Source organism: Salvelinus alpinus, chromosome 35, assembly GCF_045679555.1.
Source record: "Salvelinus alpinus chromosome 35, SLU_Salpinus.1, whole genome shotgun sequence".
NCBI classification, from domain to species: Eukaryota; Metazoa; Chordata; class Actinopteri; order Salmoniformes; family Salmonidae; genus Salvelinus; species Salvelinus alpinus.
In genome coordinates this window covers 22,087,641-22,224,780 of record NC_092120.1, presented here as the reverse complement: position 1 = coordinate 22,224,780, position 137,140 = coordinate 22,087,641, and the positions used below count along the sequence as shown (strand labels likewise).

The window sequence follows — 137,140 nt, the reverse complement described above, 5'->3', positions numbered from 1 at the left end:
GGGATTGTAACGGCTGTCGCTCTCCTCATCCTCGGATGAGGTGAGGAGAGAAGGATCCTCAGACCAAAACGCAGGCTCAGGGAAATAAGCCATCTTTATTATAAATTACGATGGCACACGAAACGAAACAAAACATACGCTACAGTCCCATGTGGTACGAACAGACATACGGACACAGGAGACAATCACCCACAACGAACACTGTGACAACGCCTACCTAAATATGACTCTTAATTAGAGGAACGCCAAACACCTGCCTCTAATTAAGAGCCATACCAGGTAACCCAAAACCAACACAGAAACAGAAAACATAGAATGCCCACCCAACCTCACGTCCTGACCAACTAACACACAAAAACTAACAGAAATAGGTCAGGAACGTGACAGTACCCCCCCCACAAGGTGCGAACTCCGGACGCACCAGCACAAAGTCTAGGGGAGGGTCTGGGTGGGCATCTAACCACGGTGGTGGCTCAGGCTCCGGGCGCGGTTCCCACCCCACCATAATCCATCCTAGCCCCCTCCCTTCAAGAATGTCCACCCTCTTACTTCCCCCACAAAATCCTCCTAATAACAAATCTAATAATGACAATACCGGGACAGAGAGATAAACCAAGACAGAGGGATAGATAAGACTATAGAGGTAGATAAAGATAGAGAGGGAGATCAGGATAGAGGGGCAACTCCGGACTGAAAGGCAGCTCCGGACAGAGAGACAGCTCCGGACTGATGGGCAGTTCTGGGTATCTAGCCTTTTCAGGCTGAAGGGCAGCTCATGGCTGACTGACGACTCTCGATGCTCATGGCTGGCTGACGGCTCTCGACGCTCATGGCAGGCTGACGGCTCTCGACGCTCATGGCAGGCTGACGGCTCTCGACGCTCATGGCAGGCTGACGGCTCTCGACGCTCATGGCAGGCTGACGGCTCTCGACGCTCATGGCAGGCTGACGGCTCTCGACGCTCATGGCAGACTGACGGCTCTCGACGCTCATGGCAGGCTGACGGCTCTCGACGCTCATGGCAGGCTGACGGCTCTCGACGCTCATGGCTCTCTGACGGCTCTGGCTGCTCATGGCTCTCTAACGGCTCTAGCTGCTCATGGCTCTCTGACGGCTCTGGCTGCTCATGGCTCTCTGACGGCTCTGGCTGCTCATGGCTTTCTGACGGCTCTGGCTGCTCATGGCTCTCTGACGGCTCTGGCAGATCCTGTCTGATTGGCGGCTCTGGCAGATCCTGTCTGGTTGGCGGCTCTGGCAGATCCTGTCTGGTTGGCGGCTCTGGCAGATCCTGTCTGGTTGGCGGCTCTGGCAGATCCTGTCTGGTTGGCGGCTCTGGCAGATCCTGTCTGGTTGGCGGCTCTGGCAGATCCTGTCTGGTTGGCGGCTCTGGCAGATCCTGTCTAGTTGGCGGCTCTGGCAGATCCTGTCTGGCGGGCGGCTCTAGCGGCTCCTGTCTGGCTGACGGCTCTAGCGGCTCCTGTCTGGCGGATGGCTCTGTAGGCTCATGGCAGACGGGCGGCTTTGCAGGCTCATGGCAGACGGGCGGCTTTGCAGGCTCCTGGCAGACGGATGGCTCAGATGGCGCTGGGGAGACGGATGGCTCAGATGGCGCTGGGGAGACGGATGGCTCAGATGGCGCTGGGGAGACGGATGGCTCAGATGGCGCTGGGGAGACGGATGGCTCAGATGGCGCTGGGGAGACGGATGGCTCAGATGGCGCTGGTGAGACGGATGGCTCTGGCCGGATACGGCGCACTGTAGACCTGGTGCGTGGTGCCGGAACTGGAGGCACCGTGCTAATGATAAGCACCTTCCTACTAGTGCGGGGAGCAGGGACAGGGCACACTGGACTCTCAAAGCCCACTCTATACCTGGTGCGAGGTACCGGCACTGGTGACACCGGGCTGAGGGCAAGCACATCAGGATTAGTAGGGGGAGAAGAAACAGTGTGTACAGGGCTCTGGAGACGCACTGGTAGCTTAGTGCGTGGGGCCGGAACTGGAGGCACCGGGCTAGATACACGCACTACAGGGAGAGTGCGTGGAGGAGGAACAGGGCTCAGGATACGCACTGGTAGCCTAGTGCGTAGTGTAGACACTGTAGGTACTAGGCTGGGGCGGGGAGGTGGTGCCGGAAATACCGGACCGTGGAGGCGTACTGGCACTCTTGAGCATTGAGCTTGCCCAACCTTACCTGGTTGAATACTCCCGGTTGCCCGACCAGTGCGGGGAGGTGGAATAACCCGCACCGGGCTATGTAGGCGAACCGGGGAAACCATGCGTAAGGCAGGTGCCATGTATGCCGGCCCGAGGAGACGCACTGGAGACCAGACGCGTTGAGCCGGCCTCATGACACCTGGCTCAATACTCAATCTAGCCCTACCAGTGCGGGGAGGTGGAATAACCCGCACTGGGCTATGCACTCGTACAGGAGACACCGTGCGCTCTACTGCGTAACACGGCGCCTGCCCGTACTCCCGCTCTCCACGGTAAGCCTGGGAAGTGGGCGCAGGTCTCCTACCTGCCCTTGGCCCACTATCTCCTAGCCCCCCCCCAAGAAATTTTTGGGAATTACTCACGGGCTTTTTTGGCTTCCGTGCCAGACGCGTTCCCTCATAGCTCCGGTTCCTCTCCCAGGTAGCCTCTGCTCTCCTCAATGCCTCCACCTGTTCCCATGGGAGGCGATCCCTCCCAGCCAGGATCTCCTCCCAAGTGTAGCAACCCTTTCCATCCAAAACATCGTCCCATGTCCATTGCTCCTTTCTCTCCTGTCCCTTACTCCGTTTCGTTTTCCCTTGCCGCTTGGTCTTAGCGTGTTGGTGGGTGATTCTGTAACGGCTGTCGCTCTCCTCATCCTCGGATGAGGTGAGGAGAGAAGGATCCTCAGACCAAAACGCAGGCTCAGGGAAATAAGCCATCTTTATTATAAATTACGATGGCACACGAAACGAAACAAAACATACGCTACAGTCCCATGTGGTACGAACAGACATACGGACACAGGAGACAATCACCCACAACGAACACTGTGACAACGCCTACCTAAATATGACTCTTAATTAGAGGAACGCCAAACACCTGCCTCTAATTAAGAGCCATACCAGGTAACCCAAAACCAACACAGAAACAGAAAACATAGAATGCCCACCCAACCTCACGTCCTGACCAACTAACACACAAAAACTAACAGAAATAGGTCAGGAACGTGACAGGGATTGGAAATGCAGACAATTACATTGATGGATGCCACAATCCATCAGCTATATTAAAGCTGATCTACACTATATAAAAATACATATATGCAAAGGAGATGTCGCTCTGCATCAGGCAAATGGTGGTCCAACCAGATTCTGACTGGTTTTCTGATCCACTTTTATTTTTTTTAAGGAAAAAGTGCCCTACAGATGCATATCTGTATTCCCTCATGTGAAATCCATAGAATAGGGGTTAATGAACTGTAACTTAGTAAAATCATTGACACTATTGAATGTTTTATATTTTTAGTTTTTACAGGTGTGTTAGCTTTAGGGCTGGGGGGAAAGTTTGACACCAATCAGGCCATCGAGGACTGGAGTTGCCCATCCCTGAGCTATAGGGTGGTCGGCCACAGCGGTTGAGAAAATATGCCTTCACATAATCCGCACAGTTAAGCCATTTATTTAATCTACACACACATTAGATTGACTGACTGAAACCCCCTCTCCACCCAACACCCCCCCCCCCCCCCCCCCCATTCTTCCTCACTTTTTCTCCTCTCAATCTTTTGCTCTCACCCCCTCTCGATCAGTGAGTTTCACATTGATCAGATTCTCAAAAGGAAAGGCCACATTCCCAGTTAATTGATCGTCTTCAAAAAAAACTACAAGTATTTAATGAATTTGCCCACAATGATAGCAATGGATTACGAGTAACAAATTGTTAAAATCAGCCAACTGAAGGAAAATGGCTTTCCACAGTCCAGGGTGCTTAACGTGGATTTACAAAGAGCATACTTTCAGTAAAAACGAAATGTCACATTAAACTGCATCTCATACAACAGTTATGTTAACTCCCTCATGTTAAACAGAGCATAGGCCTATTTTGTATAATGAGTGATGAGTAATGAGTGATTATGAGTGTGTACAATGCACAATAACAGATCAGTGAGTGCATTGACTTAAATAATGAAAAGGCAACTGGTACATTGGTAATGAAAAGTGTTTTGGCATCCAAATCAAACTATTCTTTTTTTATTTAACTAGGCAAGTCTGTTAAGAACAAATTCTTATTTACAATGACGGCCTAGGATCAGTGGGTTAACTGCCTTGTGCAGGGCCAGAACGACAGATTTTTACCTCGTCAGGTGGGGATTCGATTTAACAACCTTTTGGTTACTGGCCCAACACTCCAACCACTAGGCTACCTGCCGCCCCTCATCTAGCATGAGGTAATTTTAACAATGGGACATGTTTATTGAATTAAATATTTACTTTCGAACAGACACTACACATTTTAATGTTTCTAGAAAGGAAATTCATTAGTCATCTAAACCATTTATAACATTTAGTAAATCCATCTGCTTAACTTTTGCAGAAAAAATGTTAGCTTTGTTGTGATATCAATGTAGACGGCGTTGTCTGAACATATCTCACTGGTTGAAATTAATGTAATTTGTTAACGTATTTTGACGTGGAATCAACGAGGAAAATACGTTGCAGTTGAAAAACGTCATCAACCAGTACTGGTCCTCTCATTTCAACCAGTGTTGTAAACATTGAAATTAGAGTAAAGCTTCAATTTAAATACATTGATGTAACAACCTGTTCCGGTTAAGTCAAGCTAATTGCAACAATCTTCAGAACTATTTCATTTAGTTTAACGTTTTCATGTAGAATCGTAAATAATATTTTGTTTGCTATATATATTTATTTTATATTTGACTAGACATTTTATTTGACCATGGTTAAATGTTGATAGTAAAATGGTACGTTTGAATCAACGTCATTGTTTCAACGTCATGCTATCAATCTAAATGAGGTAAATTGAAACAAAATGTCAAGTCACAATCCCAACGATTCCTGCCTGAACAGTGACTCCTACTGTTATGAGGGGTAATGCAGTTCAGTGAGAACGAGTCTGTCATCCAGATGCTTACCTCTATGTCCCGTGCTTAGCTGTGTTCGTTTCAGCTGAGCGATCATGTCAAAACATTTTAGATATTGATGAGCTTCCATACTCATTTGCGTAGACCAGGGTTCCCCAAACTCAGTCCTGACAAATTCATTATATGAATAATACACTTTTACTTTTGGATATTGTATTTTTATATAAAGGATGGTTGGTTGATACAAAACAAAAAATGTAGTCTACAAAATTTTTAATATGGTGGATTCACGTCATCAAGCAAAGTTGAAGAATAGGGCTAAATCAAACTATTTTAGGTGCATTTCAAGTTTGATTTGTTTTCGTGTGTTTCTTTGACTTTGCTTTATGGTTTAGATGGAGATGTGAATCCATCATATCAATGATTCATTTGTAGACCCATTGAACTGTGAACGCAACCAATTAACATTTAAGGGAGATGTTCTCACTGAAGTTTATTACCCCTCATAACAGGAGCCACTGTTCAGGCGGGAATCGTTGGACTATGGCTTCACATTATATTTCAATAGGCCTCTTTATTCTAGGTTGATGGTATGTTAAAACAATTACATTGATTTAAACATACCATTTTACTATCAACATTCAAACAAGGTCGCATAACATGTGTAATCAAGTATAACATTTTACATAATTTTCAACCATTCAATATAAGATGAAACCTATGTTTCTATGGAATTTTCGATGCAATTTCAACATATACATAGTTCTGACGATCATCTTGAAATTAGATTGATGTATGAACCCGTTAGTCAGGTTGTCAATTTAAGTTATAATTTTAACTTAATTGCTATGTTTACGTTAGTTGAAATTTAGATGGTTAACTTTTTTTTAAATCCACTAATTCCGCGTCACAATATTTTGACAAATTATGTTGAAACAACTTTGATTCAACTGTGTGCCCTGTGGAATGCGGTGATACATACCTTAGGATAGTCACCAATACCAGAATGTTTCCTACTAGCCCCGTTGAACAGAGGATTCCAATGAGAGAAGGCAAAATAGTCGTCTCTGTTAGATGGACAAAGTTATAATAAATCAGATCATGGTCATTGCACTCATTGTCACAAGATTCATTGAGAAGAATTTGAGAGGTCCGATTCCAGAATACACGTCCGTCCATGGTGGAAAAGCAAAAACGGGTCCAAGAGCTGGTGATGATTTACTGAAACTGAACTAAATATGCTGTTCCATAGTCAGGTGGTGGTGAAGAATTTCCAATCATCACTGCTCAACGGTGGGAACTAACGTTCTCCTGAAGACTTGCAATGAAACTCCAAGAGCTCATTACGCACGCAGTTTGAACAGACGCGGTATACATGCTCATTTGCGTTGGTCATGCTCGGGATGCTGTTTATCAAACGGAACACATTAACCCGATTTTATACGTTCCCAGAGCAGAACAGGATGTTTTCTCTTGAGATAAGATTGCGATTATTTGTCCAAACATACTATTAAAACGTTATTATTAGACATTTCTTGTTTTCTGTCAGGTTTTCAAAACATAATACTGACTGTTCCTTGTATTTTTATTCACAGGGGACTGTGGATAACAATTCTTTCCAAATGTAATGTTAAACGTTTAAGTGTTAATAAAATGTATCTGGTGAAATGACTGTTTTCCTCTTTACACATTGTGCAAATGCACAACAACCTTCTGACAGTCTAAAACGCTACCAAAGGTCAATACATTGTGTGGGCCTATGTCTGATTTACTGTAGTGGATATCTCCTTGAGTTCCCTAGTCAAACATAGGCATGGAGTTGTACGGTGCCTTGAAGTATTCACTCCTAGACTTTTTCCACATGTTACAGGCTGAATTTGAAATGTATTACATTTAGATTTTTTTTTTGTCACTGGCCTACACACAATACCCCATTATTTTTAAAGTGACTTGTTTTTAGACATTTTTACAAATTAATGAAAAGCTGAAATGTCATGAGACAAACATTCAAACCCTTTTGTTATAGCAAGTCTAACTAGATTCTGGAGTTAACATTTGCTTAAGTCCCATCATAAGTTCACGTGCAATAAGTGTTTAACATTTTAAAAAAATAACTACCTCATCTCTGTACCCCACATACAGATAATTGTAAGGTCGAGCAGTGAATTTCAAACACAAAGACCAGGCAGGTTTTCCAATGCCTCGCAAAGAAGGGCACCTATTGGTAGATTTTTTAAAAAGCAGACACTAAATATCCCTTAGACTCTAAGGCTTAGAGCATGGTGTAGTTATTAATTACACGTTGGATCGTGTGAATTCTTATGTAAATGAATGTTTGTTTCATTTTCAATACACGTAACAACAAAACGTGGAATACGTCAAGGGGTATGAATACTTTCTGAAGGCACTGCATACCATAAATGTATTCACAAATGGACTAAAAGCTATGTCTGTGTACTGTCCTCTGGAAGATAATGTTCGGAAGACTGTTCATGTAAAACACGTACTGTACACCAGCAACCCTTAGAAAACCACAGTGGTCATCTTTAATGTTAATGACAATATCTGTAGTTCAGTGCCTGTACACGACGGAGCCATGTCATGTGGTGAAAATAAAACCCATGGTATATGCTTACACAATAGCACACAATAGTGTCATGTCCAATGTGTAACACCCACTATCAAGGGAGGAGGACGTTGCATGCAATTTTCTTGTTGATATCTATAGCACACACACATGTTAACTCAAAGTCAACACGCACAGTTTTTGTGCCAAAACATCGTAGTGCAATTTAATTAGAAAAGCAATGGTTGAATCAATCAACATTGTTTCCACACCATGGAGACAGCCAAGGAACCATTTTCTCTAAGCGAGTAGAACACAAGGGATTTACATAAACCTGTATGTTTAATTTGTCCCCTATGACTGAACTAAGTTGAGCCTATTTCCCGAGTGGCGCACCGGTATAAGGCATTGCACCTCAGTGCAAGAGGTGTCACTACAGTCCCTGGTTCAAATCCAGGCTGTATCACATCCGGCCGTGATTGGAGGTCCCATAGGGCAGCCCAGCATCGTCCAGGTTTGGCCAGGGTAGGCTGTCATTGTAAATAAGAATTTGTTCTTAACTGACTTGCCTAGTTAAATAAAGGTTCAATAAAAAATAAAAAAATACATACAACTGAAGATGCAACATAAGAGTAGAATCACAATGTCCGGGTGTTCTCATTTCTTTTAAATACCTGTTACTCCCTAATAACACTGCCTTGCGCAGTCACCTGTTCGAATTGCCAGCAATCTGTATTACAAGGACCACTTCTCAGTGTTACCAGATGTTCTGGCAAAGAATCCTCATTACGCATCTAAAAGACCTGGTGAGAAAACCCCTACCAGGTAGGTAGACACAGACAGATCCAAATATGACCTAGGAATGGGAAAATTTGTGCTTGTACATTAAGCACAACTTGGGTCCATTCCTGATTTCAGCAAAGTCGAGAAAAGAAGTGGGGAAGCGATTAGACATCGGCGGAGATCTAACATGAAGAGAGCACATATTGCCACTCCTCTTATCACCCCACTGAGCCCATATGTGTTTGGGGGAATCAGAGTCCAGACAGGCAGGGATTCCTATCTTCACTCGAGGCAGCGGGCTGACTGCTGGAGCACTTTGCATAAAGATAAGGGGATGAAGAAGATAAATAATTGCTTTATCGTCTGAAGGGTTGGAAAGAGAGCATCACTTATAACTGAGTGGTTAAAAGACGAAAAACAAAACAACGGTGGTATCATAAATGAACCAGACATGTCAAAAGTCCCCCACGTAGCAACATTGCATCGTCGTGATAGCTACAGTATGGTCGGAGGAGCCACATTAAGCTCTCACGTCACATATTACAAGACGTGATAGAGCTATGTAGCTATGGTCGGGCATTCTAAGGTCTGTTGCAGCCTATAAAACATGGCCCTGCCCAGTCACCTGTTTGAGCAAGTGATCTGTATTACGAGGTTGACCACTTCTCATACCCAGACAAAAGCTAAAGGTCACTGCTTAGCAGCGTCAGTCCATGGGTAGCTCTCACTGTGCTGAAGTCAGTGTCAGTATTTTTATTTCCTTTTTATTGGTTACTCTGTCTTCAAAAGAGAACATTACAATCAATATTTTTTACTTTACTTCCTGAACTTCTCAAGTAAATAACCAGACGGACAAATAATGTCTCGGTCAATTCTCTCAAGGTGTTTGTGAGTCATTAGGTGGAATACGATCAGTCTTACCAGGGGCTGAAAGACCTACTGTAGACTCAAAACAAACACAGTTCTTCTCAAGAGAGTGTATAGACTAAGGATTTTAAGAATCTATCAAACAATATGATGACAGACACCAGAGTATGCGAGTGGAGTGGAGCGAGGAGCGGAGCCTGCCCAATTTGACTGGAGAGTGGAGAGAGATTCCCAAAGGCTGGAGTGTCCAATTTCGCGCCAATAGCTTCTCCAGTAGCACTCACTTCACAAACTCAGGGCATACCCGACCCAGCATGCATTTGGAGTCTACTTGTGGGCTGCTTTAGGCCCTTGCTTTAGCTACTGTCATGGAGTTCGCTAAATATTTTCAGAAAGAAACTGAAAAAACAAGGTGACTTACAAAGATGAGGACCAAGAGCAAGAGAGGGAGTGCGGTGATGTAATGTCCACAAATAAAGAATCATTGTGGAATCTGAAAAGACACAAATCCTGAAAGCATGATGGTGTACTTACTACGTGCACATGCTAAAAGAAAGGAATGAGGTGGTTAGCTAATTAAGTCATTGCAGCAAAGTATTTATAAACAAAAAATCTGATCTCTTAAAAGTTTCCTTCATTTTTGTTCTATTATCTATACATAATTGATTTTGGCCCAATAGGCCTGACATATTTAATCTTTCAAGCAGCTTACCGTTTGGTTGAGTTATTTATTTATTTTATTATAAATTACCCCTTTTTGTGGTATCCAATTGGTAGTTACAGTCTTGTCCCATCTCTGCAACTCCCGTACGAACTCGGGAGAGGCGAAGGTCAAGAGCCGTGCGTCTTCCAGAAACACGACCCCGCCTAGCCGCACTGCTTCTTTGACACAATGCTCACTTAACCCGGAAGCCAGCCAAATCAATGTGTCGGAGGAAACACCGTACACACTGGCAACCGAGTCAGCGCGCATGCGCCCGGCCCGCCACAGGAGTTGCTAGAGCGCGATGGGACATTGACATCCCGCCCGGCCAAACCCTCTCCTAAACTGGACGACGCTGGGCCAAATGTGCGCCGTCTCACGGGTCTCCTGGTCGCGGCGGCTACAACACAGCCTGGGACCGAACCAGGATCTGTAATGACACAGCTAGCACTGCGATGCAGTGCCTTAGACCGCTGCGCCACTCGGGAGGCCTGGTTGGGTTATTTTGCCTAAAAACCTTTAGGCCTACCTAAAATTTAAAAAACTCTGCATCCCTGCCCAGCCTGGCAAGAGCGGCCAAAAGGGTTTTCAACAACCCCAGTGGCTCTGCAAGCACAGAGAGGATATTCTCCACTGCTGGCCTGCTCTCCAGGCAACATGACATGAGCCTGAAGCAACAGACTCTGGCAAAACGGGTGCTTCTAAAAATGAATTCAAAGGCAATGAGGCATTGTTCATTTAATTTGTATTTAATTCTAAGTAAGTCACAGCTAATATGCACAATTATACACTATGATGATTTAATACAACAAAATGTTGTGCAAATGCTGAGCGCTTAATATCCCTGACTCCCTGCAAGCCTAGCGTGTCGCATTCACTAATGCTTCACAATATATTTCTTTATAGGCTCTAGCCTTGAAGTAATTGAAATAATATAGCCTAAATAATTCATTTCCATTCCTTTTTAGGCTCCCTTTCTGTCTCCTGACCTATTTAGAGTGCTAATATGCAGTTTAATTTGAAATGATCTGAGCGCTTCTTACATTCACCTTTTCATGTTTATTATAATACTTTTCATTCAAAGCATATGGTTTGGTTTCAATACTTCAAAACCAAATAGTAGATCCAGGTAGTCACACAAATTGACGGGTGTTGGTTAAATTGTGATTTTAATGAATGGAGTGAATTTGGAGAGACAGTTTTTTTCCGTGAGCAAGGAGCGGATTTTAGCGGAGTGGTTGGAAAGGATATGGCGCACTGGAGCTTGAGCACCACTCCATGAGCAAGGAGCGGGATTTCTGACCCCTCAACTCCACTCCCATACTCTGACAGACACTAATACAGTGAGTATGGTCGTGGCTCATACCTTGTGGTTTGCACACCTTATATAGAATACCTAATGGTAAACTGCTGAGCCTTTTATATACCAAGAGAGTTCCCGACCATAATTATCATGCCTGTCTACACTGCTCAAAAAAATAAAGGGAACACTTAAACAACACAATGTAACTCCAAGTCAATCACACTTCTATGAAATCAAACTGTCCACTTAGGAAGCAACACTGATTGACAATAAATTTCACATGCTGTTGTGCAAATGGAATAGACAAAAGGTGGAAATTATAGGCAATTAGCAAGACATCCCCAAAAAAGGAGTGATTCTGCAGGTGGTGACCACAGACCACTTCTCAGTTCCTATGCTTCCTGGCTGATGTTTTGGTCACTTTTGAATGCTGGCGGTGCTCTCACTCCAGTGGTAGCATGAGACGGAGTCTACAACCCACACAAGTGGCTCAGGTAGTGCAGTTCATCCAGGATGGCACATCAATGCGAGCTGTGGCAAAAAGGTTTGCTGTGTCTGTCAGCGTAGTGTCCAGAGCATGGAGGCGCTACCAGGAGACAGGCCAGTACATCAGGAGACGTGGAGGAGGCCGTAGGAGGGCAACAACCCAGCAGCAGGACCGCTACCTCCGCCTTTGTGCAAGGAGGTGCACTGCCAGAGCCCTGCAAAATGACCTCCAGCAGGCCACAAATGTGCATGTGTCAGCATATGGTCTCACAAGGGGTCTGAGGATCTCATCTCGGTACCTAATGGCAGTCAGGCTACCTCTGGCGAGCACATGGAGGGCTGTGCGGCCCCACAAAGAAATGCCACCCCACACCATGACTGACCCACCACCAAACCGGTCATGCTGGAGGATGTTGCAGGCAGCAGAACGTTCTCCACGGCGTCTCCAGACTCTGTCACATGTGCTCATGTGCTCAGTGTGAACCTGCTTTCATCTGTGAAGAGCACAGGGCGCCAGTGGCGAATTTGCCAATCTTGGTGTTCTCTGGCAAATGCCAAACGTCCTGCACGGTGCTGGGCTGTAAGCACAACCCCCACCTGTGGACGTCAGGCCCTCATACCACCCTCATGGAGTCTGTTTCTGACCGTTTGAGCAGACACATGCACATTTGTGGCCTGCTGGAGGTCATTTTTCAGGGCTCTGGCAGTGCACCTCCTGGCACAAAGGCGGAGGTAGCGGTCCTGCTGCTGGGTTGTTGCCTCCTCCACGTCTCCTGATGTACTGGCCTGTCTCCTGGTAGCGCCTCCATGCTCTGGACACTACGCTGACAGACACAGCAAACCTTTTTGCCACAGCTCGCATTGATGTGCCATCCTGGATGAACTGCACTACCTGAGCCACTTGTGTGGTTTGTAGACTCCGTCTCATGCTACCACTAGAGTGAGAGCACCGCCAGCATTCAAAAGTGACCAAAACATCAGCCAGGAAGCATAGGAACTGAGAAGTTGTCTGTGGTCACCACCTGCAGAATCACTCCTTTTTTGGGGGTGTCTTGCTAATTGCCTATAATTTCCACCTTTTGTCTATTCCATTTGCACAACAGCATGTGAAATTTATTGTCAATCAGTGTTGCTTCCTAAGTGGACAGTTTGATTTCACAGAAGTGTGATTGACTTGGAGTTACATTGTGTTGTTTAAGTGTTCCCTTTATTTTTTTGAGCAGTGTACATCCATTCTGACATTCAACGAACTGTATGGGGACATAAACAAACGAGAAGCCGCTCCCCCAGAGGCAGTGGTTCTGGTGGGTGGAGACTAATGCGGAGAGGCATAAAACTAGGGGCGTTAACTGACTTGCCTAGTTGAATAAATACAAAACATTTTAGTCTATGTACATGAAGGCAGGGTAAAGTGACTAGGCATCATAATATATAATAAGAAGAATAAAATAAATACGTTTCAGCAGAAAATGATGTGTAAAAGTGTGTTAGTTGTGTCTGTGTGTAGTGTATGTGTGGGGGTGTCAATGGAGTGTGTGTACTGTATTTATAGTCTAGTGAGTGTGCACAGGGTCAGTGCAGATAGTTCAAGTAACCATTCATTGATTATTTAGCAGTGTTATGGCTATTTAGCAGTCTTATGGCTTGGGGGTAGAAGCTGTCTCGGAGCCTGTTGATACGGGAGCTGATGTAAAACGGTGTGAACAATACATTTTTCTGGCCTTCTCTGACACCGCCTGATATAGAGGGGATGCAGTCAGTCAAGATGCTTTCAATGGTGCAGCTATGCAACATTTTGAGGATCCGAGGGCCGATGCCAAATATTTTCTGCCTCTTCACGACAGTGCAGGTGTGTGTGGACCATGTTAAGTCCTTAGTGATGTAGACGCCAAGTCTCTCCCCTCTTTCTGCTATAGGCCATGATCAGGTCCTTAGTTTGACTGACGTTGAGGGAGAGTATTGTTGTCCTGACACCACACTGCTAAGATTCTGACCTCCTCCCTGTTGGCTGTCTCATTGCCGTCGGTGATCAGGCCTACCACTGTTGTGTCGTAAGGCAGTCGTGCGTTGCCAGGCAGTCGTGGGTGAACAGCGAGTATAGGAGGGGACTAAGCGCAAACCCCTGACGGACCCCCGTGTTAAGGGTCAGCGTGGCGGAGGTGTTGTTGCCTACCCTCACCACCTGGGGCCGGCCCATCAGGAAGTCCAGGATCCAGTTGCAGAGGGAGGTGTTCAATCTCAATCTCAGGCTCTCTATCTTGGTGATGAGCTTGGAGGGGACTATGGTGTTGAACGCTGAGCTGTAGTCTACGAACAGTATTTTTAGAAAGAGATTTCCCCTGTTGTACAGGTGGGAGCGGGCAGTGTGAAGAGCAATTGAGATTGCGTCCTCTGTGGATCTGTTGGAGTGGGTCTGGGATGATGGTGATAATGTGTGTCATGGCCAGCCTCTCAAAGCACTTCATAATTACAGATGTGAGTGCTACAGGGCGATAGTCATTTAGGCAGGTTACCTTGGAGCTCTGAGGAACAGGGACAATGGTGGTCAACTTGAAACATGTTGGGATTACAAACTGGGACAAGGAGAGATAGAAAATGTCAATTAAGTCACTTGCCAGCTGGTCTGCGCATGCTTTGAGAACATGCCTTGGTATTCCGTCTGTGATTGTTAACCTGTTTTCAACATTTTGCTCACATCGGCCATGGAGAGTGAAATCACACAGTCATCTGGAAAAACAAGGGCTTTCACATAAGAGTTCTGCATTAATTGGTCATCTCACGGCTGGCTTTCCCTTTTGTAATCTTTTATCGTCTGCATGCCCTGCCGCATACGACGAGCATCAAGCATCCTTTTTGGTTCTGGGTAGAACCCTTTGCAGAGGGTTCTTCAAAGAACCCCCTGTAAATGGTTCTACCTAGGACCCTCTATGAAGGGTTCTTCCAAGAACCCGCTATGAACAGTTCCACCAGCCTTATTAGCCTTTATCTTTGTGTCTCATAAAATGTATCAACCAATCAATGCAAAAACAACTGATATAACAGTAAAACAAACAATTCTGAAAATATCCCTGCAGTTTCCATGCTGGAAAATATTATATATGAATCTTTGTAGAAGCCTTTTTGCCCTCCAAAGAATCCTTCTTGCCTTCCAAAGAATTATCAAAGAACCCTTTCTTCCAAAAACGGTTCTAAGGATGTTATATAACCCTTTGCCTTACAAAGAACCCTTGTCTTCCAAAAGGGTTCTTCTGATCAAAACAGTTCTTGGTAGAAGCTTATCCCTCCGCAAAGAACCCCTTTGGAACCCTTTTTTTCTGAGTGTATTGTCCTTTTGCGTGTTTGATGTCTCAATGGTGGTCGAAGCAGGCTTTCTTGTATGCATCCATGTCCGTGTCCTGTTCCTTGTAAGTGGTATCTATAGCCTTTAGTCTAGGTGGGATATTGCCTGTTATCTATGGTTTTTGGTTTGGATATGTTCGTATAGCCACTGTGGGGACGAAACCATCTATGCACTTATTGATGAAGCCCGTGACTGTTGTGGTAAACTCCCCAATGGTATCGGATGTATCTTGGAACATAGCAAAACAGTCTTGTAGCCTCACATCTGCTTCATCCGACCACTTCCGTATTGAGCGCATCACTGGTACTTCCTGTTTGAGCCTTTGTTTGTCAACAGAAAGCACGAGAATGGAGTCATGGTCAGATTTGCCAAAGGGAGGGCCTTGTATGTGTTTCTGTTGGTAGAATAAAAGTGGTCTAGAGTTTTAAGAACAAATTCTTATTTACAATGATGGCCTACCGGGGAACAGTGGGTTAACTGCTGTTTACCTTGTCAGCTCAGGGTAACCTTTCGGTTACTGGCGCAACGATAACCACTAGGCTATCTGCCGCCCCTACATGACCAAAGGTATTTGGACACCTGCTCTTCGAACATCTCATTCCAAAATGATGGGCATCAATATAGAGTTGGTCTCCTCTTTGCTGCTATAATAGCTTCCACTCTTCTGGGAAGGCTTTCCACTAGGACTTTGGGCGATTAGGCCTGGTTACGCAGTCAGTGTTCCAATTCATCCCAAAGGTGTTCGATGGGGTTGAGGTCAAGGCCATGTGCAGACCAGTCAAGTTCTTCCACACAGATCTCGACAAACTATTTCTGTATGGAACTCGCTTTGTGCACAGGGGCATTGTCATGTGAACAGGAAAGGGCCTTCCCAAACTGTTGCCACAAAGTTGGAAGCACAAACATATCATCTAGAATGTAATTGTATGCTGTAGAGTTAAGATTTCCCTTCACTGGAACTAAGGGGCCCGAACCATGGAAAACAGCCCCAGACCATTATTACTCTTCCACCAAACTTTACAGTTTGCCCTATACATTGGGGCAGGTAGCGTCCTCCGGGCATATGCCAAACCCAGATTCGTCCATCAGACTTCCAGATGGTGAAGTGATTCATCACTCCAGAGAACGTGTTTTCACTGCTTCAGAGTCCAATGGCGGTGAGCTTTACGCCACTCCAGCCGACATTTGGCATCTTGGAAACCCATTTCATGAAGCTCCCGACGAACAGTTCTTGTGCTGACATTGCTTCCAGAGGCAATTTGGAACTAGGTAGTGAGTGTTGCAACCAACGATTTTTATGCACTGAGCTTGTGTGGCCTACCACTTCGTGGCTGAGTCGTTGTTGCTCCTAGACATTACCATTTCACAATAACAGCACTTACAGTTGACAAGGGCAGCTCTAGCAGGACAGAAATTTGACGAACTGACTTGTTGGAAATGTGGCATCCTATGATAGTCCGATGTTGAAAGTCACTGAGCTCTTCAGTAAGGCCATTCTACTGCCAATGTTTGTCTATGGAGATTGCATGGCTGTGTGCTCAATTTTGAAGGGGTGTTTACGTACACTACATATACAAAAGTATCTCCCTCAAATACCTCGTACCTCTGATCTGGTACTGCTACTCCCTGTACATAGCACCATTCTTGTGTATTTTATTTTATTCGTCGTGTTACTATTTTATTTGTATTATTTTTAAACTCCGTATCATTGGGAAGGACTCGTAAGTACGCATTTCACGGTTTTACTCGAATTTACTCGAGCCAACATCTGCAGAGTTTACAGTGAATGTGGTGCCCACGAACATTGTGAATATTGCCTTTTAATAGGCACATTGTTGACAGGGCAACACGCTTCTCTATAACCCCGGCCTTTGTGTATGGATGACCGACTCTTACCAGTATATCCATGGGAAAAGAGTTAGTCATGCTACTTTGGGACGGCTGAGTGGAGACATCTAACATGTGACATCAAAAACCCACTCTCCTCTCACCCTGTGCCTCACCGCCAACAGTCTTTCTCCTAGTTATACGTTTTATACACACATTATCTGTTAGCTTTGAATATTGTATTTTCCCTCTTAGTATGTCAGAGTCATGGGAGTAAACGATGGCGATGCCCAAACCCTCCCCGAGAAACCTCTCAAAGTACTGCACACACACACAAACACAATGACGGCAAATATGAAGTAAACAATCATTTAAACCATTTTATTTGATCATCGTGTCTATTTTGGTTCGTAGCCATCGCATTCATAAAGATCTTTTTCTCTTTTACATCAAAACCACAATCGCCATTGTCTTGATGTTATTGCACTTCTGTCGTCTCCTTCACTCCCTTCCTGGACCCTGGTCTCCTGTCACTTCTCCTTCGTGTCCCTCGCCCTCAGTCCCTCCCCCACGTCACAGTTTGCATGACTGGATGGTCATGGCGTCCTTGGGCCAGTGGTAAGAGTCAACAGCAAACTCGTCATAGTCGGTGCTGTAGATGAGAGAGCGCACAAAAGCCTCCTTATCCTCAGGCTCCGGGTACAGCGTCGCCATCTTGTGCTCATAGGCAAACTCCACGATCTGTAAGACACACAAACGCGATAGTTCATAGGTGGACACTGTATAGACTGAGTAGTACACAAAACATTAAGAAAACCTGCTCTTTCCATGACATAGACTGACCAGGTGAATCCAGGTGAAAGCTATGATCCCTTGTTAAATCCACTTCAATCAAATCAGTGTATTTTTAAATGTTTTATTTCACCTTTTATTTAACTATGTAGGCTAGTTGAGAACAAGTTCTCATTTGCAACTGCGACCTGGCCAAGATAAAGCAAAGCAGTTTGACACATACAACAACACAGAGTTACACATGGAATAAACAAACATACAATCAATAATACAGTAGAAAACCCTATATACAGCATGTGCAAATGAGGTAGAATAAGAAAGGTAAGGCAATACATAGGCCATGGTGGAAAAGTAATTACAATATTGCAATTAAACACTGGAATGGCAGGATGTGCAGAAGATGAATGTGCAAGTTGAGATACTGGGGTGCAAAGGAGCAAGATAAATAAATAAATACAATATGGGGATGAGGTAGATTGGATGGGCTATTTACAGATGAGCTATGTACAGGTGCAGTGATCTGTGAGCTGCTCTGACAGCTGGTGCTTAAAGCTAGTGAGGGAGGTAAGAGTCTCCAGCTTCAGAGATTGTTGCAGTTCGTTCCAGTCATTTGCAGTGTAACCAGTCACTGGAATGAGAGGCGGCCAAAGGAAGAATTGGCTTTGGGGGTGACCAGTGAGATATACCTGGTGGAGCGCATGCTACGGGTGGGTGCTGCTATGGTGACCAGTGAGCTGAGATAAGGCGGGGCTTTACCTAGCAGAGACTTGTAGATGACCTGGAGCCAGTGGGTTTGGCGATGAATATGAAGCGAGGGCCAGCCAACGAGATCATACAGGTCGCAGTGGTGGGTAGTATATGGGGCTTTGGTGACAAAACGGATGGGACTGTGATAGATTGCATCCAATTTGTTGAGTAGAGTGTTGGAGGCTATTTTGTAAATGTCATCGCCGAAGTCGAGGATCGGTAGGATGGTCAGTTTTATGAGGGTATGTTTGGCAGCATGAGTAAAGAATGCTTTGTTGCGAAATAGGAAGCCGATTGTAGATTTAATTTTGGATTGGAGATATTTAATGTGAGTCTGGAAGGAGAGTTTACAGTCTAACCTAGGTATTTGTAGTTGTCCACATATTCTAAGTCAGAACCATCCAGAGTGGTGATGCTGGACGGGCGGGCAGGTGGGGGCAGCGATCGGTTGAGGAGCATGCATTTAGTTTTACTTGCGTTTAAGAGCAGTTGGAGGCCACGGAAGGAGAGTTGTATGGCATTGAAGCTCACTGTTAGCACAGTGTCCAAAGAAGGGCCAGATGTATACAGAATGGTGTCGTCTGCATAGAGGTGGATCTAAGAATCACCAGCAGCGAGAGCGACATCATTGATGTATACAGAGAAAAGAGTCGGCCCGAGAATTGAACTCTGTGGCACCCCCATAGGAGACCACTAGAGGTCCGGACAACAGGCCCTCCAATTTGACATACTGTACTCTATCGGAGAAGTAGTTGGTGAACCAAGCGAGGCAATCATTTGAGAAACCAAGACTGTTGAGTCTGCCAATAACAATTTTGTGATTGACAGAGTCGAAAGCCTTAGCCAGGTCGATGAATGCGGCTGCACAATAATGTCTCTTATCGATGGCGGTTATGCTATCGTTTAGGACCTTGAGCGTGGCTGAGGTGCACCCATGATCAGCTCTGAAACCAGATTGCATAGCGGAGAAGGTACGGTGAGATTCGAAATGGTCGGTAATCTGTTTGTTAACTTGGCTTTGAAAGACCTTAGAAAGGCAGGGTAAAATAGATATAGGTCTGTAGCAGTTTGGGTCTAGAGTGTAGATGAAGGGGATGAGACAGGTTAAAGAAGGATTTTTAAGACAACTGAGACATGGATTGTGTATGTGTGCCATTCAGAGGGTGAATGGGCAAGACAACTCAACATGTTTAGTATACTCAGTGCAAGTGTGAAGACCTATTGAGGGTATGGAAGCATGAAGAACTAAGGACATGTGTGTGTGTGTGTGCGTGCAGATGTGTGTGTCTGTGTGTGCTCTCACTTTTACGGCCAGCTTGAGAGAGACATCTCTGATTGTGTTTAGGGGAGGGTACAGTCTTCCCTCCGACAGATCCTTCTCTGTCACCAGGTCAGCAATGGTCTGTCAGAGAGCAACCAAATGGATGAGTTAAACACACACACAGTCAAACAGATATTCGGCATACCTTAACACATACACACATTTTACTGTAAAGAGTACTGAGACATTGGAATGCATTTGAAATAAAGTTACATTTGATTAGATGTTCTAGATGATATACTGGCTAGGTGGGCATGAGGGTATAATGGGTGGCAATCAGTGTAGATAATGTGGCTAAGACTTGATATTCAGCCCACCCTCTCCCTCCTGCTGTTGCGCAACCGTCCTCCATCCTCAGTCTACCTCATTGGCAGGCTAAGTGTGGCTCTCATATGCCTGAGGCCCATGATGACAGTATCAAATAACATATGAAATTGTCATTCAGCACGGCACCCCCACTTATGCATCACTGTGAAGTTTTAATCGTCTCCCATGTCTGCAGAGCCAGGCAGCAGAGAGCAAAGCGAGCTGATTGGCATTCGCACGAGAAACAGCCTATGAGAGGTTATCAGTTTGGCCATTTTTTCTGACGGTTTATTAACTGGGCTCACGGGGATATTATTATATTTGCCATGCCACTGAGCTGGGGACAGACATGAGGACATGTTTAAGGGATTTCCTTCATGATCTGTAACCACAGACTGGGTTTCACTGTAGGGTTTTTGCAGACTTTAGTGTAGTATTTTTGCAGACTAAAGTCTGCAAAAACACTACAGTGAATACTGTAATATTTACAGTAGTATACTGTAGTATTTACAGTTAACTTTAGTATAAATACTGTCGTAAAGTAACTAGTAACTATATACTATAGTAATTCATGTAGTGTTTTTGTGGACATTCCTGTAGTATTTACTATAGTGTTCTAATTGTATTTTCCTTGACATCAAAGTGGAGTCTTTCTCCTTCAGGTACATAACCTGTAAGGAGGTAGGTCTGGGGTCTGAACGGATACTCCTGAGATTCTGCTCTTTTCTATATAACTGAGGTGTACCTGTACCTGGCATGTAGGTTTCTCACTCCTGGGTGGCACAAATTGCGATATGGGGGAGGGGAAGGGGCAAGGTATATGCACATTCGATACTGTAAAATGTACTATAGTTAACAAGTGTAGTGTTTTTGCGGGCTGTGTTTTTGCAGACATTTCTGTAGCATTTACGACAGTGTTTTTTGCGGATAATACTGTAGTGTTCACTATAGGATTCTACAGTTTACTATAGAATTCTATAGTGAGTACTGTAGTATTCTATAGTAAACTGTAGTAGTTTTCATGTAGGGTCTCCAGAAAGGAGTGAAGATGAAGAGGGAAGAAGAAAGAGGGTAGAGATATGGGGTAAGAATTATAGCGAGATTGAGTGAAAAAAAAAATGAGAAAGAGATACGGAGGCAGAAAGAGAGAGATATTGAATTGGAGAAAAGACACGAAGAGAGAAGGAGAAGAAGAGATATACAAAAGGTGAGAGATAGAGAGGGAGTTGAATAGGAAGTGATAGAGAGAGAAGAGAGAGTGTTGAAAAAGAGACAGAAGGCCAAATATAGGGAGGAAGATGCAGAGAGTCAGTTGAAGAAGAGCGAAGAAGAGAGAGTTGGAGGGTGTGTGTTAAGAGGATATTTTAATGAATGTCTGTCACCAAGCTATTTGAAAGTAAATTAACTGATAATTGGATGGATGCATTTGTGTGTGTGTGTGTGTGTGTGTGTGTGTGTGTGTGTGTGTGTGTGTGTGTGTGTGTGTGTGTGTGTGTGTGTGTGTGTGTGTGTGTGTGTTACCTCTGCGGTGGTGAGAAAGATCTCATCGGTGACGTGTCGGATTGCACAAGCGGTGACGCCCAGGCCGACTCCAGGGAACACGTATGCATTGTTGCCCTGGCCAGGGAAGAACGTCCGCCCATCAGGGAGGGTCACGGGGTCAAATGGACTGCCACTGGCAAAGATGCCCCGCCCCTGGACCAAACACAAGTGTCAACACGGGAAAATATATTACACTGTGCATATACTTTACCCCTCACCTCTCTAAATTAACTTTCCCCCAGGGTCATTGTAGTAAGTACAATATGTGCTCTTAATCAATTTATGGAGTGGCTGCATGGCTGAATTTTCTGGACGCCTCTTCCCGATCTCTAAGCAACTGAACCTTCTGTACCATGTGTGGGATTACAGGCTGCTCGGGCGAAAACACAGGACATCCGGCTGCCCAGCGGTTGAATACTGGCAAATTTCAATCACGCTGTCAATCAAATTGTGTGGTGTTGATCAATGAAAAGCGAAATGACCGTTTTGGGGTTAAAATGCAGACTGTTTAGACTGTGTCCTGCTTATGTTTATGCTACTGAAAAACCTTAAGTTACAACAGACAGAGGGTTGGTAACCTACATCCTAAATGAACCTATACAATATCGATCTTTTTTTAACGTTAGTTTAAATCGCCGCTGGGTTTTTATTTTAGCTGTTCAGAAATATGAGGCAGACGTAACCCAAGTAACACTTGAGCAGAATGCGATTCCTTTGTTTAGCTCTGGGGAGGTGGCGCCCAGGTGGGCGGGTCAGGGGGCGGAACTCAGTGGTTTGATTCGGTCACGCAGTCTCAGCCATCAATTTAACTAGTAAACACAACACATTCACTTATATCAACTTCTGTACACATACTGTTCAAGCACAGTGCTGCTTGAGTGTTGAAGTACACAGACATTTCAAGACATTTGCAGCCACACACTTCCAGACCCACTCCGGTACCTCTGTGATGGCGTAGCACTGCTCGGCAGTGCACTCTGCCTTGCTGGTGGGGTTGCTAAGGGCGAAGATGATCGGCCTCTCGTTAAACGAGGCCATGTCCCTGATGATTTCCTCCGTGAAAGCTCCAGAGATGGCTGCCACACCTAGAAGAGCAGGATCGTATTCATTAGGCACCAAAACGGAAGAAAACGGACTGAAACAGGGAGGGACTACCTGAACTTAAACCCAATACGAATTGCTCACTTTCATTTTCTGTTGCAAAAAAATTTCGCTACGGTGTATCCTAACGAATAAGACCCACGAGAAAACACATTAACCCTTCAGACTACAAACTCTAACCCAGGGGTTGTAAACCATCTCTATCCACCTGGAGAGATATTGGGTAGATATAATTTCAATTTAAATCTCAGTGTTTTACTGGATTGTATTGAATTATAATCTGTATAAATAAAGGTTAAATGAAAATCCAATTGACCCCCCCCCCCCCCCCCCCCCAGTGAGCTGATTGGTGTATTACCTATGATGGCTGTGGGTTTGAGTTCATGCACCACATCTACCAGATTCCTCATCCGCTCGTGCTCGTGGGCAAACCTCTCCTTCTCATGGGTCAGGTGGTCTCTGCCCTGAGAGAGTGGAAGAGAGAGAGTTGGAAGACAGATCATGATGAAGCTCGTTTCTACACATGCCAACTGGCAGCTGCCAACAACTTATGCTCTCGTTGATGATCTCTGAAATAAATACACAGAGGGATTCAAACACAGACACGAAAACACAAAGACTATCTGCAAGAGCCAAAGATTCTGAACTTCTCCACCCTAACCCACTTAAGGGAAATACGCTTGATGGGGTTTCAGTGGAGTCAAGTGCTATGTGTTTTGGTCACTAGAGGGCAGTGTTGACTCAATGCTGGTCTACAGAGTTGGTGACAAATGTACATCCAGCTTGCCAAAGGCTCCATGCAGTTATATTCCTATAAAGTGAATATCAACAGGCACCACCCCTCTGTCTGCATGTCTGTCTTTCTGCCTGCCTGAAAGCCTCATCATTGAGTTGATCAAATAAGGATTACTTCTATAAACAATTCCCTCTTCATCTTTTATTGCGTCAACCCTGTGGTCAGAATGACCTTTTCAAGACACTGTCCTGGAAAAGGTCCTACGGTGACAGAAGCGTGGACACAATACCAGCTTCTGGTGTAATTGAGTGTGCGCTGTGCAGAGTTATTCTTATCATTGATCTGACAAACATGCCTCAGGTGGCAATCTCCGGGTAGTTCTTCAGTCCCCAACCGCATATGGATCATGCCAGGTCTAAGACCGTGGCAGTTCTCGGTTGTAAGAAATGCAATGCCGTTGCCTGTGTCAATACAACAACGGACTCAAAGGACTGGCAGACAACCAGGCTCAAACTCACCCACACCTGGCAGCATCTGGTGAAACCCTAAATGAAATGCATAACACATCTACACCCCATGATAGACTCTGCCTGTCTTGTTGAACTATGAGAGCAACTACTCTCATTCAGACTCATGTCCGTCCGTCCGTCAGTCCATGACAAATGATGTATGATAAACAAGGCTTGGGATCAATTCCATTTAAATCCAGTCAATTTACGAAGTAAACTGAGATTCTATCCGTCACGTCATACATCATGAATATATGCATGTCTATAGGTCCGGACAGTGGGGACTCCAGACAGAGCTGTGTCTACTCTACAGGGGCTGAGTGACCCTGGCCGAGTGGCAGAGCGGAGGTACTTGTATCACCTTGACGATGAGGCCCTTGGAGTCAACCATCCAGATCTTGCGCAGAGCCTCGTCTTTTGGGAGTCCCTCCTTCTCCATCGCCATCGTGATGAGGTCAGCGATCCCCATCGCGGCCTGGGGACAAGAGGGAGAGAGAAGGCCGATGTGATCGGAATGACTCTGTGCCCCACAATTCACTTCCCTGATCAAACAAGGAATAAGTCCCTAGCTTTCACCCCTAAACCTGCAGACAATTTACCCAGTTATTTATTATTCAGACTTAATATAATCTTGACTCTAGTTATATTAATGCACACCTTTTATTTTGGGATTTAATCCAATGTAGGTCAGTGAAAGGCTCAACAAGTCCTGTTCTTCTGTTCTCAGCACAATAACCCTTTACTGTAAATGCCCTCAAAATTCTACACATTACCATTTACTTCCCTTTCAATACAAAGTGGTCATGCATCAACATGGAAAACACATGAAACAAGGCATTTGAAAGGGGGTCCTATAGTTCACAGTCAGGCCAAGAGCCCCAGAGACTAAAAGACATTCTAAATGTCTCCCCATTACAAATGATGTTGTGCTAATCACAGTTTTATGGCCATGTTCTCCTGTTTATTAGAGACAGAGTCTGTTGAGCCACAGCCTAGAGGTCTACTAGACCTCAATAAAAAGCTCAGTGATTGGGAATTTGGAGCATTGGTTTGCGCTTATTTCTGATTCTGTCATTAGGGGCAATCAGTCTGCCGTGTTTCTGAGCAGAAGAAAAACAGGAGTGAATTTGCACATTGGCAAGAGCTCTGCACCCACCTCCCCTGCACCCTGGAATACAATGGTGTGGTCTGACATCTTGCTCTTGGTGACACGAAGGGCAGCGAGTAGGCCGGCCACCGCCACTGCAGCGGTACCTGGGGGGGGTTTGGGGGGGGGAGTGACATATATGATTTAGACCTGCAAGTGTGAGCTTTCCTCCAGTGAGTTACTACTGCAGTGAGAGAGAGAGAGAGAGTATAAAAGACGGAAAACAGCCAAAATAAAAGATGAGACGTATTACAGAGCCACACCGAAACACAATCTCCTCAGTACATCATAGAGCTTGTACAGCAAAAGTCAATTTGCTCTTTATGTTGTCTGCAGTAATAGCAAGCAGATTTACCGAGACAGAGAATTAGAGAGAAAATATGTTTTAGATTAGCCTGCAGGTATCACAACGCTACCAGGGCTCATTTCTGGGGAATGTAGTTTTATTTGACAGACAAACTAATGGCTCCTCAGACATGGTGTGACTGAATCTGTGGTCTCATTAACCAGAGCGGATACAAAAAAAGTTGGCCCGTGTCCCAAATGGCACCCTATTCCTTGTATAGTGCGCACAGGGCCCATGGCCCTCTGGTCAAAAGCAGTCCACTACAGAGGGAATAGCGGTGCCGTTTGCGACACAGCCCGAGTCTGGAGTCTCTGGACTTACTGTTACATTACTGTTGTTTTCCACAAGACTCTATCAAACCCAACACACTGGAGAGAGAGCCATCAGAGAGATGGATCAGAGAGATGGATCAGAGAGATGGATCAGAGAGAGGGATCAGAGAGAGCCATCAGAGAGAGGGATCAGAGAGAGGGATCAGAGAGAGGGATCAGAGAGAGCCATCAGAGAGAGGGATCAGAGAGAGCCATGAGAGAGAGAGATCAGAGAGAGGGATCAGAGAGAGAGATCAGAGAGAGAGATCAGAGAGAGCCATCAGAGAGAGGGATCAGAGAGAGCCATCAGAGAGAGGGATCAGAGAGAGCCATCAGAGAGAGGGATCAGAGAGAGCCATCAGAGAGAGGGATCAGAGAGAGCCAGAGAGAGGGATCAGAGAGAGGGATCAGAGAGAGCCATCAGAGAGAGGGATCAGAGAGAGCCATCAGAGAGAGGGATCAGAGAGAGGGATCAGAGAGAGGGATCAGAGAGAGCCATCAGAGAGAGGGATCAGAGAGAGCCATCAGAGAGAGGGATCAGAGAGAGCCATCAGAGAGAGGGATCAGAGAGAGCCATCAGAGAGAGGGATCAGAGAGAGGGATCAGAGAGAGCCATCAGAGAGAGCCATCAGAGAGAGCCATCAGAGAGAGGGATCAGAGAGAGGGATCAGAGAGAGGGATCAGAGAGACAGATCAGAGAGAGGGATCAGAGAGAGGGATCAGAGAGAGGGATCAGAGAGAGGGATCAGAGAGAGCCTCAGAGAGAGCCATCAGAGAGAGCCATCAGAGAGAGGGATCAGAGAGAGGGATCAGAGAGAACCATCAGAGAGAGGGATCAGAGAGAAGGATCAGAGAGAAGGATCAGAGAGAAGGATCAGAGAGAGGGATCAGGGGCTCGGTGTGTTTGTTTGAGATTTGAATTAGTGCTCCATGAACAAGCTATCTGATTTAAACTGATTGATTGGATGAATGGGTGGATGGATGTGTGTGTGTGTGCGTGCCCACTTGCATTGGAGAAAAAAGAAAAAGGGATATAGGGAGGGAGGAAGAGAAAGTGTAAATAGAAAAAAAGAGAGAAAGGAGGATGATTGATCGAGAGGGAGTTTGAGTGCGTGTGTGTGTGTGTGTGTGTGTGTGTGTGTGTGTGTGTGTGTGTGTGTGTGTGTGTGTGTGTGTGTGTGTGTGTGTGTGTGTGTGTGTGTGTGTGTGTGTGTGTGTGTGTGTGTGTGTGTGTGTGTGTGTGTGTGTGTGTGTGTGTGTGTGTGTGTGTCGTGCGTGGGGTTCTTGTGAGCACGTTATCGAGTCTCTGTGCAATTGACATCGGCATTTTGCAATTGAAGTACACGTGTACCTTGGATGTCATCGTTGAACGTGCAGTACTGGTCGCGGTACTTGCTCAGCAGACGGAAGGCATTGGTATTGGCAAAGTCCTCAAACTGGATAAGACAATCCATTCCATACCTGTGGATAAGACAGCCAAGTCAGATAAGACCACATTCACATCCCTACCCCTTTTCCTAGTCATTCGCCACAGGGCCAAGAGAGTTCAAACAAAGGAGAGAGCTGAAAATCAGAGTAATCACTTCCAGGACTGTGATAATGCTGTGCGTCTACAGTACAGAGGAATGTTGCCCACACACACACACACACCTCTGTGTAGCATGCTCTATATAGTGCATTGCCTATGCTTGTACCAAGTCCCTCTTCTACACCATAAGAATAAGGACCTTCACAGTTCTGGCCTGGAGAGGGCACTCCTTCACTGTTGAGGAGTTACATTTGAAACATGTGGAGTGGGTTGCTGTATGAGCTCGGTGTGTTTACGCATCCGACTAATTATGCATGCAAATAAGCATGTTTCAATGTGTAGGCTATGCCATCCAGCGATCCACTTTGTCAATGAAGCCACGAAAATACAGTAAGAAACTTGGTGTTCAGGACTGATTCCACGACAGGCTATTTGCCTCTGCTTTAGTGACCAATCCTCAAACAGCTGTCCTTCAGGTTACTAGACAGGTGAAATGTCGGTCGAGAAGGGAGATCTACTAGCGACCACAAAGGAACGGAAACACTATAAAACCCTGAGTAATGGCAAGAGTAGCAGGACCACCTAGTAAATCATCCCCAGTCCACTTTCTACAAGCTAATCCACAGTCCACCTGACAACCCCGTTCACCGACATATAGGCCTCGTCATCCACTGACACAAAACCCGACAAAAACACGACACACAGAAAATAAGAAGTGCGTTTACGAGTTGCTAAAATAGCCTGAGCAGAAAGTGACTCCTGGTTCCCATGCTCTCTTCCGCAGTGCTGTAAATCTGTGAAAACAGAGTAAAATAAGCTATTGTATCAGTGTCACACAGATACAATAGGGGTAGAGGGAGGGACATGCATTTCTAATAAACTCCAGGGCTCGCATTTCGGCTGGTTGGCGCGGGAGGAAATTGGGGATAGGTCGAGCAAACAGAGAGCGACGCCAGCCAGGTATGGACCCGTCAACCAAGGAGAGGGAGAGGTGATGTGAGTTTCATCCCATTGTTCTTTATGGATCTTTCTAGCTCCAATATAACTCGGTTGTCTCTCCCCTCTCTGTCTTTCTGTCCCTCTCCATTATTTCTCTCTCTACCTCTCCCGTTCGCTCCTTCTCTCCATCTTTCTGGTAAGGCCCACCTCGTCATACCCGGCATATGGAAAATATTCACCCCGGCAGTTCTGCAGCTTATTGTACAAATCACTAAAGCTGTTTCCCAGTTGGCCTTCTGCTGCTAAAAAGCTTAAGCATTCAGGGCAGGAGGAGGAGGAAGCATTGAGAGGGGGATGAGAATTGGAGAGGAAGGATGAGAGGATGAGAGTTGGGCTTCAGTGATAATAAAACTTTAGCTCCAGATCAGAGAGGTGGGTTCCATCACTTTGTCTGTCTGTCTGACCCTATATTCATCAGACTCAGCCGTCTGTGATGCAGCACATTCTGTAAGTGGCGATTGACGCAGGGAAGGACTTAACGAGCGCTCAAAACGAGCACAGCAGGACCGTGGAGAGAAAATGTGTTTTCTATCAGGCAGAGGGGGAAAGCAAAGTACTAAAGCAGGGCAGCTATGGCTAGGGGGGGGACTCGAGAAGCAGCCAAAAAGACACCGTAAACTTTTCATTGTCTCAGGGCTCAGAGAGGCGCACAGCGAGAGAGGCGTGGATGCTGTCGCCACTGCAGCGCCACTACCGCCCCCTACCGTGCTTTAGTGTATCGCTACGAGGTCACCTCAGTTCATCCAGGAAAACAGGCGCCCTCGCATTTCTTCAAAGGGGTGGTTTTGGAGGCAGAGGGTTGTGGCTCTTGTAGCGCTGAGACAGACGACAGTCATGCAGCATGTGACAAAATCATGTAGTAAGGAGCGGATAGCTTCGAGTTGAAGCACAGACTGATTTATCCTGCTGATAGCTAGTACATGGTCAACACAGCTCTGTATATGAGTTCTAATGAGGACTGAATGGCCACAATCAATCAATCAAAACCAAAATGAGAATGTTTGTGATGGAGGGAGAGACTGAAAACAGTGACTGTGTTGGATCAGTCTTGGCTAGGGTCAAGCCCCTGGTCCTCAGGCCATACCAATAGAGAGAGGGGGAGAGGGGGAGAAAAGGGAGAGGGAGTAAGGGCTAGAGGGGAGTTAGGCGTGAGGGCTAGAGGGGGTTACCTCCGACCAGAACAACACCCCCTGGTATGTATTAACGATTTCCATTCTCCCCAAAAGCCTGTTGTCTTTCTCTGACGAAAGAGAGAGAGAGCGAAACAGAGAGAGATGAGAAGACCTAAAGTGCTAAAATCAGCCCATAACTCAATGATAGCCATTAGATATTGGGGAAGATGGCTGTTATGGAAAAAAGGAACAATCCAAATCAAATCAAATTGTATTGGTCACATACACATGGTTAGCAGATGTTATTGTGAATGTAGCGAATTGCTTGGGCTTCTAGTTCCGACAGTGCAGCAAAAGCTAACATGTAATCTAACAATTCCACAGCAACTGCCTAATACACACAAATCTAAGTAAAGGAATGGACTAAGAACAAAAACATATAAATACATGGATGAGCAATGACAGAGCTGCGAAGGCAAGATGCAGTAGATGGTACAAAATACAGTATCCATATCCATGTACTCGGACTGTGACTTGGCAGGGGGAATACGTTCTCTCTACCGGTCCCTCCAGCTCCACTCCTCAGCTCCTCTGTCAACTAGACTGTCCACCCAGACTCCTAGGAGACAGAGTGGCTGCAGAGACAACTGGCAAACACTCCATCCGTCACTGTAGATTAGAGGGACAATGTGGGGGAAATTCTTCCTCCTTGCACCTGCTTATGGGAGTGTTCACAAGACAGTTAACCTAGCCTGGTCCCAAATCTGTATGTGATGAATAGCCAACTCATTTGGTCGTACAACAACCATAAGAGTTGGCTTCAAAGCACAAACGGATCTTGGACCAGGCTAACCACATCTCCCTGGCACAACACACACCTGTGAGCTAAGGCTGTGTGTGTGTGTGTGTGTGTGTGTGTGTGTGTGTGTGTGTGTGTGTGTGTGTGTGTGTGTGTGTGTGTGTGTGTGTGTGTGTGTGTGTGTGTGTGTGTGTGTGTGTGTGGCCCTGCTGAAGGGGCTCAGAATAGGTCTGGGTTGCTTACGCATTGGTTACGCTGTACCACATCAGGCCAAAAAACGCAGTGTTCCGAGGAAAAGTTGAAGAAACACACCCAGTAACGTAATGCAGGTAAACAAATACACTCACACACGCCAAAAAAACATTGCTGGTTATGTGCTACTGTACAAGGGAGAGGACACCATAGATCTCAACTCAACTAGGTTGGTCTAAGTCTAAAGGTAGGCCTAAACTTTACTACAAACTGCCAGTCTCTTGTACACTGCACACTACACTATGGGGATATGTTCCAAGAGGTAGCCTAGTTGGACAAAGAACGTGCATTGGTAAGCAGCTTAGATAAGTAGGCAACTCTTTCTCAAATTGCCCACAAACGCCAGAGAATACTAACATCTTTTTGGCCAAATATTATATAAAATGTAGGATTTACTTGCCTATTTAAGTTTTTATATACCTTTTTTTTTTTGATGCAAAAATCTTCTAATATAATTGAGTTAATGCTTACGTTGTGTAAATAACTCCAACACATCGAGTGAACTGTCAAGCATGATCAACCTTAGAGGACATATGTAAGATCAAGAGAACATTTGTTAAATGGATGATCACGGATTGTTTAAATCGGATTTGCGTCTGTAGCCTATCGCTAGAGCTGTCTTAAAGAATGCGAGGCACAAAAAATGTAAGGGTTGAATTTAAATATTGATTAAAGGGTACAGTGGTATTTCTGTAGATCGGCTATAATCAACTCAAGTGTACTATTGTGTATAACTTCCTTGACTTGGTGACATCATCAAGGGGTTGGCATGGTTATTATTGCTAAGCGATGTGAGGTTAAGTAAAACAGTGTGGCGTTACCAGCATAATACTGTGATGTCACAACAGTGTTGACATGGAAGGTTGACGTAACTGAATCATATGAGATTACATTGGTTGCATTGAGGTCCTTATTAGAAGAGATCATGACAAGAATGTACCTAACCGCTAACCAAAGTACATATTTGCTGAACAGTGGGAGCGGCTCAGGTAAATTTGAATTTGGGATTAAGATACAGTACTTGCATAAAGTTACATGTGGAGAATGAAGGACAGACGTGCTGTTGCCACCTTATCTGTGCTTGAAACTGTATATCTGACATTGTTTATCTCAATGGTGACATGTGATAGTGACTAATGGATCTTTAGAGTCACAAAGCCTGATGTCATGAGACGTGATCGCATGCAGTTGTTTTAAATTTTTATTGCTTGTGGTAAAATTTCACAACTCTCAGTGCAAAACTCAAAAAGATCATCAAAAACGTTCATCCCATTTTCGATTGACTAATAAGTACGACAACACAAAATCACACAGTAACTTTTTCACCAAACCTAAATCAGTGTTTCATCTAGAAAGACCTTTCATGTAAAGTTTCACAATGCAATCTCAAAATACTTTTCATGTGATCTTCTCATTTGTTTAACATCTAACATCTAAAATATGTTCTGATTTGTTTAACACTTTTCTGGTTACTACATGATTCCATATGTGTTAGTTCATAGTTTCGATGTCTTCACTATTATTCTACAATGTAGAAAATAGTACAAATAAAGACAAACCCTTGAATGAGTAGGTGTGTCCAAACTTTTGACTGGTACTGTATATATTGTATATACAGAGGCCAATGGTGACCAGTGGCCTCTACGATTATGTTCCTACATTTCTTTTGTTTACTCTTTTATACATTTATTTCTTCATTCCTCTTATAAATCAAAATGCATTTCTTGGAGTCAAAGGTTTGTGTGTGTGTGTTGTTTGTGGGTCAGACCATAACTAATGCGGTCTTGAGTCAAACATAGATAGGGGTATGTGTGCTACAGGCAACTCTGTTGAGTAATATCATTTTTTGTAGACAACAAGTGTTGCTTCATGAGGTTTATATGTGACACACACACACACACTTTTCACTGATATCGGCTACTCATTGGCGGATGGACTAGGGCTGGAGTGCACAGACGAGGCCTCCATCAATATGATACTTTCCTAGCACTGCTAAAGCCATCTGGGGGACGTCACCAGCACAATACAGACCTCTTTTGTTCTTGACACTTTCATTCTTCTGTGATTTACGGCTTGCGTGGATAATACACATTCGTACGGAAGGAAATAACTTGTCGGCACGGGAAAACACTTAAGACTATCACCTTTTGATGGGGCGCTGAGGTTTCTCACTAACTGACAAACTTCCCCTACAGTGAGTGTAAAGCCTTTTGACACACTAAAATGTTTGACATCCAAGATGGCTTTGAGAGATGACAGCAGATTTCCCATGTGGAGGATCGCTCAGACGCGGCGGTGTTACGTCTGGACCGGCGCGTGGGATAAAGAGGACAAATTAAAGACCCTGGCTCCTTGAGGCAACTTAATTCCAGGCCCGATGAAACCTAAACTTGTACCTGGGATCTTTCCGGAAGTGTCCTCTATTTCCAGGTTTGAGGGGGGCGACAGAAGGAGGCATGAAGTGGGTCTTGTTCCTCTGTGTGCATACCAAGGAGTCGCTGGCCTCCATAAAGAATGTCATGGACAAGGGCGCTCTGTCCAAACACAGCTGTCCAAGCAGGATAACTCACACACACACTGTCCTAAACTTTACATATACCTGTACAACACACACACACACACACACACACACCAGAGTTAGGCCCTGCTAGCTCAGTATTTGTTTCCATCTCCCTGTGTGTGCATCCACATTGGCTGCCTGTTCTTTAAGTGTCCCTGGGGGGGGGGGCTGAGGGGCCTTGGGGGCTGAGGGGCCAGAGAGGCTGAGAACTAAGCCTTCTTAATAAAGCCCCAGCATCTCGCCTCCCTCTTTCCTTCTCTCCCCCAGAGAGCAAACATCTCTCAGCACCACGCATTATTTCCCAAAATCCCCTCTCCATCATTAAAGACGGACACACAGTCTGCATTCCTTCTCCCCCTCCATCCCCATCTACCAAAGAGGTTTAACCCAAAGCTGGCCCCGTAACCATGGCGACGGACAAACAGGAAGACGGACGACAGAGTTGTTGGCTTCAAAAGAGGGAACCGTTGCTCATTAAATTATTTGACATGGGGACAAAAACGTGGGCGGGAAATGGTCGAGAGGCACAGAGAGGGGCAGAAGTAAAAAAAGATCCTCGACTTCTCAGGCATTGAAATACCTTGCGTGCTGCCCCGTACACCAACCCCAATTCATGCAAACCTGAGGATGCCAACTCTCATAGAACCAATTGGATTGCAAAGGAAACTTCTCCTGTTCAGCATTTGAAAACGTTCTTGCCAGTTAGAGAGGGCTCCTCACCCAAAAGATCAAAGACTTGAACAGTGTCTAGACTCTTGGTGGGCCTTGGTTCCTCTGGTTTCAAATATTGTGGGGGAGCCTGTTGACTGTTTTCTTTCTGTATTCTTTTCCAATAGTCTGGCCAGCGACTAAAGGAGAGGAGACACATGTAGACTGTTTTCACAGGAGCCATCTTGGACAAGACCGTGGCCTGAAATCAATTACAAATGCTTGCACGGCCTTTGATGAGCGAATATATAAAAATATATATGAGGCAGCGTGAGTATAAAAAGCAGCTTCAGAATATAAAGTGGCTCCAAATGAGTGCACGGCCCGCCTAAGAGCTCTCTCTGTTTCTCTCAAAATGAAACAAGAATATTATTAAAAACTCCCAGACTATAATCATTCATTCCTTCATTCATTCAATCTCCAAACCCATAATCATTTGTTTTCCGCCAATCCGGCTCTTTCGGGGAAAAGCTCTGCCGTTCCCCGGAGTTGTGAAGCCACCCGGTTATTAAGGAGTCATGGCTTTCCCCTGCCAGTTGGAGAGGCCCCAGACCCTGGTCTCTGCTCTGCTCTGGCCTCTGTGGAGCTGAGCTGGTCTGACATTAAGCAAGGTCACATGTGACCGGGGGTGGTCAGGGGCAGCTTTCTGTCACCGAAGACAAAACATCCGTCACTACAGTGACAGGGCTGGACACACTCCAAGCCCAGGGGGAAAGTATAGGCCTCTCCATATTCATCCCCTTATTTATACAGTCATCCATCCCCACAAAGTGACAAAATATCCAATATGAATGTACAGATCTAATGTCGATATGGAATATCAAACAGCACTTATATCTAGTTATGCATCTAAGCCCAGCGAGCCCATCTCTGACCAATCCTTATCCTGCCATGTCAAGCACAATACAGAACGTTTTGGAGACTGGGGTTTGAAAGGGCTAGATTGGTTACATCACTAGGCTGCAGGATATGATGGGTCTGTTGGTGTGTGTGTGTGTGTGTGTGTGTGTGTGAGAGAGAGTGTTTAGAAACTTGGTGAACGGGGAACTCATAGTGCGGTCGGGTATCTTTCTCAGTGTCTGACCACTTAAGTCAGCACTCAGAAACGGCCTCTACCCACAAACCAGAGGCACATCCACCCTCACATTCCAACCGTGTAAACGGGAGGCTCAGATATGATTTATAAGCTCAGCAGACCCACACCACCACGGCAACAGCATGAGGTCAGCTTGAGAACGAGCCTGTGCTCCTTCGTCTGATGTGTAATCGGACCTATAGTACGACAACATGTCGACACACAGGCTCGGGACGGTATGTCGACTAAAGCTGGGCGATACGGACAAACATCCATATCGCGATAAATTGCCTGAATTGATGCAATAACAATAGAAAAAGAAAGATATGCTTCTAACATTAATGTGCACCACCGTTTATTTATTATCCTTCTACTACTAGTTTGATGGTTGAAGCCATCAATTGTACCATTAACAATCACCCATATTAGCAAACTTGTTTCATTTCAAACTTGACATTTCTGTAGCATAAGCTACTTATCGTAAACAATATAGCAGCAAAGTGGCTGCAATAAGTGCCCAATAGACATGAATGGTAAATGATGCACTGTGTAGTTTTGGAATCACTTTTATTGTAAATAAGAATAGAATATGTTTCTAAACACTTCTACATTTAATGTGGACGCTACCATTATTATGGATAATCATAAAGATTTGTGAATAATGATGAGAGAGAAAGGTAGAGGCATAAATATCACCCCCCCCCAAAAAAAATGTTAACCTACACTGTTATTGGTAATGGTAAGAGGTTAACCCTTTCAGAGTCACTGTCCTGAACTTTAGATAAAACAGTGTAGAAGACGGAAATGTTGGTGTGATTCTTGGGCAGTAGTCATATACCTCATTTTCACTATGGTCAACCTTAACCATACTGTGCTGGCTCAGATACTTTTTGGGGCACGTGGTCCTTTCCAGCTTGGTTCCAGTAACTATGGTGGATGTGTGACCAGACTAACCCAGCTTGGCTCAGTAGTGTGAAAATAGCTCTACTGTACCTGTCCGACACTGCCTTCATAAACTCCTCCAGCAGGTCATCATAGGCCTGGCCTCGAATCCTCTTGTGTCTCAGCCCGATGTACAGAGGGTCCTTCAGCAGCTCCTAGAAAAATGGAGAGTGGGGGGGTTAGGGTCAGTTCATACAGCTTTTTCCATATGCAGCAGCTGGGTATGTCATACATACTCTAGGAGCAGACATCACACTGTGAGGCATGAGAAAGAGGAGTTTGGTCTGATAAGATTCCATTTGCTCCTGCATTTTAGACCACTACTTATCTAAAAAAGACTGGGTTAGAGTTCCCAAGGCCGCTATCCTTCAGACTCAGATACCACTGACCCTCACCAAATCAAAAGTGTTGGCCTTATCACCCTTGTTGGATTGAATTCCATTTCTGTTGTCACTTTTTACTCCTCGCAAGGGCTATGATGGGAGAAACAAAGTCAGACTCGCTGGTAACGCTTAGATCCCTAAATTACCTCGTTGCTGTAGGTAAAAGCTCAAATTAAGCTTCGGGACAAAAATATGTGGAAGTCATTTGCTGACAGTCATTGGAAGAAGTAATCCACTCTCCCAAAACTAGAAAGAAGAAGAAGAAAACTGTCCTCTGGTCAGAAAAGTGCATATTTTTTTGTGTGCAATTACAACAGGTTAAACCTTAATCGGCCTATCATTCCCCTTTACTAGGGATTTCAATGCCGCTGGTGCTGGCTGGATTTGTGTCAGGCCAAATTTTTGGGATAAAAAAACACCACATCCTTTCACCAAAGGATGGACCAATGGAGGAACCAATATGATGGGAAAGGTGAAATTAGGTTTGGTTACCATCACAAAGTCCAGTTCACATCCTGAGTAGTTAGTCCGTTTTATTGCGTTCCAAGCTGGCATGTTATGAATGTTGTTTCGGAGACGCCAGATTGAGACAGAGAGAAAGAGGGATTGACTAACTATGCTGGCACGTCAGCCCTTTGACTGAGGCCTGAGTCCAGGTCGAGTGCGCGCGCGTGTGTGTGTGGGGGAGAGGAGAGCAATGGCATCTGATATTATAGTGAATATTTAAAGGTTTAAAGGGCTTTGAGAGGACAAGAGGAGACATTCTCTTCAAACACAGACCAGGGTAGGATTCTGAGAAGTTTAATTTGTCAGCCTTAATATACGTCTCTGCTGTAGCCCCTCACATCTCTTCAGGGAGTGGAAGAGATGAGACTCTCCTCTATTCATAATGTTAAGTGCTCCCTTTACCCCAATGGATGGAGAGATGAAGGGATGAGAGGGAGGAAGGCGTGGAGTTGGGATAAGGATCAGGAGCAGAGGTCGCTGGGCATGTGTGTGTGACAGTATGTGGGTATGTGTGTGTGTGTGTTTTTGTGTGTGTAGCTTGTCTGCATGTCTGTGGTGATCCTGATGGAGTGCTTGGTGAAGAGGGGCCTGGGATTAGAGGGCCCCTGTATGTGATTTATCACACACACACACACACACGCACTTTGATGTGCACTTAACACACACACACACTACATCATGTCCACTCTGCAATGTGTCTCTTCTTTGATGTGGTCAGCTAGTGTGTTTTATTGTGTGTTTTTATACTGTACTTCTTCTATTTGTCTTATCTATCTCTGGCATGTCTGTAAAGAGAGCCACTTGGAGCCAGGTTCTAAATGGGGGATGTCCTCCCTAGGCTACTGCCAGTCTTCTACCCCCATCCCCAATCCTGGCCCCCCTGTCTGCCTCACTGTTTGCTTCAGTGGGGGCTCCTCAGAAGAGGAAGGGGAGGACCATCCTCCTCAGTGAATTTCATTTTTAGATAAAACCAAATAATTTATTAAAATACACTGTTTTGCAATGAAGGTCTACAGTAGTCTCAACAGCACTCTGTAGGGTAGCACTATGGTGTAGCTGGAGGACAGCTAGCTTCCGTCCTCCTCTGGTTACATTAACGAGGCTCATGGTTCTCACCCCCTTCCATAGACTTACACAGTAATTATGACATCTTCCGTAGGACGTCCTCCAACCTATTAGAGCTCTTGTAGCATGAACTGACATGTTGTCCACCCAATCAAACGATTAGAGAATGAATCTAGTACTGAAAGCATAAGCTACAGCTAGCTAGCACTGCAGTGCAAAACATGTTTTGAGTAGTTGACTCCGAGAGAGAAAGACAATAGTTAAACAGTTTTGAACAAATTCTGACAATGATCTAGGCTGTGTGTAGCGGTTATGATACGGTTTGGCTTGGATTTTTTTTTTCACCTGGTCACATACAGCTGATGTGTTGTGAATTGAAGTCCACAAGCAAAGGGAAAAGGTGAGAAGCAGGAGAGCGCATAGATGTGAAAAGGAATACAACGTGGCTGCTATGAAAGTGAACTCCGAAGGGACACCCCACTTTGGGTCCAACACATTGTGTGGGATGACATCACCGGGGTCTCATTTCAGTGTGTGTGTTATGATACAGAGGTTATACCAGGTAATATCAGTGAAAGAGAAAGGGAGAGAAAGAGAGAGTGAGTGGGAGAGCGAAAGAGCGAGATGAGAGAGGGCCAACTTTCCCATAACACTCACTGTTTAGTTTATTTCCCACAAGCCACATTTAGATTAACGGCCATTTAGAGAAAAACAAATGTATGTGTTGTATACTCACTCTACAGATCTGTTTACTGGGAGGGAAAACAACGTGCAGACACAGAGACATGTCTTACTGATGAGTGTGAGTGTATACAGTTGAAGTTGGAAGTTTACATACACTTAGGTTGGAGTCATGAAAACTTGTTTTTCAATCACTCCACAAATTTCTTGTTGACAAACTAGTTTTGCAAGTCGGTTAGAAAATCTACTTTGTGTATTACACAAGTAATTCCAACAATTGTATACTGACAGATTATTTCACTTATAATTCACAATTCCAGTGGGTCAGACGTTTACATACACAGAAGTTGACTGTACCTTTAAACAGCTTGGAAAATTCCAGAAAATGATGTCATGGCTTTAAAGCTTCTGATAGGCTAATTGACATCATTTGAGTCAATTGGAGGTGTACCCGTGGATGTATTTCAAGGCCTACCTTCAAACTCAGTGCCTCTTTGCTTGACATCATGGGAAAATCAAAAGAAATCAGCCAAGACCTCAGAAAAAAAATTGTAGACCTCCACAAGTCTGGTTCATCTTTGGGAGAAATTTCCAAATGCCTGAAGGTACCACGTTCATCTGTACAAACAAAAGTACGCAAGAATAAACACCATTAGATCACGCAGCCGTCATACCGCTCAGGAAGGAGACGCGTTCTGTTTCCTAGAGATGAACGTACTTTGGTGCGAAAAGTGCAAATCAATCCCAGAACAACAGCAAAGGACCTTGTGAAGATGCTGACAGAAACAGGTACAAAAGTATCTATATCCACAGTAAAACGAGTCCTATATCGACATAACATGAAAGGCCGCTCAGATAGGAAAAAGCCACTGCTCCAAAACCGCCATAAAAAAGCCAGACTACGGTTTGCAACTGCACATGGGGACAAAGATCGTACTTGTTGGAGAAATGTTCTCTGGTCTGATGAAACAAAAATAGAACTGTTTGGCCATAATGACCATCGTTATGTTTGGAGGAAAAAGGGGGAGGCTTGCAAGCCGAAGAACTCCATCCCAACCGTGAAGCACAGGGGTGGCAGCATCATGTTGTGGGGGTGCTTTGCTGCAGGAGGGACTGGTGCACTTCACAAAATAGATGGCATCATGAGGTGGAAAATGATGTGGATATATTGAAGCAAAATCTCAAGACATCAGTCAGGAAGTTAAAGCTTGGTCGCAAATGGGTCTTCCAAATGGACAATGACCCCATGCATACTTACAAAGTTGTGGCAAAATGGCTTAAAGACAACAAAGTCAAGGTATTGGAGTGGCCATCACAAAGCCCTGACCTCAATCCTATCGAAAATGTGTGGGCAGAACTGAAAAAGCATGTGCGAGCATGGAGGCCTACAAACCTGACTTAGTTACACCAGCTCTGTCAGGAGGAATGGGCCAAAATTCATCCAACTTATTGTGGGAAGCTTGTGGAAGGCTACCCGACACGTTTGACCCAAGTTAAACAATTTAAAGACAATGCTACCAAATACTAATTGAGTGTGTAAACTTCTGACCCACTGGGAATGTGATGAAAGAAATAAAAGCTGAAATAAATCATTCTCTCTACTATTATTCTGACATTTCACATTCTTAAAATAAAGTGGTGATCTAACTGACCTAAGACAGGGAATGTTTACTAGGATTAAATGTCAGGAAATGTGAAAAACGGAGTTTAAATGTATTTGGCTAAGGTGTATGTAAACTTCCGACTTCAGCTGTATGTCTGTGTGAAAAATAGACGAGAGAGAGAGAGAGATGTGCATCTGTGTATGTGATGAGATGCAAGAGAGCTGAATGATGCGTCTTTAACAGAAACAGTGTGTGTGTGTGTGCGTTTGTGTGTGCGTGAGAGGGAGAGAGGGAGATGTCCACAGGTAGCAGGAACCCCACAGAGCAGCACATCCCATAAATCACAAACATCCTATACAGGAGCTCTGCCATATCCCATCTGTTTACTGGATATGCTCCCAAAACATTACCCCTGGACATGCTCCCAGAACATTACCCCTGGACATGCTCCCAAAACATTACCCCTGGACATGCTCCCAAAACATTACCCCTGGACATGCTCCCAAAACATTACCCCTGGACATGCTCCCAAAACATTACCCCTGGACATGCTCCCAAAACATTACCCCTGGACATGCTCCCAAAACATTACCCCTGGACATGCTCCCAAAACATTACCCCTGGACATGCTCCCAAAACATTACCCGTTGCTTTATCATGTTCTGGAATTACACACTACCACAGGGAGAAGAAACTGACTGGGGGAGATCCAGGCCGAGTCTCACATAGCACCCTACAGTATTTCCTAATTCCTATATACTTTTGACCAGGTCCCATAGGGAATAGGGTGCCATTTTGGACACAACCCAGTCTTTCCAGTCAAGGTCCAGACGTCGCATGCCTGACCTCAGTCAAGGACTCCTCATACCTACCCAAGGTCAGAAATAAGCCGATAATAACAGTCATGTTTTCAATGATTTACTGCCTACCTCCCGCCACCTCCTACCGCTGTGTAACCCTCTGTCTGTAGGGGCTGGAGCATGGCATCAGGCATGAGACCAGTGTGTCTGAGATAATATATGATGAGTCATGCCAAAGGAACTCCATATGGCTTAAGACACACAGGCACTCCATTTATCCTATTACAACTCATTCATCTCTTTAGAACAATGGAAAACTAGAGACTAGAGTGCAAGGTCCTAGTTCTCGTGAGGTTGTGTATCACATGCGCACACACACATAAATCTGTGCGTGTGTCGAGGCATACATGGGTGCGCCCGTGCCTGAATGAGTGTTTGTGTGCCTGTAGTGATCCTGATGGAGTGCTTGCTGGCACATGCTGCTGCCAGGGTGGGTGAGTTGATTTTTAAGGTAAATGTGCTTGGCTTGTCATAAACTCTGTCAGATGCTGCTGTGTGAGATTATTTTGCAGTGCTACATCTGCAAACACTTTACACGTTTGGAAAACAAGAGGCAGAAACCTGTAAATCCTCGGAGTGTGAGGAAGAACACCTTTTCACACATGAAGGTTATGGCCCATTCTAGCACTGTGTGATTTGAAGAACTGCCCATTATTCTCAACAGTTGCAGTACCGCATGAAATATGAGCACACACCGCTAAATGCACACATATAATAAAAAGATTCCTTACCCATACATACATAAACTCAGCAAAAAAAGAAACGTCCCTTTTTCAGGACCCTGTCTTTCAAAGATATGGGCACAAACCCATCATCGCTGGAGCAGACAGGACTGGCAAAAAGTGCTCTTCACTGTCAAGCCGCGGTTTAGTCTCACCAGGGGGATGGTTGGATTCGCGTTTATCGTCGAAGGAATGAGCGTTACACCGAGGCCTGTACTCTGGAGCGGGATCGATTTGGAGGTGAAGGGTCCGTCATGGTCTGGGGCGGTGTGTCACAGCATCATCGGACTGAGCTTGTTGTCATTTCAGGCAATCTCAACGCTGTGTGTTACAGGGAAGACATCCTCCTCCCTCATGTGGTACCCTTCCTGCAGGCTCATCCTGACATGACCCTCCAGCATGACAAAGCCACCAGCCATACTGCTCGTTCTGTGCGTGATTTCCTGCAAGACAGGAATGTCAGTGTTCTGCCATGGCCAGCGAAGAGCCCGGATCTCAATCCCATTGACCACGTCTGGGACCTGTTGAATCGGCGGGTGAGGGCTAGGGCCATTCCCCCCAGAAATGTCTGGGAACTTGCAGGTGCCTTGGTAGAAGAGTGGGGTAACATCTCACAGCAAGAACTGGCAAATCTGGTGCAGTCCATGAGGAGGAGATGCACTGCAGTACTTAATGCAGCATGTGGCCACACCAGACAGTGACTGTTACTTTTGATTTTGACCCCCCCTTTGTTCAGGGACACATTATTCAATTTCTGTTAGTCACATGTCTGTGGAACGTGTTTAGTTTATGTCTCAGTTGTTGAATCTTGTTATGTTCATACAAATATTTACACATGTTAAGTTTGCTGAGAATAAACGCAGTTGACAGTGAGAGGACGTTATTTTTTGTTGCTGAGTTCACATACATGCATACATACATACAGTTGAAGTTCGAAGTTTACATACACTTAGGTTGGAGTCATTAAAACTCGTTGTTCAACCACTACACAACTTTCTTGTTAACAAACTATAGTTTTGGCAAGTCAATTAGGACATCTACTTTGTGTATGACAGTGTTTTCCAACAATTGTAAACAGACAGATTATTTCACTTATAATTCACTGTATCACAATTCCAGTGGGTCAGAAGTTGACATACACAGAAGTTGACTGTGGCCTTTAAACAGCTTGGAAAATTCCAGAAAATTATGTCATGGCTTTAGAAGCTTCTGATAGGCTAATTGACATACTTTGCATCAATTGGAGGTGTACCTGTGGATGTATTTCAAGGCCTACCTTCAAACTCAGTGCCTCTTTGCTTGACATCATGGGAAAATCAAAAGAAATAAGCCAAGACCTCCGAAAAGAAATTGTAGACCTCCACACGTCTGGTTCATCCTTGGGAGCAATTTCCAAACGCCTGAAGGTATCACATTCATCTGAACAAACAACAGTACGCAAGAATAAACACCATGGGACCACGCAGCCATCATACCGCTCAGGAAGGAGATGCGTTCTGTCTCCTAGAGACGAAAAAGTGCAAATCAATTCCAGAACAACAGCAAAGGACCTTGTGAAGATGCTGGAGGAAACAGGTACAAAAGTATCTATATCCAGAGTAAAACAAGTCCTATATCGACATAACCTGAAAGGCCGCTCAGCAAGGATTCACCCAACTTATTGTGGGAAGCTTGTGGAAGGCTATCCGAAATGTTTGACCCAAGTTAAACAATTTAAAGGCAGTGCTACCAAATACTAATTAAGTGTATGCAAACTTCTGACCCACTGGGAATGTGATGAAAGAAAGAAAATCTGAAATAAATCACTCTCTACTATTATTCTGACATTTCACATTCTTCAAATAAAGGGGTGATCCTAACTGACCTAAGACAGGGAATTTTTACTAGGATTAAATGTCAGGAATTGTGTACAACTGAGTGTAAATGTATTTGGCTAAGGTGTATGTTAACTTCCGACTTCAGCTGTACATACAGAAATGAATAGAGGAACATAGAAGGTAGACAGACCGAGACAAATCCAGACATAGCAGAGAAACACATCGCAAACATGCACGCACACAGACACTACAGACATATACTCTTCGAAAAAAGGAGAACCATTTTTGTTCTGTGAAAACCAAAAAGTACCTGGAACCAAAAAGGGTTCTTCAAAGAGTTTCCCTATGGGTACAGCCAAAGAACCCTTTTAGGTTCTAGATAGCTCTTTTTTTCAAAGAGAGCACACACACACACACATATATATATGGTAATAAACCCCCATTTGCTCTCATCCTCTGGGAGCAGCTACAGAGTGCATTGAGGACACAGACAAAGACTCTGAGGCAGCTAGTTAAAGTGGGTATTTTGATGCCTATAAAACGTACGGGAAGAGTTGAGAATCCCCCAAGCATCCCTAAACTGGATCTGTGCACCATAGATGGCTTCTGGATAGTCTATGGTCTTTCAAAATCTTAGAACAATAGAGTTCATGCATAGAAGTGTCTATGGAGATGCCACTAAAGAGATGGGGGCCAAAGGCCATGGTATTTACCTCTGCTATGAGGTAGAACAGAGTGGGAGAAACTGGCAGAGAGAGAGAAAACATAATCCTATTCACCAAGATCCAATGCCACCTACTGTATTCATGCTGTAGTGCAAGATCTTTTATAGGTTCTCTCACAGGCCTTTTATGTGTGTTTTATGAATAAGGGGGATTTCTGCTGGGTCTCAGTGTGGTTTGATGAAGTGTGAATTGGCCAGCCGACATAAGAGAACATGGAGAGAGTTTGTGGACACCATCCACACAGCGAATGCTACCGCTGACAAGGATAGGGCTAGTCCCTCTGTTCAACTCTGCTTCCGGTCTCCTTCCCTTTCCCTCCCCCTTCCTTTATTTATCCCTCTTTTATACTGGTGTCCTCGTTTTGATGCCCATGGAGTGTCTCTCATTATTTCTCTCCATCTCCATTGATTATTGCCAGTCGTTTACATATTTGACCGGTCCTATACCCAAGTAACCCCAACTCCATCTCCCTCTTCTTTCCTCCCACCCTTTATCCATCTATCCTTCTTTCACAGTGATGTCTTCTTTTATGTCTCATTCTCAGCATCTTGATAACTGTCTAGATCATGTCTATCCTTGACCAGACCGACCCAACTAACCCCAAATCACCATTTATCCTCTCCCCAACTCTTATACTGAAACACAAATCAGTGGCTAGGAGAGCAGGTCCAGGCCCAGGAAATCAGAGGATGGCTCAGAGTTGATTCAGCTGTGGCTTAAAAGCCAGGCAGCAGGCATGTGGTGGCAGTGCCACGCCCTTGGCCCAGCTCTGGATGACATGGAGAAAATACACAGAGTTTAAATATAGCCGTGTACACAACACAGACTATTCTTAGTTTGCTCCTGTTTAACAGTGTAGCCACAGCACACGTGCCGCCAGCCTAGAGTGAGGCTCCTCTTTTAGCTATAAAGAGAGGGCCAGGCCATACATAGGACCAATGGGACCAGCAGGAAAAACCAAACCAGAAGGCCTCTTTGAATACTGTTGACTGGCGGTGCTGGCGGAATGAATAGGTCCTTTTCTAGCTGGCATGGGTGAACGGTGCTGCTTTCCTCAGTTGCGTTTCCTGGTTGTAAAGTGTTAGAACTTCTCGTTTCTTGGCTGTTAGTTGTTTGGAAATTGGAGTTTGGAGACTGAGGGGCTTACCTGGTCTATAACGTATTGACTTGAGGGTATTTTCTTAGCTGACAAATTACGTCTAGCATATAATATGTTGCAAAGTTGACCGTTTTTTGTTGTGTAGTTGACAGGTGACAAGTGTAGGATAAAGTGACGTGTATCATCTTGTTTGTATGTACAGTGAGGGAAAAAAGTATTTGATCCCCTGCTGATTTTGTTCGTTTGCCCACTGACAATGAAATGATCAGTCTGTAATTTTAATGGTAGATTTATTTGAACAGTGAGAGACAGAATATCAACAAAAAAATCCAGAAAAACGCATGTCAAAAATGTTATAAATTGATTTGCATTTTAATGAGGGAAATAAGTATTTGACCCCTCTGCAAAACATGACTTAGTACTTGGTGGCAAAACCCTTGTTGGCAATCACAGAGGTCAGATGTTTCTTGTAGTTGGCCACCAGGTTTGCACACATCTCAGGAGGGATTTTGTCCCACTCCTCTTTGCAGATCTTCTTCAAGTCATTAAGGTTTCGAGGCTGACGTTTGGCAACTCGAACCTTCAGCTCCATCCACAGATTTTCTATGGGATTAAGGTCTGGAGACTGGCTAGGCCACTCCAGGACCTTAATGTGCTTTTTCTTGAGCCACTCCTTTGTTGCCTTGGCCGTGTGTTTTGGGTCATTGTCATGCTGGAATACCCATCCACGACCCATTTTCAATACCCTGGCTGAGGGAAGGAGGTTTTCACCCAAGATTTGACGGTACATGGCCCCGTCCATCATCCCTTTGATGCGGTGAAGTTGTCCTGTCCCCTTAGCAGAAAAACACCCCCAAAGCATAATGTTTCCACCTCCATGTTTGACGGTGGGGATGGTTTCTTGGGGTCATAGGCAGCATTCCTCCTCCTCCAAACACGGCAAGTTGAGTTGATGCCAAAGAACTCCATTTTGTTCTCATCTGACCACAACACGTTCACCCAGTTGTCCTCTGAATCATTCAGATGTTCATTGGCAAACTTCAGACGGGCATGTATATGTGCTTTCTTGAGCAGGGGGACCTTGCGGGCGCTGCAGGATTTCAGTCCTTCACGGCGTAGTGTGTTACCAATTGTTTTCTTGGTGACTATGGTCCCAGCTGCCTTGAGATCATTGACAAGATCCTCCTGTGTAGTTCTGGGCTGATTCCTCACCATTCTCATGATCATTGCAACTCCACGAGGTGAGATCTTGCATGGAGCCCCAGGCCAAGGGAGTTTGACAGTTCTTTTGTGTTTCTTCCATTTGCAAATAATCGCACCAACTGTTGTCACCTTCTCACCAAGCTGCTTGGCAATGGTCTTGTAGCCCATTCCAGCCTTGTGTAGATCTACAATCTTGTCCCTGACATCCTTGGAGAGCTCTTTGGTCTTGGCCATGGTGGAGAGTTTGGAATCTGATTGATTGATTGCTTCTGTGGACAGGTGTCTTTTATACAGGTAAGAAACTGAGATTAGGAGCACTCCCTTTAAGAGTGTGCTCCTAATCTCAGCTCGTTACCTGTATAAAAGACACCTGGGAGCCAGAAATCTTTCTGATTGAGAGGGGGTCAAATACTTATTTCCCTCATTAAAATGCAAATCAATTTATAACATTTTTGACATGCGTTTTTCTGGATATTTTTGTTGTTATTCTGTCTCTCACTGTTCAAATAAACCTACCATTAAAATTATAGACTGATCATTTCTTTGTCAGTGGGCAAACGTACAAAATCAGCAGGGGATCAAATACTTTTTTCCCTCACTGTAGCTATGTATTCATTTGGTTGTTAGGTGTGTCTCCTCTTACCTCATTGTCTGTGCCCACATCCAGCATGACTGGCAGACACTGCTGGGGTGGCATGCCTCCACAGGCCGTGTAGAGTGCCAGTTTGCCCACAGGGATGCCCATACCGTAGCAGCCCAGGTCCCCCAGGCCCAGGATCCTCTCTCCGTCCGTCACACACACCGCCTGTCAATCACATCACACCTGTCAATCATACCTGTGATTCTATGTCAACCAAATACATTATCAGTCAGAGCAGACTGTCTATGGCTCTTGATAAGTCATTTCTTTTCGGCTTCCTGTTTGAAATTAACCAAATAAGCTCTCAGAATAGCCAAAAATGTTATAATATCAGGCAGTGAAAATACAGTAACTAGCAAATAACGCCAGCATATTCATTAGCCAATCAGTTACAGTAAGTGCACATGATTAAACAGGAAATAGTCACACTACGTCAACAGTGAAGAGGTGACTCCGGGATGCTGGGTTCCTCTGTCCAGTGTCTGTTCTTTTGCCCATCTTAATCTTTCCTTCTAATTGGCCAGTCTGAGATATGGCTTTTTCTTTGCAACTCTGCCTAGAAGGCCAGCATCCCGGAGTCGCCTCTTCACTGTTGACGTTGAGGCTGGTGTTTTAATGAAGCAGCAACACATGACAACACAGCACGGTGGCAACACAACATGGTAGCAGCACAAAACATGGTACAAACATTATTGAGCACAGAAAACAACAGCACAAAGGGCAAGAAGGTAGAGACAACAATACATCACCCCATAGCAGCCACAAATGTCAATAACAGTGTCCATGATTGAGTCTTTGAATGAAGAGATTGAGATAAAACTGTCCAGTTTGAGTGTTTGTTGCAGTGACCCAGGTATGTGTGTGCTTTGGGGACCTTTAACAGAATGTGACTGGCAGAATGGGTGTTGTATGTGGAGGATGAGGGCTGCAGTAGGTATCTCAGATAGGGGGGAGTGAGGCCTAAGAGGGTTTAATAAATAAGCATCAACCAGTGGGTCACTGCACTGGAGATGGAGATACACTGGAGATACAGTTGAAGTCGGAGGTTTACATACACCTTAGCCAAATACATTTACACTCAGTTTTTCACAATTCCTGACATTTAATCCTAGTAAAAAATCCCTGTTTTAGGTCAGTTAGGATCACCATCTTATTTTAATTATGTGAAATGTCAGAATAATAGTAGAGAGAATGATTTATTTCAGCTTTTATTTCTTTCATCACATTCCCAGTGGGTCAGAAGTTTATATACACTCAATTAGTATTTGGTAGCATTGCCTTTAAATTGTTTAACTTGGGTCAAACGTTTTGGGTAGCCTTCCACAAGCTTCCCACAATAGTTGGATGAATTTTGGCCAATTCCTCCTGACAGAGCTGGTGTAACTGAGTCAGGTTTGTAGGCCTCCTTGCTCGCACGCGCTTTTTCAGTTCTGCCCACACATTTTCTATGGGATTGAGGTCAGGGCTTTGTGATGGCCATTCCAATACCTTGACTTTGTTGTCCTTAAGCCATTTTGCCACAACTTTGGAATTATGCTTGGGGTCATTGTCCATTTGGAAGACCCATTTGCGACCAAGCTTCAACTTCCTGACTGATGTCTTGAGATGTTGCTTCAATATACCCACATAATTTCCCTGCTCATGACTCCATCTACTTTGTGAAGTGCACTAGTCCGTCCTGCAGCAAAGCACCCCCACAACATGATGCTGCCACCCCCATGCTTCATGGTTGAGATGGTGTTCTTCGGCTTGCAGGCCTCCCCCTTTTTCCTCCAAACATAACAATGGTCATTATGGCCAAACAGTTCTAATTTTGTTTCATCAGACAAGAGGATATTTCTCCAAAAAGTATGATCTTTGTCCCCATGTGCAGTTGCAAAACATAGTCTGGCTTTTTTATGGCGGTTTTAGAGCAGTGACTTCTTCCTTGCTGAGCGGCCTTTCAGGTTATGTCGATATAGGACTCGTTTTACTGTGGATATAGATACTTTTGTACCTGTTTCCTCCAGCATCTTCACAAGGTCCTTTGCTGTTGTTCTGGGATTGATTTGCACTTTTCGCACCAAAGTACGTTCATCTCTAGGAGACAGAACGTGTCTCCTTCCTGAACAGTATGACGGCTGCGTGGTCCCATGGTGTTTATACTTGCGTACTAGTGTTTGTACAGATGAACGTGGTACCTTCAGGCGTTTGGAAATACATCCACAGGTACACCTCCAATTGACTCAAATTATGTCAATTAGCCTATCAGAAGCTTCTAAAGCCATGACATAATTGTCTGGAATTTTCCAAGCGGTTTAAAGGCACAGTCAACTTTGTGTATGTAAACTTCTGACCCATTGGAATTCTGATACAATGAATTATTAGAGAAATAATCTGTCTGTAAACAATTGTTGGACAAATTACTTGTGTCATGCACAAAGTAGATGTCCTAACCGACTTGCCAAAACTATAGTTAGTTAGCAATAAATTTGTGGAGTGGTTGAAAAACGAGTTTTAATGACTCCAACCTAAGTGTATGTAAACTTCCGACTTCAACTGTAAGTAGGGCATTGGATCGTGATAAATCGTTTTAAGAGGTCCTGTGAGCTCAGGCTGCAGAGGAAAATGCCATTGTGTTGACAGCTGTGAACAGGTGCAAGAACGGCTAGCGGCTGCAGCAGGTATATCTTTACATGCCAGGAATACCTAGAAGATTCTTCGTACTGACTCTATATGACAAGATCATGACTTGATATGGATGCCTGATGAAGACCTAAGGGTCGAAACGTTGTTGTAAATAAATGTGCTGCGTTTTCCTGTCTGTTTTCCATGAGTTTGCCTACAACTTTAGCACCTGTGGAAAGTACCTGATTGTGCGTATGTTCTTCAGCTTTGCACATAGCTGTCCTGGCATATTAGAGCTCAGTTGGTTGTAATGGCCTCAAACAGGCCAGATCCTAACTGAAGATATCTGTTGAACTTATTGACATCAATGCACGATTTATGAGAAAGTTGGAAAGTATTCAGACCCCTTGACTTTTTTCCACATTTTGTTGTTTCATTACAGCCTTATTCTTATTCTCTCAAACAGAGAATTAGTGAACATAAAAGTTAAATCAGGAGAAACGACAGGGATTATCCAGTCGCAGTACATTTTAATGACCTAAAGCATGACATTTCTACCTTTAGATTTTGTGGCATAGAGAAAGTTAAGATATCAGACAGGGGAGGTGATATTAATAATACTCTGAGTAAAATAGAATGTTTTGGGATTTTCACCCTCCAGACATTATTTCCCAAAGGACTTAATGATGAAATGCCTATGTATGTTATGTTGTGAATTTGAACATGAATTATGTGCCTATTTCAGATTACTCTGATGTTTTTCGAACGATGTACCCAATGATTAATGAAAACTTGCTATGTCCTCATTTTGGTTTTACAGACGTGTTTAATACGTCTTATTTATACACTTTTGTAATATTTATGAAATGCATATTGTTATATTTGGTAGCACTTATTTGTTTTTCCTTTGCCTCCAACCCCCTTCGATGTGTGGAACGGATGTGGGTGGGGCTAGGTCTACATAAGGGTGCAAATCTCTAAAAATTCACTAAAGCTCTGACGAAGGCCGAGAGGCCGATACGTAAGCTTATTAAATATCAGTGATACTATCAAGAGCAGTGTGCGGTTTCCTTTTTCCTTCATCTTGTTCAAATGTTACCATGCACCTGCAAAAGGATTGCTCAGATGTGCGAGTGCCTTTTGAATTCTGTGTTACAGCCTTATTCTAAAATTGATTAAATTGTTGTTTTTTTCCCATCAATCTACACACAATACCCAACTATGACAAAGCAAAAACAGGTTTACACAAATGTTTACTAATTTATTAAAAATAAAATATTTGAAATATCACATTTATATAAGTATTCAGACCCTTTACTTAGTACTTTGTTGAAGCACCTTTGGCAGCGATTACAGCCTCGAGTCTTCCTGGGTATGATGCTACAGGCTTGGCACACCTGTATTTGGGGAGTTTCTCCCATTCTTCTCTGCAGATCCTCTTGAGCTCTGTTGGATGGGGAGCGTTGCTGCACAGCTATTTTCAGGTCTCTCCAGAGATGTTCGATCTGGTTCAAGTCTGGGCTCTGGCTGAGCCACTAAAGGACATTCAGAGACTTGTCCCGAAGCCACTCCTGCGTTGTCTTGGATGTGAGTTTAGGGTCATTGTCCTGTTGGAAGGTGAACCTTCGCCCCAGTCTGAGGTCCTGAGCGCTCTGGAGCAGGTTTTCATCAAGGATCTCTCTGTACTTTGCTCCGTTCATCTATGCCTTCATCCTGACTAGTCTCCCAGTCCCTGCCGCTGAAAAACATCCCCACAGCGTGATGCTGCCACCACCATGCTTCACCGTAGGGATGGTGCCAGGTTTCCTCCAGACCTGATGCTTGGCATTCAGGCCAAAGAGTTCAATCTTAGTTTTATCAGACCAGAGAATCTTGTTTCTCATGGTCTGAGAGTCCTTTAGGTGCCTTTTGGAAAACTCCAAGAGGGTTGTCATGTGCCTTTTACTATGGCCACTACCATAAAGGCCTGTTTGGTGGAGTGCTGCAGAGATGCTTGTCATTCTGGAAGGTTCTCCCATCTCTACAGAGGAACTCTAGAGCTCTGTCAGAGTGATCATCAGTTTCTTGGTCACCTCCCTGACCAAGGCCCTTCTCCCCTGATTGCTCAGTTTGGCCAGGTGGCCAGCTCTAGGAAGAGTCTTGGTGGTTCCAAATATCTTCCATTTAAGAATGATGGAGGCCACTGTGTTCTTGGAGAAATTCAATGCTGTAGACATTGTTTGGTATCCTTCCCCAGATCTGTGCGTCGACACAATCCTGTCTCGTAGCTCTACGGAAATTTTCTTCAACCCCATGGCTTGGTTTTTGCTCTGAAATGCACTGTCAACTGTGGGACCTTATATAGACAGGTGTGTAACTTTCCAAATCATGACCAATCAATTAAATTTACCACAGGTGGACTCCGGTCAAGTTGTAGAAACATCTCAAGGATGATCAATAGAAACAGGATGCACCTGATCTCATTTTCGAGTCTCACAGCAAAGGGGCTGAATACTTATGTAAATAAGGTCTTAAAATTATATATTTTTTTAAATTAAAACTGTTTTCGCGTGGTCATTATGGGGTATTGTGTGTAGATTGCTGAGAATTTTTTATTTATTTAATCAATTTTAGAATAAGGCTGTAACGTAACAAAATGTGGAAAATGACATGGGGGCTGAATACTTTCCTTAGGCACTGTATATACAAAAGTATGTAGACACCCCTTCAAATTTTTTTAACCGGTGTGTAAAGTCGATCACACCGCCATGCAATCTCCACAGACAAACACTGGCAGTAGAATGTCTTTCCAACAAGTCAGTTCGTCAAATTTCTGCCCTGCTAGAGCTACCCCGGGCAAATGTAAGTGCTGTTATTGCGAAGTGGAAACGACTAGGAGCAACAACGGCTCAGCCAAGAAGTGGTAGTCCACATAAGCTCACAGAATGGAAGAGCGTAGCACTTCAGCAAAAAAAACAAACATCTGTCCTCGGTTGCAACACTCACAACAGAGTCCCAAACTGCCTCTGGAAGATAAGTCAGCACAAGAACTGCTTGTCGGAAGATTCACAAAATGGGTTTCCATGGCCAGGCAGCCGCACACAAGCCTAAGATCACCATGCGCAATGCCAAGCGTTGGCTGGAGTAGTGTAAAGCTCGCTGCCATTGGACTCTGGAGCAGTGGAAACGCGTTCTCTGGAGTGATGAATCACGTTTTATCATCTGGCAGTTCAACGGACGAATCTGGGTTTGGAGGATACCAGGAGAACGCTACCTGCCCAATGCATAGTGCCAACTGTAAAGTTAGGTGGAAGAGGAATACTGGTCTGGGGCTGTTTTTCATGGTTCGGACCAGGCCCCTTAGTCCCAGTGAAGAGAAATCTTAAAGCTACAGCAGACGATGACATTCTACGATTCTATGCTTCCAACTTTGTGTCAACAGTTTGGGGAAGGTCCTTTTCTGTTTCAGCATGACAATGCCCCCGTGCACAAAGCGAGGTCCATACAGAAATGGTTTGTCGAAATCGGTGTGGAATAACTTGACTGGCTTGCACACAGCCCTGAACTCAACCCCATTGAACACCTTTGGGATGAATTGAAAAGCCGACTGTGAGCCAGGCCTAATCGCCCCACATCAATGCCCGACCTCACTAATGCGCTTGTGGCTGAATGGAAGCAAGTCCCCGCAGCAATGTTCCAACATCTAGTGGAAAGCCTTCCCAGAAGAGCGAAGGCTGTTTTAGCAGCAAAGGGGGGACCAACTCCATATTAACATTTCAGGTTTGACTATAGACTTACACGTATGTCCTTCTCTGGCCAGCTCTGGAGCACGGTGGAGATGTGAGTGAGGTCATGGATGGTGATGAAAAGCCCCCTGGAACAGATCAGAGATCAGATGAGTTATAATGAGTGAGACTAGATAAACTGTTTACAGTACCTTTCACATTGTGCACCGACCAACATAAGGAAATACTATAATTTTGCTCAGTACGGAGAAAAAACATTGTCTTTGGATTCAGTTTCAAATGGTTCTTTGATACCTGAGTGGAAGCTTGGAATTAACTTTAAGCACCATTTCAGCAGCTTTTAAATCCAATTTTTCCCTCTACTTGTGCTGTAATGTCCCAGAGCAGATGTCACCTGGAAAATGGATCGCTGGGCCAGGGACCCCTCTAGTGCTACTTCTGCTCCAGGAAAAGCTAGATAGATACGCATAGTCTGTGTGCGTGTGTGTAGGCCCACAGGGTGGGAGGTCCAGCCCAGAAGGGTTTCAGATCGGTCCAACAAAGCCATCTGCCCATGATGTGGAGGCACCATCATCTCCATACGTGCCAGCAACAATAAAAAACATCTATATTGTAAAATCTGCTCATAAACTAAAAACACAGATCAAAGCTGGAAAGCGAGAAGGAAAATGTGAAGCACCAAACAGACCAAAACCCTGTTAAAAAAAGAACCAGAACACAAAAAGGTTTGGAAAGAAGAAGAGAGACATGAACGTGTCACATAAAAATGCCCTGATACCTGTAAAGTTTCAGCTGAGCTTGACCCCAATGTCATGGCTGGGTATTCACTTACCTGCCAGACTTAGGTAACTAGAGACAATAACAGTACATAGAGAGTACAACAAGTCTAATAGTAATGACAAGCCTGTTACACCCTGATCTGTTTCACCTGTCTTTGTGCTCGTCTCCAACCCCCTCCAAGTGTTGCCCATCTCCCCCTGTGTATTTATACCTGTGTTCTCTGTTTGTCTGTTGCCAGTTCGTTTTGTTTCGTGAAACCTACCAGCGTTTGTTCCCCTGCTCCTGTCTGTTCTTGCTCCTGTTTTCTCGTCCCTTCCTGGGTTTTGACCGTTCTGCCTGCCCTGACCCTGAGCCTGCCTGCCGTTCTGGACCTTTTGCACCCTCTCTGGATTATTGACCCCTGCCTGCCCTGACCCTGAGCCTGCCTGCCGTTCTGGACCTTTTGCACCCTCTCTGGATTACTGACATCTGCCTGCCTTTGACCTGTCGTTTGCCTGCCTCTGTACAAGAAATCAACTTTTGTTTCTTCGGCACTGTCTGCATCTGGGTCATACCTGAAACCTGATGACACAATCCTTGTATCAAGGCCCACTACATTAGAGCATTGGATTCTGTTGTGAGATTCAGTTTGCCATGAATAGTATGATAAAATGAGGGGTCACATTTCATCCCCCCGAGAAACTGGAAACCTGCCACCCTTTCTACTACATCATATCATTTAGAAATGGAAACCTCTGGAGTTGAAACTTGGGTTTTGGTTTAGTTTCCGTGGTGTGTGTGTGTGTACGTCTGTTTGCATGTGTGTGTCTGTGTGACTGTGCATGCATGTGCGCGCACGTATACATCTATATGCATGTGTGTATGTGTGTACGAGGCTGATAGAGGACCAGTCAGTATGGGGGCCACATTACTCGAGTTAAAAGGTAGAGAGAGAGCCTCACACACATGGTGACCCACGTCACTCACCCCGGGGCTCTACATATTTGGCCTCCATAGGTAAACACCGTGTCCTCCTGCCACGTTTCGGATGAATCTGAGTCAGACATTTCCAAAATAAGAACAGAGAGAAAGAAACAGACAACGAGGAAATGAAGAGCAGGTAAGAGGGATGGAAATGTGATTTTACAGCTAAATAAAAAGATTGAAAGGTTGAGAGACGGGAGACATAAAAACAGAAACATCCATGGTCAGTCACACTCTTTAAAATGTTTCAACTGGACCAGCAAAATGTCTGCCAGAGGTCACTCACGTAACGAGAAAGCTAACGATCAGCAACAACTCACAACTCATATGTGCTTGACCATCAGTGATCAAACGCATGCACACAAACAGACGCACGTCATTGTCACGGATCCCTCTGGAACGGTGTCATTACGCACACCTGGTCCCCATTTCCCTGATTGCAATTGTATAAATGTGCCCTTTGTTTTCCCATTGGGCGGTCGATTATTGTTCCCATGTCCATTGGTCGTGTGAGTACCTGTGTGTCGTCTCAGTCTGTGCTGCGTGTTATTGTTCCCATGTCCGTTGGTCGTGTGAGTACCTGTGTGTCGTCTCAGCCTGTGCTGCGTGTTATTGTTCCCATGTCCGTTGGTCGTGTGAGTACCTGTGTGTCGTCTCAGTCTGTGCTGCGTGTTATTGTTCCCATGGCCGTTGGTCGTGTGAGTACCTATGTGTCGTCTCAGCCTGTGCTGCGTGTTATTGTTCCCATGTCCGTTGGTCGTGTGAGTACCTGTGTGTCGTCTCAGTCTGTGCTGCGTGTTATTGTTCCCATGTCCGTTGGTCGTGTGAGTACCTATGTGTTGTCTCAGCCTGTGCTGTGTGTTATTGTTCCCATGTCCGTTGGTCGTGTGAGTACCTGTGTGTCGTCTCAGCCTGTGCTGCGTGTTATTGTTCCCATGTCCGTTGGTCGTGTGAGTACCTATGTGTCGTCTCAGCCTGTGCTGCGTGTTATTGTTCCCATGTCCGTTGGTCGTGTGAGTACCTGTGTGTCGTCTCAGCCTGTGCTGCGTGTTATTGTTCCCATGTCCGTTGGTCGTGTGAGTATCTATGTGTCGTCTCAGCCTGTGCTGTATGTTTTGTGCATTGTGTATTACGGGTCTCGTCCGGTGTCATTCCACGAGGTTTACCCTTGCTCTTTTGTTTGGCTACATCCCAGTGTTTTGCATACATGTTTGTTTTGGGTGTATTAAAAACCCAGATGTATTCCTGCCCCTGTCTCCAACCTTTATACCCCCGCGACAGTCATGTTTGACACGCTTCATTGGTGGAACATTTGATCAGTCTGTCTCTGTGGCATTTAAACAGCTGTTAAGAGTAGGATTTGTTTGCTGTGTGTGTGTGTGTGTGTGTGTGTGTGTGTGTGTGTGTGCACAGCGTGTGAGAGTTGTGTGTGTGAGAAGCCTGTGAGCAGTGTGTCAGTGGAGTGTGTGAGGCCTGCTGGGTGTGTTTGCCTGCAGCGTCCGTGGGGCAGAGAGCTGAGCTGCTGCCAATCCCACAGCTAAGAGATCCAGGCCAGGGAAAGGAGCATGTTGATGGTGGTGTTGGTGATGGTAGGGGATGTTCCTCACTGGCTGGACTGACCCCATTCACTGGTGTTGGTGAAAATGACTTGTCTGATATGTGATAGACATGGACATGGCTCTTAACACATTATGACCATAGATGTTCCTTATTACAGCATTTTAGCTCTATTATTTGTTCAAATATCTCACTTGAATTCTCCCAATCTGTCTCCGGTTTCCCCTATCATTCTTTCTCTCTCTCTCCCTTCCCCTCTCACTGTCTGTCAGTCTCCCCATCTGTCGTGGGAGACGTTGACCCCATGACCCTGAGATGAGGGAGGAGGTGTCCTCAGCGCCTCTGACGCCTTTCCCCCGACCCCCTCTAAACAACTGTACAGGGCCTCCAGCACCTTCTCCATCCCTTAGGAACCGTACTGGTGTTATAATAGGACATTCTTCTGATAAGCTGCTGGAACAATCTGCAGCCACATCTCCTAGGCTGAAAGGGGTGAGCTATTCCTGTGAGAAGGGGGCGAGAGCTGAGCTTTCTCTCACCAAGAGTCTAATGACCCCATACTCATAATCATAGTACTTCTCAGAATCACCTCATCTGGATCTAGGTGTAAAAATAAAAGGCAGAGAGGAAGGAGACACAATACTGTTTAACAACGTATGTGAGAGATCAAATGTGTTGAAAGAATGCACACCTTGAGATAGATACAGAATGAGGTTGGTGATGGGTGTTTGTAACTGTCTGTAAGAACTTGAGCACTGATAGGTGGATGGGGTCATGACTGTCCTGTGAGTATTCCAATAGGTCAGACCAGCTTTGCAATAAATAACTTCAACCAGACCACCACTCACCCACAGAGGGGGTGGGTAGGGAGAAGGGAACTGGTGGGGGTTGACAGCTCACACCCTGTTGTAAATCAAGGACAGAACATTCAGCATCTCTCTCTCCAAATTCACCCAAGGAATGTGCCTTTGTCCTAAGAAGATTTTTCCCGGTAAAACTAACACATTCAAGAGCAACTATTGGAACAATATTTCTAGCATAGAACGTGGTGAATAGGCAGAGGTGACCTACAAGAACACTAATGTTATTTTGTGATGTCATTAAAAATGTTATAAAGGAAATACTGTACCTTAAAGTATACCCCATATGTGTGAAGTGTCCATCCAATGCATTGTGCATGAACAGTTAGAAAGTGTTTTTGTGAAGAGAGGGACATCATTTTAGGAGCCATAAGATATAATAGTTTTACAAAACTTTGTACAAGTAACAAGTTACGCCCCTGAGTGAGGTCAGAGAGCGTGCCAGCCTGACGGAACCGCCCCTTTTGAACAAACTGTATAAAATGATGGGTTAAGAATTAACATATCAGACCAGAGACGTTGAGCTGCAGCTCACGTTTAAAGTGGTTCAATCTTTGAATCTCAACACGAGGTAGAGACGATAAAGTCACCTCCCGGACAATCACTGGTACAGCTGGTAAAAGCTAATTTACGTGAGACCATTCAATTACTCTGTTCAAATCATCGTATTACGCTACTCTCATCACCCCACTGGGAATCATCGACACGGCTGGCTGGCCTATCTTCAAGGAAGCATCTTCCAGAGCGAATGGAAGTAGAATAAACTCTGTAGTTCTGTTCAGGACTACACGACAAGTCACCGGATACCAGATGACTGCAGAGGAGAACGACAGTAGAATACAGGTAGGGACCCCTTTTGGGCAATCAGAGCTTTACAAGTGTGCCGCGAAAAGGCCCAACCAACCTTCTTTCCAAGAAGGTCCGGTTAGGAGAGATACACGGCAAACCAAGGCATTTCCACGTAAATACATTCATGATTCTTACTCCAAGCGGGCGACGGTTCGTGTGCAATGTATAAGTGTGAGTAGTTTCTAAATGTACTAACATTGTCTCTGTCCCCCTTTCTCTTTCGCCCTCTACATGTATTTTTGTAACAAGTAGCCACATTGCTGTCAGTCCACTAAGGACCTGTTTCTAATGTATTAAGTGTGTATGTTTATCCTGTGTTACCATTTAGTTAGCTAGTAAATAAATAACTAAAACAATTTGTGTAGTCCTGAATCATAACTAAGACTCGGGTTTTTGCAGATGCAAGGTTACGACTGTTCAGAATGATGACATGATACGAGGTTATGATTAATAAGTTGACTGTTTATAGATGTGATAGAGATTAATTCGGGAGATGTTAACTCTTTAAAGAACCACTCTCGTGGTGCCCCAAATCCTAATGAGTTAATTGTTACATGATTAATTTAGTCGGGTAACAATTAAACATAGTTAGTGGATTAAATAAATATCAGTCATCAGATTAATGACAGTAAAGTCACGACAATGGTATAGTCTTAGATAACAGAAAGGTAAAGTTTTGAGCCAGCCTATGTAGTTCCTTGAGCCAGCGGATTGAAGGAAGAGCGAGAGAGAAGGAAAGAAAACAGCACCGGGCTGAATCAGCAATACCGCTGACCCACAACCCAGCAGAAAACACAACCCAGGGAGTGTGTGCCGAGAGTGGGACCGCAGCAACAACACAGCCCCAGCAGGAGCTGCTCTCTACACTTGACCCACAACATGGCCAGAGCCCCAGAGAGACACCAACTTCTGACAGACTACCGACCCGTGTCCTCAACAAACACAGGGAGCCAGCCACTCACCCAAAATATACCCGCCCCCTGCACGCCACCGCTCACCCCATTCAAGACTCTGCTGCTCGTTAGCCGTAACCTCTGAACGGCTAAACTGTCACTAAGCAGTGCGAGCTGTGTGTGTGTGTGTGTGTGTGTGAGCACGGTGAGAATGCAATGGGAGGTGAAACAACCTGTGCCAGTTATGTGCTGTTCAATGCAACCTTTTTTTTGTCAATGTTAATAGGATATTGAATGCATTCTAAAATGTCACTCAGAGAGACTTCTAAGTGCTTTTACCAGGCAAAAAGCCAAGGCCAGAAAACAGTGGGTTACATAAAACATCTGGGACAGTTTCCATACCTACAATACCATTGATACTAGCCTTCATTTAATGTGCATCTGGGATTGAAGTGGACAGATAGAGTGGAAAGATACAGGCATAGAGTGGACAGCTATGTACAGTACAGTTATACTGTGCAGTATCATCTTCTGGGTCCTGTGACAGCAACACAGCTATAAATGTTATGGTAGCCAGGTACCTACTGTATTACTGTTAGAGTAATTAAAGTCTCATTACGAATAAGTGCTGTCATTGTTGAAATGCTGTAAGGCTTATGAGTGTGTGTGTGTGTGTGTGTAACCCTGTCAGTTACACACACACACACACACACACACACACACACACACACACACACACACACACACACAGCTATGACTGTAACCCTACACTGACAAGCTCTCACAGATGGTGAGACACAGATACCTCCCATAGTGATGTAATCCTATGGGTGTGTGTGTGTGTGTGTGTGTGTGTGTGTGTGTGTGTGTGTGTGTTTAACTAACTAACAGTAAACAAACAAATATTTGACTGAGGACATTTTGTTTGTCCCCACGAGGTCAAATGTTATTTCTAGGGGGTCTAGGGTTAAGGTTAGAATAAGTGTATGGGTTAGAATGACGTTAAGGGTAAGGGGCTAGGGTTAGTTTTAGGGTTAGGAGATAGGGTTAAGGTTAGGTTTTTGGGTTAAGGTTAGGGCATGGGTAAGAGTACAGGTTAGAGTTAAGGTTAGGGCTAGGGTAAGGTAAGAGTACAGGTTAGGGTTAGAGTTAGGTTTAGGAAAAACAAGATTTTGAATGGGACTGAACTGTGTGTCCCCACAAGGTTAGCTGTACAAGACTGTGACTGTGTGTGTGTGTGTGTGTGTGTGTGTGTGTGTGTGTGTGTGTGTGTGTGTGTGTGTGTGTGTGTGTGTGTGTGTGTGTGTGTGTGTGTGTGTGTGTGTGTGTGTGTGTGTGTGTTCCAGTGCATAGTTAAGGATGAAGCATTGCAGTCTGCTCTCAAAGATGTCCATAAAGACAAATGACATGAACAATAACATGTAATTTAACACATTCAAGACCTAGAATACAATGTGTTGCACCACACAGACCGATTTCCAATATGACCTCTGCTGAGACGCCACACAAATGGAGTATGAAAAACGTCTGTGGATCCCAGCGGAGATTATTTTCAAAGCAGCTTAAAAAGAACTGCTTATTCCAACTTTGTCCAGCTGCTGGGTAATGAAACTAGGATTCAGCTCTTTTCAAATGGCCTTCAGACTAACTGAAACACAAAGTCACAAAATAACAAAAGATCAAAACCCTCAGATGTTCATTAGTAATGGTCTTATTTCACCACATCGCTGTAAGCCAATGGTCTAGAATAATGAGGACAATGCAGTGAAGGCAATAACTTTCCTCTGCAAAGAAATCATCTGTTTGGACTGGAGATATTTTTCATTTGGGAGAGGGGGGGGGGGGAGTTTGTGACACAGCAAATATCTCTGGTCTTCACTCTTTCCAAAACTGACAGAGAACACTGTGGAACACCCTTGTGTCTCCTACCAAAACATAACTCCTGTCAATAGACTGGAAAGATAGCAGTGTGGGGTTGAGCACATGCGGACCATCCAGCTTCTCTGTCATCCCTCTTAAGAATAATGTGTTGGGCAGCCCCTCTAAAGACCACTATATTGGAAGAATTTAAGGGAAAGCAATATCAGAGAGAGAGAGCGAGAGAGAGATTGGACTGAGGAGCCATTTCTTTGACTGGATGTGGTATCTGACCGCAAGCTTAAGAAAAGGACTGACTACAATATTTGAGCCATGAGGTCGCCGGTTTCAGCTTTCTGCTTCTTCCTTCTCCTAGCGGTGTATTTAAAGACATGCTCCGGAACTTTTGCGACTAAGTATAATTTATACGTCTCTCTTTGGGCTGGATGTGTCAATTTGTAGTTCATACATGCATCATTTATGAACGCGACTCTTTTTCTGAAAGCTGTGCAGCGCCATTTTCCCTACATATTCCCCCACCTGCCCCAGCCCCCTAGCAATTTGAGTTCAACCAATGAACTTCAGCTCCTCGACATTTGAGTGACAGATAGCAAGAGGCACATCATGCACACACAGCAGAGAGAGAGAGAGATACAAATGACACTAGATGGTTTAATGAACTGGAGATGGAGGCAAGGGTCAAACTATACTCACACACAGCAGCAGATGCAACATACTCAATATCAATAAAAATTGCTATTTTCATTAATTGTGTTAGTTTTAACTTCAGTTTCAAGATAAACAAACTCAAGCAGGTTTCACATGACATGCAAAAGAATGACATTGCATTAAGGAAGTCGGGATAGGCTATACGGGCACACCTGATGCCCAAGTTGATGACTTATGTCACACAGCTGAGAGTCGAGTGGAGAAGAATGCATTCGGTTCAGTCAGTTGACCCGATGAACCCTTCCCAGCTAGCTAGTTTATGCTTGTGGCTAAAAACTTAAAATCGAGAATTGGAAGATTGTCTGCCGAAGTTGGGACTTGAGTGTTCGGAATCATTCAGTTTTTAATCAGAGTAATTGTTATGTATATAAAAAAAAAATACATAGCCATTAATGCCACAGTTGTACATTTTCTGTGAAAATCGCATTTTAACCATCACCCTGGTCTGATATTGCATATTGGTAATGGCTACACTATCTAGCGACATCCCTCTCAATTACTGAGGTATGTCTGACAAAGATCAACTGTGCTATTTGTTACAGCCTTTGATCTCGTCCCATCTTGATTACTGTCCGGTAAAATGGTCAGGTGCAGCAAAGAAAGACCTAGCAAAGTTGCAGCTGTCTTAAAACAAAGCAGCACGGCCTGCCCTTAACCGCACACACAGAACTAACATCAAAAACACGCCTGACTACTTATCTTCTAGTCTTTTTTTAAAACATTTGTGTGTTGAAAATGCCTAAGCACCCCACCAAACATGTCACTATGGGTTTCTTCACAGTACCCAAATCAAAAACCTATTTAATGCATCGCTCAGTTACTGTATGTATAGAATGCTGTCATGATGGAATGCTCTGCCCCCAGAGGTTACACAGGCAAAAAGCAAATTTAACTTTAAAAAAAAACTAAAATCTTGTATCAGTGTATCAACAATGTAACTGTACTGTATATATGAATACTGTGTAAATAATATATATTTTTGTCTCTTGGTGTCTTTGCTATATAAAGTATAACTTATTTGATTTGGAATGTAATATAATGTATTATGTTGTTCTTGTCTATGACTGTTCCGTACTTTGTTATGTGTTTGTACGTTTTATGCGGTCCCCAGGAAGAGTAGCTGCTGCATGTGCAGTAGCTAATGGGATCCTAATAAACGAAACAGTCGGACAGCAGTTCCCCCCTAGCGAGAGCAAAGGACACTCTTCCCCTTGATGTTGTGTTGCCCTCTTGCAGCGCAAACTCTTCCCATTGAGCAGTAACATTAGACTATCACGGTGACATCCAGATGGCTACTACGAAGTATGCAATATTACAAATGATTTATTGTGTAGGCCGCTATCCTACTCAAAATAACATCAAGTGGGACAAAACTAATTGGCCACGTTAACTAACACCGGCGACATGTGATACAGCTACCTAGCCTGCCTGATAGGAACCAACATAGCACATCGATACAACATCATTGCAATGGTAATTTGCACCGGCGTGTCATTATGTTAACTGATTGCATGTTACAGTGACATCCAGAAGGTGACCAATACTACAAGTTATTTCTTTCTTGCCCATCGAAATAAACATCACTTTCTTTTACAAGTTTTAAATAGTGCCATGCTGCTGTGGTTTCCAGCTAGACAGAATAAACTCGCTAGCTGGGAAGGGCTCATCCGGGCCAATTACTGCTGCTACATTTGACCCCCACAGCGAGCTCAGTGCGTTGCACATATCAAGTAAAGGGGCTTTTAGTGGCCAGTTAGAGTGGTTCTTCCTGTAAAAGTTGCGTCTATGGCACGCTATTTAATTGTCAGCCATTGTGAACATTAAAGCTAGTTAGTGCTAGTTTGACCACCAGAGGGCACCTTTGAGAAGCATTTGATAGCCTTCAATATTGGCTGTACTAGAGAATTTAAAACCTTTTTTGTAAGAACATAGTATATAGGATTGATTTTAAGAAATGTAGCTTAATTGATTTGATTAATATTATAGTGTTTCTATTCCAAGAAAAATGAAAACATCAGGGTTTCTGTAAGGAAACTATGACACTGCACAACGTGATGGTCAGGAGTAGGCTACAGTACTAAGAGCATAACATTTCCACACCCTAATTGTAGTCTAACCAATACCCAAACGAAGATTCAGTGAAAAATAAATCTCATTGATTTATCAAGACCAGTCCCCATGCTTGTCTCAGAGTAGCACGAAACGGTGCTGAAATAGATGACCACAGGGGGTATGCTATGCTGCAAATCCTATTGCTTCTAACTTCAATATGCTTTTTAAATAAATAAGACCTACACCTCTTTTAACAGCACATTACTCAACACGAGTGAGACTCGTGTCGCCTACGATAGGCCTACAGTATAATCTACAGTATAATCTAAAAAATTCAATGACGTGACTCTCCGCCAATAATTACATTTAGAGGATTGGAGGATTCTAAATTAATATCTAAGGGGAATTTTTTGTTAGGGCAAATCTGATCTGTGAGAATATCTAAGGGACTTTTAAATAATTCAAAATGAATTAATAATAATCGCTTTGTTTAAAAAATAACTATTGGAGATTATTTCATTTTCAAATAACCTAAAGTGAGCGATTGTAATTTGAATAAAGGCCAAAATATTTATTTATGTTTTTAGAGGGAGAGAAACCATAAGCCTATCGTGCCTATATTTTGGACAAGGACATCCCGTCGGGACAAACCCTCCCCTAACCCGGACGACGCTGGGCTAATTGTGCGCCACCCTATGGGACTCCCAATTACAGCCGGATGTGATACAGCCAACCTAACTAATAAATACATTTGACGATACAATTCTCCCCCTACCCTCCTTCTTGGCAAGAGTCTATTGTCCTACTAATAGCTCATAATGGCGCTGTACAACATGACTGGTTGGGAGTAGGCTACAGTAAGAGCAAAATAATCCTAACATTTCCTAATTGTAGTCTAACCAATATCCAAAACGGAGATTCAGTGAAAATAAAATCTTGTTGATTTATCAAGACCAGTCCCCATGCCTGTCTCAGAGCAGCGCTGTCTTGACCTCTGAATGCTGTCTCTTCCATTCATCTTGAAAGAGTATTTTCCAGTAAGCAGCAATTTGTTTACCTTTATTAGCCTACTTCGTTTCAATATATCTGTCATTCAGTGATATTTATTCCCATAATAATTCGTTATGGATCCATAATGGAATAAACATCTGCATTTTAAAAGAGTATTTTTATAATTATTTTAGTAACGAAAGCATAAAGATGCTGGTGAAGAAATACAGTACTGTACAGTATATACTTACCCGACATTTTGCGGTTGCATGAGGTCGCACACACGCACTTTAAACATTTGGATAAAGCATTTAAAGCATTTTGAAGATAGAAGCCGCCTGCATTTGTTCATTAGGCTACTGTGCAGTCTGACATGTATACATAGCCTACAGTACATACTGTGGTAAAGATGGTAAAGTGCCTAATTCCTTACATAAAGGAGAGCAGGCCATGTCCAGAATTTCTCTGTGACCTCAAGTACTCATTAACTCTGTCTTTAATGCTTTTTCGGGTTGCATCAGTCATGGACAGAAACATCTGAGACACAGTATTAATGATGAACACCCGGAGGTTCACTAGTAAGCCACATTTGCCTCGGGATCCATCCCAGTTGGTATTCTGTGTCCACTCGTGGTATCTCTTCAGTTACACATCCTTTGAATAGCAGAACAGCTTAACGGTCCGGATGGCCCTTGTTGTGCCTGGTGAGCAGTTGGTCAAGTTCTGTTGTCAGAAGAGGAATGGAAATGTCAGGGTGAACCAACGACCTGACGAACCCGCCACGTATGTGGACTCTGCCTGTCGGAGGTGGAGTTAGAGCTCACAGGTGTGCCTGGCATGGATTGTGACTCCATCTCGTTCCTCGCCCCCGTCAATGCGTCATCCTCCGCCTAACTCTCCGACAATGCCGCCTGACTCTCTACCAATGATGAGTGACTCTCTACCAATACCGCCTGGCTCTGGACCTATGCATCAGCTGTCGCCCGTATCTCTGCCCTCAGATAATGTTTCTCTTTCTGCTGGTCTGCCTTCAATGACTCGATCTCAGTCTTCAAAGTTTGAATCTGAACCATTCATCAGATGAGCAGAATGGTACCGCCATGAGCCCCCATCGATTACAGTGGCCTATGATAGAAACGTTAGATCAATTAAGAATTAAAAGTGACTCCAACACACAAATGATGCATACACATTTTAAGAATCTAGAAAAACGAACCACTTTCTTGGCAACCATGCGTTTTTTCAGGTGGAGTTTGGGGTGGGGTGAGGAGTACTGGAAAGGTGTGAATTTCAGCTTACAATAGGCCATAAGCATACAGCAGATTGCCGATTGTCCTCACTTTCATTTGGCTGTAAAAACATATTGTAGCACCATGACCTCTTAATTTAAGTGAGCAGATTAGGGTTTCAGGAGGAACGGAAAATCTAATACAGCCAATTGTCATAGCGTTTGCTGTCATTAAATGTGAAGACTGTAATATTATCAAAATCGATTCTCTATGTGTAATTATTCCGTAATTCAACGAATCACGAAATAGTAATTAACTAGGAAGTCGGGGCACCACGGGAAAATGTTGTTTATAGTTTAAATTTCCCAAATATAACTCTCGAGATATTTTATTATCTTATCGATTACAGTCTTCTATTAATGTATTGTTACCTCATCAGTCTCATTTCTGAACGTCGCAAACCCTTGAATATCTGCAAGAACCCTAACATAAATCAGCGATATAGAAATTGGCTTAATTATTTATTTTCTAACTAACTAACCAATCGCAGAATTACATAAACACACACAATAGGTCATACATTGGTTACTAACATCACACAAATTCAAGTCCCTAGTGGAGGAAACCGATATGACGGCTTGGTAGACAAAGGAAAAGGGTGGGGACAGTTCAAGAGTGGAAAACTCAGAGTGGATTCACTGTAATACAGTTGATAACTACACTCATGAAATGCTAATACCTTTAACATGAACAGCCGCTCATTAGAAAATAAATAGCAATTGACATATTTACGAGTGTATGCCTTTATTGTCCCTCTCTGTGATCGCCGGTCCGTCTGCTGGATAGTAGTTCATCAGAGAATCTCTGGTTGCGTTCTCCAGAAGCCCCATGTTCTTTTGTGGTTGTAGCTTGTTATAATGGATACGTCAGAGTACCATTCAGAAATGTTCTTAGATCAGATGCGTTCACCAGACTAAAGTATTTAAACAGCTGCAGCCTGAATTATCTGGTCTTTAGTTTGTAGATTTCTTCACCATTTTAGCGTGGGGATGATCTCCACGTTCTCTGGTCTTGTTCTTTTGTAGAGTTGTACCACTTCACACACCAGCATCACCCGGCGAGTTTTGGTTTAGAGTAGTAGCCATTTCAACGTGGGGACCCTGTCCCAGCGTCATCTTGACCATATTTAAAAATCGCCAACCATTTCAACATGTAGCGACAGTCTAATGCACAATTTGTCGGGAGTCCTTTATAAGCACTCGCCTTGGAGGGCGGTTCCATGACGTCTGGGTATAACGTCTGTGCTCACGGGGGCGTGGCCACGGACTAGTTAAAACTATATATGAAAACCCATACTCTCAATTAGAAGGCAAACATCACATTTCATCTTTTCAAAAGTATTCCTACACTTAATCATTCATTTTATACAACATTCAGATGCAAACCCCATAATTGAGAAGTGTATACAAACAAAGAAACAGTCATGTGTGTCTCCTGTCCTTCATGAGGTCACCAAATGAAACAAACTCAAAATGGCTGTTCCTTAAGTATCCACGGACCACTCCAACTGCTTGGAATACAGAAATACTGTTCAATTACTCAACCCTTTGACGTTACCGTACTGCAAAGTCTTTCTCTGTGGTAACAAAGGGATGTCGGCCTGGGTATCGAACCAGCATCTGTAGCAACGCAGTTTGCACTGCGATGCAGTGTCTTAGACCGCTGCGCCACTCGGGAGGCCCCATCCAAAGTGTTTAATGCCGATCATTTGCCTTGCACAACGTATCAAACTACAGAGAGGTGTTGGCAAGAGTCTATTGTCCCGCTAACAGGCCATAATGGTGTCCAGGTCAGGATAACCGGAACCTTTCTTTATTAAAGACTATCAGAAAGACATCACCTGCTTATTTAGTCAACACATATATCTTAAGAATATCATGGAATATAATTGAACCTTTTCGTTTCTCTTAGAATAAAAGCCTTAGTGTAACAACAGTTTAGTAAGTAATACTGACGAGTAGAAACCAAAAAATAAGTGTGTTCAGGGTGTGCACGTGCAGGACAGAGGAATAGCAATTCTTACACTATTGTTCTAAATTCAATCACCTTCATCCTCATCATTCAGTTAATTGAAATTCAATTTTGAAGTCGTGCACAATTATCAGTTTCTGTTTGGTTTATGTCGCCCATTCATTGTCAGTTAGAGACACATTAGCGCCTTGGGACCCAAAAGCATAATCAGTGCTCTAACTCCCCCTTGCGGTGGTCTGGAGCAATGAAGCAGTGACGCAAGGTACCGTACTAAACCACAAATTACCTCTAAATCCCACAGCATAATCTCAAAACTTTTAGTTGAGAAACCACTGTAGTTATCAGAGTCAGTTATGGTAAAGGTCAAAGAATAGAGAGGAGTCATGTGTAGTATGAGTAGAGGTCAGGTCAGTCATTAACAGCGTTAGGTAGACAGGAAGTTTTAGATAAAAAGGGTTAAGGTAGAAATTCCCCCTAAGATGTTTTGTGCAACTGTCTAAAAAGTTAAGGGAACAATAGGGGAAAAGATAACGGGGAAAGTAACTGTTTTGTGCAACAGTTGGCTGTAGGGTTCTGGAGTAATACACCCCTGTTTCAGTGAGTGAACCAGCGCCAACCAATTGACAAAATCAATAGCAGCAGCATATGGGGGAGGAAAAAGAGCCAATAGTAGGCAGGCCGCTGGCACTGCCCATCAATAAACCGACCAATGCCAGTGCCTGTACAGCCGGTCGTTCTTTTTGCCAGTTTTAAAAATAACTAATTACAACAGAACGGAGCGGCATCAAATAAGCCAAATATGCAGCAGAGCTCTGGGAGATGGAAAATAGCTCAGTTAAAATTTGAGACTGCGGGGGAATTTGGAACGGTGACGGAAGAATCCAGCATCAGCTGGACAAACAGTCCCTTTGCGTCCCTCCCCGATCTCCCCCTCTCCTGTATACAGAGACATGAGAAGCATTCCCGCTGCATGAACCGGCTGGCAGCCCCCCCATTCCATAAAACCTCCGGAGTGAGAACATTCCCGGTCCGCGACATCGGAAAATTATAACCCATAACCCTTCCTCCATCCCTCCCTCCCCCTCCACCCCCTTCCTCCTGAGTCACTTTTCTTTCTACTGTAGCCGTTGTATATAGGCAAAGCCTCCAACAGCCAGAGCCTCTTCCCATATGGCGCCTTCCAGGTCTACAGCCATTGGCGCTGTGGTGGATGACATTGCCCATCACATTGCATGACAATAGCAAATGGGACACTCTGCTGAGGAGAGTGTCGAGTTTCTCTCAGGCCTTACGGTACAACAGGAGGAAAAGTCTCTCTTCCCAAAGAAAGACATCCTGCTAAAGGAATCAGAGCCACAGACCTGCAGAAACTGACAAGCTCTCCGATATCATTCAGCCATATGCAGCTACACTTTCCATTAATTAGCCCCTTCTGCAGAGATCATTACTTTTCTGGTGCGCGAATGACGGTTCGTGTGGATTGAAATGTGCCTCCTTTTTGTGCTGAAATGTATCAGATTTGATATTTGACTCCGCCAACTGTGTGCAGTGATCACTTACAGTGCGTTTCTGCAAAAGGCTACTTTGTGTTAGCAACAGAGGTCAAGATTGGATCATACCACATGAGAAAATTGCATTAGTCTTTCCACAAAGTTCAGATGGGATCTTATTTTTTTCTGGGAAAATAACCTAAAAGTAGTATGGTGGAGATGGGAAACAGGTCAAAATTAATTGTATAGCATCATTAAATACTGTATGTGAGACTATGATTTATGGAGCATTATATACTTTCCTACATTTACAGACAAATATGGATTGAATTTTAGTAGATGTATGGGGGCAACACTGGGCAGGCTGCTACAACAATGTCCACCGTGAAACAGCTGTAGAACCACTTGTAACGGTATCCCATTCTGATTCCTCATACATTACAGATGAGGAGGTAATTTAGAACATTTATATGACACTATGACAGGCCTGGACTGGGACAAAGATTTTATGACAAATAACCAGACATTTCACGCACAATCCAGATTTTAGTATTAGTATTTTATTCAGGTCCCCCATTTTCTTCCCCCAGAAGAAGAACAATGCTGTACTGGGCCAAGACTTTGTCTGGCTCTTGGAGATCACAATGACTGTAGGAATTCCCGAGCCGACTAGGTGGAAAATAAGTTGATGTTCCCTTTAGCAAGGCACTAAGTCGCTCTGGATAAGAGTGTCTGCTAAATGCTTAAAATGTCAATGTAGAAGTTGGCTTTTCGTTCAAAAACACAATTAGTCAGCATAAGACATGCACAGCCTTATTGTAATAGGATGACCTTTGAACCTATCTTCAAGAGTTACTTTCCTACAGTAGACCTACTGTATGATGCGATGAATGTGTGTGATGGGTGAACCCAACCCCACCAACACATAGGTGGTCTTCTGTGGATTACATTGCAGGAGTATCTCCTAAAAGCGGAGATGCTGAGACCTAAATCAAAGGGATTGCTGAAAGACCAAGTCGTGGGTCAGGTCAATCACAGTAGATCAAAGGAGTTTCGACACTAAGATTGACCATGGTCAGTGTATGGTCAAAGTCACGTTAACAAAGTGTGGCATCTGTTGACAAAAAACACAGTCGTATCCAGTAGGCAACCATGGAGTTGTCGATGTGACGTCACGTGAACGTGCCCTATTTTTCTCTTTATGCTGTTTCCAACATGACAACAACATATAAAAACACAGTCTAAAGGCAGAGCAAAGCTCCCAGAAAATGTGAATTCGCTTAGTAATGAAATGACACATAGGTTTAAAGGACGCGTTTAAACGACTGGCTTGAGAACCTGCCAACTGGTCATCTAATTGAAATGGCATTTATCATAATGATGTTTATTTAATCTTATTATAGGCTATTGTGCAGTATCATTAGCCCAGAGTTAATTTAAGGACAGTTTATGAAGAATGGCCTAACCTGGACTGTTTATACATACTTCAAGTGTCATTATTGTTGGGTAATGAAAAACATTGGTGTGTGTGTGTGTGTGTGTGAGTGTGTGTGTGTGTGTGTGTGCTTGTAATAGTATCCTTGTGGGTACTGGAAATCCCTAGGGCTTAGGTTTAGAGTTAGGGTTAGAGGTTAATGTTAGGGATTAAGTTTAGGGTTAGAGGTTATGAAAATAGGAATGGAAATAAATGTTAGGTCCCCACAAGGATAGTAAAACATATACACTACTTGTCACGTTTTAGAATACCTACTCATTCAAGGGTTTTTCTTAAATTTTTTACTATTTTCTACATTGTAGAATAATAGTGAAGACATCAAAACTATGAAATAACGCATATGGAATCATGTAGTAACGAAGAAAGTGTTAAACAAATCTGGAATTATTTTATATTTGAGATTCTTCAAATAGCCACTCTTTGCCTTTGATGACAGCTTTGCACACTCTTGGAAGTCTCTCAAGCAGCTTCATGAGGTAGTCACCTGGAATGGATTTCAAATAACAGGTGTGCCTTCTTAAAACTTAATTTGTGTAATTTCCTTCCTTCTTAATGCACTTGAGCCAATCAGTTGTGTTGTGACAAGGTAGGGGTGTTATACAGAAGATAACCCTATTTGGTAAAATACCAAGTCCATATTATGGCAAGAACAGCTCAAATAACCAAAGAGAAACGACAGTCCACCATTACTTTAAGCAGGGTTGGGTAGGTTACTTTCTAAATGTAATCCGTTAGTTACAAGTTACCCGTCCAAAAACGTAATCAGTAACGTAACTTTTGGATTACCCAAAATCAGTAACGTAATCTGATTACATTCCGTTACTTTTAGATTACTTTCTACTTAAGAGGCATTAGAAGAAGACAAAAATGTATGTTACCAATTGAACATCTAAGGCAGGATAAATCTATGTTTAAGTTCACATACAGTGGGGAGAACAAGTATTTGATACACTGCCGATTTTGCAGATTTTCCTACTTAAAAAGCATGTAGAGGTCTGTAATTTTTATCATAGGTACACTTCAACTGTGAGAGACGGAATCTAAAACAAAAATCCAGAAAATCACATTGTATGATTTTTAAGTAATTAATTTGCATTTTATTGCATGACATAAGTATTTGATACATCAGAAAAGCAGAACTTAATATTTGGTACAGAATCCTTTGTTTGCAATTACAGAGATCATACGTTTCCTGTAGTTCTTGACCAGGTTTGCACACACTGCAGCAGGGATTTTGGCCCACTCCTCCATACAGACCTTCTCCAGATCCTTCAGGTTTCGGGGCTGTCGCTGGGCAATACGGACTTTCAGCTCCCTCCAAAGATTTTCTATTGGGTTTAGGTCTGGAGACTGGCTAGGCCACTCCAGGACCTTGAGATACTTCTTACGGAGCCACTCCTTAGTTGCCCTGGCTGTGTGTTTTGGGTCGTTGTCATGCTGGAAGACCCAGCCACGACCCATCATCAATGCTCTTACTGAGGGAAGGAGGTTGTTGGCTAAGATCTCGCAATACATGGCCCCATCCATCCTCCCCTCAATACGGTGCAGTCGTCCTGTCCCCTTTGCAGAAAAGCATCCCCAAAGAATGATGTTTCCACCTCCATGCTTCACGGTTGGGATGGTGTTCTTGGGGTTGTACTCATCCTTCTTCTTCCTCCAAACACGGCGAGTGGAGTTTAGACCAAAAAGCTCTATTTTTGAATCATCAGACCACATGACCTTCTCCCATTCCTCCTCTGGATCATCCAGATGGTCATTGGCAAACTTCAGACGGGCCTGGACATGCGCCTGCTTGAGCAGGGGGACCTTGTGTGCGCTGCAGGATTTTAATCCATGACGGCGTAGTGTGTTACTAATGGTTTTCTTTGAGACTGTGGTCCCAGCTCTCTTCAGGTCATTGACCAGGTCCTGCCGTGTAGTTCTGGGCTGATCCCTCACCTTCCTCATGATCATTGATGCCCCACGAGGTGAGATCTTGCATGGAGCCCCAGACCGAGGGTGATTGACCATCATCTTGAACTTCTTCTATTTTCTTCTATTTTCTAATAATTGCGCCAACAGTTGTTGCCTTCTCACCAAGCTGCTTGCCTATTGTCCTGTAGCCCATCCCAGCCTTGTGCAGGTCTACAATTTTATCCCTGATGTCCTTACACAGCTCTCTGGTCTTGGCCATTGTGGAGAGGTTGGAGTCTGTTTGATTGAGTGTGTGGACAGGTGTCTTTTATACAGGTAACGAGTTCAAACAGGTGCAGTTAATACAGGTAATGAGTGGAGAACAGGAGGGCTTCTTAAAGAAAAACTAACAGGTCTGTGAGAGCTGGAATTCTTACTGGTTGGTAGGTGATCAAATACTTATGTCATGCAATAAAATGCAAATGAATTACTTAAAAATCATACAATGTGATTTTCTGGATTTTTGTTTTAGATTCCGTCTCTCACAGTTGAAGTGTACCTATGATAAAAATTACAGACCTCTACATGCTTTGTAAGTAGGAAAACCTGCAAAATCGGCAGTGTATCAAATACTTGTTCTCCCCACTGTAGCTGGCCATAAATGGATGTTACATTTTACTTTATGGGTTGGTTATGTAGGCTTCTTCTAACCCATCACTTTCTACTACATATAATAATGTGACTAAATCATATTTTTACATTAAAACCAAAGTCTATCAGAATTTCAGTCATTCAAATAAATGCTATACCCCTTGATCTTCAAGAATAGGACTTGGAAATATAGAAGTATAGATTAGCCAAATTGTTTTACCTGAGCATGACCCCAAAACTAAGGACTTAATAGCCAGCCCTACTCTGTTGTTTATTTTGTTGTCATGGAGGACTGATTGGGCCCATTGATTCGAGTTGAAAAATAAATGCTGCACTCATGGAATGGCATGCTTTGCCAAGAGTGTGCAAAGCTGTCATCAAGGCAAAGGGTGGCTATTTGAAGAATCTCAAATATATTTTGATTTGTTTAACACGTTTTTGGTTACTACATGACTCCATATGTGTTATTTCATAGTTTTTAGAAAATAGTACAATAAAAAAAAAAACTTTGAATGAGTAGGTGTTCTAAAACCTTTGACCGGTAGTGTACTCTCTGTGTGTGTGTGTGTGTGTATGTTAGGGAGTTCAATTAAAAAGGGTTAGCAAAACATGTTTTCCCACAGCTTAAGAGATTGTGGGAACTGAGATCAAACTGCCCACAAACCAAGTTATTGAAACTTTTGACTAAATAAGATTTTCCACTGAGACACATAGGAATTGTTAGTGTTGATAGTATAATTTCAGCCTAAAATGTCCAAAGGAACCAATATGGATGGACAGGTCCGGGAGAGTAAGCTCAGATTGACCTCTAAGAGGGGATACATTTAACTGTGACTCCATGGGGAGTAGGGTAAAGTAGATCTATGGACTGCCATTGAGAACCAAATTGAAAAACATTTAAGTATTGATTTGCATTTTACAGGCGGTTAATGAACTAACTCTGGCATCGTTTATCTAATCCCAAACTAATAAATTGGATATTTAAATCAGTATCCAAACACTGCATGTTCTGATCGCCTATATTGCCAAACATACTGCCAGCAAAATTGGTGGTGGTGGTGGAGAAGTATGGTGACAACCAGGCACATTTTGATGACATGCCAGGAAGTGACAGACCGTACAGTAAATGCATGTGATCACCTACTCTTCGATCATTATAAAACATATTGAGAGACAGACTGGGAATAGAGGAACTGGCAGGGTTTGTAACTAAACATAAAAATACATTTGATGTCCAATAGACTTTTGGTGTGGCTGTGTATGAGCAAGATAATGAGCCTGTGTGTGCATGGGTGCCATATAGTATGTGACTTATCAATCAGTGTTACTAATGTTTACACTGATTATGGCTGATTCCTCCCTTTAAATATAGCGTGTAATAGAGGATATAAGGTTCAAGACGGATGTCCATAAGTTCAAACCACATCAGGGAGTTTTATTTCCAGTTCTGACAAATATACAATAGGTTTTCTAGCAGGGGTTGGAACAGAAATTATTTGCCAATCATTATGTTCTGAACAGAACCACAATTTCTTCCATTTGGTTCCCCTGTTCCGACCAGCAAAATAAAGTTCTGAACTAGTTCGAACCCTACAAAAAGTACATATTTTAATGATTCCTTTCTGTTCAATTTTTAATCTGTGAAATCAACATTTTTTTTAACATTTAGTTCATTAAATTACTTCACCAATCAGTACTGATAGAGCAGGCAAGCTAGTTGTTTACATGGGTGATGGACAGACAATTGTAGTCTATGGCACAAGAAGTGACTGAAATTTTGAGGGTGGGGAGAGAGGGTTGAGGAGGAAGCTTGAAGTGCTGGGCATCTTGTTATGGCATGCATTATCTGAATTACGTCCACAGAATTATACCTATAGGAGGAGCGGCCTCAAATCAAATCAGATTTGATTTGTCACATGTGCTGAGTGAGTGATGCACACCCATTGGCACCTTACAGATACACACACACACACACACACACACACACACACACACACACACACACACACACACACACACACACACACACACACACACACACACACACACACACACACACACACACACACACACACACACACACACACACACACACACACACACACACACACACACACACACACACACACACACACACACACACACACACACACACACAGTGATGGAGAATAGGCCTAGTCAATAATGAGCCATCAATTCCCCATAACACTAAACTGCTGTGTTTTCCCTGTTTTTGTTTTCATAAGTTGGCACAACCAGCAGGGGCTGAGAGAGAGAGAGCAAGAGACCTTACAGTGAAATGCTTACTTTACAAGCCCTTAACCAATGATGCAGATTTAAGAAAATACTTAAAAAATAAAAAGTTAAAAAGTAAGATAAGAAAAACAAATAATTAAAGAGCAGCAGTAAATAACAATAGCGGGGCTATAAACAGGGGGTACTGGTACAGAGTCAATGTGTCAATGTGAGGGGGCACCGGTATTTGAGATAATTATGTACATGCAGGTAGGGTTGTCAAAGTGGCTATGCATAGATAATAACAGAATAGCAGCAGCGTAGTGGGGGGGGGGGGGGGGGGTGCAAACAGTCTGGCTAGCCATTTCATTAGCTGTCTTATGCCTTGGGAGTAGAAGCTGTTTAGAAGCCTCTTGGACCTAGACCTGGCGCTCCGGTACCGCTTGTCGTGCGGTAGCAGAGAGAACAGTCTATGACTAGGGTGGCTGGACTCTGACGATTTTCAGGGCCTTCCTCTGACACCGCCTGGTATAGAGGTCCTAGATGGCAGGAAGCTTGGCCCCAGTGATGTACTGGGCCGTTCACACTACCCTCTGTAGTGCCTTGCGGTCAGAGGCCGAGCAGTTGCCATACCAGGCAGTGATGCAACCAGTCAGGATGCTCTCGATAGTGCAGCTGTAAAACCTTTTGAGGATCTGAGGACCCATACCAAATCTTTTCAGTCTTCTGAGGGGGAATAGGTTTTGTCGTGCCTGCTTCACGACTGTCTTGGTGTGCTTGGACCATGTTAGTTTGTTATTGATATGAACGCCAAGGAACTTGAAGCTCTCAACCTGCTCCACTACAGCCCCGTCGATGAGAATTGGGGCGTGTTCGGTCCTCTTTTTCCTGTAGTCACAATCATCTCCTTTGTCTTGATCAGGTTGAGGGAGAGGTTGTTGTCCTTGCACCACATGGTCAGGTCTCTGACATCCTCCCTATAGGCTGTCTCATCATTTTCGTGATCAGGCCTACCACTGTTGTGTCATCAGCAAACTTAATGATGGTGTTGGAGTTGCGCCTGGCCATGCAGTCATGAGTAAACAGGAAGTACAGGGGGGGACTGAGCACACACCCCTGAGGGGCCCCCGTGTTGTGGATCAAGTTCCTATGGAGGAACTTTGAACATTAAAAGGGTAAAACACGATTGACCCTTTTGTAGTTAATAAATCCAATGTGAAACGTGATAACTAGACATATAGTATCCTTAACTAACATTTAAAAAGTGAATCCATTATTTTCCAGCTAATTAAAAGTATCCCTCCCCATCTTCTAAATCAAATGTGTATTGTCAGTACAGTAGCCTATGCTTCGGAGGGGGGTGGGGCAAGTAGCCTAAGCACAGGCAGACACTGGAATACGTTTCTGAGTAACAGAGAGGGCTTTGCATAGGCGCTTTGTTGCATTGTGTTGTGGGACTAGAAAAAAATGACTGGAAGGTTAAACAATGTTATCAACCAGTTCCCATGATTTTAAAATAACGGAACAGTATGGATCACTTTCGTACCAGGTTCCATTTCTGTTCCTTGAAAAATGAGAACACTGTTTTGGGTTCTGTTCCCTGAACCGGTTCTAACCCCCGCTATTGACCAATAAACATTCACGTGGGCGTGGTCGGGCACATAAATGCATATAAAAATCATTCAAGGATATTCGTATTGTAACAAAATTTGGTACACACGTTGCAAACACTCAAGACTTAACATACGCAAGAACATTCATATGCTAAATGACTGACTAAAATATCGACCACACGATGGTTCTATAATGGCCACATGTTTATATCTCTTTATCCGTTTGACTCAGAGTGATGACATTTTACACATGCTCAGGGATGTGAGTAGCTAACCCACATGATATCTCAGACACCACTGGCTCAATTTTGACCAAACGTGGGTGAATGATGCGTCTTGCCATAGAGATCCATCATTTACACTGATTGGCCCAAGGGCGCTGCATCATTCGTGTGGGACGACATGTTTATTGTTGCCTTGTCTGACAATGGTTTAATCCAGGGGTGGGCAACTCCAGTCCTTGAGGGCCTGATTGGTGTCACAGTTTTGCCCCAGCCTCAGCTAACACACCTGACTCTAATAATCACCTAATCATGATCTTCAGTTTAGAATGCAATTTGATTAAATCAGCTGTGTTTGCTAGGGATGGAGAAAAAGTGTGACACCAATCAGGCCCTCGAGGACTGGAGTTGCCCACCCCTGGTTTAATCAGTGACTTGGCTTAACCTTGAAACCATTAAACCCTTGGACATTGGCTGTACTAAACTCGACTTCTTTGTTTGGGGAAAAAGTGTGTATCCAGAGCTGAAGCCTGAAGTGCCAGAGCTGGAAAAACAGTGACTAAAGTTAACCATGTGGGTTGTAGACTCAGTGACCGTAGACTTCCATGGAGCATCAGGTTCAGTAGAGCACATGGCCCAAACAACCAATCCCTCAGCATGGATTTTATTAATCATCATGAAATGGATAGTTTGGGAAAGTAATTCAAAAATGATGTACTGTAGCTAGGGATATCCATGCAACACGACAGTTGTATTGAGATTGAAAATGCCTCGAGTCCTGCTGCTGAAGCTTGAATCTTGCTCATTTGGTATAACAGCTCTTTATATACAGTCAATTGCGTTGCATATGAAATGTCATGCTCCTGATATATAGATCAATTCCTCAGATTGGCAACATGGGTTTTTAGCCCGGTTCGGAGAGAAAGGAGAAAGAGAGACAGAGACTGCAGATGATGCTGTGCCAATAAGGTTGGGAGTTGGAATGCGAATGGGGCTTTTTTGTTTCGGGTTTTTCCATTCTCCCTGTGGGAAACAAAGCTGGATTCAACAAACCAGCAGCGAACCCTTTCCGTGAAAAGACAAATGCTTGGTGTTAAGATGTTTCTGCTCGCTTGCAGTGGTCCTGAATCCCCGGTCATACGTGTAACATGCGTGTGGTCATGTGTTAAATCACACACACACACACAGCTGGCCTTTAAAAAGCCACAGAAGAACGGGGCCCGAGACAGGTCACCGGCTTAAAACATATCTACTGGGGTATAGCAGCACAACACTGGCTCCTCTCCTTTCTAAACACTCTGCCAACATTTGCTCTGGCATCACTGCAACACACACACGCAAACACACCCATTCGCACATGCGCACGCATGCACACGAGTGATATAAACTCTATCTTTCCTTGAATTCTCAATCTTGCTCTAAATCGTATTCTCATGCCCTTCCACAGTCAAAATGATTCAGCCAAAAAACAACATCATTAAAGACGCACACACAATAAAGTTAGTGGAAGTAGCCGACGTGCCAACACAGGGTATTCCATAAAGCACCGTATTTAACTCTGCAATTTCTCCCTACTTGATGCTTTATGGTTCCACTTCTTTCCTCAAGAAAGGGAGAGGAATTTCTTCATCTCTGCCAGCTCCAGTTAGTATTGTGGAGGGAGGAAGCTTTGTCTGGGGTGTTGTGAACTGATTGTGTTTAGGGAGAGGCAGAGTGTGTGGTGTTCAGCTTTGATGAACTGAAAGGGTTCTCTTGGACCTAAACATCACATGCCATTTTCCATATATTTTCTCGTGTTCCAAAACACCTGCTACTAATGTGCACTTAAAATAAAGAGGTAGAGTAAATCTGAATCCAATAAAATATAAAAATGACTATATTTAGAATTGATATACAGTATGATGACGCTGAACTAACCCGGGAGCTAGTTTTCAGTAAATCAATGCATTGTTGAAGGTTTGCTAGGCATTGACATGTTTACGCCACATCGAGTGTAAAGTTAGTGTGCTTAAATTCTATTTGATTATTGAATTGACTGTAAACAGTGATGCAGTGAAATCACTATATCACTTTAGTTCTCCCCTGAAGCCTGTGTGTGCAGCATTCCTGTGAGCCAAAGTCTTTGTCACCCTCCCCCAGAGAGAGAGAGAGAGACAAAGAGTAGAGTACAGTACAGGCTCAGTGAGCACAGCCTTGCCATTGAGAAGGATAGACACAGGAAAACCCGGCTCCCTGTAGAGGAAAGGCTGTGCAACGACTGCAAAACAGCAGAATCTGAGAGCTGCATTTCCTGACAAAATGTCCAAAATATAAATCAATTACAGAGTGTCATTTCCCCAAATTTGAAACCCTTAGTCAAGGTTTCAAAGACCTCTCTGATGAGGATAGGTTACCCGTCCTGTTGGGCGAGGACGCAGAAAGCTGTGCATTGGCAGCGCACTACATTGCTGCCTGCCATAAGATGAGGGACAGTGTCTGACAGACCAACCAACCTGAACATGTCCTCTATGAACAATAAGCAATGTATGGTTATTTTGACCCTTGGTTATTGTTGTTACCGTTGTCCCATTGACAATTTTGATTCTTGTTATTTTACCATTGTACATATCCAAAGTAAGCTTTGGAAATATGTACATTGTTACGTCATGCCAATAAAGCACATTGAATTGAGAGAGAGAAAGAGAAGTGTGAGCCAGAGCCTAACTTATCCTCCCCCGGAGAGAGAGAAAGAAATGGCTGGATCGGAGCGGAGAGTGGAGGTGGTGATTGTTCAGCATAGCTCCGTTCCAGGACTGCAAGCTAAAGCTTGGCCAGAGGAGGTGAGAGGGAGCTTCAGTCGGATGACCTGACGCTGTGTGTCAGCACACTGACCCTAATAGAACCCAGGACGCTGGAGACGAGAGCCCTGCTAAACCAAACGTCTACAAGTTGTCTGCTATTAGGCCAAGTAGCATGGCTAAACCCACAAGGTCCTATGGTGACTTGGAGTTCTCACATACAATACTGTAAGAGTTAATCCTCCCTTAGCAGTTAATCCTGTCATAAGTGCTCCAATAAACATCCAGCAATGAAAGAGGAAAGGATATTAAGCTAAGGACCCTGGGACTAAACACCTCCCTCTGCAACTGAATCCTGGACTTCCTGACGGTCCGCGCCCAGGTGGTAAGGGTAGGTAACAACACATCCGCCACGCTGATCCTCAACACAGGGGCCCCTCAGGGGTGCGTGCTCAGCCCCCTCTTGTACTCCCTGTTCACTCATGACTGCACGGCCAGGCACGACTCCAACGCCATCATTAAATTGGCCGATGACACAACAGTGCCTGATCACTGACAACAACGAGACAGCCTATAGGGAGGAGGTCAGAGACCTGGCCGTGTGGTGCAAGGACAACAACCTCTCCCTCAACGTGATCAAGACAAAAGGAGATGATTGTGGACTACAGGAAAAAGAGGACCGAGCACGCCCCCATTCTCATCGACGGGGCTGCAGTGGAGCAGGTTGAGAGCTTCAAATTCCTTGGTGTCCACATCAACAAACTAACATGATCCAAGCACACCAAGACAGTCGTGAAGCGTGCACGACAAAACCTATTCCCCCTTAGGAGACTGAAAAGATTTGGCATAGGTCCTCAGATTGTCAAAAGGTTCTACAGCTGCACCATCAAGAGCATCCTGACTGGTTGCATCACTGCCTGGTGTGGCAACTGCTCGGCCTCCGACCGCAAGGCACTACACAGAGGGTAGTGCGAACGGCCCAGTACATCACTGGGGCCAAGCTTCCTGCCATCCAGGACCTCTATACCAGGCAGTGTCAGAGGAAGGTCCTAAAAATGGTCAAAGACTCCAGCCACCCTAGTCATAGACTGTTCTCTCTGCTACCGCACGGCAAGTGCGCCAAGTCTAGGTCCAAGAGGCTTCTAAACAGCTTCTACCCCCAAGCCATAAGACTCCTGAACATCTAGTCAAATGGCTACCCGGACTACTTGCATTGCCCCCCACCCCCCCTCTCCACACCACTGCCACTCTCTGTTGTCATCTACGCATAGTCACTTTAATTAACTCTACCCACATGTACATACTACCTAAACTAACCGGTGCCCCCGCACATTGACTCTGTACCGGCGCCCCTCTGTATATATTGTTATTTTTTACTGCTGCTCTTTAATTACTTGGAACTTTTCTCTTATTCTTATCCGTATTTTTTTAAACTGCACAGTTGGTTAGGGGCTCGTAAGTAAGCATTTCACTGTAAGGTCTACACTTGCTGTATTCGGCGCATGTAACTAATAAAATGTGATTTGATTTCCAAGTTGACCACAGTGCATGTCTCCTGAATAAACTGAGAGGGACTATGGTTTGAAGTCAGGTAATACCTGCAGCGGAAATTCATTTATTATCACAAAGGTTAGTGTAGAGAAAAAGGAGAGGAGGTTTTTTGCTTATCCTGTCTCAACTTTTTACCAAGCAGACCAAAAGACATATGCTCTAAATTGTTTTACTAGGTCCTCAAAGTCTGTGAGGTAATTAATCCCAAATGTTTTGCCACGTTCCTCATGAGGTCAGTGTAATTCCAAACCTTTCCTCTCTATTTTTGCCTCCTTACCCCACCCCCCCTTCCCTCTCTCTTTCTTTATGAAGTCTGATTGTATAATTTACAATACAACAACTCTGTTTCCTTCATGATGTGTGATAGCATGCATAACAAAAGAAGGAACAAAGTTATGAAGTGGTCATAAAATAGGTCACATGATTTAACTTCTCAAACGTATGCATATAAAAGGATTTGTGTAATATGGCAGTTACTCATTCCGGCTATCAAAGACTTGTCCCAGTCGAACGCTCTCTGGTCTCATGGATTAAACATCCAAGAGGGCAATTTTCTACTTAGCTACTTAACCTAAATGCTCATCGATCCAAAGGACACTCATCTTACATGCTTACAGCAGCAATGTGTGTGGGCCTGAATGCTTGGATCACAACACTTAATCCTCTACCGGGGGGGTTGAGGCGCTTCATCAAGCACGTGTTGCCCCTGCAGACTCTGAGGTAGCACAGTCGAAACTTCATCTCATGTTTATCATTAAGACAGCATAGCCATTTATACTGTATGTTAATAATGTACTTTTATATCTCGCCTTTTGTTTTAATCTCCTTCGACTATGTAAGTCTAATTATGCTACAGCTTGTCCATCATTGGCATGATTGTAAAGCTCGCCACCATTGGACTCTGGAGCAGTGGAAACGCGTTCTCTGCAGTGATGAATCACGCTTCACCATCTGGTAGTCCGACGAACAAATCTGGGTTTGGCGGATGCCAGGACATCGCTACCTGCCTCAATGCATAGTGCCAACTGTAAAGTTTGGTGCAGGAGGAATAATGGTCTGGGGCTGTTTTTCATGGTTCAGGCTAGGCCCCTTAGTTCCAGTGAAGTGAAATCTTAACGCTATAGCATTCAATGACATTCTAGACGGTTCTGTGCAGTTTGGTGAAGGCCCTTTCCTGTTTCAGCATGACATGCCCCTGTGCACAAAGCGAGGTCCATACAGAAATGGTTTGTCGAGATCTGTGTGGAAGAACTTGACTGTCCTGCACAGAGACCTGACCTCAACCCCATCGAACACCTTTAGGATGATTTAGAACGCCGACTGCCAGCCAGGCCTAATAGCCAAACATCAGTGTCTTACCTCACTAATGCTCTTGTGGCTGAATGGAAGCAAGTCCTCGCAGCAACGTTCCAACATTTAATGGAAAGCCTTCCCAGAAGAGTGGATGCTGTTATAGCAGCAAAGGGGGGACCAACACCATATTATGGCCATGATTTTGGAATGACATGTTCGACGAGCAGGTGTACACATACTTTTGGTCATGTAGTGTATTTATCTGCAAGGCCTCTCATTTCCCCCTCCAACAAAAAGTATTGCAGTGGTCCAGAGTCCTCGACACTTGACCTCTACCGCCGAATCCACTAAGGGGTTATAACCAAGATAATCAATCTTTATTAATAAGATGGATTGGTTATCAGCGCTCACCTTAGAAGGTTGTAAGTCGCTCTGGATAAGAGCGTCTGCTAAATGACTTAAATGTAAATGTAAATGTAAGGTTCTTTGTTGGTGTTATTTAGTGTCTGTGATATTAACATTTGTGGTGATAGTTGAAGCAATACTAGTGGCAGTTGTGCTCGCAAACAGCTCCTGCATTTAGTGAGTGACTAGCCACAAATTCATTAGTTTAACTGAAATAGACTAAAAATGCCCTGTGTATCCTACACTTATGAGCTTATCGGTCCCAAAACGTAATGGATCCAGTGACCTCAGTGTTGTGAATGTTTATCTTCTCTGCCTACGATTAGCCCACCCAGAGATCAGTGAATCGGCTCTGTTCTGACACTTCATGGGGCTTGACCTTTGCCCCCTACAGTGGAGCCTAGTATTGACGTGTTTAGTCAGCGTGAAGCGGATTACAGACAGTAAGCCTGGGTATGACCAACAGGGCGCCTCTACCACAGAGTGCTCTTTATACCTGAGAGGGAGGCAGTGATTAGAGAGCTAATATCAGTCTATTCAGCCACTCTGATGGTCTAGACAAGCATACAGACACACACACGCACATCCAGGCATAAGCACACACGTGCACACGTAAGCATGCACGCAAACTCACATCAGGAATTCATTACTGTTATATCTAGATGGTGCTGCGTGTGCGTATAAATCTGCTATAAGAGTTAGAGAGAATCACAGAGACGGATACAGTTGAAGTCGGAAGTCTACATACACCTTAGCCAAATACATTTAAACTCAGTTTTTCACAATTCCTGACATTTAATCCTCGTAAAAATTCCCTGTCTAAGGTCAGTTAGGATCACCACTTTATTTTAAGAGTGGGAAGTGTCAGAATAGGAGAGAGAGAATGATTTATTTCAGCTTTTATTTCTTTCATCACATTCCCAGTGGGTCAGAAGTTTACATACACTCAATTAGTATTTGGTAGCATTGCCTTTACATTGTTTAACTTGGGACAAACGTTTCGGGTAGCCTTCCACAAGCTTCCCACAATAAGTTGGGTGAATTTTGGCCCATTCCTCCTGACAGAGCTGGTTTAACTGAGTCAGGTTTGTAGGCCTCCTTGCTCGCACACGCTTTTTCAGTTCTGCCCACAAATGTTCTATAGGACTGAGGTCAGGGCTTTGTGATGGCCACTCCAATACCTTGACTTTGTTGTCCTTAAGCCATTTTGCCACAACTTCAGAAGTATGCTTGGGGTCATTGTCGATTTGGAAGACCCATTTGCAACCAAGCTTTAACTTCCTGACTGATGTCGTGAGATGTTGCTTCAATATATCCACATCATTGTCCTGCCTCATGATGCCATCTATTCTGTGAAGTGCACCAGTCCCTCCTGCAGCAAAGCACCCCAACAACATGATGCTGCCACCCCCGTGCTTCACGGTTGGGATGGTGTTCTTCGGCTTGCAAGCCTCCCCCTTTCTCCTCCAAACATAACAATGGTCATTATGGCCAAACAGTTCTATTTTTGTTTCATCAGACCAGAGGACATTTCTCCAAAAAGAACGATCTTTGTCCCCATGTGCAGTTGCAAACCGTAGTCTGGCTTTTTAATGACGGTTTTGGAGCAGTGGCTTCTTCCTGAGCGGCCTTTCAGATTATGTCAATATAGGACTCATTTTACTGTGGATATAGATACTTTTGTACCCGTTTCCTCCAGCATCTTCACAAGGTCCATTGCTGTTGTTCTGGGAATGATTTGCACTTATTGCACCAAAGTACATTCATCTCTAGGAGACAGAACACATCTCCTTCCGGAGCGGTGCGACGGCTGCGTGGTCCCATGGAGTTTATACTTGCGTACTATTGTTTGTACAGATGAACGTGGTACCTTCAGGCATTTGATTGCTCCCAAGGATGAACCAGACTTGTGGAGGTCTACAAAAAAAAAATCTGAGGTCTTGGCTGATTTCTTTTGATTTTCCCATGATGTCAAGCAAAGGGGCACTGAGTTTGAAGGTAGGCCTTGAAATGCATCCACAGGTACACCTCCAATTGACTCAAATTATTTCAATTAGCCTATCAGAAGCTTCTAAAGCCATAACATGAACTTAGTGTATGTAAACTGCTGACCCATTGGAATTGAGATACAGGGAATTATAAGTGAAATAATCTGTCTGTATACAATTGTTGGCAAAATTACTTGTGTCATGCACAAAGTAGATGTCCTAACCGACTTGCAAAACTAGTTTGTCAACAAGAAATTTGTGGAGTGGTTGAAAAACGAGTTTTAATGACTCCAACCTAAGTGTATGTAAACTTCCGATTTCAACTGTATGTAGACAAAGATCGTGATAACAGAGACAGCTAAGTTGTCCCTATAAGACCAGTTGACCATAGAAGAGGTGCTCTGAGAGGCTATGTGATCTATATACAGTACATGCAGGCTCGAGCTCCCCGACTGAGTTCCCTGTGAATCTAGACTGAGTTTAACCTTGACTCAGGGGTAGACGTACGATAGTAAATGTCCAGGACACTCGAATTCGTATGATATTTTACGTTTCGTATGGTATGTACAGTCGTGGCCAAAAATTGAGAATGACACAAATATTAATTTTCACAAAGTTTGCTGCTTCAGTGTCTTCAGATATTTTTGTCAGATGTTACTATGGAATACTGAAGTATAATTACAAGCATTTCAATAGAGTCAAAGGCTATTACAAAAGTGTCAAAGGCTATTACATGGCCTCACATGTGATTCATCAGAGAAAATGACTTTACCACAGTCCTCAGCAGTCCAATGTCAATCCCTGTACCTTTTGCAGAATATCAGTCTGTCCCTGATGTTTTTCCTGGAGAGAAGTGGCTTCTTTGCTGCCCTTCTTGACACCAGGCCATCCTCCAAAAGTCTTCACCTCACTGTGCGTGCAGATGCACTCACACCTGCCTGCTGCCATTCCTGAGCAAGCTCTGTACTGGCGGTGCCCCGATCCCGCAGCTGAATCAACTTTAGGAGACAGTCCTGGCGCTTGCTGGACTTCCTTGGGCGCCCTGAAGCCTTCTTCACAACAATTGAACCGCACTCCTTGAAGTTCTTGATGATCCGATAAATGGTTGATTTAGGTGCAATCTTACTGGCAGCAATTTCCTTGCCTGTAAAGCCATTTTTGTACAAAGCAATGATGACGGCACGTGTTCCCTTGCAGGTGACCATGATTGACAGAGGAAGAACAATGATTCCAAGCACCACCCTCCTTTTGAAGCTTCCAGTCTGTTATTCGAACTCAATCAGCATGACAGAGTGATCTCCAGCCTTGTCCTCGTCAACACTCACACCTGTGTTAACGAGAGAATCACTGACATGATGTCAGCTGGTCCTTTCATGGCAGGGCTGAAATGCAGTGGACATTTTTTGGGGGGATTCAGTTAATTTGCATGGAAAAGATGGACTTTGCAATTAAGTATATGCAAATTTCCATCATACAAACTGAGGCAGCAGACTTTGTGAAAATTCATATTTGTGTTATTCTCAAAACTTTTGGCCACGACTGTATGGTAGGTATCAATCATTTTGTATGATATGTTCAGATTTCCAATTCATATGATAGGTTACGATTTGCAATTTGTACAATATGTTACAAATTTACAAAACGTATGATAAGTTACGAATTCCAATCTGTTGTGGCTAACATTAGCTAGGCGACTAATGCTAACGTTAGCTAGGTGGTTAATGTTAGCTAGGCTAGGGGTTAGGGTTTAAGGTTAAAGGGTTAAGGTTAGGGTTGGGGGAAGGGTTAGGTAACATGCTAAGTAGTTGCAAAGTAGCTAAAAAGTACTTAAACTTAGCTAATTAGCTAAAATGACCAACCACCCTACTTTTGTTTTTGCCTTAAGTAACCTTCTGTCCTGTGTAACCGGAAGTTGGGAAGAGATTTTCGATGTACCGATTCTATGGCACATGGTTAATGAACTGATACACAAAACGATGCCGTATTCAAAACCTAGAAGTTTTCAATTTAAATAATTATTCAAAATTCTTGCAACCAATAGAATGTTCTATATATGGAGGATGCAACCATCCCAGCTCTGCAGATTTAGCTGTGAAGAGACAGAATCATTAGATCATTTGTTTTGGTACTGTCCATCTGTAGCTTGTTTTTCTTCGCAGGTTCAGAAATTGCAGAATTGCAAAATGTACGTGGAGGTAACGCTGCAAATAGCACTGCTGGGTGATTTATGACTTGTTTCAGGAAACTAGGCATATGTCGCGTGTCACTACTTCACAGGAGAGGCATTTGAATGTAAGCTTCTTTTTTTTATCAAAATGATTTTTTTGTCAGAAATGGCTTCTGGAACATGTGAACAATAGAATGTTCATGATGTCACTGCGACAACTGTCGATAGACGTAGTATAAACCAGCCTTTAGTCTTGAAATCTTTGGTTGTTTAGTACATGGCCTCACATGTGAATCCTTAAAGAACATTGCTGAATGGGTGTAGACAAAGAGTTCTCCAGTTGGTTTACCAAAACATTCAAGGGCCATTTTCTCAAAAGTGAGATTACAAGTTTATCAAATTTCAAAATCAGAATTACTTTCCCATTGTTCCTCAACTGGAGTGTATGATATAGACTTTTCTAGCTCTGAGTTTCTACTTTTATCCAATGTAAAAAACACAATTTCAAATTTTGCTACACAAGACCAAATTCAGCCGGTCGTAGTCAATCGATCAATAATATAATCATAATTTTTGAAAAAATGCTTATCTTTAATTTACAATCTCTAGAAACTATGAGAATAGAAAGGTTGAGAACTTTTGTGATTCATCACAGCACTGTTGAAAAATATATGGCAATTAGAAATCAAAACTGTATGGTGTTAAGAGATAGAGGGGAGCGGTTGAGTGGAGTTGAAGGATGGGACTAAAATAAACAAGATTAATGTAAAACTAATGTAACTAATGTAACTAATGTAAAATATACTGTGTCCGTAAAATGTATGTAGGTTCAGAACTTTTGTGAAACAGCACAGATATAGGGGAGGGGTTGAGGGTAGCTGAAGGATGGGATTAAAAACAAACAAAAGATAACTATAGTAAAATACATTGTGTCCGTAAAATGTATATAGTATGTATAAACCGGAAGTGGAAGCCATTAGTTTACTCCAATTAAGGGAGGGGTGGTAGGAATAGGGGAAAATAATGAATGAAAATATATTTACAAAAAATAAATATGGGGGAAATGATGCAGACAATTACATTGATGGAAGCTACAATCTATCTGCAATATTACCCCCTATACTACCCCCTATAAAAAACTTTCCAAACATCACATATCATACTAATTTGGCTGTCCCGGATTTACATTTACTATGTTACGTCTAGTCTATGAGACCAGGCTGGTGAGTTCCCTATCAGTTTCAGCAATAATGCTTTTACAACCCTGGGTTCTCCACAACTTCACCCGCCTCCTCCACCCCCCTCCCTGGGCTAGGTTTAATTTTTTTTATTTAACCAGGTAAGTTGACAGAGAACACATTCTCATTTACAGCAACAACCTAGGGAATAGTTACAGGGGAGAGGGGGGGGGGGATGAAGGAGCCAATTGTAAGCTGGGGATGATTAGGTGACCGTGATAGTATGAGGGCCAGATTGGGAATTTAGACAGGACACCAGGGTTAACACCCCTACTCTTACGATAAGTGTCATGGGATCTTTAGTGACCACAGAGAATCAGGACACCCGTTTAACATCCCATCCAAAAGTCAGCACCCTACACAGGGCAATGTCCCCAATCACTGCCCTGGGGTATTGGGATATTTGTTTTTATACCAGAGGAAATGGTGCCTTCTATTGGCCCTCCAATGACACTTCCAGCAGCATCTGGTTTCCCATCCAGGGACCAACTAGGACCAACCCTGCTTATATTCAGAAGCAAGCCAGCAGTGGGATGGAGGGGAGAGGCCTGGGTCTAGGACTGGCTGAGGACCAGGCTTGTCTGAGAGTCAGCGATAATCCACTGGCCCTCTCCAGTGTGTCGAGTGTACAGAGCCTGCTGCTAACTGACCCAATGTCACATTTCTACCAGTCCCAAGTTCCCCACCCCCGGGCTCTGGCAGCTCGCGTCTTGGCCCACTGCATTGTGGGTCTGCGGGGAGATAAGATTACTCCTTCAGCCCAGTGTCAGAGGTAAGGGAGCTTGGAGCATAGAAGCATACTCGACATATTTTCCACATACTTGCTAGTTCTGGGGAAATTGTGGAAAAGGGGGTTGTATAACTCCAAGTGTGTGCGCTTAGGTTTCCGAACGCATTTTCAAATGTGCCCAAGGTAAGCATTTCAAATAAAACGGCTTTGGATTTAGCATTCGCTACTAATCAAAAGCATCCCTGGTCATGATCAGTTTATTTGGGGTTTTAGACTTGAGACCCACAAGGAAAAGTTCACTGTGGATATGAGTGAGGTAAAGTGAGTGAGTGTGAGTCCACACTGTACATACAGGCCCTGGTGAAGAAAAGAAAAAATGGTGCACTATATAGGGAATAGGGTGCCATTTGGATCGCACATGGTGCGTCAGTGTGTGACTGACTGTGACTGACGAGAGAGTGAGAGGAGAGTGAGAGGGGAAAGAGCATTTCTAACTGAGAGGTACTAATCAAGCCAATAGAACGTCACCCTCCTTCTTCCTCTCCCTCTTCCTCTCCCTCAGTGGTTGACTACAGAACAATATTGGCGGTGGTCTTTCTTGGACCATGTTAGTTCTACTGTCTACGACTCAAACACGACATCTTTACAACACAGCGCAGTGTAGATATGTTCAAGCCAAACAGGATCAGCTCCTTGACATTGTCCTAATGTGTGTTACATTCATTTGATCGCCATTATGACTCTAATGAGGGAGTCCAGTGGTGACAGAGAGACATGGACCTAATTGTTTGAGGAGAAACAGACAGATAACTGAGCAGACCGAAGAGGCAAGTCCTGCTTTATGCAATGCCAAGTCCATTCAAGGTGAACTGTACACTGTAACTGCTTAAACTGGCCTAAGCTGCCCAAGGACTCGTAGAACCCAACTCGACACAGACACGCCCCACCCTCTGATTTTGGTTGAGAGTTTTGCTGCAATAGGCCAACATACACAGATGTTTGAAGATTCAAAAGGATTTATGTTTCATAAGAATGCATCTAAATGATTTGACAATTGATGGTAAAATCTTAAAACAATGTTTAGGCTGGCCACGAGCAGCAACTGTGTGTGTGACAGTATATCCAGGCCTATTCAGTGTGTGTGCATGCATGTGGTGTGTGTGTGTGTGTGTTAGTGCTCGCATGTGTGTGTGTTTCTCTCTCACCTGGGTCTCCTGAAGGCAAGGCCATACATCTGGCAGGCCAGGCCCACAGTGGGAGTGTAAACGATAGGCATGAACCTTTCTGTGTCGGACGTCAGCACACGGTAGAACAGCTTCTCATTCCTGTCCTGGAGCCCCATCAGAAACACATATCTGGGAATGGCAGAGGGGGAGGAGGAGGGGGTGAGGGAAAAAGGTGACAATCTTTAACGCCGATTCCTAAACTGTGCATGTAAAATGGACTTCAGAGTGGCTTTATGAAATACAAATCTCAGAGAGAGAAATAAGAGAGAAGAAGTGTGTGTGAAGAGGAGAGAGAAAGAGACGTCTGGGGTGACTCAAACAGATTGCACCATGTGAGAGCAATACCTCACTCTATCGGGCCCTACTTTTCCCTCTGGACTTAAAGGCCCAATTGAAAAGAAATGGCCAATAGAAAGTGGGGGAGAGAGCGAGAGAGAATGCCATGCTGACTCCCTCCTTGCCTTAATGAATACAAGCCCTGCTCATGTGATGATAGTGCCATGTTGTACAATAACTGCTGGATAAAGTTGCTGTTGCTTATGTTACAAATGCTTAGAAAAATACAGAGCACAGACACACCCATCAGATATCCTTCACAAGCTCCTTGTTACGATCAAACATCGACAGGGGGACTGAAGGTTTACATATGACCCAAATTAACTGCTAGGCCTCGCCACAGGCTCTCCACTCATGATAAGAAAGCTTTCCACAAAAGCTGGAGTATAATGTCGCTCTTGTTGGGATGATAGAAAGTATGCATGGCCTTCTCCCACATGGTCATTGGATACAAGGTGTTAACAATCTCTTTAAAAAAAGGTTGATGGTGTTCCAGCCAGATAAAGTCACGGCTTACATCATACCACAGGGATTATCAACTAGATTCAGACGCGGGTTGATTTTCTATTGAGCGGATGGTCAGGGGGCCGGCACATAATTACAAATCATTTGAAGACTGCAAATTGAACCGCAAGAAGTAATTTATAACCTTTCTTAAATTTGTATACGATCACTTGCCTGTCTATTATGCGTGGGAATACTGGGGAACAGATTTCCAAAATTAAAATCACTTGGAGCTGATTCCCTGGTATTTTTACAGTATTTTATGTTCAACAATAAAACATAAAAAAAACAAATATATATATATTTTTTAAATTATTATAATTTTTTGCTCAGCAAATTTGGGTGGCCAAATAAAACCACCCACAGGCCAAATTTGGGAATCCTGCCATACCACCACAATTCAGTCACCAACTAGGGACACAGAAAGAGACCAACTTATTGGTGCCCAACGTTGTGTGATTGGTGATGTGACTGAGGCCACGTCAAGGCACAGTGCCAAGCTAGGGTTGTACCACTCACATGCCACTAGGAAACGGGGTGGCACAAAATGGATATTGTCAGTCAAAAATTTGGTATTTCAGTCTAGGTGGTCTAGACCCATATGATTATTTTGATTTCACTTATCTAGTTGTGGCAGGACAGCAGGTGTCAATAACCATGATGAGTCTAGTTGTCTTTTCCATGAGCGACTACAGCTCGAGTCTGTTGTGGCTCTCTCTCGGCCTGAAAGAATATCACAGTCACACACACACATTTTTTTCAGATAAAGTGTGTTAACAAGCGTGTGAAACTCTGCTTAAACTTGGCATGGGAAAAATAACTTTTCCCTCTTCCAACCCCTTCTTTCTCCATCCAAATTCATGATTCTTTGCAGACACTCTTGCCGGTTGGTTTTTATGATGTTCCTTTAAACTGCTAGATAGCATACCACATGCATCCGGTTAAAATCACAAGTGGACATTTTAAGAGTTGACCCCTATGACCTTTTAGTATTCGTGAGTCCTTCTCTTTATCTCTGCAACTGTGTCTTCGTGCATAGAAGAGGTTCTCTCCGATAAAGTCAGCCTAGGCCGCCATCTCTGTTATTATAGACATGTTTGGGCTTCAAGCCAGTGGTGTCCAAAGTCCAGCCTGCTTTATCAATGTCCAGACACCAGAATGAATCCCTGCTTTGGGGAGCAGTAAAAACAGTAAATAGCTGCTGCTTGGAATAGAATGGCATGTATCGTTTAGTGAGAGTTTTGAGCAACGGTCATGCAAAAATAAAGTGACACGGTCGGATCCAGCAAATACCACAGAAGGCTTGAGAAAAAACGTAAGGCCCAGACTGCAATGGAAATACTATGGCCAGAGGCATGAGGACAGGCAGGGCGAATACCAGCTCTAATAAACTGGTCCGATGCCCTGAGTGGACTGGAAGACTATGAGACAAATTGTTGATGACATTGAAAGGGCATGGGAATAGGAATAAAACACGGCTAATTGCTGTTTTGGAGGATTTGCGTGGTACAGTATAGCAACCGTGCCTCAGTCATCATACCACCACGCTGGAAAATCAAGTGGGCTAAAAGCAGTGGTGGAAAAAGTACCCAACTGTCATACATAGAACATGACTCAAGTAAAAGTGAACGTCACCCAGTAAAATACTACGTGAGTAAAAGTCTAAAAGTATTTGGTTTAAAATATACTTAAGTATCAAAAGTAAAATAATAAATCATTTCAAATTCCTTATATTAAGCAACCAGATGGCACCATTTTCTAGATTTTTTAAATTTATGTAAAGCCATGGGCATATACTCCAACATTCAGACATAATTTACAAACAAAGCATGTGTGTTTAGTGACTCCACCAGATCAGAGGCAGTAGAGATGACCAGGGATGTTCGGTTGATAAGTGCGGGAATTGGACAATTTTCCTGTCCTGCTAAGCATTCAAAATGTAACGACTACTTTTGGCTGTCAAGGAAAATGTATGGAGTAAAAAGTACAATATTTTCTTAAGGAACTTAAGTAGTATTTTAAAGTATTTTTAAATAACTACTATACACCACTGGCTAAAAGGTCTTCCTGACCACAAATTGACCACAAATCCTGTCTCTCTCTGTCCCATTAACCAACCCAACCAGTCCTCACACTAACTACACATCCACAGGCCACAAATGAAGACTATTGAGACCTGATGTCCTGCCACTATGGAAATGTATCCAACCTTGGGATTACATTTACCTGAAGCCTTGTAGTGTCTGACAGAGAGATGTACTGCTCGTCAGCAAACAAGTTTTCAAGATACACTACATGCTCAAAAGTATGTGGACACGCCTTCAAAGTAGTGGACTCGGCGATTTCAGCCACACCCGTTGCTGACAAGTGTATAAAATTGAACACACAACCATGCAATTTCCATAGACAAATATTGGCAGTAGAATGGCCCGTACTGAAGAGCTCAGTGACTTTCAACGTGGCACCATCATAGGATGCCACCTTTCCAACAAATCAGTTTGTCAAATTTCTGCCCTGCTAGAGCTGTCCCAGTCAACTGTAAGTGCTGTTCTTGAAAAGTGGAAACGTCTAGGAGCAACAACGGCTCAGCTGCAAAGTGGTAGGCCAAACAAGCTCACAGAACACAACCGCCGAGTGCTAAAGCGGGCAGCTTGGTGAAGCGCGCAGCTTAAACATACACAATGCCAAGCGTCGGCTGGAGTGGTGTAAAGCTCTCCGCCATTGGACTCTGGAGCAGTGGAAATTAGTTCTCTGGAGTGATGAATCACGCTTCACCATCTGGCAGTCCGACGGACGAATCTGGGTTTGGCGGATGCCAGGAGAACGCTACCTGCCTGAATACATAATGCCCATTGTAAAGTTTGGTAAAGGAGGAATAATGGTCTGGGGCTGTTTTTCATGTTTCGGCTAGTCCCCTTAGTTCCAGTGAAGGGAAATCGTAACGCTACAGCATACAATGACAATTTAGACGATTCTGTGCTTCCAACTTTGTGGCAACAGTTTGGGGAAGGCGCGTTCCAGTTTCAGCATGACCATGCGCCCAAGGACAAAGCAAGGTCTATAAAGAAAAATGGTTTGTTTTCACCCGGTTTTGAAGAACTTGACTGGCCTGCTCAGAGCCCTTACCTAAACCCCATCGAACAACTTTGGGATGAATTGGAATGCTGACTGACAGCCAGGCCTAATAGCCCAACATCAGTGCCCGACCTCACTAATCCTCTTGTGGCTGAATGGCTGTCAGTCCCCACAGAAGTCCCCACAGAAATGTTCCAACATCTAGTAGAAAGCCTTCCCAGAAGAGTGGAGGCTATTATAGCAGCAAAGGGGAGACCAACTCCATATTAATGCCCCTGATTTTTGGAATGAGATGTTCGACGAGCAGGTGTCCACATACATTTGGCATGGTATTGTATGTAACTTTCAAAATAAAGAAATCATCCCTGTATGATGCATTGTGCATCATATGAAGCTGTGTTTTGTGTCATAGGATGCAAAATGTGTCATACAGGGATGATGATTTCTGTATTTGAAAAGTAACATATCTTAAACTTGATTGCTGACAAGTAAAACATTTTGTAACTATGTCAACAATGGACAGATGTCCAAATACCAAAATCGTTTTTGGGTGAATGTTTCCTTTAAAACAGAGGGATCAACACAGAGAATATGGTACACCCACCCCCATGATTCAAAACGTCAAATTCACTCTGCATGACTAACTACAGGAATGTGGTATCTGTGACCAAGCTGCCAATGATCAAAGAAATCAGCCTGAGACATAAGTAATGCAGCATTACATAATACTAAACCTTTGTGACCCTAATCAGCTGCAGTAGGGACTGGAGATTAAAATCAGCATTTATTTTATGTCTTAAAGAAGATTGTAAAATGCTGTGAAGAAGAAGAGGAGGACAAGGAAGAATGAAGCCATAGAAATTGAGAAAAAAGTAGTAGCGGTTTGTTCAGTAACCAGTAGGGTGCTAGGGTGGGTTGAATAATGAGCTCAGAGGACTAGTCAGTAATCCTTCCCTTAAATCTCAGTCTCTTTGAAGGGTTCCAGGTGTCTGCTCTTTCTCTCTCGCTCTCTCTGCAGCTGGGCTCACACACACACACACACACACACACACACACACACACACACACACACACACACACACACACACACACACACACACACACACACACACACACACACACACACACACACACACACACACACACACACACACACACACACACACACACACACACACACACACACACACACACACACACACACACACACACACACAGGATCTCAGTCTCACCTGTCCAGGTCGTCCCTCTTCATCTCGTAGTTCTTGAGGACCCGGAGGAGCTGGACGTCCTGGCTGAGGAAGCAGGGAGGCAGCAGGCCGTGGATCCCCAGCTGGAGTCGTTCCTCCAGGGAGAAGGCCATGCCCTAAAACACACAGAACCATAGGAGGGACATCCGTTAGTCCACCACCACAACACCAGAGCACAGTAGAGAGATCTGTTAGACCATTAAACCACTAGAACGCCACAGATCACTGTTTAAGGCCACCGTGGGCTAGCTTCCGTAGGACTACTGGATGAGAAAGACAGTCTGACCTTAATGTATACGGTAAGCCCTCTGGTCCCAACTACTCAACATTATCGTGCTGCTGTATGCCTTGACTATAAACTGTGTACTTGAGTGTATGTATTTTGTCTTTGATTGTACTTTAATTGATAAACTTCACATTGCAAATGAACTTTGTGTAAAAAATATAGTTATTCTACATGTACAAGTCTAGGGTCTGTGGAATGATATGTACATAGGCCTACATTCTAAACAGTTCAAAGTCCAGTTCAAGTCCAAAGACAGCAGTAACTGGAGGACGAATGGTTTAAACCACAGATCAGATCTCATTACCTACTTAAAATGTCTCTTCTACAACCCTGCTATCCTCTTTCCATTCAACATGACTGGCTGAGACTGCCCTAGTGAAACTTCCTTTGAACTTTTAGCCTTTGACCTTTACCACAACCCTGACCTCCAGATGGGCATATTGATAAACACACACACGTTTAACTTCTGGGTCATGACCTTTAACACTACTGGATCTGTGAATCGACTGTTGCCACTGTTGCCCCTCCTCTCTCACGGAGTCTGGTGGAGGGAGAAATAAGAAGGTAGGCTCATTGTTATGACTGAAATAGAATAAATGGAAAGGTATCAGATCAACAACATGGTTTCCATTCCATTCCAGCCATTACAATGAGCCCAACCTCTGATTAAAGTGACACCAGTCTCCACTAGTCCATAGAGGTGCTGCCACCGCCCCATAGAGGGATCAGAGTGTGTGTAGCTGTGAGAGACAGTGTGTTGAAGACTCTCTGGCTGTATTTTTACATCTATGTCGCTGCTGGGATGGAATTGAAGTTGTGGTGCAACTTCTGTGTTTTGGAACGTACACCACGAGGGCTTGGCTGAAATGTACAGCTTTTTTAAGGAATTGGCACTTTTAAATCTGGTTGAGGGGTTTGATTACATGGACGCAGAGCAAGAGTGAAGTAGAAAAGCATACAGTGCAATAAAATGTAGTGTTCTTGACGTCGTACTAACCATCAGAACTGACCACAGGCACATTTTCAAACCTTGGCAGAATTTCTTTAAAAAAATATATAACATTATTGGGTTCGGTCTCAACTGAACTTGGGACTAATGACTCTGGGACACACACAGGTTACAGTGCATTCATACGCAGTGCACAACATCAGACAGGAACACACACACTCCTCTTGGCAGAACACCTGAGGAACAGGCTAAGTATTTGCCTGATCACTTCACTTCGCAAATTAGCTATTTTTCATTTCATTTCATTTGTCAAATTTATATCGAGGAGGCTTCACACAGATTCTATTATAAATACCGGGGGACGTTTGGGCTGAGAGGTTGACTGCTTGGATGTCATCTATTGTACCTGTGACTTTCAGTGGACCCATGGTCTGATGTCAATGCACTCAATTTCTGTCAGCGTGTCTATTCACAGCCCAAAGCCTACACTAGTCATGGATTTGTGGTTTTCCATACTGCCACATAACAGTACATTATAGTACAGTGAAGCCTACAGTACATCAACCACTTTTGGTCAGATGTAACCACTGTAGTAGTTCCTATACAGCATTGACACTTGTCCCTCGTGTTAGAGCTAAAACACATACAAAAACACACACCGCCCTGAGTGCAATTATCTTTTGTTCTGCTGTTTAAGAACATTGTTTGTTATTTCAATAAAGTTCTGTTCCCTCTTTGTGCCTGTCTTTTCTCCAGGCTTGACTGAGTATGTACTTCAATGACCTGAGGAGCAGACACTCAATACTGCCAGCTCGGGAATTACTACCTTCCCCATAATCAAAAGATACATTCTATTTTGCTAAGAGCCAGTGGTTGACATCATAAAGGGTGTCTCAGAGGCTTTGGACTGTACCGGAACATTATACTCATACAACTGGCCATGAGACATATTGGAAACTAGAAGCTCTGGAAATGAAGCAAGGTTTTTTTAAATACACGAATCGAGCTATATATAATGTGGTGACATTATATTATGAGATCAAGCCTCAGATGTGCGAGTGCATACGCCACATGTGTCAAACCAGAGAGGAAGAGGCGAAGCGAGAGGGATAACTGGGCCCAAAATCTGTCTTTTCCAGCAGGTGGCGTTTGTTCTGTATTTTTCTCTCTCTCTGAGCGAAGAGTTTTTATACGGAGGTCAATGAGAATGCCGAATTTGATCAACGAAAATGTAATGGCTTGTTTGCTACGTGTGGCTTATTCGATCAAATAGACGTTTCGTAATGCTTAGGTTGTGACGAGTGTAATGATACAAGTAGGACACGTTACCTCCCGGAAACTTTGAGGGAAAAAAACACTTTATATCGGAGTTGTGCCTGGTTGTTCACGCGCATATCTGCCCTCTCATTAGCTGGAATGTGCTCACCTGATCTTGCCTCCTCCCGACTGCACTTTCATTTTTGAAGACATTTCCTTTCATTGTTATATCACTAATTAGTAAAGAACTCCCCTCACCTGGTTGTCTAGGTCTTAATTGAAAGGAAAAAACAAACACCAGCAGACACTCGGCCCTCCATGGCATACGAACACAAGCGCACGCAAACAGCCACACGCGCCAAAACGCACACACTTGTTCTCTTGAATAATTGTGTGAATTTGGACAAGCATTAAAACAAACAGTGGCCCACACAGTAGCAGCTCTGACACAGTTAGGGGCTCGTCTGTGTCAGAGCTAAATGTCAGGGCATGTCTGAGAGAGTCAGATGACCCATGGACTCAGTCTCATTAAGAATAATTACTCGACACAGCTCTGTGGTCGCTCAAAGGTTCCCAGTGTCATACGTGAAATGGAGACCCTCCGTGGAACCTAGCCCAAATGAGCAATTAATGGATCAGGGAGCCTGGGCCGACAGGGCGAGCCACTGGGTATGTAACTATGGAACCACCTTCCGATTGGGGACATGGATGGCTGGGTTAGTGACGTGGAAGGGGGAGGAGAGAAGGAGCAGGGGGAGAGGGTAGGGGTAAGACGCTGCTTTCCTGATTTTCCACTGTATGCTTGGATGGCAAGAAATATTAGATCGACATGGTCTGCAGCTCCTGGCAGGGTCACTGTGGGAACCGGCAAGTGGATTTGGCGTGTGACTGACTAGCTATGTATCGGCCTGCGTCAACCCTGAACTTAGCCCGTAAATAGAACTGGCTATCCTCTCAATCAACCACCACCAGACCCTCAGTCAGTCACTGCAGCCTGGTGAGGCCCTCAGATAGCTACGGACGAAAGCCATTCTCCAAAATAAACCAGATAACAGCTGGAGAGTGATGAGATAAGATGGCGTGATGGGAAGAGGTGGTGAAGGAGGATTGTGTTCCTAATACGGGTGCCATATTTTAAACTGTTCAACTCACGCAAACATTTCCACTTGTTGATGAGGAGGTGGAGCAGGTATTAGTTTGTTGAGAAACAATGGAACAATGTGTTGTCAAACACCTTTTGCTGTTTCAGTCAGTCAGTGACTGGGGTTGAGTTCTGGTAAGCCCAGGCTCTTGAAAAGGTAAATATACAATTGGAACATTGTGAGAGAAAATAGAAAACGGATTAATAACAATAATAATAATAATAATAATGAGGTTTCCACTTTCCATGAATCATCAATGGAATAGATTCCTCCATTCATTGTTGTTGAATGTTTGCACTCACTCAAACACAAGCAAAGATGCATTCTTGACCGAACAGACACACATACACTACATGACCAAAAGTATGTGGACACCTGCTCGTCGAACATCTCATTCCAAAATCATGGGAATTAATATGGAGTTGGTCCCCCTTTGCTGCTTTAACAGCCTCCACTCTTCTGGGAAGGCTTTCCACTAGATGTTGGAACATTGCTGCGGGGACTTGCTTCCATTCAGCCACAAGAGCATTAGTGAGGTCAGGCACCGATGTTGGGCTATTAGGCCTGGCTCGCAGTCGGCGTTCCAATTCATCCCAAAGGTGTTCAATGGGGTTGAGGTCAGTGCAGGCCAGTCAAGTTCTTCCACACCGATCTCAACAAACCATTTCTGTATGGACCTCGCTTTGTGCACGGCGCCATTGTCATTCTGAAACAGGAAAGGACCTTCCCCAAACTGTTGCCACAAAGTTGGAAGCACATAATTGTTTAGAATGTCATTGTATGCTGTAGCGTTAAGATTTCCCTTCACTGGAACTAAGGGGCCTAGCACGAACCATGGAAAACAGCCACAGACCATTGTTACTCATCCACCAAACTTTACAATGGGCACTATGCATTCGGCCAAGTAGAATTCTCCTGGCTTCCACAAAACCCAGATTCCTCTGTTGGACTGCCAGATGGTGAAGCGTGATTCATCACTCCAGAGTCCAATGGTGGCAAGCTTTACACCACTCCAACCGACACTTGGCATTGCGCATGGTGATCTTAGGTTTGTGTGCGGCTGCTCGGCCATTGAAACCCATTTTATGAAGCTCGCGACGAAACAGTTCTTGTACTGACGTTGTTCCAGAGGCAGTTTGGAAGTCAGGAGTGAATGTTGCCACCCGAGGACAGACGATTTTTACGCGCTACGTGCTTCAGCATTCGGAGCTCAGGTTCTGCGGGCTTGTGTGGCCTAACACTTTGTGGCTGAGCCGTTGTTGCTCCTAGATGTTTCCACTTCACAATAACAGCACTTACAGTTAACCGGGGCAGTACTAGCAGTGCAGAAATTTGACAAACTGACTTGTTGGAAAGGTGGCATCCTATGATGGTGCCACGTTGAAAGTCACTGAGCTCTTCAGTAAGGCCATTCTACTGCCAATGTTTCTCTATGGAGATTGCATGGCTTTGTGCTTGAATTTATACACCTGTCAACAACAGGTGTGGCTGAAATAGCCAAATCCACTAATTTGAAGAAGGGTCCACATACTTTTGTATATATAGTTTACACACTCAAGTGGACACGCGTACACACAGCTTTTGTCTTTTTGTTTGCTTGCCCTATAGTTTTAAAGTTTGATTGTTGCAAAGCTTTTCTCTTTCGCTTAGGGAGTCGAGGGCTGGGCAGGGTTGGGCTGGGTGGACTAGAACGCTTCCACATGTGCCGTACCACATCTAAAGTGCCCGCGCACTGTGCCAACACATGTCGCCAGCAGATCCATATTCCAGGAGCTAGTGGTAACCAAGCAGACCTGTAATCTGCCCATGGGGCAATGCCACCCTCCAGCTCAGGCCACACTGCCACGGCAAAGCCTACCCCAAGAACACACAGTCCACAAGGAAACGGGTAATTAGTAGACCAGATGGTGTAAGCTTGGAAGATAAAAGTATGTTCTTTTCAAACTGATAAAAATCCTTCCGTGTGTTCCAGAAAGTTCCAGAGAGTTCAAAGGCAGAGTTATTTGGGATATTCATTCTGGAGGGAGCATTTCAGAAGTTTAACTGGCCATTCTCATGCCCCAACCATGAGATCTCACATCTCCCACAAACCCAAACACAGAGAGAGGTTCAGGGGCCTGCCTATTTAAACCTCAAATACACTAAACATTTAAAAATGTCCAGCACTGCAGGAAAGTTCTCCTGCAACAGGGTGATCAAATTAAGATCCTACTGTAACACTGCTCATAATTAGTATTTTCCACTCCTTTCTTTATTTTCTTACAGTATTGCTGAAATAAGCTAAAAAAATAAATAAAAAAAAGCACAAACTGAACCTGATGTACAATTTGCCCTCCCGCTGTTGACATTTCCTGAATTGCCCACCTCTTTCCTGTGTGTCCCCTGAGCATTCTGTGTCGGTGGAAGCGAAGCCCCCTCTTCTCGAAGAGAAAAGACCCCCATTGAGCGAGTCCTGGGCCAGACACCCCACTCAACCCCAGTCTGAGATTAGATACAGAAACAAAAGCCCTTCATGGAAGACAGATGGATAATGTTTGGCAGAAAATAGACCCACTGGCACAGACATGTGATCAGAGAGGTTTGGACTCTGCTGCTCCTCCTAGCACTATGAAAGGGGGACTGGAGTGCTCTCTTTACATCCCAGAGAGACGGGGAGAACTGAGCAGACCCCCTGAACCTCCACTGATGCTTTCCCCTGCTGTAGGGCACAAGGGAAGTGCACACACTCGAAAGGACGAAGTGTGGATAAAGACTAATTAACTCTGTTTACTGGTACTCCACTGTGTACAGCCCTGGACTCATCAGCCCACAAAGGGCTCTTCTTGGCACATTTGGCTCATCGATCAACATGGCCAACTGCTGTATGAAACCGCTGAAGATGCTGACAAGGAACTAAGAGGTGTTGTAGTGTTGACGCCCTGTGTTCAGCTTTAAGCTGATCTGGCTGGTGTTCAGGAGGTGAAATGATATGTACCTTCGCAGGTAGAAATGTCCTCCATAGAGCCGACACGATTCCCTATTCTACATGACAGTGAAGCATTTCTGTTCTACATACAATATTCCTACCTGAACACTACGTAACGTTGCACCCCAATGGAGGTGGCCCTGGAGTTTGTTCTGGGTCTGAAGTAGGCTAAGTCCCAGGGGAGTACTCACTCTAGAACCCTCCAGCTGACCAAACAGGGAATGAAGGCTATTACCGTAAACCCTGGCCAACCATCAGCTAAACCACACTATTACTAGCACGTGTTCTTCGGACCACACTCAGAACCACACGTCATCTGGGTTAAGGTGTTGCATGTCATTGGGGTCCATTGGGTCTTCATTGGTGGACAGTGAGAGCAGGGATGGGGTTTCATCTGCCCATATGGACACCATTATACTGTACTAGAATAAATATGTTTGAGAAATGCAAAGTAAGATCATTTGGAAGAGCTGAGACGATTCCAGAAACGTCTGAAATTGTATAGTGAATTGTAAGTTAAAGCATGCCATCATAGGAAGTATGAGTAGTTTGGTTGTCTGTGACCTGACTGGGTTTACCACAACCGAACATTTTGGGCGGAGTCTGACTCACACACCTCATTCCAATATGTTTAAAACGACCCGACGTTTCATACACAAACTCAGAGAAGAAATCAACATTGTGCATTGCTACAGAAGCTGTGGCGAAGAAGTGCTGTACAGCTCCGACTGAGAGAGGAGAAACACACGACATTACTTCCTCATTGTACACATCGTACCACCATCATCCTTTTGTTTGATCAATTGTGGCATGTGTGTCTAGACGCTGTGAAAACAGTGGGGCTGGAGCAGGGCTGGGGGAGGGGTGTGTGTGTGTCCAACAGAAGGGGCTGGGCTCCCAGTTATCACAGGAAGGGGATGAGGAGACAGAGACAGAGTCCAGAGAATCCAAAGTCCAGAGAGAGGCTCTGTTATTCTGCAGCTCAAAAACAAACTGGCACCAGAAGCAACCAGGCAGGCCACTGCTGGCTGACTGCATGAGACAATACGAGCCAAGACAGGACTCAGCTATTTACGGTCCACTCGCCTCCCCGGCTTGACCCGACCTGACTAGCTCAGCCAGTACGCCTGTTATATAAACCCTCACCACCTCCCTTTCTCACTGTCTCTCATGCTGCCACGTAGCCAAACAAGCAAGAGAAAAAGAGAGAGTCAGCGAGAGAGAGAGAGAAAGAGAGGGAGCAAAGGAGAGAGGGAGGGGGAGAGAGAGATGGAGAGAAAGACTCCCTGGCACTTTGAGGCTTACTGGGTGATCTGAAAGCACTCAATGAGTCAGTAGCAGATCTACAATAAGGGCCGCTCTCCCTCGTGAATATAACTTTCTCTCTCTCTTTGTCACACTCACATATGCATAAGTTTGCATTCACACACACAGACCACACTTGCACTCACTATCTCACGCACAGGTATGGAAAATAAGTTGGCTTAGCCTGGAGAGTCCACCTCACACACACGTACAAACACGCGCACCATCCGCACACCATCCGATCCAGCCCCAGTTCTTCTCTCAACACCTGCCTCTCCAATGGGGTGTTAATGAGTCTGACTTGTTCATTTAGTGTCAGAGTGTAACGATTCCGTAACTACAGACGCTGGGAGACAGGAAGCAAGTACATTGTGAGGATTTAATAATAAATAGACATGCACCTCTCGAGCCAGCTGAGGCATGGGAGCCTGACAAGCCAGCTGAGGCATCTCCGGTTGCTTCGGCAGTGGCCCCCGGCCCCGACGTCACCAACAAAAACCAAAAAACTCCCTGATGCTTCCAATTGTGTTGTCTGCATTCTGTAACGTTTCCGTAACTACAGACGCTGGGAGACGGGAAGCAATAGACATGAAACTAAACAAGAACAGCATCTGGACAAGAGAAACAAAACATCAATGCAGGCAAGGGAATGAATCTGAGGAAGTTAAAGATATAGGGGAGGCAATCAATGACGTGATGGAGTCCAGGTGAGTCCGATGAAGCGCTGGTGCACGTAACGATGGTGACAGGTGTGCGTAATGATGAGCAACCTGGCGACCTCGCACGCCAGGAAGGGGGAGTGGGAGCAGACGTGACACAGAGACCCCAGGGAGGGAGCAGGGGGCAGTGTTAGCTAGTTGGTGCACTGGCCTAGCACCCTGACCCTTCTCGAAGATTTCTCACAAAAACAAGCTTGTCTCTGAAATGTCAACGCAGCACTGAACATATACCAAGCTTTTTATTTTCAACGCCTTTTACATATAATTCAGCTCGTGTCATTCTAATTTAGCTTGTTTGCGACCTGCGGAAACAACTTTGAAGACGACAACCACAAAATGTAAAATCCTAAAAAGTTGTTACGAGAGGGTGGCTCTGGTGAGCAGCAACAGGTGAAGATGCGTTTTCTTGGTGTTCCGATCCAGGGCAAACAATTTACTATTAATACTTGACCAACACCTCCCCCACCGTGTTAATTTTGTAGCATTTAATTTGTAATTGAACCCAATTTACCAATCTGGCTTTTTCCCCCCAGTAATTTTGGACCTTCTACTCAAAATGTAGAGACAACAAGGGCCGGGGGCCACAAAAGAGCAGGCCTCTGATGAAGCCTCGGGCTCACCTGACACGGACTCTGATCCCCCCGACCTAGACATGGTAATGGTGGCTATCATTAAATCTGAACAGACTGTGCTGGCTAAGGTGGAGTCATTATCCACTGACTTATCCACACAAATAGCTATTCTCGCCACCGAGGTCAACATAAAGATCGACTCCGTTAATGAAGTCTTGGCGAGACATGGCACCCATCTGAATAGCCTGGAAGATGGCGCAAATATTTACTCCGACAAAGCGGTGACACTGGAAGAGCAAGTCACCCGGCTATCTTCATGTCGTCAAACTCACTTCCAAGGTTGAGGACCTTTAACAGACAGCCCCCCATTTTCGGCGTCAGAGAGGGACTCGAGACCGTAGGCGGAATGCGGCCTACCCTGTCCATAGCTAAACTGCTACAGGAAATTCTAGGCCTTCGATTACGCCCCCACCCTTGAACGCGCGCACAGAAGCATACAGTCTGAGCCGAAGAATGGGGAGCCGCCCAGACCCATAGTAGTTCAATTCCACTACCTTCAGGTGAAGGAGGATGTCTTCCGTAAGGCAGTGCGAGCGGCTCCCATCACCCACGACGTCCAGAATATTCGCATTTACACGGACTACACGGCGACAGTCATGAAGAAGAGGTCAGCCTTCAACGAGGTGAGGGGGCTCCTACACCGCTGTCTGGACACCAAGTTTGGCATTCTTTACCCAGCTGTACTGAAGATCACTACTCTCTCCGGGCAAGCAAAAGACATTCTTAGACCCAACCAAGGCCAAAGAATACATTGTGGCGCACCTACATCCACAGGAGGACACGCGACATAATACTAACTAGCCATTGTCGGCTCATAGCTCTTTTTTTTCCAACTCTGCCTAGAAGCCCAGGGGTCACCTCTTCACTGTTGACGTTGAGACGGGTGTTTTACGGGTACTATTTAATGAAGCTGCTAGTTCAGGACTTGTGAGGCTTCTGTTTCTCAAACTAGACACTAATGTACTTGTCCTCTTGCTCAGTTGTGCACCGGGGCCTCCCACTCCTTTTTCTATTCTGGTTAGAGACAGTTTGCCGTGTTCTGTGATGGGAGTAGTACACAGCGTTGTACGAGATGTTCAGTTTCTTTGTCAATTTCTCGCATGGAATAGCCTTCATTTCTCAGAACAAGAATAGACTGACGAGTTTCAGAAGAAAGTCTTTGTTTCTGGCCATTTTGAGCCTGTAATCAAACCCACAAATGCTGATGCTCCAGATACTCAACTTGTCTAAACAAGGCCAGTTGTATTGCTTCTTTAATCAGCACAACAGTTATGAGCTGTACAAACATAATTTCAAAAGGGATTTCTAATGATCAATTAGCCTTTTAAATTATAAACTTGGATTAGCTAACACAACATGCCATTGGAACACAGAAGTGATGGTTGCTGATAATGGACATATACCTATACCTCCTTTTTTATATATTGTTTTACTATCCTTCAAATATGCATATTGCATAAGATACCTTAGATAACTGAGGTGGTTCCCTCCAGAATCCCTTCCTTAGGTGTAAACTTGATTATGTTCGCTCTGGATAGATCTCTACTGAGGTTCAGTTTAACATAGTAGCATTTTGCTCTAGTCTAGGAGAGGTAGATGCAGCCTTCCAACAGGGGGAAGGCCATCCAAGGTTTTCTCTTGGTATTTTGTTGTTTTTAGCAGTTTTTTATTTTCTTTATATTTTATTACTCTGACCTTCCAGCACATTGGCCATATGATCGTATTAACATTCATTTCTGATTACTATGACTATGCCGAATTCACATACTCTATGCTCCACATGCTTCATCAGCTGGAACGTGAAAGGAATTAACCAGGCGGTCAAGCGTAGCCGAGTGTATGCTCATCTTAAGTCCTTAACCTTTTCATACGTGAGTTCCAAATATCTTTAACGGTCGCCCCCCAGCGTGAGTTGTTTTATGCACGTGATGTTAGAAGGCACTCACTGTTCCAAAATGTGATTATTACGCAACAGAACAGTTAACACGCACTGCCTGCTAATTATCTATAGGCTATGTTTCAACTTGTCAATTTCAAATTATTTTCTAACAAGTTGTATTTTCTAACAACAGTTTGAATTGAGGTGTGTTCCGCCTCCTCCGTATTTTACATAGAAGTAGCCCATTTCAGCGTTGCGGACAATTTATGTTTGAGGCTTTACTGAGCCGGACAAACTTCTCTCTTCAAGGAAAGCCCACACACTTCACCAATGTTTGCGCAGATCAAGTATGCAGATATTTGCGAAGTCTTGCACGAATTGGAACATTTTCTGGGTGGTGCTCGCCTTGCCTTGTTTTTCTTACAAATAATAACTTTGGACATATATGCGTTCCTAGCAAAGTAAGTTCCTTATTTTCTGTATATCGTGTTGTCATTTTTTACTGTAGGCGCATACAGTATGTACGTACTTATTCATTTATTCATTTTTAATTTAACTAGGCAAGTCAGTAGTTTCTACAGTTGAAGTCGGAAGTTTACATACACTTAGGTTGGAGTCATTAAAACTTGTTTTTCAACCACTCCACAAATTTCTTGTTAACAAACTATACTTTTGGCAAGTCGGTTAGGATGTCTACTTTGTGCATGACACAAGTAATTTTTCCAACAATTGTTTACAGACAGATTATTTCACTGTATCACAATTCCAGTGGGTCAGAAGTTAACATACACTAAGTTGACTGTGCCTTTAAACAGCTTGGAAAATTCCAGAAAATTATGTAATTGCTTTAGAAACATCTGATAGGCTAATTGACATAATTTGAGTCAATTGGAGGTGTACCTGTGGATGCATTTCAAGGCATACCTTCAAACTCAGTGCCTCTTTGCTTGACATCAGAGGGAAAGTCTAAAAAAATCAACCAAGACCTCAAAAAAAGAAATTGTAGACCTCCACAAGTCTGGTTCATCCTTGGGAGCAATTTAAAAACGCCTGTACGTTTATCTGTACAAACAATAGTATGCAAGTATCCATGGGACCACACAGCCGTCATACCGCTCAGGAAGGAGACCCGTTCTGTCTCCTAGAGATGAACGTACTTTGGTGCGAAAAGTGCAAATCAATCCCAGAACAACAGCAAAGGACCTTGTGAAGATGCTGGAGGAAACAGGTACAAAAGTATCTATATCCACAGTAAAACAAGTCCTATATCGACATTACCTGAAAGGCCGCTCAGCAAGGAAGAAGCCACGGCTCCAAAACCGCCATAAAAAAGCCAGACTACGATTTGCAACTGCACATGGGGACAAAGATCGTACTTGGAGAAATATCCTCTGGTCTGTGAAACAAAAATAGAACTGTTTGGCCATAATGATCATCGTTATGTTTGGAGGAAAAAGGGGGAGGCTTGCAAGCCGAAGAATACCATCCCAACCGTGAAGCACGGGGGTGGCAGCATCATGTTGTGGGGGTGATTTGCTGCAGGAGGGACTGGTGCACTTCACAAAATAGATGGAATCATGAGGGAGGAAAATTATCTGGATATATTGAAGCAACATCAAGACATCAGTCAGGAAGTTCAAGCTTGGTCGCAAATGGGTCTTCCAAATTGACAATGACCCCAAGCATACTTCCAAAGTTGTGGCAAAATGGCTTAAGGACAACAAAGTCAAGGTATTGGAGTGGCCATCACAAAGCCCTGACCTCAATCCCATAGAACATTTGTGGGCAGAACTGAAAAAGCGTGTGCAAGCAAGGAGGCCTACAAACCTGACTCAGTTACACCAGCTCTGTCAGGAGGAATGGGCCACAATTCACCCAACTTATTGTGGGAAGCTTGTGGAAGGCTACCAGAAACGTTTGACCCATGTTAAACAATTTAAAATCAATGTAACCAAATACTAATTGAGTGTATGTAAACTTCTGACCCACTGGGAATGTGATGAAAGAAATAAAAGCTGAAATAAATCATTCTCTCTCTCCTATTCTGACACTTCACACTCTTAAAATAAAGTGGTGATCCTATCTGACCTAAGACAGGGAATTTTTACGAGGATTAAATGTCAGTAATTGTAAAAAACTGAGTTTAAATGTATTTGGCTAAGGTGTATGTAAACCTCCGACTTCAACTGTATGTATTATTATGGATTTATAATAAGCTATAATGGGGCTGTCATTTTCGACCGGGAACACAGAATTAATTAACATGAAACGAACACAACAGGAGGTTAAAAAAAGACAAGAATCCCTTAGACTGTGGCTCATACCGCCAGATATGCCTTTTGTGCTGTGATTATAAGATTCTCACGAAGGTCCTCTCGCGCCGTTTAGAGACAGTGATGCCTCATATAATTAACTGACCAAACCAGATTCATCTCAGGTAGGCAATCTTTCTATGATATTTAATGTTCTTTAACCTGCCCACTCAACTCTACAGCCAGAGATTGTCATCTCTCTTGATGCTGAAAAGGCTGAGTGGGGATATCTATTTATAGTACTAGAGAGATTTGGGTTTGGCCTGTCTCTCCTTTCCTGGATTAAGATTTTGTACTCGTCCCCAGTGGCTCTGTTCGCACCAACAATTTTACCTCCAGCTACTTCCCTCTCCACAGGGGGGCCAGGCAGGGTTGCTGTTTATCCCCTTTCCTATTTGATATGGCTATTGAACCTGTTGCTATCGCCCCGCAGGCGGAGGAGAGGATCAAGGGAATATTAAGGGGCAACATAACTCACAAGGTGTCCTTATATGCAGACAATCTTCTTTTATACATCGCTAACCCTGTGTAGTCTATACCCTATCTCTTGGACATGCTACAAGGTGTTGGGACATTCTCTGGTTGTAAGTTCTCCCCATTAATCAGTTAGCAGAAGGAATTGGGTAAGCTAATTTCCCATTTAAGGTGGAGCATCAGGTCTTTACTTATCTGGGGATAAAGGTCACTTGCTCATTTAAGGCTCTGTTTAAACACAACTTCAAAACACTCCTGGAGCGCACTAAGCAGGATTTCATAAGGTGGTCGTCTCTTCCCATTTCATTAACAGGTCGCATTAATTTGGTTAAGATGACTGTACCACCTAGGTTTTTGTGCTTATTCCAAATGATTCAAAGTCGATGTTCAAACAACTGGACAGCTACATTTCCAACTTCATTTGGAATAAGTCAAATCCACGAACGAGAAAGGTATATTTAGAGAAACCTAAGCCTGCAGGCGGCCTGGTCCTTCCCAATTTTTTACATTACTACTGGTCAGCAAATATATCTAAATCTTGTTCATTGGGTTTCTACATTTGAAAACAAAGATGGCCCAACTTGGGCCACAATGGAGTTACAGTCAAGCCTTCTAACTTCTCCTGTCTCGCTCCAGTGCTCCACAATGCCTGTGAACCTTGGCACCCATGTTTTGAACCCCATTGTTAAGAACTCCCTTAAAATCTGGTTCCAATTTCAAAGTCACTTTCGCCTTAAAACAAGCAACCGGCGTCTCTCCATTAACATCTAATCATCTCTTCCCAGCGTCATAGATTGACACGGCATTCCAGTTCTGGCATAGGTCTGGTGCTTTTTTTTGTGACCTATTTGTTGATAACACATTCGTCTCATTCGATACTGAGGGTTGACCATACTATTCCCAATACCCACTTTTTTAGATACCTGCAAACTCGCAGCTTTGCCAAAAAACATTTCCCTTCATTTCCACTCGAGCGTACTAAGTGCCTAGGCGAGAGGTGCTTAGATCTTAACCGTCTCCAGATAATACGACATAATACGGAACATTAATCCGCCCTCCTTTGCAAATACACAATCTGCATGGCAGCAAGACAGGTGGCGAGCTATCCAATGATATATGGCAACAAAGTATTGAACGTATCCACGCATCATTTTGCATAAGGCATGGGCTTATTCAATGCACCATCTCCATTACTCAAATGACAGATTGTCAAAAAATATACCCAAATGTTGACCCCAAGTGTTTGAGATGCCACCAGAGTCCACTAGACCAGAATGCTACCACGACAAGGCGGTGTCCTCTTTCACTGGAAGTCTGCAAAGCCGCCCTGCTTTGTGCAGTGGGTTAAGGAGGTGATGTCATCTCTGCCTCTGGAGATGGTCGGGTACACTGTGCATGGGTCCCGACAAAAGTTAGACTAAACCTGGTCCCCATTAATACAATATGATGAGAGCCTGTCTTTTACTTAGTGTAACTTGCATAGATTGGTAAGCAGTCATGTCTGTTCTAGTGGCCATTTGTGCTGATAAGATTTTTTCTACAACTTTTCTTTGCCTTGGTGGGTGGGTGGTTTGGAGGTGGTGGAGGGTGGGAGGGAGGGGATTGATGGGAAAATGAGGGGTTGTTGTTATATCTGAAAATCTATAAATAAAGTAAAAAAATACCAAATACACTTGTTACGATGTCAACAGAACTCGGTGCTTATTATCCGATGTATTAGGTTACGAAATCCGATCTTTTTTGCTATAATGTTAATACGTTTGAGAAAGACCCCACTGAACAATTCAGAACATGATTAAATCATATTTGTCTTGGTAAAATGTATTTCATAACATAAGGAAGTTCAATTTCATCACAAAATTGCAGAGAGGGTGTGGTACCTAACTTGGGTTCCCGCTTCCTATAATGGGGAGCTGGGTCAGGCAGTGTTTCACCAGTCACCTAACGACAGAAAGGCTGACAGATTAATGAGAAACATTACAAAAAGGAAATTCCTCACAGGAGAGAGAGAGAAAGGGAGAGAAAGAGAGAGAGAGGAATGTGGAGAGAGAGGGGTACGGAGAGAGCAGGTGTGAAACCTCAGCTGTGTTGTGTTTAGTGGTTTCTGTTCCATAGCAGAGTTGGGATAACGAGTCGGTGAAGTGTGACGTGTCACAGCCAAGTCTTGAAAAAACCAAATCATATGGACCCTAGTGCCAATGGAAAAATTGATAGCAAAACACATTGGGTTGTCAACACCATTCTGTGTGTGTATGTACAGTATATATACACTGTCTACAGTCGTGCCCAAAAGTTTTGAGAATGACACAAATATTAATTTTCACAAAGTTTGCTGCTTCAGTGTCTTTAGAAATGGTTGTCAGATGTTACTATGGAATACTGAAGTATAATTACAAGCATTTCATAAGTGTCAAAGGCTTTTATTGACAATTACATGAAGTTGATGCAGAGTCAATATTTGCAGTGTTGACCATTCTTTTTCAAGACCTCTGCAATCCGCCCTGGCATGCTGTCAATTAACTTCTGGGCCACATCCTGACTGATGACAGCCTATTCTTGCATAATAAATGCTTGGAGTTTGTCAGAATTTGTGGGGTTTTGTTTGTCCCCCCGCCTCTTGAGGATTGACCACAAGTTCTCAATGGGATTAAGGTCTGGGGTGTTTCCTGGCCATGGACTCAAAATATCGATGTTTTGTTCCACGAGCCACTTAGTTATCACTTTTGCCTTATGGCAAGGTGCTCCATCATGCTGGAAAAGGCATTGTTCGTCACCAAACTGTTCCTGGTTGGTTGGGAGAAGTTGCTCTCGGAGGATGTGTTGGTACCATTCTTTATTCATGGCTGTGTTCTTCGGCTAATTGTGAGTGAGCCCACTCCCTTGGCTGAGAAGCAACCCCACACATGAATGGTCTCAGGATGCTTTACTGTTGGCATGACACGGGACTGATGGTAGCGCTCACCTTGTCTTCTCCGGACAAGCTTTTTTCCGGATGCCCCAAACAATCGGAAAGGGGATTCAGAGAAAATGACTTTACCCCCGTCCTCAGCAGTCCAATCCCTGTACCTGTTGCAGAATATCAGTCTGTCCCTGGTGTTTTTCCTGGCAAGAAGTGGCTACTTTGCTGCCCTTCTTGACACCAGGCCATCCTCCAAAAGTCTTCACCTCACTGTGCGTGCAGATGCACTCACACCTGCCTGCTGCCATTCCTGAGCAAGCTCTGTACTGGCGGTGCCCCGATGCCGCAGCTGAATCAACTTTAGGAGACGTCCTGGCGCTTGCTGGACTTTCTTGGGTGCCCTGAAGCCTTTGTCACATCAATTGAACCGCTCTCCTTGAAGTTCTTGATGATCCGCTAAATGGTTGATTTAGGTGCAATCTTAATGGCAGCAATATCCTTGCCTGTGAAGCCCTTTTGTGCAAAGCAACGATGACGGCACGTGTTTCCTTGCAGGTAACCATGATTGACAAAGGAAGAACAATGATTCCAAGCACCACCCTCCCTTTGAAGCTTCCAGTCTGTTATTCGAACTCAATCGGCATGACAGAGTGATCTCCAGCCTTGTCCTCACACCTGTGTTAACGAGAGAATCACTGACATGATGTCAGCTGGTCCTTTTGTGGCAGGGCTGAAGCAGCGGATTTTTTTTGGGGGGGGGGATTCAGTTAATTTGCATGACAAAAAGAGGGACTTTGCAATTAATTGCAATTCATCTGATCACTCTTCTTAACATTCTGGTGTATATGCAAATTGCCATCATACAAACTGAGGCAGCAGACTTTGTGAAAATTCATATTTGTGTCATTCTCAAAACTTTTGGCCACAACTGTATATGCATGTATGTCTGTATGTGAGAGAGAGCGAGAGAGAGAAAGAAAGAATATGTGCCTGAGTGTTTGACCTCCGCTTTGCTGCTATGGATCATCCAGTAGGGTGCTGCTGCCTGAGATGGAATACCACTCGCTCAGTACAAAGACTTGAATCAATCAAACGACTGGTTATATGTAGGAACAAGACACGCATGAGAAATGAAAGCATCTGTCCTATGTTGAAAATAGCTAAATCAGGAGATTCCTTCTGAAAGCGAGGCCAGGAAAGCACGTCTGATTACGAAGAGAGACTGCAGGCCGACAGACACTTGGCCAGCACGTTCACAGCAAACAAACTATATCCGTCTGTGTCAGTCCTTCAGTCAGTCAGTCATTATGTTTCTATAAAAACAAATCCAAATGGTGCCAAATACTTGTAAATTAGGCTGCAATGACGACATAACATTAACAATGTTTTCGAAATATGCTCTCATAACCTAGGACTAGGCTATGGATTAACGTTGATGACAGAATTATCACATTTGGTATGGAGAGGCACACCTCCACCCACGAAACAGGAGCCTGAACAGCTTCTACCCCCAAGCCATAAGACTGCTGAATATTTAGTTAAATAGCTACCCGGACAATCTACATTGACCGTTTCTGCTCTCACCTTTTTGACTCATCACATATGCTGCTGCTACTGTTCATTATCCATCTACCCTGCTGCCTAGTCACTTTATCCCTACCTATATGTACATACAGTTGAAGTCGGAAGTGTACATGCACCTTCGCCAAATACTTATAGTTTGTTAACAAGAAATGTGTGGAGTGGTTGAAAAACGAGTTTTAAAGACTCCAAACCTAAGTGTATGTAAACCTCCGACTTCAACTGTATCTACCTCAATTACCTCGTACCACTGCACATCAACTCTGTACTGGTACCCCGGGTATATAGCCAAGTTATTATTACTTATTGTGTATGTAACGTTACTTTTCTATTATTTCTCTGTTTTCTTTCTCTCTGCATTGTTGGGAAGGTCCCATAAGTCAGCGTTTCATTGCTAGTCTACACCTGTTAAGGAAGCATGTGACGAATAACATTTGATTTGAAAAAAGGCTAGTAAACATTTACAAGGGCACACAGCATTTTTACTGGGACCGTAAAAGGTGTACGAATCAGGCCTATAGCCTAGGGCTAGGCTATAGTAAAATGTGTAAGAATCAGGCCTATAGCGTAGGGCTAGGCTATAGTAAAATGTGTAAGAATCAGGCCTATAGCCTAGGGCTAGGCTATAGTAAAATGTGTAAGAATCAGGCCTATAGCGTAGGGCTAGGCTATAGTAAAATGTGTAAGAATCAGGCCTATAGCCTAGGGCTAGGCTATAGTAAAATGTGTAAGAATCAGGCCTATAGCGTAGGGCTAGGCTATAGTAAAATGCACAAATGTCAAGTGAAGTCCGCTTTCTCGATTATACAGGTTCTAATAATAACAGAGGACAACATTGACTGTGGTGCCGCATTCATCGTAAGTTGATCCTATATATTTTCAAACGCAGGAAGAAAGGAGTAGGCCTAACACTCAGTAGTTTCTCTGAGAGATATGCAGCCAAGGTACACAGACACCATTGATGGAAGCTCCTCCTCCACTCATAACTCGACACACATTAAATAATCATGGCGTTGGCCTCCGCCATCTGACACGGAGTTGAAAACACAAGTGGGTGCTATGGTCACACACACACACACACACACACACACACACACACACACACACACACACACACACACACACACACACACACACACACACACACACACACACACACACACACACACACACACACACACAGACACACAGACACACAGACACACAGACACACAGACACACAGAGGTTGATTTACAATGGTGTTTGTTCTTCACTGGTTGCCCTTTTCTTGTGGCAACAGGTCACAAATCTTGCTTCTGTGATTGCACACTGTGGTATTTCACCCAATAGATAGTTGTATTTATTAGGGATCCCAATTAGCTTCTGCTCCTGGGGGCCAAAAACACCAAAACACCCACATTACATATAAAACAAAAGATAAAACAGTGAACTATGTTTGTGCTGAATGACCTGAAGATAAAACAGTACATCATATAACCTCCCTACACCACCACATGTCCACAACACAAAATGTTCAATACTACCATACAACAATATCACAATGTGTGCCTATGCATGTCTGCACCTTTGTGTCTGTCTCTTCACAGTACCGTTGTTCCATAAGGTGTATTTTTACCTGCCTTTTTGTTTTTAAATCTGATTCTACTGCTTGCATCAGTTACCTGATGTGGAATAGAGTTCCATGTAGTCATGGCTCTATGTAGTACTGTGTGCCTCCCATAGTCTGTTCTGGACTTGGGGACTGTGAAGAGACATTTGGTGGCATGTCTTGTGAGGTATTCATGGGTGTCCGAGCTGTGCGCTTGTATTTTAAACAGACAACTCGGTACCTTGAGTTTGTCAACACCTCTTACAAAAACAAGTAATGAGGAAGTCAATCTCTCTTCCACTTTGAGCCATGAGAGATTGACATGCATGTCATTAATGTTAGCGCTCCGTGTACTTTTAAGGGCCAGACGTGCTGCCATGTTCTGAGCCAACTGCAATTTTCCCAAGTCCCTCTTTGTGACATCTGACCACACTACTCAACAGTAGTCTAGGTGTGACAAAACCAGGGCCTGTAGGACCTGCCTTGTTGATAGTGTTGTTAAGAAAGCAGAGCAGCGCTTTATTATGGACAGACTTCTCCCCTTCTTAGCTACTGTTGTATCAATATGTTTTGACCATGACAGTTTAAAATCCAGGGTTACACCAAGCCGTTTAGTCACCTCAACTTTCTCAATTTCCACATTATTCATTACGAGACGTAGCTGAGGTTTAGGGTTTAGTGAAAGATTTGTCTCAAATAAAATGATTTTAGTTTTGGAAATATATAGGACTAACTTATTCCTTGCTACCCATTCCGAAACTAACTGCAGCGCATTGTTAAATGTTGCAGTCATTTCAATCGCTGTAGTAGCTGACGTGTATAGTGTTGAGTCATCCGCATACATAGACACACTGGCCTTACTCAAAGCCAGTGGCATGTCATTAGTAAAGATTGAAAACAGCAAGGGGCCTAAACAGCTACCCTGGGGAATTCCTGATTCTACCTGGATTATGTTTGAGAGGCTTCCATTAAAGAACACCCTCTGTGTTCTGTTAGACAAGTAATGATTTATCCACATTATAGCAGCGGGTGTAAGCCATAACACATACATTTTCCAGCAGCAGACTGATCGATAACAGCCCCCACAATAATTGTATCATCAATTTCTCTCAGCTAATCATTTGTGTAAGTGCCGTGCTTGTTGAGTGTCCTTCCCTATAAGTGTGCTGAAAGTCTGTGGTCAATTTGTTAACTGTGAAAATAGTATTGTATCTGGTAATAAATTTTTTCGAGAAGTTTACTACGGGTTGGTAACAGACTGATTTGTCACTATTTGAGCCAGTAAAGGGGGCTTTACTACTCTTGGGTAGCGGAATGACTTTAGCTTCCCTCCAGGCCGGAGGGCACACACTTTCTACTAGACTTAAATTTAAGATGTGGCAAAAAGTAGTGGCAATATCGTCCGCTATTATCCTCAGTAATTTTGCATCCAGATTGTCAGTGGCTTGTCATTGCTGATTGACAACAAAACTTTTTTCACCTCTTTCACACTGGCTTTTCAGAATTCAGAGGTACAATTCTTGTCTTTCACAATTTGGTCAGATATACTTGGATGTGTAATGTCAGCGTTTGTTGTCATTAAAGTAGTTGGCAATATCAGTGGGTTTTGTGTTGAATGAGCCATCTGATTCAATGAATGATGGAGCATAGTTGGCTTTTTCCCCAAAAATGTCATGTAAGGTGCTCCAAAGCTTTTTACTATCATTCTATATATCATTTATCTTTGTTTCATAGTATAGTTTATTTATTTATTTTTATTTAGCTTAGTCACATGATTTCTTAATTTGCAGTATGTTTGCCAATCAATTGGGCTGCCACACTTATTTGCCATACCCTTTGCCTCATCCCTCTCAACCATACAATTTTTCAATTCCTCATCAATCCAAGGGGTTTTAACATTTTTTACAGTCATTTTCTTAATGGGTGGGTGCTTATTAGTAACTGGAATAAGCAATTTCATAAATGTGTCAAGTGCAGCGTCTGGTTGCTCCTCATTACACACCACAAACCAGCAAATATTTTTTAAATCATCAACATATGAATCACTACAAAACTTATTGTATAACCTCTTATACACTATATTAGGCCTAGCCTTTGGAACTTTGGTTTTCCTAGATATGGCTATTATATTGTGATCACTACATCCTATGGATTCAGATACTGCTTTAAAACAAATTTCTACAGCATTAGTAAAGATGTGATCAATACATGTTGATGATTTCATTCCTGTGCTGTTTGTAAATACCCTGGTAGATTAACTGACAACCCAAACCAGGTTGCAGGCACTGGTTACAGTTTGACGTTTTTTCTTGAGTGTGCAGCTTGATGAGAGACAGTCAATATTAAATCACCCCAAAAATATACTTCTCTGTTGATATCACATACAGTTGAAGTCGGAAGTTTACATACACCTTAGCAAAATAGATTTAAACTCAGTTTTTCAAAACTCCTGACATTTAATCCTTGTAAAAATTTCCTGTTTTAGGACAGTTAGGATCACCATTTTATTTTAAGAATGTGAAATGTCAGAATAATAGTAGAGAATGATTTATTTCAGCTTTTATTTCTTTCATCACATTCCCAGTGGGTCAGAAGTTTATATACACTCAATTAGTATTTGGTAGCACTGCCTTTAAATTGCTTAAAACTTCTCTAGGGTAGGGGGCAGCATTCAGAATTTTGGATGAAAAGCATGCCCAAATTAAACTGCCTGCTTCTCGGGCCCAGAAGATATGATATGCATATAACTGGTAGATTTGGATAGAAAACACTCTAAAGTTTCCAAAACTGTTAAAATAGTGTCTGTGAGTATAACAGAACTGATTTGGCAGGCAAAAACCTGAGAAAAATCCATTCGGGAAGTCGTTTTTTTTGTTGGTTATGTAGTTTTCTATTCAATGCCATTACAGTATCCATTGACTTAGGACTCGAATTACAGTTCCTATGCCTTCCACTAGATGTCAACAGTCTTTAGATATTGTTTCAGGCTTGTATTCTGAAAAATGAGGAAGTAAGAGCAGTCTGAATGAGTGGATCCTAAAGTGTCAAGGAGCTTTTTCATGCACGCGACCGAGAGAGTGCCTTTCTTGTTTACATTTTATATTGACGTTATTGTCCGGTTGAAATATGATCGATTATTTAGGCTAAAAACAACCTGAGGATTGAATATAAACATCGTTTGACATGTTTCTATGAACTTTACGGATACAATTTGGATTTTTGTGGATTACTGAAGAAAACGAGCGAACAAAACAGAGTTTTTTGGATATAAAGAGACTTTATCGAACAAAAGGAACATTTATTGAGTAAATTAATGTCTGCTGAGCGCAACCATATGAAGATCATCAAAGGTAAGGGATTAATTTTATCTCTATTTCTGACTTGTGTAACTCTTCTACTTGGTTACTGTTTGTAATGATTTGTCTGCTGGGCTATGTTCTCAAAAAAATCGTAAGGTATGCTTTCGCCGTAAAGTGTTTTTTTAAATCTGACACCGTGGTTGGACTCACAAGAAGTTAATCTTTAAACCTATGTAAAATGTGTTTTGTTTTCTGAATTTGTATAATGAGTATTTCTGTATTTGAATTTGGCGCCCAGCAGTTTCACTGGCTGTTGAAGAGGTGGGACGCTAACGTCTCACGTACCCAAGAGAGGTTAACTTGGGTCAAACATTTCGGGTAGCCTTCCACAATCTTCCCACAGTGAATTGGGTGAATTTTGGCCCATTCCTCCTGACAGAGCTGGTGTAACTGAGTCAGGTTTGTAGGCCTCCTTGCTCGCACACGCTTTTTCAGTTCTGCCCACAAATTGTCTATGGGATTGAGGTCAGGGCTTTGTGATGGCCACTCCAATACCCTGACTTTGTTGTCCTTAAGCCATTTTGCCACAACTTTGGAAGTATGCTTGGGGTCATTGTCCATTTGGAAGACCCATTTGCGACCAAGCTTTAACTTCCTGACTGATGTCTTGAGATGTTGCTTCAATATATCCACATAAATTTTCCTGCCTCATGATGCCATCTATTTTGTGAAGTGCACCAGTCCCTCCTGCAGCAAAGCACCCCCACAACATGATGCTGCCACCCCCGTGCTTCACGGTTGGGATGGTGTTCTTTGGCTTGCAAGCCTCCCCCTTTTTCCTCAAAACAAAACAATGGTCATTATGGCCAAACAGTTCTATTTTTGATTCATCAGACCAGAGGACATTTCTCCATGTGCAGTTGCAAACCGTAGTCTGGCTTTTTTTATGCCCGTTTTGGAGCAGTGGCTTCTTTCTTGCTGAGTGGTCTGTCAGGTTATGTCGATATAGGACTCATTTTACTGTGGATATAGATACTTTTATACCTGTTTCCTCCAGCATCTTCACAAGGTCCTTTGCTGTTGTTCTGGCATCTCTAGGAGACAGAACGCGACTCCTTCCTGAGTGGTATGACGGCTGCGTGGTCCCATGGTGTTTACACTTGCATACTATTGTTTGGATAGATGAACGTGGTACTTTCAGGCATTTTGAAATTGCTCCCAAGGATGAACCGGACTTGTGGGAGGTCTACAATGTTTTTTCTGAGGTCTTGGCTGATTTCTTTTGATTTTCCCATGATGTCAAGCAAAGAGGCACTGAGTTTGAAGGTAGGCCTTCAAATACATCCACAGGTACACCTCCAATTGACTCAAATTATGTCAATTAGCCTATCAGAAGCTTCTAAAGCCATGACATCATTTTCTGGAATTTTCCAATCTGTTTAAAGGCACAGTCAACTTGGTGTACGTAAACTTCTGACCCACTGGAATTGTGATACAGTGAATTATAAGTGAAATAATCTGTCTGTAAACAATTGTTGGAAAAATTACATGTAGATGTCTTAACCGACTTGCCAAAAGTATAGTTTGTTAACAAGAAATTTGTGGAGTGATTGAAAAACTAGTTTTAATGACTCCAACCTAAATGTATGTAAACTTCCGACTTCAACTGTACATTATCAAGCATTTCACAGTCATATGTATCTCAAATACTAGAGCATGGCGCTTGCAACGCCAGCGTTGGTGGTCTCATTGCCAGCTTGGCCCACAATGAACATGTGTGAACTTCCAATTGGTGAGTCGCTCTGGATGAACGTCTGCTAGATATACTTACATGTCAACATGTAAATTTAACATTAGATTGTCTCAAATACTGAATGTTAACACCTCGTGGTTTATCTGGAGTTTTGCATAATTAGCGGGCTATTGGTGAGGCCGATGAACCTGTAGACATGCTACTTCAATAGCATTTAATATTGGATCGTTTCTAGCGTTGTAACACAGATTATATGGATTTTGACAATTGGAGTCTCAATTTGGTGTTTGTCCCATTTTGTGAATTCTTGGTTGGTGAGCGGACCCCAGACCTCACAACCATAAAGGGCAATGTGTTCTATAACTGATTCAAGGATTTTTAGCCAGATCCTAATTGGTCTGTCGAAATTGATGTTCTGTTTGATGGCATAGAATTCCCTTCTTGTCTCTCAGATCGTTCACAGCTTTGTGGAAGTTACCGGTGGCGCTGATGTTTAGGCCAAGGTACAGTGTGTATAGTTTTTTGTGTGCTCTAGGGCATTTGTGTGGAGATGGAATTTATATTCGTGGTCATTGTAACTGGACCTTTTTTGGAACACCATTTTATTTTGTCTTACTGAGATTTACTGTCAGGGCCCAGGTCTGACAGAAACTGTGCAGAAGATCTAGGTACTTTTGTAGGCCCTCCTTGGCACCAGGATCATCAGCAAACAGTAGACATTTGACTTCAGATTCTAGTAAGGTGAGGCCGGGTGCTGCAAACTGTTCTAGTGTCCTCGCCAATTTGTTGAAATACATGTTGAAGAGGGTGGGGCTTAAGCTGCATCCCTGTCTCACCCCCGGCTCTTTGGAAAGAAATGTGTGTGTTTTTTGCCAATTTTAACCGCACACTTGTTGTTTGTGTTAATGGATTTCATAATGTATGTTTTTCCCCCAATGCCACTTTCCATCAATTTGTATAGCAGACCCTCAAGCCAAATTGAGTCTAAAGCTTTTTTGAAATCAACAAAGCATGAAAAGACTTTGCCTTGTTTGTAAATTAGGGTGTGCAGGGGTCTCTCTCGCTCTCCCTCGGGACAAAGAGGGACAGAGCACAGACCTACCATACAGGCTAATATAGGGGAGACGTCATTCAGTGCAACACATGAAACTGTGGGTGAGTAGAGGGGACTTAGTTAGATAAATCAAGACAAAGCTTTTGTACAGTGATTTGTGTTTGGCTAAGAAGGCTCAATATCAATGTTGCTAAAGAAAAGAAATACGCAAGTGCAGAACAATTACTTATTATTTGAACGGCGATAATATTTAACTCAAATCTTTTTTCATAAATTAAACAAAGCCTTTCAAAAGTGTTCACATTTATTGTGTAAATTGTTTGCCATTTGATTAATAAATGTTTATCAATTCCCTACTATATATATGTAACCGATGTGAAATGGCTAGCTAGTTAGCGGTGGTGCGCGCTAATAGCGTTTCAATCGGTGACGTCACTCGCTCTGAGACCTTAAAGTAGTTGTTCCCCTTGCTCTGCAAGGCTTTTGTGAAGCGATGGGTAACGATGCTTCGAGGGTGGCTATTGTCGATGTGTGTGTGTCCCTGGTTCGAGGAGAGGTACGTTAGCAATACTGTTACATATACACACTACCATTCAAAAGATTGGGGTCACTTAGAAATGTCCTTGTTTTTGAAAGAAAAGCACATTTTTTGTCCATTAAAATAAAACCGACCTTCTTTAGGCAAGTTGAGTATCTGGAGCATCAGCATTTGTGGGTTCGATTACAGGCTCAAAATGGCCAGAAACTAAGAACTTTCTTCAGAAACTCGTCTCGTCTCGTATTCTTGTTCTGAGAAATGGAGGCTACTCCATGCGAGAAATTGACAACAAACTGAAGATCTCGTACAACACTGTGTCCTACTCCCTTCACAGAACAGCACAAACTGTCTCTAACCAGAATAGAAAGAGCAGTGGGAGGCCCCGGTGAAAAACTGAGCAAGAGAGTGTCTTATTTGAGAAACAGACGCCTCACAAGTCCTCAACTGGCAGCTTCATTAAATAGTACCCGCAAAACACCAGTCTCAACGTCAACAGTGAAGAGGTGACTCTGGGATGCTGGCCTTCTAGGCAGAGTTCCTCTGTCCACTGTCTGTGTTCTTTTGCCCATCTTAATATTAGATTTTTATTGGACATGGCTTTTTCTTTGCAACTCTGCCTAGAAGGCCAGTATCCCAGGTGTCGCAACTTGTGAGGCTTCTGTTTCTGAAACTAGACACTAATGATTTGGTTTCTCAAAGGGAGGCTGTGTAGTCTTGCCCACTACTTGTGTCTGTTCCGATAGGACAGGTTAAGCCTAATACAGAGGCTATTTCTTTAGGGCTGTTGCCCATGTATATTTTGTAAATCTACTCGTTTGATATATGGCGCCATCACTGTTGGATCACCAAGACTTGTAAGTAGATCTACATTTTGAGAACTTCAACCCGCCTTCCTTCCTTCCACTGATTCCTGGCCTTACGACTGCTACAACATTTGTAAACACTCGCTTACCAAGACAAATTGGGTCATTAGTTGGAATCACGGGCAGAAAACACGTTAATATGCCAGCTTTGCTTAGAGAGCGGTTGTCATCAGGACCTAAACATTTGCAGCTAGTAATAATAACTCAGCAGGAGAGATAATGAGGAATAAGTAGGGTAAGTGGTGAGAGAAAACATGGAGGCATTTCCTACTTTAACTGAGAAATGCGGAGGAAAGTCGGTGGTGTGACACAGTATAGTAGTCTATGAGAGATGTGCTATTGGAAGTAGAGAGACAAGGACACCAGGGGGGGAAAACAGACATGTTCAGGGCCAGTAGATAGACTCACAGGGTCTTCTGGAAAGGCTATTTATGAAACTTTCCCAACATACGTCACAACTGACTCATGTCTAAATTAAACAGGCAAATTTGACTTGACACACAATTTTGCTCTCAGGATTAAAGGCCAGCCTTAGTTTAGTTTCGATCGTTAAGCTGTCAATCTTCAACAGCACCATGCTGAAGAGCTTCACATTATCCAGAACCTCTGTTGACAGTCTGACGAGTACATTTCATTTCTAAATTGGCTTCGTTGTCAGTTGCTTACTGCTATTGTGTTTAAGCCTGCTTGGACGTGGCGTCACCTTGGATGACTGAGACGTTCTTGAGACCGGATGACAGCGTGACCGTGACCAGCAATCAGCCCCACACAGCGTCCCACAGGACACGAACAACATGCAGAGTATACAACCATCAGAGACACGTCCATATGGCATACCACAGCCCAGCGCTGTTCCAAAACCACCATTAGTCAGCACAACATTAAAGCCTATTTAGATTATCTCAGCTTCCATTAAGTCATCCTCATCCTGAAAACTCCACCAATCTGGGCTCCCATTCTCTTTTGACTGAGAGGAGCTTCTCAAAGTCATCCGTTGGAGCAAATATGTGGACCGCAGGGCTCTGAAAATCAGTGAGGTGTTACCTTGTGAATGTATGGACACTTGCTGGTTAAACAGCTTTGAAAACAGAGATGGTGTTGACTAAAGAGGGGACGGCCGGGGTGTGGGATGTAAGACTTTTCAAATGCAGCCTTCCGCCGCGGTCTTCTCTTGTGACTTTTCATGCTCTGTGTATGGGGGTCCTTCGGGAGCTACAGTCTTGCAGGGCAAGAGTCCAAGTCTCTTATCAAATTGGCAACTCTGAAGCCTTGGGCTAAACATTCGCATAGTTCAGGCCAGCACCTCTTCAGCACACATTAGTCTAGTTCCAAAAACAGTCTGGGTTGATATGGCACGACTGATGGACAGCGCTAAGCACAAGTATTTATGCAAACAAGCAGCGCTGTCACAAGGCATTAAAATCCTTCTGTCACATTCAACATGGTTTTCCCTTGTGACAGCTGAACCGAGCCTACACCCAAAATGCAGCTAAATCCATATTAAAGAAGCTGTACATCAAGGGTCATGAGGTCATTTCTGAGTAATATGTCTGTCCATTTTAGTATACACCTTTTGGCTCAGGAGCTCCCCCAGATGTAACATTTCTGTATAGCCTTTAAGCATAAAGTAGGCTACAGAAATGTTTTAAGGTAGGCCAGATATGAGGAAGAAACTTACCTGTCTAAGTCTGTTAGCTACTGAATTGATCTTCTCAGTCTAAATTCCCTGCAAAATCCCTAAACAATTTGGCTTCTGTTCCATTCCCAGTATAAAGTAAATCCTTGTTGACCTGCTATCTCAAAATAACAACACAACACTGAATAAATCAGGTGGGCTGATTTATTTCCAGTTATACAATCATCCAAATTGAAATGCTTTGGCCATGTTTTAATGACAGCCATCTCTAGGCCTACGCCATGCTGGAGTATAGCCTTGAGATAGCCAGTGTGAATGGGATTCCAGTTCAAAGAGGATGCATGGCATAAGTTCACCATCAATGGACATTGTGTGTTGTGAACATGAAACATATGAAAGGGAGACACTGAAATGGTTGTCCCGTGGCCTTTTGGTTATTCTCTTGGTTCTCCAGCTCCAGACTCATATTGATATCAGGACTTTCCAAGATGTTCCCTTTCAAACAACAAACAAAAGCTGTATTGAGGAAACAGTGACAAGAGCAACAGATGGGTGGGGATGGGAGGTCTGAGCCATGCTTTATCGTCAGGCGATAAGTCCATCACTGTCTCCCTCTATGTGTCTGGGACCAGTCTAATGGCTTGTCCATTGTCCAGACCTGAAAGAAAAATGTCTTAGAGAAAACACATAGCCTCGACGAACCGGCAGGTTAGGGGATTTAGACGGGTCTGTCCCAGAGGAAAAAAAGCCAGAATGAACAGGCAGATGGAGTGCAGTGCAGTGTGTGTGTGTGTGTGTGTGAGACAGGGTAAAATGAGGCTGCTTGGCAGGTGCCACCGAGGTTGAGTTATTGGAGGGGAACAGGGTTGCACTTTCCCCCGTCTGGCCGCTCCACTCCAGTCCATCAGTGGAATGTCTGGCGGCCGGTGATGTGTGCGGTCGCGCCGCCACACCTGGAGACACCTGGCCACACCTGAGATACCTGTGACATCACACACACAGTCCTGGGAGTTCTAGGGGCCGTTTAGAGAGGGAGATTGACAGGACCATCTGACCTGTGATAGAGCAAGAACAGAGCACCCTTTGTCCCATAGCCACTCATCAGTTTAACAGTGTCATGAAAGAGTATTGCCAGCTAACACCCGCCTGCATCTCACATCGGCCCTAAAAAAAATAAAAGACAGTTTCTGTACTACTCATAATAGAATGGCCTATGTCTTTAGAGGACAGTGTACACGTTATACACATCAGCCATGGCTACACAAGGCTCCCACATAGAGTTGTGAACTTGTGACCTTCCGTCAATAGTTTCCCCAACATTAAAAAATATTTGGAGAGACACGCTCGTTCTGTAGGTGAACAAGTCAGGGCTAGGCCCCACACTCCCACAAGCATCCAGTGGTGGCTTTTTCCAATTAGGACAGCATTATGTTATACCTTGGTCCAGTTATTACAGCCCAGCCTGGAACACATCCAATAGGGCAGCGCACAATTGGCCAATAGTCGTTAGGTTAGGGTTTGGCCGTGGTAGGCCGTCATTGTAAACAAGAATTTGTTCTTAACTGACTTGCCTAGTTAAATGAAGGTTAAATAAAATACATTGGGGAAAAAATGTGGAGTCACACAAAACCAGTCCCTCTCAATCACTGGCTGGTCTTCCAACCAGCTACCCATAAAGAGTGCTCCAAAATCCAAAGATACAGCTTAATAAATGTTTCCTTTACAGATTTGAAAGCTATTTGATGCCATCTGTTTGTTTGTTTCTAAATGTATTTATTCTAAACTCGGTGAGAGGAAAATGCAAGGCTTGTGAAAAAGCTAACTATAGGGAGAGAAAACCAATGAGTGTAGCAACCAAAGAATCATTCAGGCTAATGATGACTTCCATTTGTTAGAGACAGAGGGTTATGATAACGCAGCTCGATTGCCAGGGTCAGCCAGTTAGCATTCCAGCACATCCTCGTCGTCCAATCAGATACGGTGTTGTTCCACAGAGTTTTCACTAAGCCAAGAACACAGATTAATGGACATCTGTTGTCTGATGGGCCCTCTGCGATGTCATGTGGAGCCTGTGGTTACAAATGGGGCATCCAATTTCTGTTCTGGATCTTCAACACAATTTGTATTTTGGGCTGAAATGTTACGTAACTCCAGCTATTTTAAACCTCAAAAAACTGCATATTACTTCTTAATTAAGGGATCTCCATTTTCTGGAGAGTTGAAAGTTGATGCCAGACTGAACTCTGCACCATTCCACACTATTTTAGTGAAATTGAATACCAATCCATGATGAACAGCAAAAAATCTTCTGTGCATCATAGGGGTCTTCTGAGGAGAGCCATATTCCTTAACATTCAGAGATGTCAGAGGACTGTCCCAGGTCAAGGTCTTCATTGATGCTAATGAATGCTAAGGGCAAAGTGTCCATCCATACCATGACCACACTCAGCACAGGGTTAGCTTAGTTAGCACACAAAGACCCACTGAATGGGCATCTGTTGGATCACCTGCGCTCCACTACCTCGGTGTTTGAAGTAAAACACCATCCCTGATAGGATGCTCAGAGAGCGTATTTCACTTCTTCTTGTTTTTCAGGCCAGCGTTTCGTGACAGGCCGGCCGGCCCAGCAAGCGTCAGAGGGCTGCAGTGTGGCCTGGGAGCCTGAGGTTCACACAGGCTGCTCATTAATACCTGATCAACCCAGAGAGACAGAGGACGTCTGTGGAGTCCGGCCAGCTCTCTCTTCCTCCCCACAGAGACCCCCTTTCTCTGCCTCGCTCCCCACTTTGTTTCTTTATTGCGTGGCGTGCACAGAGAAAACACACCTATAATATCCTGTTCCACCTTTTCAGAGAGGCGGAGTGAGTGTTGAGCGAGAAAGGCGGGGTACGAGGTGAAGGGAGAGTGAGTGGAGGGGGATGAAAACGAAATTGGCTCTTGCAAATGTGACGACAGGCCGCTTTTAGCAACCTCTGTCCCTCAGCATTAATTAGTGTGTTGTCCCTCTCACTGGCTCCTGTCTGAGGCTGAAGTGGATCAGGTGAGGGAGGTAAACACAATATCCCCAGGGTGTGCTGAACCCAGGAGAGGGCAACAATGTCCCACTGCTGGGCCCACAGAAGGCTGCCTGTTGTTGAGAAGCAGAACATAATTTAGCAGTCATTTCTTACCTTCTCCTCTAATTTCCTCCTGCTGGTTCACGGACAAGGTCGACAGTGAATGGTTCACTCCGCTGCATAAAAAGCCTTTTTCTCCTCAGAGGAGAAAACGCTAGTCTTACCTGTGCGCTTGTGTGTATAAGTGTGTATGCCTACGTCTGTTTTCGACCGGACTTATGAGGGTATCAGGTAGCTCACACCAAACCAAAGCTGGTGCATTCAAGAAGGCAATCTCAGTGTCTTTGCACTCAGTGCTTATGCTTCATTGACTGCTGGCGGTCAAAAGTAATTGTGGTTCAGCCCTACTTATATAAAAAGAAACGTTCTTTACAGTTTTTCCCAATTGTTTACACACTAAAATTGGATCTTGAAACGCAAATCACCGAAACCTGAAACTCATGTACCAAATTTTACACCAAGTCTGCAAAATTGCAAGCACAATTCCTGCTTTACACTCGGTTTTCAATTCTATATCACACTTTTTGCAAAACACTACACACAGTTCCCTACATTAGGCACAACATTCAACATTAAAATCTCTTTAGTCCCATTGGAAAGCAACGCCAACCACAATGCCAAGCTCTTTACACCAATTGGCAACACCCACTCCTCACAGGTGTAAACACTAGTTGCTGAATTGTTCACTTAGAGATCAGAGCTTTAGCACTGTAAAAGGCCACAGATGAGCTCTCCTGTTTTGGAGGAAAATGGAAGTCAATGGTGAAGCAAGAGATAGAGGTGAAGGAGTGAGAGGAAGATCTCAGATGAGATCAGGGCCACATTGGTTGACCATGTGCTCAACCATGGATTGAGTATGAGGGAGGCTGGGCAGAGAGTTCAGCCCAACCTGAGCCGCTACACGGTTGCATCTATCATCCGTACATTCACAAATGAGAACCGGTAAGTTACCTACCATCTACACTATGCTCTTTATGTATGTATACTGTATTATACTGCAGTCTGACATATCAGTAGGCCTATGCTACTCAGTGATTGTTGGCCAATGTTACAGTAATGTTATTTCATATTGAAAGAAAATATTATTTTAGCTTACTGTAACCAATCATATATTTGTGGATTTTCTGCAGAACTGAGAGATGGCCAGGCCATGGTGGAAGACACCGGCTGTTCACACCAGAACAGGAGACGGCCAGGCCATGGTGGAAGACACCGGCTGTTCACACCAGAACAGGAGACCTCCAGGCCATGGTGGAAGACACCGGCTGTTCACACCAGAACAGGAGACGGCCAGGCCATGGTGGAAGACACCGGCTGTTCACACCATAACAGGAGACCACTATTGTGAACATGGTGGTGGCAAACAATACCATTAGACTACGAGAAATCCAGAACCACATAATTGCAGACAACACAATATTCAATAACATTCACCAGGTGGGCTTCTACATTGGACCGTGTATTACAGCGCAACCGAAGCCGGATGAAACAGGTCTACAGGGTGCCATTTGAGCGAAGCTCAGAGGGTTAAAGAACAGCGCTATGAATATGTGAAGGTAAATACTAGACTGTGAATTTACTATCATATCAGCACTGTATAGACACATTACAGTACCGTAATCCAGTGTATTGTGCCTCACCATATTGACTGCTCTAGGTCGATGTGACCGCCAATGTCTATTTCAGAGAGTCTTGGAGTTGGATGCCGCTGCAATTCAGCACATTTATATTTACATTGAGGCTGGCTTCAACCTAGCCAAAAGAATGTGACTGGGACGGAACGTTATTGGCCACCGTGCCATTGTGAATGTCCCTGGACAGCGTGGAGGGAATATCACCATGTGCGCAGCCGTTAGCCAGCAAGGAGTCCTCCATCACCATGCCAACCTTGGTCCCTACAACGCCGCCCTTCTCATCACATTCCTTGACACACTACATGGCATCCTCATTCCAGCCGAGCAGAGGGGTGGGACCAGAGCAGCCCAGGTATGTTGTCATCTGGATCAGCGTGAGTTTCCACCTGGCTGCTATGGTCCACAACTGGTTCATCGATCACCCACAATTTATTGTTCTATACCTCCCACCATATTCGGAATGTTTTAGTTTTTTTGTTTCCCTTCGCACGCATGCCTCTTCTCCAAGGCAATGGAGGATGCATGTGGTGAAGTTGATGTGGAGGGCTTTCAGCGGTGACTGATCTGTCACTCCGGAAGATTCTTTCCCCGCTGTTTAGCCAGGGAGAACATCGCTTGTGATGTAGATGAGGTGCTTTCAACCAGACCATAATAGGAGGCAGGATGCAGCCTAATGTCTTTTTTCTTACATTTTGCATGTGTTTTTGTCTTTTTCTGTTTAGAGTTCTGAAAGAATGAGCCACTTAAAAAAAAATGTTTGTACAAAAAACCCTTTATCTTACTGTATGTTTTTCCTGTTTTTCTCCTGTTGCGTACGGAAAGTGTTATATACAAAACACAAGTGTTCAAAATTACTGCATTTTGGAAATAAATGACAATGTTTTTGTTACTGTATTGCATTTGTGTGTGTTTATGTATATTTGAGTAGGTATACATTACTGTAACAATATTTTACAACCGGCTCCAGTGCAACACTGAAAAGGCATAAATCTACTGATGAGATATTCATAGTAGTGTTTTGTGTTGAGCACATCAGTGTGCTGCTGGTTGGTAGACAGATCTATTCATAGACGCACGTGTCATTTTGATGCAACAAAAAATATTTTGGAAAGAGAACAGTTTTGAATGCAGTGTTTGCTTTTGCTAGAGATTTGTAGAGTTCTGTGTATTGTGTTTAGAGTTTTGGGAAAATGGCCCAAAGATTCAGTAAATGTGAGTAAACAATTGTGGAAAACTGTAAAAGCAAGTAGCCTAAACCTATTCATATAGCCTCTTTTAAATCTCGGTTATTATCAATTAGCCTTCTTTGACTGATGCAAATAGTCCTGCCAATTGTTTTCCTCACACTGACTATTAAGCCTGTACTTTGGTCCTGACAAGTCTTTTGGTGAATTAGGCCTAACTTAACGTTTTCCAAACGAAGCATGTTTACTACAGAAGGAGAGTTAAATAAATAGGTTGCTGCACTCAGTCTCCAATGACTCCCAAATGAAAGCAGTTTGAAAGAAGTGTCTCTTAATTAATCTCATTAAACCCCCAGTCTTCTCCAACACAAAGCAATAACACATGCTCTAGCTAGCTCATTACGATGGGAGACATAAGTAACATGAAAAGCCTCACCATAAAACATGAAGGACTGTGGGTCTCGTAACATTCACTCTTCATACGCCGACACAGAGAGAGATGAGCATAGAAATATAATGGATAGACCAGCCAGGGTCTCAGATAGCTCATAGCCTAGTCCATGTGACCAAATCCAATAGGACCACCCAAATAAAATATTGTTGTGCTGACAAGTGTCTCTGTGGTTTGCACCTAGTGAAGCATGCTTGAGAAGTTGTGCAACTCAAATCAAAATCTCAGCCCTTCCTTCTGGCATTTCAACCTTCAATGCCATTCCCAGAATCAAATTCCCCGTGTTTCTCTGACCAATCAACTTGTCAAATTCACTGTCCAATTTCAAATTCAAGCTTGCATTGGAGGGCCAATTTTCTTACCAAAGAGGCCCAATCACAAATGAAAGACCATTTGGGGTACACTAAACACAAATCAGTAGACCAATCAAGTTTCACCATACACTAAGGGCCTAGTTGTCCAATCTGAGAGCCTCTAAGACCTCTACAGCTCTCTTGTACAGACGGTCCATTCAAACCACTGGGGTGCAAACTGGGCTGTGCGGCAGGTAGCCTAGCTGGTAAGAGCATAACTGAAAGGTCGCTGGCTTGAATCCCTGAGCCGACTAGATCGATGTGTCGATGTGCCCTTGAGCAAGGCACTTAACCCTAGTTGCTCCTGTATGTCTCTCTGGATAAGATCGTCTACTAAGTGGATAAAATTGTTAATTTAATGTAAACAACCAGTTTACTAGATGTAAACAAACTATTTAGACAGGGTTCAGAGCTGTCATGACCAACTTGAGTCAACAGCAGAAGCAAGAACCTGGCTAAAGCTTTTAGTCTATCAATGATTGGGGATCAGAGGTAGATTCAGTGCTCCCAGTGACCAAAATGACATGGGTTTTGTCAAGGGCAGCCTATTTCTTATTGGATTAACAGAGGTATGGAATTGTACAACACAACGCAAAGCCTAACCATACTCCAACTGCAGCCAGACACATTCACAGTGTAAAAAAAGACATCACTCAAAACCATAATGTGGTAGGGCACATGAATTGAAAAACGTGACCGTATTTTCCATCATATTACACACACACACATGCATGCATGCTCACAAACACCTGTGCATGCACTCCTTGTGTGAGAGCTGGTCTTAGAGGAGTGGACTCATTAACCTTCCTGACAAACTGGGCTCAGTGTAAGCAGTGGGGCCTTGGGCCCCCCTCCAGGAAACAGTTTGAACTGTACTGACTGACTTATCAGCAGCTAGGTAGGGACAAGGACCCTAACAGCCATTTCAACACTAGTAAATGCCACTCTTTATCAGATAAGGGAGAGCTTTCACCCAAAGACTTCCGCTGCTGAATGGCGTCATGCCGTGCTTCAAGGCAATCAGAGAAGACATTCGAGACCAAGGGTGGGGAATATAGCAGGGTCATTCAATTTTCTCTTACCTAATTCCTAAAATGTAACCTATTGAAATGAAATAACACTAATATTTACATGTATTGTGTTAGCTTAAATACAAGATCAGTGTCCTAATTAGCAGTTGAAAGGCAAGTACTCAACTAAAGCCAACAAGTGGCCTACAAGTCCTTGTTCCTCTCTTTTACACCATCAAAGGCAAAATACTGTAAGCCCAAATCAGCCTGGTCTCATAGACTAGAAGTAACATAGTGAATGTATATTCGGAACACTCAATTTAGTATGATACTGTATGTTATGTTTGGTATGGTTACATAAGACAGATGGTTAACTAAGGCTATGACGAAAGTTGGGTGGTTGGTCTGCCGTATAACGCCAACATCTAGCAACCCAAAGGTTGTGAGTTCGAATCCCATCATGGCCAACCTTTAGCTAATTAGCAACTGTTCAACTACTTACCACTTTTTAGCTACTTGGCAACTACTTAGCATGTTAGCTAGCCCTTCCCTTAACCCTTTTAACTAACCCTTCCCCTTTAACCTAACTCCTAAACGTAACCCTAACCCCTAGCCTAGCTAACATTAGCCAGCTAGATAGAATTTATAACATATAGTAAGTTCTGCAAACGTGTAATATATAATACGATTTGTAATCGTGATGACATGATCAGGACCATGGACAGGGATAGTAAACTGTCACTCTCCCCCACGTTGACCAACAACATGTAGCCTCACTAGCCTGTGACCGCTAATCTGTAGGGGAGGCGGGGCTCGTCCGACCAAGAAAACACTCGAAAGCTCCCAAGGTTACCAAACTCAGACTGACACAATGACTATGCTTTGCAGCCTAGCAAAGCTACCTCCTAACACGTTGGCTAATTTCGTTAAAGCGTTTTGCCAGCCCCTCTGTGTTATTTTGAAAACATATTCCTAAAGTGGCAGCCTGTGACAAAAACTGGAAGAGTTTTCGAAGTCTGACAAGCAGCAGGTTAGCAGCTGACCGACTTTAGTTATTCCACTAACCAAATGAAAATAATATATTGTTCGCGCGTTAATCTTAATTGCTCAAGTCTCAATCATCCACAGAAGCCTGACAGTGGGCTGGCTGTCATTTAATATTTGAAAAGCTGAATTTGTGTAATAGGTATTACGCGGGGAGGATGGGCTTTCGCGTCATTTCTTGTAGCTAAGGGCTACTGAAGAAAAAAAACGCAAAGGCGAGAGTGGAACAACTTCATGTAACCCGCTCCGAGGGGCACTGGGCTCCTTTAAATCTAAATATAGCCTGCTCTGAAGCGGATACTCCTAACCATGTAGGCTAAAGCTAACACTTCGTTTAGAAAAGAAACGTACAAAGTAAACACAAAAAGCACTTGTTTTGGTTACCTTGTTCAGGTAGGGGTTACGTGTAACGTCATACCCCCTCTTCTTCGTGTAAACAAATATTTTACTTTGGTCTTCGGATTTATGCATCTCACTCTCGACCGATTCCCGTTTGACTAAACCGTGTGCCATGTTGCTTCCCTCTTTAAATAGCGTACAGTAACCCTGAACTCTGTTGTGAACCCAAGTCAACAAGTGGATGCGCCGGTGAATGCTCTCTTGGGCACATTGACAGCTCTCCCAGTGACAACACAGAACGATGAGCACGAGCGCAAACGGATCAGTCTACCTACAGTGAGGAATGAAGTTGGGCTACATGAATTAACAACAATTCTATTTTATTGCTTGGATAAGATAATGCAACTACAGTAGGAGCACTTTTAAAAATGATGAGCCATGACATCTTGAATAGCCATATAGGTTTATGGCCAACCTTGAGTACACACACACACGTGTTGTTGATAAGGAGTGAAGGCAAGGCTATGTGTGTGAGAGTGTGTTGTTCAATAGGGGGTAAGAAACATTTGATCAATGCCTATTGGATGACAACTTATGACAGCAGATCCCCTTATTGTATGAGACACTTTTAAATGTGCCTTTACAGGCCATGCAATTCAATACTCGTCTTTAAAACAAAAGCGATTTAGGTCAAAATAGTTCATATTACCAAAGGAAATAGAGGGATTTACAGTACAGATAGATAGCAATAAAAACTGTACTATAGAGGCACAGAATATGTTAGAGAAAAAAACTGAAAGAAATGGAGGAACTTATTCAATAAAGATAAAGTGTACTATATTATAAAAATAAAGCGAACTGGGTGAAATATGGGGGAAAATGCACAATTATTTTTCAATATTCAACATAGAAATGCTACCAAAAATAATTTACTGAAACTTGTTACCCATGATTCATCATACAATATTTTGAAAGAGGAAGCAAAGTATGTTTTTGTTTCAGTCTCCTCCATTTCCAGTAACCCTAGTTAATTGTAAGGATTTTTTTTTTCAATTAATAATGTCAAATTAACAGCTATACATACCAGTTGCAGTATATCAAACCTTTTTTTATGTACTCAGAGGACATTATTAGCATGTTTTAACCACTCCTATAAACATGGTAGATTATCAGATACTCAACGAGAAGGTCTGATTTCATTATTACTGAAACAGGACCCAAGTGGTAAATATAAAGATCCAGGTTATTTAAAAAAAAATTGGAGGCCCCTTACATTTCAGTGTAGTGATGCAAACATTCTAGAAAAATGCATAGCGCATAGAATTAAAAAAGGTATTGTCAGATATTATTCATACTAATCAGACAGGTTTTTTACATGGACAAACATTGAAGATAATATAAGACAAATACTGGAAAAAATAGAACAATATGAAACATCTGGGAAACCAGGCCTGGAATTCATAGCTGACTGTGGAAAGGCTTTTGATAAAGTATGACTGGAATTTATATATAAATGCCTGGAATATTTCAATTTTGGAGAATCTCTTATACAATGGGTTTAAGTTATATGTTCTAACACTAGGTGTAAAATAGTAAATAATGACTACTTCTCAGAAAGTATTAAACTGTAAAGAGGAGTAAAACAAGGTTGTCCACTATCGGCATATTTATTTATTGTGGAAATGTTAGCTATTAAAATCAGATCCGGCAATAATATCAAGGGTCTAGAAATACAGGGATTAAAAAGAAAGGTGTCATTGTACACTGACGATGAAGTTGTAGAAACTTCTCAAGGATGATCAATGGAAACAGGATGCACCTGATCTTAATTTCGAGTCTCAGCGCAAAGGGTCTGAATACTTGTGTAAATAAGGTATTTCAGTTTTCCATTTTTTATCAATTTGCCAAACATACTAAAAACCTGTTTTTGCTTTGTAATTACGGTGTATTGTGTGTAGATTTATGAGGAAAACATTCATTGAATCAATTTTAGAATAAGGCTGTTACACAACACAATGTGGAAAAAGTCAAGGGGTCTGAATACTTTCCGAAAGCACTGTATAAGCTGGAAGTAGAAATGTAAGTGTTATTGTCCGTTAGTTTCCTCCAATTAGGGGAGGGGTAGTAGGGTTAGGGGAAAATAATGAAGGAAAATATATTGGGGATTGGAAATCATGCAGAAAATTACATTGATTGAAGTCACAATCTATCTGCATTATTAAAGCTTATCCACCCCATAAAAATAATCTCAAATATATTTTGATTTGTTAAACACTGCTTTGGTTACGACATGATTCCAAATGTGTTATTTCAAATTTGAGATTCTTCGAAGTAGCCACCCTTTGCCTTGATGACAGCTTTGCACATTATTGGCATTCTCTCAACCATCTTCATGAGGTAGTCACCTGGAATGCATTTTAATTATCAAGTGTGCCTTGTTAAATGTTAATTTGTGGAATTTCAGTTGTTTTGTGACAAGATGGGGGTTGTATACAGAAGATAGCCCTATTTGGTAAAAGAC

General features: G+C 43.6%; 1 protein-coding gene across 1 annotated transcript; it reads right to left on the bottom strand.

Moving 5' to 3' along the window:
* Positions 1 to 17,312: 17,312 nt before the first annotated feature.
* On the bottom strand, positions 17,313 to 134,841 carry me1 (malic enzyme 1, NADP(+)-dependent, cytosolic). The gene is made up of 14 exons (XM_071383574.1): positions 134,665 to 134,841; positions 96,339 to 96,472; positions 91,171 to 91,320; positions 53,481 to 53,556; positions 47,100 to 47,261; positions 35,842 to 35,945; positions 27,167 to 27,276; positions 25,168 to 25,265; positions 24,373 to 24,486; positions 23,125 to 23,230; positions 22,608 to 22,750; positions 21,645 to 21,818; positions 19,800 to 19,898; positions 17,313 to 17,698 (listed from the first exon to the last, which is right to left on the bottom strand). Exons 1-14 carry the CDS (start codon positions 134,791 to 134,793, stop codon positions 17,531 to 17,533), a joined length of 1,767 nt encoding a protein of 588 aa, XP_071239675.1. The 5' UTR covers positions 134,794 to 134,841; the 3' UTR covers positions 17,313 to 17,530.
* Positions 134,842 to 137,140: the final 2,299 nt, after the last annotated feature.

Bases quoted from the DNA above. Each gene is read 5' to 3' on its own strand.
- me1 (XM_071383574.1), bottom strand. From the start codon at position 134,793: ATGGCACACGGTTTAGTCAAACGGGAATCGGTCGAGAGTGAGATGCAT. The intron at 22,751-23,124 runs GTAATACACCAA...CTGCTCTTCTAG, and splicing joins CAAACCCACAGCCATCATAG to GTGTGGCAGCCATCTCTGGA. The intron at 17,699-19,799 runs GTGAGAGCACAC...TGTGTCTTACAG, and splicing joins CTCTCAAGCTGGCCGTAAAA to ATCGTGGAGTTTGCCTATGA.